Source organism: Lactuca virosa, chromosome 8 (assembly GCF_052849685.1).
Source record: "Lactuca virosa cultivar CGN04683 chromosome 8, Lactuca_virosa_CGN04683_v6, whole genome shotgun sequence".
Taxonomy (NCBI): Eukaryota; Viridiplantae; Streptophyta; class Magnoliopsida; order Asterales; family Asteraceae; genus Lactuca; species Lactuca virosa.
The window spans coordinates 218,294,923-218,418,190 of NC_136433.1; the positions used below are offsets into that span (position 1 = coordinate 218,294,923).

General features: G+C 36.0%; 6 protein-coding genes and 3 pseudogenes across 15 annotated transcripts; 6 read left to right on the forward strand and 3 right to left on the reverse strand.

Moving 5' to 3' along the window:
* Nucleotides 1-12,808: 12,808 nt before the first annotated feature.
* Nucleotides 12,809-13,651, reverse strand: LOC145131254 (uncharacterized protein At5g39865-like). Its single transcript, XM_079065972.1, has one exon. The coding sequence runs from the start codon at nucleotides 13,649-13,651 to the stop codon at nucleotides 12,809-12,811; it is 843 nt and encodes a 280-aa protein (XP_078922098.1).
* A 19,473-nt stretch (nucleotides 13,652-33,124) lies between these two features.
* Nucleotides 33,125-35,517, forward strand: LOC145128329 (LRR/ubiquitin-like domain protein). 2 transcript variants are annotated; one of them, XM_079063137.1, is made up of 9 exons: nucleotides 33,125-33,433; nucleotides 33,515-33,612; nucleotides 33,756-34,019; nucleotides 34,105-34,205; nucleotides 34,285-34,422; nucleotides 34,493-34,535; nucleotides 34,628-34,693; nucleotides 34,968-35,087; nucleotides 35,189-35,517. In XM_079063137.1, exons 1-9 carry the CDS (start codon nucleotides 33,250-33,252, stop codon nucleotides 35,297-35,299), a joined length of 1,125 nt encoding a protein of 374 aa, XP_078919263.1. In that variant the 5' UTR covers nucleotides 33,125-33,249; the 3' UTR covers nucleotides 35,300-35,517. The 2 variants fall into 2 exon arrangements, with proteins under 2 accessions (XP_078919263.1, XP_078919262.1); XM_079063136.1 differs by having other exon boundaries at nucleotides 33,126-33,433; nucleotides 34,487-34,535.
* A 1,481-nt stretch (nucleotides 35,518-36,998) lies between these two features.
* Nucleotides 36,999-40,032, reverse strand: LOC145133638 (uncharacterized). Its single transcript, XM_079068566.1, has 3 exons — nucleotides 39,457-40,032; nucleotides 38,204-39,305; nucleotides 36,999-37,845 (listed from the first exon to the last, which is right to left on the reverse strand). Exons 1-3 carry the CDS (start codon nucleotides 39,864-39,866, stop codon nucleotides 37,531-37,533), a joined length of 1,827 nt encoding a protein of 608 aa, XP_078924692.1. The 5' UTR covers nucleotides 39,867-40,032; the 3' UTR covers nucleotides 36,999-37,530.
* An 18,481-nt stretch (nucleotides 40,033-58,513) lies between these two features.
* LOC145132559 (uncharacterized) lies at nucleotides 58,514-91,438 on the forward strand. 2 transcript variants are annotated; one of them, XM_079067395.1, is made up of 6 exons: nucleotides 58,514-58,576; nucleotides 88,934-89,205; nucleotides 89,332-89,983; nucleotides 90,056-90,258; nucleotides 90,342-90,586; nucleotides 90,691-91,438. In XM_079067395.1, the coding sequence occupies exons 2-6, from the start codon at nucleotides 88,934-88,936 to the stop codon at nucleotides 91,344-91,346; spliced, it is 2,028 nt and encodes a 675-aa protein (XP_078923521.1). In that variant the 5' UTR covers nucleotides 58,514-58,576; the 3' UTR covers nucleotides 91,347-91,438. The 2 variants fall into 2 exon arrangements, with proteins under 2 accessions (XP_078923521.1, XP_078923520.1); XM_079067394.1 differs by lacking the exon at nucleotides 58,514-58,576 and adding an exon at nucleotides 87,968-88,584.
* Nucleotides 74,452-76,648, forward strand: LOC145132562 (putative boron transporter 5; annotated as a pseudogene). Its single transcript, XR_013718147.1, has 7 exons — nucleotides 74,452-74,984; nucleotides 75,094-75,232; nucleotides 75,325-75,490; nucleotides 75,577-75,734; nucleotides 75,823-76,111; nucleotides 76,196-76,475; nucleotides 76,562-76,648. The product of XR_013718147.1 is annotated as a putative boron transporter 5 (transcript).
* Nucleotides 78,302-88,185, reverse strand: LOC145132564 (uracil phosphoribosyltransferase-like). 2 transcript variants are annotated; one of them, XR_013718148.1, is made up of 8 exons: nucleotides 88,071-88,185; nucleotides 80,953-81,011; nucleotides 80,585-80,662; nucleotides 80,415-80,496; nucleotides 80,249-80,278; nucleotides 79,865-79,967; nucleotides 79,024-79,086; nucleotides 78,302-78,437 (listed from the first exon to the last, which is right to left on the reverse strand). XR_013718148.1 is itself a non-coding variant. In XM_079067402.1 (7 exons), exons 2-6 carry the CDS (start codon nucleotides 81,001-81,003, stop codon nucleotides 79,903-79,905), a joined length of 306 nt encoding a protein of 101 aa, XP_078923528.1. In that variant the 5' UTR covers nucleotides 81,004-81,011; nucleotides 88,071-88,185; the 3' UTR covers nucleotides 78,439-79,086; nucleotides 79,865-79,902. The 2 variants fall into 2 exon arrangements, 1 of the variants encoding a protein (XP_078923528.1); XM_079067402.1 differs by lacking the exon at nucleotides 78,302-78,437 and having other exon boundaries at nucleotides 78,439-79,086.
* Nucleotides 91,439-92,023: 585 nt separating the features above from the next.
* Nucleotides 92,024-93,976, forward strand: LOC145131255 (putative sodium/metabolite cotransporter BASS5, chloroplastic; annotated as a pseudogene). The gene is made up of 7 exons (XR_013717780.1): nucleotides 92,024-92,185; nucleotides 92,278-92,349; nucleotides 92,440-92,546; nucleotides 92,802-92,929; nucleotides 93,050-93,245; nucleotides 93,333-93,585; nucleotides 93,662-93,976. The product of XR_013717780.1 is annotated as a putative sodium/metabolite cotransporter BASS5, chloroplastic (transcript).
* A 2,385-nt stretch (nucleotides 93,977-96,361) lies between these two features.
* LOC145132560 (putative sodium/metabolite cotransporter BASS5, chloroplastic) lies at nucleotides 96,362-116,195 on the forward strand. Of its 4 annotated transcripts, none has more exons than XM_079067397.1 (9): nucleotides 96,422-96,512; nucleotides 96,604-96,651; nucleotides 96,792-96,879; nucleotides 97,802-97,928; nucleotides 98,102-98,295; nucleotides 98,399-98,651; nucleotides 99,493-99,746; nucleotides 100,010-100,092; nucleotides 116,050-116,195. In XM_079067397.1, exons 4-9 carry the CDS (start codon nucleotides 97,915-97,917, stop codon nucleotides 116,092-116,094), a joined length of 843 nt encoding a protein of 280 aa, XP_078923523.1. In that variant the 5' UTR covers nucleotides 96,422-96,512; nucleotides 96,604-96,651; nucleotides 96,792-96,879; nucleotides 97,802-97,914; the 3' UTR covers nucleotides 116,095-116,195. The 4 variants fall into 4 exon arrangements, with proteins under 4 accessions (XP_078923525.1, XP_078923523.1, XP_078923524.1 ...); XM_079067398.1 differs by lacking the exon at nucleotides 116,050-116,195 and adding an exon at nucleotides 102,349-102,405; XM_079067399.1 differs by lacking the exon at nucleotides 116,050-116,195 and having other exon boundaries at nucleotides 96,362-96,512; nucleotides 96,779-96,879; nucleotides 97,802-97,926; nucleotides 98,099-98,295; nucleotides 100,010-100,654.
* Nucleotides 116,196-118,330: 2,135 nt separating this feature from the next.
* LOC145133107 (putative sodium/metabolite cotransporter BASS6, chloroplastic) lies at nucleotides 118,331-120,449 on the forward strand (annotated as a pseudogene). Its single transcript, XR_013718406.1, has 6 exons — nucleotides 118,331-118,864; nucleotides 118,982-119,112; nucleotides 119,237-119,430; nucleotides 119,532-119,784; nucleotides 119,861-120,113; nucleotides 120,217-120,449. The product of XR_013718406.1 is annotated as a putative sodium/metabolite cotransporter BASS6, chloroplastic (transcript).
* The last annotated feature ends 2,819 nt before the right edge of the window (nucleotides 120,450-123,268 follow it).

Consider the following 123,268-nt stretch of genomic DNA (forward strand, 5'->3'; position numbering starts at 1 on the left):
TCCACACTATCTCTTGAATATTTGGCAAGATAGTCTTATATGTCAAGAGGACAGTGGGAGTCTTAAAGATCCTAAAAAGAATTTCAAGAACTAATCAAGAATAAAACCTGAGGTTCTTCACTAGCACACGACTTGAGGTTTATAACCTATCATGTTGACATATTCTGTGCCCATTCCAGTTAAAGTTGGCTTTGCATAGGAGTTCTGAAAGTTCTCAATTGGTTGCATACAACTTGGAAGCAATGGCAGGCCCTGTACAGCCAGGTGGCAAGAAGTTAAGATTGCATAAGTTCAGTCCATATGAGTTTGGATTTGTCATTATCCTTGTCTTGTGACTATGGTTTTGACGATTCCCATGGATAAGAACACATACACCATAAAATCTAAGGGTCATAAGGTTTCTCTCCGATTCATGAAAATGATGGTGAGGAAACACTTCCACCAAGTAGATTTGAAGCAGATGGCAAAAGGTCTAAACAATTGAGACTATGATTACGGCATCCCTTTTCATAGTTCTGAAATTGTTTAGACACACATGCATGCTATCTAAGGAAAGGTGTATGATTTTGATAAAGTTTTATCAAAGTATCTCGTATCAGAAATCTGAACTTAGGTAAGGAAGTCAATAAAGTATTGATTTCTAGAAGTCCAGCTGATTTCTGAGTACATGTCAAAGCTAGTGGGAGCATAAGTGTTATGCTAATAATCATCATGTTAGTGGGAGCATGATAATTATTGTTAGTGTTGCAAGTTAGCAATGTTAATTATAGAAAACAAAAGTTTCAATTCGTGAGGCTGCAGGGATTGAAAAAGTTGTTTTGCTATAATTAAGGGAGAGGATATACTTCATTTCAGTTCTAAAGGCTTAGATTGAGACCTTAATCATCTTTAGTCAAGAATATATATATGAATTTCATGTTGGATTGGTTCAACTTAAGGAAATTCTATATATTGCGTTCTCAAAATTCGATTATGATTACGGCATCCCTCTTCATAGTCAAATTTTAAAAACATGGCAAATAAAAATATTGTAGCAAAAGACTGGTCCAGAATCATGTCTTTATGTGAGACATCATGAATCGTGTACCATTTGCTTTGGGTACAGGATCGATTGCATGTGCTATAATATTTGTCATTTCTAAATTTTTCCAAATGCCCAGAGGCATTAAGAAGGGAAAAGGTCTAGAATTGGATATGACTAAAATGATTAAGCAATTGTCGAGGACAATCTGAGGTTTACCAAAGATTGGTTGCTCAGGGACAGTTGGAAGTATAGTGCTAATTTTGGAAGAACCATATTGACATATTCTGAAAAGAGGCATCTCTTATTCAGAAGTGATAGTCAAAATGAGAATATGGAGTTGTCTCCATAGGTGGAAGTTATCTGTGTAAGATTAGAAAACTTAATGCAAGAAGCATGTCCAAAGCAATGTACTTTGAATATGAGACTTAGTTTCCATGGAGTTGATCTCCATTGGAATACCTTATAATGACTGTTGACAAGTCTTTGTGACTTTGTACATATTCATTACAGGAGGGTCAGTGCATATAAGTTTAAAATCTAAACAGATTTCGATAAATGATAGGAATTTGAAATTCTCACATTTTTCGATAAGGATTTGGGAGTGTGAAATTAGAATCATTGAAATTATGTTCAATTGGTTTATTTCACAAAGTAAGGATCATAGACAAACATAGAGTGCCTACTTGGTGTATGGTAAAGCTATTGTTTAAGAAAAACATAGTGTACATGCTTGGAGCATGGGACAACTAGTGTTTTTAATTCAAGTATAAAGTTGATAAAACCGAAACAATGAATAATGAGTAATCAGTATGGTGATAAATAAAAGTGTTTATTTATATTCATAGGGTTTGATACCATATTTGATTCATTTATTCTTGTGTTTCACTTTGCATGTTTTGACTTCCAGAATAACTAAGTCGCTCTTCCTGAATGATTAAGTTATTCAAACCATCCACAGTCGGTCATATGTTGGAAGTAGATATGAATCAAGACTGTCATGGGTTGGTTTGTAGAGGTCCAAGTTGGTGGACAAAGTGGTGCTACAACACTCATGAGTGCTCATAAGTTCTGAGTATTGGATTCAACCCGCGCTCATTTGAATCACTTCATGGATTTTATCACGAGTGATCATGAGACGATAATATCTTATATTCTTCAAACCTAGAGATATGAGTTGTTACTATGAGTTGGTTGTACATTGATTGCACGAAAACGCATTCGGTAACTCGATGTTATAAAACGTGCCTTTGTGTATGATTCAACAAGTAGTAGAACAAGCCATATGAGTCGAAGTTTATCCATTCCTTTTACCTTCGGGATAAAAAGCGATATTTGTGGGCCCCTCGATGATTTAAAGATGATACATGTGAGTGCTTGGCCAAGCCAGGACTGATTTGATTTGTTCAATCAGTCAGTCATCATGAATCGGAAATCGGGAAACAACAAATGGACAGAGAGAATGATTGATAATCCATGTCTCAGTCCATATGATATCTAGAATGGAGGAATATATGATCCCTTATCTAATGGACAAGTCATTGACAAAGGTCATAGTTCATCGACAAGGTCAGAGTTCGACAGAAGCTTTTGAGAGCTACGATTGCTGATCGGTTCCTGAAGTCATACGCAATAATAGTTTTAGACTTATCCAAGTGGGAGACTGTTGGATTAATGTCTAAGTCCATAACTATAATTGGTAAGACTTGACCCGACCCGGCATGGTCCATTTGGGTTGCATGGCATCATGCATTTGGATAGACTATAATGAGAGAAATAACACTTAAGGTTGGTTAATATATTATAAGTTCTAATATATTAATAAGGTTATTTAATTAGTATTGATCAAGAATTAATTTGGAATTAATTAAGTGATCAAAAGGAGACTAATTAAATATATGGGTTGATTGTGTAAATCATTCATTCTTATATATGTGGGCTTGTGATCCAAGATTTCTTATGTTGGACTAAGTCCATGGGGTGACCCATGGATACTCCATGGAGGTTAAAATCCATGGAGCATAAGGAATGGGTAAAGTTATGAGTTACATGGTGTAACCCTAATAGCCACCATATAAAAGAATCCCATGGCTCAAGAAATCGTGCACTAATGTGTGAATATGAGGGCTAGACGATTTCAAGGAGTGTTCCATTTCTCTCAAGTCATTCCATGTGCATTTGGTGTTGTGTGAACCATTTGAGGTGTCACACTTGGGGCACTAGGCACTCAAGCTTCATGGAGACAAGCTACATCAAACAAAGGTATGTATTCTATCCATTTGATTACCCAAGTATCAAGTATTGTATGTTAGATAGGGTAATACCTTGGAAAGTTCATAATTGCATGTATAATAGAGAAAACATATATCCAAGGTATTTAGGGTTGCATGTACACTTAGGAGTGTTAGAATGCACAAAACCCATCAAGAATATCCTCAAGTACCTACGGAGGACTAAGGACTAGGTCCTTACCCTCGGTGGCAGTGAGGACTTGAGAGTTGTAGGGTACAATGATGCTAGCTTTCAGACTGACAGGGATAATTTCCGCTCTCAATCGGGCTGGGTCTTTACTCTAAACGGAGGGGCAATTACTTGGAAAAGTTCCAAGCAGGAGACAGTGGCTGATTCCACTTGTGAATCAGAGTATATAGCAGCAAGCAAGGCAGCAAAGGAGGCTATATGGCTAAAGAACTTCATCGGAGACCTTAGAGTTGTACCAGCTATAAAGGAGCCAATGGAGATTTTCTGTGACAGCAATAGTGCGGTTGCCTTAGCCAAGGAACCAAGAGATCATGGGAGATCCAGACACATTGACAGAAAATATCACTTCATCAGACATCGAATAGAAGAAGGAATCCTCGTGGCAAAGAGGGTATCATCGGATGAGAACCCAGCAGATCCCCTCACGAAGGGACTGACTCGGTCTAAGCATCTCCAGCATGCTCGGAGCATAGGGCTGAAGGATGATATTAGTTTTAGTAGTTAGATAATCTTGGAATTTGTAAAATGTAATTGACATTTGATGATAAATAAAAGCTGTTATTTATGAGTAAAGTGTTGCTATCTCTTGTCAATCGTTTACTATTATTTCTTTTTGCATGTTTTGACTTCCAGAATAATTATGTTATGGTTTATATCATATTATTCAAACTCTCCACAGTCGGTCATATGTTGGAAGTAGATATGAATCAAGACTGTCATGGTTGGCTTGTAGAGGTCTAAGATGTTAGACAAAGCGGGGCTACAGCACTCATGAGTGCTCATAAGTTCTGAGTATTGGATTCAACCCACGCTCACTTGTATCACTTCATGGAATTTATCTCGAGTGATCGTGAGACGGTAATATCATATAAGTCTTCAAACCTAGAGATATGATTTGTTGCCTATGAGTTGGTTATGCATTGATTGCATGAAAACGCATTGGTAACTCGATGTTATAAACTGTGCTTTTGTGTGTAATTGAACAAGTAGTAGAGCAAACATATGAGTCGAAGTTTATCTGTTCCTTCTAGGATTAGAAGTGATATCTGGGCCCCTCGATGATTTTGTTTTGACCTATGTACCGGGCCCGGTCAGAACTAAATTGATGTGTTCAGTTAAGTTCTATGTCAAACAAATCGGAAATCGGGAAATAAATGCTGGACAATAAGCAAGACCATGTTCCATGTATTTGTCCGGCTGATATCTAGAACAAAGGATTATATGATCACTTATCTAAAATGGCGCTTCATAGTTCAACAGAGTTTAAAGAGCTACGATTGCTGATCGGTTCCTGAAGTCATACTTGCAACTGTAGTTATTAGACTTATCCAAGTGGGGGACTGTTGGATATAGTGTCTAAGTCCATAACTATATTTGGTATGTACTTGACCCGACCCGGCATGGTCCATTTGGGTTGCACTTCACCCGAACAATTTATGGATAATCGTTTGAGAATAGTATAAGTTATGATTTATTAATATATTATAAGCCCTAATATATTAATATAAAATCATATTATTTAATTAGTATTGATCTATAATTAATTTAGAATTAATTTAGAGATCAAAAGTATGACTAATTAAATATGGGCTCTTGTATTTATATAGTGTGGGCTAATGCTTATTTGGAATGGGCTAGGCTTGCATGGAAAGTCCATGGATACTCCATGGAGCTTTAACCCATGGATCTCATGGAAATGAAAAGACATGGGTATTAGGGTTTACATGAATGTAACCCTAATCCACCACACTATATAAAGGAGGCTTTGGTTCTTGAAATGGGACTAGTTGATGTGTGTAAACTAAGAGGGCCGATTTCAAGAAGTTTGTGACTATTCTCTCAAGTTTCCAAGTTTGTGGTGATTTGTGACTTCCATTTGAGGCATCCACATTATTGGTGCTAGGCTCTCAAACTCCAAGCAATCAACTACTACTACAAGGTAAGTAATTCTACTAGTTTTATTTGATTCAAGTACCCCATGCCATGCTAGTTAGGATAAGAACCTTGGAAAAATAATTATTTGCATGTATCTTAGTCAAACATAGATCCAAGGTTTCTAGGGTTACATGTACACCATAGGAGTGTTAGAATGCTGAAAACCCATCAGGTCCTTCATAGCGAAACACTTCCCAAGCTAGGACTTAACCTCCTGCAAGGTTGGGATGTCATTTCCTATGAGTAGTATGTTATCTACATACAATACCAGAAAGCTCACTATACTTCCACTAGCTTTGACATATACACAGGACTCATCCTCGCTTCTCGAAAATCCAAACTCTTTGACTTTCTCATCAAAACAAAGATTCCATCTGCGAGATGCTTGTTTCAATCCATAAATGGATTTTTCATGCTTACACACTCTATTAGGGTACTTTTCATTGAAAAAACCCTCTGGCTGATTCATGTAAACATCCTCAGCCAACTTTCCATTAAGGAAAGCGGTTTTGACATCCATTTTCCATATTTCATAATCATGAAATGCAACTATAGCCAACATAACCCTTATAGATTTAATCATCACTACTGGTGAGAAGGTCTCATCATAGTCAACTCCCGGGGTTTGAATAAAGCCCTTCGCAACCAGTCGTGCTTTATATGTGTGTACTTTCCCATCCATGTTGGTCTTCTTCTTGAAGATCCATTTACACCCAACTGTCTTACGACCCGGTACATTGTCAACTAAGTTCAAAACTTGATTGTCATACATAGACTGGATCTCGTTGTCAATAGCCTCTTTCCATTTTGCAGACTCAGTGCCTGCCATGGCTTCAGTGTGTTATCACTGATAAATGTATCACCTTCAGTAGTAATATGGAAACCATAAAACTCATGTGTATTTCTAACTCTACTGGAACGCCTCAGAGGTAAAGACTCGTCAATTGGATCAACTAGGGTTTCCTCCTCATGTTGATTGCTAGTGTTTGAGGTTCCTTCACCGCTTGACTCTTGAAGCTCTTCAAGGTCAATTTTCCTCCCACTTTTTCCTTGGCCTATGAGTTCTCTCTCGCGAAAGACTCCTCTCCTCACAATGAAGAAAACATTGTCACTCGGTCTGTAGAAGAGATATCCAAAGGATTTTTGTGGGTAGCCGATGAAAATACATTGCTCACTCCGAGGTTCGAGCTTGTCGCGAGTTTCTTTTCTCACAAAAGCCTCGCAACCCCAAACTTTGATGTGATCTAATGTGGGAACTTTCCCTGTCCACATCTCGTGAGGTGTTTTGGAAACCTTTTTGGTAGGGACTAGATTAAGGATATGGGCAGCAGTCTCTAAGGCATACCCCCAGAATGAGATAGGTAACGAAGCTCGACTCATCATGGAACGAACCATGTCTAGAAAGGTTCTATTGCGCCTCTCAGCCACACCATTAAGATGCGGTGTCCTAGGTGGCGTCAATTGTTAAATAATTCCACATTCCTTAAGATAGTCAAGGAACTTGATACTAAGATACTCTCCTCCACGATTGGATCGCAGCATCTTTATCTTCCTGCCCAATTGACTCTCCACTTCTTGCTTAAACTTTTTGAATTTTTCAAAGGTTTCTGACTTATGCTTGATTAAGTAAATATACCTATATCTACTATAATCATCAGTAAAAGTCACATAGAAACGGTTAGCATCCCTTGTGGCGGTTTTGAATGGTCCACACACATCAGTGTGTATGAAATCCAACAGACCATCACCCCTTTCACAAGAACCAGTGAAGGGTGACTTGGTCATCATTCCAAGTAAACAAGATTCGCAAGTGTCATCCGACTTTAAGTCGAATGACTCCAAAACTCCATCCTTTTGGAGTTGGGCTATGAGCTTCTTGTTGACATGTCCAAGACGACAATGCCACAAGCATGCTTTATCCAAATCATTGGAAGAATCAATATTCAACACATTATTTCCTAAGTTATATACAACCATCACAGTTTCATATATATCATTGCAAGGTAATGCTTCAAAATAAAATACACCATTACAATAAGCATAAATACCACCATTTTCATTATTAAAAGAAAAGGTAAAATCTTGTTTATACAAATTGTGAACGGAAATAACATTTCTCGTCATATCGGCCAAGTAACAACAATTATTCAAATCTATATTAAAACCATTACTAAGCAATAAAGAATAAACTCCAATCTTGGTCACAGGCGACACTTTCCATTTTCCCATGATTAAGTTTATCTTCCCGTGCTCCACATCCCTACTTCTTTTTAGTCCCTGCAAATCAGAACAAATGTGAATACCACAACCTGTATCAAGGACCCCAAGAGTTAGCATGTCATGAGTTATTAGATTGAATAGTGTAAATACCTACAAATGAGGGTTTGATCTTCCCATCCTTTATGTCCTGCAAGTACATGGGGCAGCTTCATTTCCAGTGCCCTTTTTCATGACAATAGAAGCAGTCAGCATCCTTCGGATCGGAGGAAGGATTAACAGAACCAGCTTTGGTCCCACTTGAAGAGGATCCATCAAGATACTTTCCTTTGCGGCTCTTGTAGGGAGCCTTCCTCTTCTTTCCCTTCCCATGTCCGATTGCCAGAACAGGGGCATAAATAGTAGTAGGAGTAGACACAACCGTTTTGCCTTTCAGGTTGCTTTCTGCAGTCCTAAGAAAGCCTTGAAGCTTGCTAAGAGTGACCTCCTCCTTATTCATATGATAAGTCATACGAAACTGATCATAACAAGAAGGTAAAGAGTGTATAATAATATCTATGACCAACTCTTCATCAAAATTAACATTTAATTTAAGCAAGTGGTCCACGAATCTCTGCATCCTCTGCAAGTGGGCCGTGATGGGTTCACCATCCTTCATTTTGGTTGTGATCATGGAGGCAATGATCTCATGCCTCTCCTGCCGAGCACTTTGATGGTATCTTTCCATTAAATCATTTCATAAGGATAGTAGTCCTCATATGACTTCTGTAGCGCAGCAGTCATGGTTGCAATCATAAGACACGAAACCTTTGTTGCATCCCTCTCATGAGTAGTGTGTTCAGCGATTTGTTCAGGAGTAGCAGTTGTGAAATCAATCTCCTTAAGCTCTTTATCAAGGACATATTCTTTGTCCTCATAGCGAATAGCCATCCTGATGTTTCGAATCCAGTCATTGAAATTCGAGCCATCGAAAATGACCCTCCCACATAGGTTCATGAGGGAGAAAGAGCCTGAAGGGATTGGGTTGGAAGCATTATTTGGGATAGACATATGTAAAAGAAGAAGAACAAAGTTTAGATTAGATGATTATTCTTAATATTACACCCAATATGAAATATTAAGGCTAGGACCCAACACAATATTCTACAATTGCGAAGAGGGATGTCGTAATCCAATTGTAAAATATTTGAAGGTAGGTAAATGACGATTTACCAATTTCCACCATGAAAAACGAAATAGATTATTAATTTTTAATTGGATTTGAAACTCCTAGATCTTTGAGATTCATTGAACTTTTCAATGGCATGTTTAGATCTCGAGTGTGCCCTTCAGGTTTGTGACTGGGATGTCGAGGATCACAAATAAGGAGTGAATAACCATGCAAATTAGCTTGGTACACCCAATGTTACAAATCACCTAATCAATGTGTCGGTTAACCACACACGCTCCATTGATCTATGATTAACACCAAGTTACCCTTTGCCACACATTGTCAGTCCCAGATTAGTGTGTCGGTTAACTACACACGCTCCACTAACGACTTAACAAGGTGCAAAGTGTAATTTCATTGATTAGCATCATTTCACATTTTTCCTAAAGTAACTAAGATTGGTAATTTAAAAAAGTTTAGTTACTTTATATTTATCATTATACTTTTAATGAAAGAGAGTTAATGTCCTATCCTACCCGTTCGGCTAACGACCCTCCACCAGTCAAGGAAGCGGTGGGTAATAGTGGACACCCATTAAACTACCATTTTATAGGCAGTAACCTTATACCCCCCCCCCCTTATAGACCGGCTTCGTGAATGAGGCCTACTAACTGTAAGACCGACTTTGTCTTATACATACATACATATATATATATATATATATATATATATATATATATATATATATTATTAAACTTATAATATTATAAAGTATAAGGGTTGAATTTTAACTTTTAAAACTCTAGGGTTCGGAATTAAAGTTTCATTGATGAGACTCTACAAATTCCAAAACTTGAGGGAAAGTTTTGAAACTTGTCAAAACTCTTCACATTCATAACTTATGAGCTTAATTGAATTTTAATGTAAGAGACCTTTCATTTTCCATAACTTGAGGACAAGTTATGGAGGTCATTAAAATGCATTCAGATCATTTTTCTAACAACTAAATTATCACATAATTCATGATCTAACTAAACTCATAGTCAAGATAATTTCTAAGCAATTTTGTTTATCATATAAAAACAATAATTAGTTTAAAACTTTGACAATTATCTTGTGTTTGGATGAGTACAAGCACTACCAATATCATAAAAACATTTCCTATGATCCAAAACAGTTTGTGGTAGTGTTTCTAATCCAAACCAGGCCAAGAAACTCGAAATTCTGCAAACAGGGCCTTCAACTCGTCGAGTACATGAACTGACTCGCAGAGTTGCCCTGTTTACTGAGTGGACTCGTCGAGTCTATTCATGTACTCGGCGAGTTCACCAGTCAGTGGCCAAAATTTCGACTTTTTCAGCTTTGAAAAACTAGTAAGCATCAAATATAATAGAAAACAATCATAGGCTCTGATACCACAGTTGGGTTTTGAGCACTATAACACGCCTGTGGTGCACATGCAACCCTAAATGCTTTGGATCTATGTTTTCTCTAATTATACATGCATTTTCTTTTTCCAAAGCATCCTCCCTAACTAGCATACAATTGAAGTTATATAATATAAAACTTAGTTTGGATGCTTACCTCTTGAGTAGAGTAGAGTTCTTGACCTTTGAAAGCTTGAGCACCTCAAGTGTGATGCCTCTATTGGTTTACAAACACCAAAATGCAAGAGGAAGTTTTAGGAGAATAAGATTCTTGACTCCAAAGAGTGTGTAGCCGATTTTAGCTTATAGGGGCACTATTTATAATGTGGCAAACACTAGGGTTACACTTTGTAAACCCTAATGCTCCATGACTTTTCACATTCTTATGCTCCGTAGGTTAACCTCCATGGACTATCCATGGATTATCTCATTGTTTTAGCCCAACCATATAGTCATGGATCATTAGCCCACATTACAAGAATCATTGATTTACATAATCAATCCCCATATATTTAATTAGTCTCTTTTGATCATAAAATTAATTCCAAATTAATTTTTGATCAATACTAATTAAATAATATAATATATTATACTTGTAATATATTAATAAATCACAAATAACCTTATTCTCAAAAATCTTTTCCTATCAAATTGCACTGGTGAAGGCAACCCAAAAAGGGACCATGCTACAAGCGGGTCAAGTACATACCAGTTATAGTTATGAGCTTAAACACCAAATCCAACAAATACTAGATAAAGTTGATAGCTTTCAGAATTTGGGAGCTAGAGGAGTCCAGATTTAAGACCATATATTCTGGACACGTTCAATTCCGAGAATGACCCCATTTTCCCCAAAAATGACCATATTCATGCATTAGAGAAGATCTAAGAAATGGAAAGTCAAGGTAAACACTTTTTACCTTCAAATGAATGCCAAAATGAAGTGGGTGTTGGATCTACAGGCTCCTTTTCGTTCCAAGCTTCTAGGTCTTCAAATCTCTTCAAGAAATGCACCAAAACACACTCTTTTAGCCTCACACACTCAAAATGGAGAGTTAGCTTGCTAGGGTTTGTTTCTGGACGATAGGCTGGTAAGGGAGGCTGGGGAGAGGAGGTAAGGTTCTTTAAATAGGGGGCAAACCCTAAAAATTAGGGTTTCCATGCACAACCTCTAGTCGTCGGGTCGGGGTCCTCCGACTCGTCGAGTATGAGTCAAAAACCACGCGGGATGACTAGGTTCGACACGACAAGTTGGGGCCTCCAACTCGTCGAGTTCCTTCAATAAAATGAATAAAAGCTTTTAAAATATACCTGGGAGTCGGGGTGTTACAGTTTTTTTATGTATGGTGGTCGGTTCCATTCGATGTTTAACTAAGACAATTATTCAATTTCTTTAGCTTTTTCCTAACAGGTTCACCATATACTAAACGGAGGTTGTAAGGAAATCAGAGTTTGAGTAGACAACTTCATTGGTAAAATGGCTTTCATGAAAGGTTGTTGACAAGATACTTCTTGTTTATGCGAGGTATAGTGTTGGGAACTTACCAAAATATAGTATAAAAGTAGCAATTGAAAGATTCATTAAAATAGTATAAAAGTAGCAATTGAAAGATTCATTAGAGCTTAAAAGCATCAAATGGAAACCACTGTTTTTATTATTTCAATTCTTAAGACGTCAATAAAAAGAGGAATTTCTCTCACAAAATTGGTGTCCTTGGTGCTATTCACATGATTGATTTTAATTAAAATTTTATTGAATGACAATAAAAAATAAAGAAGGGATTTTTTTCCAACTTTAGTAATTGTGGTTTTATTCGGGTAGGAATTCATTTAAATTTTTAATTTTGACTTACTTTAGCTATCAAAAGTTTTTTTTCTTGCATTGGCTCTCAAATTTGATTACTATGCAAGATTTAAATTGTTTAAACACTTGAATCATAACCTTGCCTCCGATGACGTCCAAAGAAATCCAAGATCCACTGAAGAAAACTATGGCTGCTTCGCTTCAAACTCTTATCAAACAACAAGAAACTATCAAGAACAACCTCACAATCGACTATCAAAATCTATTACAACAACTGGAAATAAATGAACAAACTACCACACGCGAATTGCCATTCACCTTTCAGTCACTATCACAACTACTTCTGTCGAATGATGCAATAACGCAATGCTATGCAAGTTAGCTTACAAATCTGCCATTTTTTTTTGCTTGATTCCCTATCTTTCCATAGATTTGTAAGAGTTTGAAATTAGTATCGAACCCGCATCGGTGGCACGGGGGATTTCTACTAGTTAATATTAAGCTATCATTATATTATATACAAATTTTTGCTTAATTAGTTTCTTTAAGGTTATAAGACCTATGTATATCTTTGTCTGGGAAAAAACACAGCAATAAAATTGTCATTTTTCCGGAAATTCTTTTTTGTTAAATTCTAATAAAAACTATACATTTATAAAATCTTGAACAAAATATCCTAAATTTTCGTCAAAATGATTACATATTTTTGTAAAAAAAAATAATAAAATCATATCCTAGTAATTAATTATAAAACAATTATATAACAATTATGATCAAGAGTTAACAGTCCAACATGCAGGGCACCTGATCAAACCATTCATATTGCACACTGTACAACACCAAAAGCCACCTTTCTTCTTATAGCACTTCCGGCTTCCATTGCACTCATTGCAGATAATAAACCTAAAATCCCCACAACCCTCGCAGACGCGACGTGGCACCGCCGGCAACCGCTCCACCAGTTTCTTCAACTCACCGGTTTCACAAAGCTCCCTTACATCCTCCGCGTCCCCGAGGTAACTCCCGCCCAGAAAAACGCTAGGAAGAGCAACTTTGTTCTTTTGAATCACCTCCCCTCCTTGCGCCATTATCTTCTGTAACTCCTCTTTGAATGAAGAATCCATCGACAGATCTCGCACATCGACCGCCACCCGGAATCCTTGTAAGATTGAACGAACTGTCCGGCAAGCTTCGAAGGTAGGTCGCACCACACGGAGGCTCGTCGTGTATACAACTATTTTCTTCTCGGCGCCGGGGATTGTTATTGATGTCTCTGATTTGTACATCGGCGAGGCATTTTGTAATTCCGGTGGAGATTTTTCAGAGACGGGTTTGAGTCGAACCGTCGCCAATGATTTAGTTAATTGGTTAGCGAGGCGGACACGGTGGAAGACGCAATGCCGGGTATTTTGAATTGGAGAAGGGGGTTGTTTTTGCTTTTGGAATGGGTGTTGATGATCGTTGTTCAAATCATTGGTGGTAGAAACATGCATATCATCATCGATTAAGAGGTCCTCGATGTTCTTGAAGGAATGTCGATTGAAACTTGAGGTGTGATTTCTACGGCTTGGGCTTGATGGGCTACTATTGAATGAATTCTTGCGGGATAGCCACATTCCTTTAAATGGGAAGAAAATGGAGGATTAATGGTGGGATCGATGTTGAATTAGGGTTGATGATGATGGAATGGTAGAGGCATCGATCGGTGAGGTCTGTTTTCCGGGAAAGAGAAGTTTTTGGTGGTAAAGTTCGTTGAGAAGAGGATAATTTGTTTTGTTGTGTGCTTGGATTAACGAGAGGTTATTGTTTAGTGGTCATGGTCAATTTTGGTGGTCAAAACAAATATGAGTTCAAATCGTCTCCTCTATTGCATTATGGTTATAAAAAGGAGGAATATAAAGGAAAAACCATTACATTCCTCTTGATTGTTTGTGTGCTCAAGGCTATTGAATGCATAGTTACCCTTTATAGATAAGAAAATTAAACCACATAAATATAAAGTTGTAGAAAAATGTAATATATATCTATACCACTATATAAACCATTCATAATTGTGGGCCCTTTCATTTTAAGACATTTATCTTAAAATTCAAGGAGACAGAATCTGGACCATCAAATCTATATTGGACGGTGTGGATTTGACTGCTTGTGATCCATGTGAAAGACTTTTAACCAATGAGAATAAAGAGTTTATTATATACTCTAACACACTCACACACACACACAAATAAAAGCAACACATAAAGCGTTGCCCTAATTTACTCCATTCCCGCCGCTACAGAAATTTCGAACGATTTTCCCCAATCCGCCTCCTTCTCTTAGCAACTATTGAACCCTCTGAAATCTACGCCGTTGCCACCATCTACGATGCCACTCCTGGATCTGGAGTTTTGCATCTTATTAACAGGAGTAAATCTCAAGCAGTCAACACCCTAAACACATGTTCTCCATCAGCCACCACTTTCGAAGTCTTCTAGCCACCAGATCTAGGTTAGAACAAAGTTTATATCGACTCTCTACCCTATATTCTAATCTTATTTAATAATTGATTTTTTTTCGTTGCTCAATACCATGTCAGATTTGTATAATTGTTGTGTGTTTCTTTTTATTGATTTCTAACTATTGGGATATTTCAGGGTAAAAAAACTCTCAGCCAAGCGCATCTTTTTATGATTTTATAGGAAAAAATCTCAGGACCTCTCTTCTACTCTTTCCCATCTGTAATATTGTTCTTATTCATGCAGAATCTCAGGATCTGAGTTCGTTCACTTTACATCAATGTTTATTTTTCGGTTATCTACCTTGAATCTGTGACAATATTTTGTATTTTATCAGAGGGAATGTTATGTAGGGGATTGTTTAACCTCAAGAAACATGAAAGTCGATTCCTCATTCTTAAGGTAAACAAATACTTGAATGTAATTGGTTGATCCTTTTATAATAAATTATGTTATTCTTATGATTATTTTTTCTTGAAAACCAGGTTCAGATCCGACCTTTGCGACAGTGACAGTAAATGAATCAGCAGAGTTTAGTTAAGATTTCATTTGGATATATATTTGTATTTTGTGTTCTTTACATGCTTTTCTGGTTAAATTTCTGATGATAATTTCTCTCTATACATTATATGTACACTTAACTATAAATGAATGATGGTTTATGTTGATGCAGATCTCAAATTGTAACACCGTAATTTTTCAAACAATTTTTCACATTTTTAAAAGCATACTTTCATTCATAAATATTATAAAAATCTCATTGTATCACATATCAATCCATAGAAACACAACCCAAGATCATAATGTATAAAAACTCCTCATGTGTGTACTGATCATGCCGGCGCCTTCCCGCGATCCTCACTGGTACCTGAAACACATAACACAACACTGTAAGCATAAATGCTTAGTGAGTTCCCCAAAATACCACGTATAACACATATTAGCCACTCGAGGCTGTAACTCTGTGGACCCTCCGGTCCTAACTCTGTGGACCCTCTGGTCCTAACTCTATGAACCTTCCGGTTCTAACTCTGTAAACTCTGGAGCATACACGGCATGAATCACATAGAAATAATGCAGGGTATCACAATCACATAAATAGCATACAAGATACTCTGTCACATAACTCTAATTACCACTCTAGGTAAAGTATAGTGAGAAGACTCACCTCGGGTAACTCAGTAAATCTCGAACTCGGAAAAATCTGGTCTAGCCCCCACCTAATCACATGGAATAAGCACTCTAATCAATACAACCCTCAAGGCTAGACTAATCCCTCTCTTAGCACTCTCAGAGGGTAAAAGACCATTTTACCCCTCTCCTGGCTCAAAGACCCTAACATTAACCAAACCCTAAAAGTCAACAAAAGTCAATGGTTAAACTTTGACCGGACTCGTCGAGTGCACTCGTGTGACTCGGCGAGTACATGTGTGTCCTCTTCGCCCCTGGTCCTCACTCGACTCGCTGAGTCAACCCTACACTCAACGGGTTATCACAGGTCGCGAATCGCGGGGCAACCCGACTCGACTCGTCGAGTCCCTTATGGGCTCGGCGAGTTCCTCTCATGAAAACACTCAAACGATCTTTTGAGGTCAGATCTGCTTCACCAACCAGTAAGTCCAACCTTCTAACACTCGAAAGTCACGTAAAGGTTCAAACTTTACGTTCATGCAATGCATATAAGACCAAAAATGGAGAAATAACCTTTAAAATGAGGTTCTACTCTCAAGGCTCACCTGAAACCTCATAAAGCTAGAAGCTTGGGACCTTTTGGACCTCTCAAGGTCCAGATCTATCATCTATACCCAAAGGGACCTCATATGCTTCACAATCTAACTCAAAATTGTGCAAAGGAAACCCTAGATTCAAGGAATCTGTCAAATACACGAAATGGGAAGGAACTTGTACCTCAAAACGTGAATCTCAGTGTGAACAACACAGATCCAAGCTCCCCAACCGATCTAGCTTGGCTTTTCCCACTCCTTCTTGCAAGATCACACCAAAGGATGAAGAATTAGCCTCCAAAATGCTCTCTAAGCTCTCTTTTCTCTCTAGGGTTTTCACAGTGGAGTAGTGGTCGCAAATGACGGCCATAAGGGCCTTTAAATATGGCTCAGGGCCCTAAGATTTAGGGTTTCACTTTACAGCACGGACTCGCCGAGTCCACGCATCAACTCGTCGAGTCCCTCCTTAATCCAGACAAGAATTCGCGATCCTACTCGGCGAGTCTGAGCGCCTACTCGCCGAGTCCCTCCCTAAAACTCAAGATAATTACTTAAAATAAGATCCCTGGGAATCCGGATGTTACCATTCTCCCCACTAGAATCAGACTTCGCCCTCGAAGTCTCATTCTACAAACAGCTCTGGATGAAGCTTTCGCATCTCCGCCTCCGGCTCCCAGGTCAGCTCGGACCCTTTTCGATGCCGCCACTGAACCAGAACCAGTGGCACTTCCTTGCTTCTCAAAACCTTGATCTTCCGATTCACCACCGCGACTGGCCTCTCAACATAATTCAGGCTCGCATCCACCTGAATATCCTCCAATGGTACCACCGCCGACTCATCGGCTATACACTTCCTCAGCTAAGACACGTGGAAGGTATCATGTATCTGACTCAACTCCGCAGGTAGCTCCAACCGATATGCTACCCTGCCCACCCTTGCGGTCACCCTGAACGGCCCAATATACCGGGGCCCCAGCTTGCCCCTCTTCCTGAATCGAATCACTCCTTTCCAAGGAGACACTTTTAGGAGTACGAAGTCTCCAACCTGAAACTCGAGCTCGGATCGTCGCCTATCCGCGTAACTCTTCTGGCGACTCTGAGTTGTCAACAACCTCTGCCTGACCTGCTGTATCTGCTCTGTCGTCTGAAGGACTATCTCAGTGCTGCCCATCACTCGCTGCCCTACCTCTCCCCAACAGATGGGTGTCCGACACCTCCTCCCATACAACAACTCGAAGGGAGGCATACCAATGCTCGAATGGTGACTTTTGTTATAGGAAAACTCAGCCAACAGCAAATACGTATCCCAACTCCCTCCGAAGTCCAACACACATGCCCGAAGCATGTCCTCGAGCGTCTGAATCGTCCGCTCACTCTGTCCGTCCGTCTGTGGGTTGTAAGCGGTACTGAAATGCAGCCTCGTGCCCAACTCCTCGTGGAACTTCTTCCAGAACCTGGAAGTGAAACGTGCATCCCGATCTGACACAATCGAGATCGGCACTCCATGCCGCGATACCACCTCCCTCACATACAACTCTGCCAACCTCTCTACAGAAGAGCTCTCACTGATAGCAAGAAAGTGAGCGCTCTTCGTCAGCCGGTCGACGATCACCCAAATTGCATTGACACCCCTCGCAGTCCTCGGCAATTTGGTGATGAAATCCATAGAAATCTGTTCCCACTTCCATTGGGGAACCTCAACTGGCTGCAACTTGCCATGCGGACATTGGTGCTCGGCCTTCACCCTGCGACAGGTCAAGCACCTCTCTACGAACCACGCGACATCCCTCTTCATACAGGGCCACCAATACTCCCTCTTCAGGTCCAAATACATCTTAGTGGCCCCGGGATGGATCGAGAACCTCGATCTATGCGCCTCCTCCATCAGAATGGTACGTGCCCTGCCTTCATACGGAACCCAAATTCGACCCTGAAAGGTCATAAGCCCACGGCTATCGGCAACGAACTCAGATATCTGCCCGATCACCCGCTCCCTTTTGCGGTTCTCCGGTCTCATGGCCTCTACCTGGGCCTCCCGAATGGTGTCCAATACCGGAGTCATCACTCTCAATCTCAAACAAACATCTCGTATCGGGGCACTCTCCGCCCTGCGACTTAGGGCATCGGCTACAACATTAGCCTTGCCCGGGTGGTACAGGATCTCACACTCATAATCCTTTACCACATCCAACCATCTCCTCTGGCGCATATTCAGGTTGGGCTGATCCATCAGATACTTCAAGCTCTTGTGATCCGTGTATATGGTACACCGGACCCCATACAAATAGTGACGCCAGATCTTGAGGGCGAACACCACAGCCCCCAACTCCAGATCGTGAGTGGGATATCTCGTCTCATGAAGCTTCAAATGCCTCGATGCGTATGCTATCACGTGACCTCTCTGCATCAGCACCGCACCCAATCCTGATATCGACGCGTCACAATACACCACAAAATCCTCCATCCCCTCCGGAAGGGCTAATACCGGGGCTTCGCATAATCTCTGGCGAAGTGTCTCGAATGAGGCCTGCTGCTCTGGGCCCCAACTGAATGCTACGCCCTTCCGGGTCAACCTGGTGAGAGGAACAGCAATCTTGGAGAAATCTCTGATAAACCTCCGATAATAGCCGGCCAACCCCAGAAAACTCCTGATCTCTGAGGGGGATCTCGGCACCTCCCAACTCATCACCGCTTCAATCTTGGCTGGATCGACCAATATCCCGTTCTGGTTGACGAGGTGTCCTAAGAACTGGACCTCTCATAACCAGAAATCGCACTTGGAGAATTTGGCGTAAAGCCTCTCCGATCTCAGAACTCCGAGGATCTCCCTCAAATACTCCTCATGTTGCTCTCTGGATCTCGAATACACCAATATGTCATCGATGAACACGATCACTGAACGATCCAGCATCGGCCTGCACACTCTGTTCATGAGATCCATGAATGCCGCCGGTGCATTGGTGAGTCCGAAAGGCATCACCACGAACTCGTAATGCCCATAACGATTCCTGAATGTTGTCTTCTGGATATCCTCCTCACGCACTCTCATCTGATGATATCCAGACCTCAAATCAATCTTGGAGAACCAAGACGCTCCCTGCAACTGATCGAACAAATCGTCGATCCTCGGTAAGGGGTAACGGTTCTTGACCGTCAGCTTGTTCAACTCCCGGTAATCAATGCACATCCGGTGTGAACCATCCTTTTTCTTGACAAAAAGGATCGGCGCTCCCCACGGCGAGCTACTCGGCCGAATAAACCCCTTCCCCAGCAGCTCCTGCAGCTGTGAGGATAACTCATGCATCTCTGGTGGCGCAAGGCGATAGAGCGCCTTGGCGATAGGCGTTGCCCCCGGAACCAAATCGATACGGAACTCTACCTGCCTCTCGGGAGGCACACCCGGCAACTCCTCGGGGAAAACATCCGGGAACTCACGCATTACCGGGACCTCATCGACCGACCTCGGTCTCTCTGCATCTACTCTCGTATCCACCACATAAGCTACAAACCCACTACAGCCCTGCTGTAGGCTCTGCCTCGCTCTAGCGGCCGAACAAAATGCTGACCCAGAACGGGTACCCTCGCCATAAACCGTAAGAACTCCCCCACTAGGGTCTCGTATGGTCACCAACTGTCGCTCGCAGTCGATAACCGCTCCAAACCTGCTCAACCAGTCCATGCCCACGATGACACAGACATCTCCCATCACAATCGGGACCAAATCAATCGGAAACTCAACGTCGAAGATCTCGAGTACACATCCTCGGATCACATCAGTGGCATACACCGCTCTCTCGTCAGCTATGGAAACTCGCAAAGGTCCACTCAACGCCTCTCGACATATACTGATGTGCTGACTAAAGGCTGACGACACAAACGAACGAACTCGCACCCGAGTCAAATAACACCAAAGCAGGTACAGAACTCACAAGAAATGTACCTACGCATATCATAATATAAGCATAACACCACAAACTCAAAATAAATAGATGAAATAATACATACCAGCCACAACATCTGGCGCTGCGCAGACCTCCTCCGCTGTCAACTGGAAGGCTCTCCCGCGAGCCTTTGGCGCCTCGGCCTTCACTGGCCGACTCTCTGCAGCTCGAACGACAGCAGGGGCAGATCCCTGTGATGCTCCCTGGGCTGACCCCCGCAACTGCGGACACTCGGCCTTCCGGTGTCCGGTCTGGTTGCAGTGAAAACAAACTGCAAACCCCTTGGGGCAATCCTTGGCCATGTGCCCCTCCTTGCCACACTTGTAGCAAGACCCTGCTTTGCAAACCCCCTCATGACTCTTGCCGCACTTGCCACAAGTGCGGCTCTTCTGGTTCCCTGATCTCGAATCGGCGGGCTTGGCCCGCTTGGCTGCCGGCTGGGACTGTGCCGGTCGCCGATCCCTCCCCTCAGACTCCGCCTCCTCCCTGGCCTGAGTCTTGAGCTCAATCTCCCTCTTCCGGGCATTTGCCTGAAGCTCGGCAAATGTCTGGTACGATGAGTTCGCCACGAAATCGTGGATGTCTCTCCTCAAAATGCTCAAATACCAAATCATGCGTGCCTGCTCGGAAGACACGTGCTCAGGGCAGAACATCGCCCGCTCATGGAACATCCTGGTGATCACTGTAACAGACTCGGTACCCTGCTTGAGGGTCAAGAACTCCTGGGCCAAACGTTCCCTTTCCACCGGGGGAACGTACTCATCACGAAACATAGCGGTGAACCTCTCCCAGGTCACCGCGGCAAGCTCTACAGAAGAGTAGTGCGCTGTCACAAACTTCCACCAGTCCTTCGCTCCCAAGCGAAGCTGGTTCAGCGCGAACCGAACTCTCAGATGCTCCGGACAAGAACAGGTATAGAAGCATCCCTCAATATCAGAAATCCATCTCATCGCAGCGATCGGATCCTGCGTCCCATCAAACTCTGGTGGCTTCGTGTTGCTGAACTCTCGGTACAGCAACGAGTCACCCCCCTGCGGTCTCGCAGCAGCGACGGTTGCGGTGGCTGCAGCAACAGCAGCATCAGTAATAGCAGCGTAACGCTCGTCAAAAGTCTCAATCAGGGTGGTCTTGATAGACCCAAACATCTCTGGTATCTCGGCTCGGATGGCAGCAGCCACCTCCTCATGAATCAACCTGTGAATCTCCTCATCACTAACACCACTGCTCTCAGGTGTGTGGCGTGTCCCAACCATGATGTCTCTCTGAAATACAACACAACATAAAATATCAGAGACTCACTCGAGTGTACACACACTCGATATCCCATTCCTACTCGATCCCTGGTACCCTAAGGATTCTTACTTGGGTTGCGCACTGATCCGGTGTCTTCAATAGTACGGGCCCAATACTACCGTCCACACCGCATCAGTATTCACCCCAAGTCCTCCTCCTAGGATCCCAAATCCCAAGTACTCTACTCTCACTATGCATAGTCTACTCTCTAGCAGATCTCTCAAAAGCTCCTCGCTGCTATCTACTCACTCTCAAGCATCTCTTAGCAGCAAAACCCCTAGGCTAAGGCATCACAAATCAGGGCACTCTAGTCCTAATAAGAATACCTAGCCTATTCTAGCATGCATAACATATTATCTCATATCTCATAACACATCATATAAGGGTATTTTGGGAAATCATCGTTCGGGCGTTGGCTGATCGTACACACTGCTCTGCTCTGCTCTTTTCAAAACCTTTTTACTCTTTTAGAAAAATTTTGTTTTTATTTCGAAAAATTCCTCAAATCCTCAGTTTGAGTTCAAATGCGGTCGAAGGTGCATCCGAATCCCTCAAACCAAAGCTCTGATACCAACTTGTAACACCGTAATTTTTCAAACAATTTTTCACATTTTTAAAAGCATACTTTCATTCATAAATATTATAAAAATCTCATTGTATCACATATCAATCCATAGAAACACAACCCAAGATCATAATGTATAAAAACTCCTCATGTGTGTACTGATCATGTCGGCGTCTTCCCGCGATCCTCACTGGTACTTGAAACACATAACACAACACTGTAAGCATAAATGCTTAGTGAGTTCCCCAAAATACCACGTATAACACATATTAGCCACTCGAGGCTGTAACTCTGTGGACCCTCCGGTCCTAACTCTGTGGACCCTCTGGTCCTAACTCTGTGAACCTTCCGGTTCTAACTCTGTAAACTCTGGAACATACACGGCATGAATCACATAGAAATAATGCAGTGTATCACAATCACATAAATAGCATACAAGATACTCTGTCACATAACTCTAATTACCACTCTAAGTAAAGTATAGTGAGAAGACTCACCTCGGGTAACTCGGTAAATCTCGAACTCGGAAAAATCTGGTCTAGCCCCCGCCTAATCACATGGAACAAGCACTCTAATCAATACAACCCTCAAGGCTAGACTAATCCTTTTCTTTGCACCCTCAGAAGGGTAAAAGACCATTTTACCCCTCTCCTGGCTCAAAGACCCTAACATTGACCAAACCCTAAAAGTCAACAAAAGTCAATGGTCAAACTTTGACCGGACTCGTCGAGTGCACTCGTGTGACTCGGCGAGTACATGCGTGTCCTCTTCGCCCCTGGTCCTCACTCGACTCGCTGAGTCAACCCTACACTCAACGGGTTATCACAGGTCGCGAATCGCGGGGCAACCCGACTCGACTCGTCGAGTCCCTTATGGGCTCGGCGAGTTCCTCCCATGAAAACACTCAAACGATCTTTTGAGGTCAGATCTGCTTCACCAACCAGTAGATCCAACCTTCTAACACTCGAAAGTCACGTAAAGGTTCAAACTTTACGTTCATGCAATGCATATAAGACCAAAAATGGAGAAATAACCTTTAAAATGGGGTTCTACTCTCAAGGCTCACCTGAAACCTCATAAAGCTGGAAGCTTGGGACCTTTTGGACCTCTCAAGGTCCAGATCTATCATCTATACCCAAAGGGACCTCATATGCTTCACAATCTAACTCAAAATTGTGCAAATGAAACCCTAGATTCAAGGAATCTATCAAATACACGAAATGGGAAGGAACTTGTACCTCAAAACGTGAATCTTAGTGTGAACAACACAGATCCAAGCTCCCCAACCGATCTAGCTTGGCTTTTCCCACTCCTTCTTGCAAGATCACACCAAAGGATGAAGAATTAGCCTCCAAAATGCTCTCTAAGCTCTCTTTTCTCTCTAGGGTTTTCACAGGGGAGTAGTGGCCGCAAATGACGGCCATAAGGGCCTTTAAATAGGGCTCAGGCCCTAAGATTTAGGGTTTCACTTTACAGCGCGGACTCGCCGAGTCCACGCATCGACTCGTCGAGTCCCTCATTAATCCAGACAAGAATTCGCGATCCTACTCGGCGGAGTCTGAGCGCCTACTCGCCGAGTCCCTCCCTAAAACTCAAGATAATTACTTAAAATAAGATACCTGGGAATCCGGATGTTACACAAATGTGGAGAATATTGGATGGATATGTATGATTTTTTTAGTAAGAAAAGTTATATATGATTATGTAAATATATTTGATGTCTTTTTGAAGAAAAATATATGTATTAGGTTAGTATGTTAAGTTATTTATGTCTAATAATTACTTGTGTCAAAAGTGTATGACAAATGCTTCTTTCGGTTGGACTAAAATGACAGATGTTTAGTTATAAGTTCATATGTTAAACATGAACTATGGTTGAAATTGGTCCATCTTGATGCATGTGCAAATTTGGTATGGAAAAGAAAATAATGCTTCATTCAGATTCGATATATGTTATTGGTTCGAATGTTTGGGTTATCAAGGCTTTTTGCCTGTTATGGTGGAAGAATGGAAAATGGTGTGATCATTATTAATATTTTTATACTATGTAACAAATTAATTTTGTAATATTTTAAAACTAGATTTTGATCTATCTTTTTAGGTTCAACTCTCATTCCTTGCATTACTTCAACAGTTGTTAACTACAAAATCTGTATGATATATACTAATTAGTTGTTGGAATCGGATTTTGTTGTGTGTTTTGATTTCAAGTCCCAATCCCGAAATAACCAATATGACCAATATTCCCAAACCCAAACCCAAAATGATTTTTGATTTTGGTGTTCTGTTTATAAAAGGACCTTTTTGTTTGTTTCTTATTATAGCATTGTACTTTCTCTAAATGACCAATATACCCGTAGACACACCCAAAATGTCCAAGTTCTTGTTTTTTTTTTTCTTATAAAATCTTTGTAGTTTCGTTTTATGGTAGTAAGTTCTTGGTTTGAAGAAATTAACCAAAAATCATAACCCAAGTCGTTTTGTAATTTTCTTATTATACCATTGTACTTTCGTAATTTGATAGTAAGTTCCTATAATTTGTACTTTTTTGTATCATTGGATCTGTGTTGACAACCATCAAGGATAGGTTTTGATTATGAGGATATTATGAACATTTACATATTTTTTAAAGATTAGAGAATATTGAATCCCTATCATACCGTTTTCGATGGAACTTAAAATTGTTATGCTTGTGTGTGTGTGTGCGCGTGTATTTATGTGCATGTAATGGACTTTGTGTTTCTTAATTTTTATTGGCATACAAAAACAACAAAAATAACACCCTACAATTCTTTGTTCCAAAGGACTGACTTTTGTGCCAAACCCGAATAAGTTGTCGAGCTAATACATACTGTTACACAAACCTCAACTACTGTGGGTTTTGATTAAGCTCTATACAATTGCAAAATCAACGACTAGGTGGAACACATATCCCTATAATTGACCTATAATAGCAACATTCTATTATTTGTAACGAAACTAACATAGTAATATATTTACACTAAAAAAATACAACGTTTTTTCGTTCTTAGGCTAAACTGCAAAGTTTTAACAACATATCGAAAGAAAACATTATTCGTTAAAGGAAACTAATCGTCGTCCGCTGCCAGATAAAGAGTAATATATAGAAATTACTATTTGCTGCCCGTCTAGAGACAGCTGATTTCCGAAAAGAACAAATCGACGAAATGAAACAAATCGAAATGAAACGATTTGACGACCGCCGAAATGATACTAACTTCCGTTCGAAAACTAATTGTTGGAATGAAACAAATCGCCGCCGCCGCATTGCGCGGGTACGCTACTAGTATATATATATATATATATATATATATATATATATATATATATATATATATATATATATATATATATATATATATATATATATATATATAACTTTAGGGACTCGAGGTCAATGTTATGATACAAACTAAAATTGTGTCCCATGTATAATAAACATTATAAGAATAGGATGAAGACCATACTAATGGGTTATTTTTCAACATTCTAACATTCTCTCACTTGGTCGAGTGATTATTTATATACAAGTTTTATTATTTTGTCCGAGTTATATTCATCATATTTCATATTAACATTTAACACCAAAAGCATAAAAGTATATTCTAATGTGTCTTTTAGACATGTGACCCTCATCACTTACACATTAGTGTTTCACATGAAACTTTCGATTAATTTAAGTCAAATGACATTTTAGTTAATTGGTATGTACGCCCAAAAAGCCCAAAAATTGAAGTTTTGCTTCCCAAACTTGTTTGAATTGATTAAGATCCTTAAGCTTATCAACTTGCACCACTTTTATGGCTTCCCAAACATATTTAAAGTATGTTTTATCATGTCAAAACATTTAACTTAATTCATTAAATCTTCACTTTACAAGATAAGCTTATAATGCTCAAAATTACACAATTGGAAGGGTTAAGAGCTTAAGTTGCTCACCCTTGCATTCCAACCATTGTGACTTATTTCAAAGTCATTCAAAAAATCATGGGATGTTTTCAAGTGTTTAACATTACACAAATCTCATGTTAAGTACTTGATTTAACTATGGAATTCTCAATTCCATTCTATGTTCCCAAATTGCGCTTGGGCTAAAACAATAACTAGAGTAAGAACTTTAGCTGGCCCGGAAACCCTCGTTAGGGAAGTTCCCTTTCCAAAAAAAATGCCCTTATGGCCAAATATTCCATAAATTCAACTAAACATCATTCAAGTCTTCATGTTTTTGTATTCAAATCATATTATTAGTATCAACCCATGTTTATGAGTATCATATACTCATCAAATGCTCACATACAAATGATTCCATTGTTTTCATCACAATTCTCATAAAAACCACCTAAAATCCATGTTTATACTTGATTCTACCGGCATGGATGAATTTGAGCATTCCAATTTGGATTTGTTGCTATCAAATATCATTTAGGTCATAGAATTTAATCATATTTCATCATTAATTACAATATCCCTAAGTTGGGTTTTCAAGGTTCATGGAGATTTTTACCCATATCATCAAATCCATCAATGAGATGATTGGATTAAGAATAGAACCATGGGAACCACTCGAGGGAGGTTAGAAAACCAAAAACTAATCATCAATTGAAGCCAAAATCGACATTGGGGTTCAATCCCCAATGTTGAACTCGAAAATAGAGCTAGAGGAAAAGGATTTATACCTAGAAAGTCCTTGATCTCTCTTCCTTTTGCTTGAATGTTCAAATCCCTACTTGAATGAAACCCTAGAAGCTCTTGAGAACAAAAGTTGCCATTAGGGAGTTGCTTCCTTGCAAAACATGATTTGAAGGGAGAATATGGGGAGTGTGCATCTTATTTCCCCAACATTTTCACAATTGGTCCCTCTGGTTTACATCTTTTGGCTAAAACCCACCATACCTCAATATTTTGGATTTTAACTTAAGTTTTGATATAATAAGTCCTTCCTCATACATTTTTTAAACTTGGTAGCCCCTTCCATTAATTGAGGCAGCCCTTTGGTCAACTCACTTTGCCAACCTGATACTTTTGGCCCTTAAACTTTTAAAATGTTACTTCTAACTTTCTAAACTTCATATCAACTAATGATATGATTATTCCTTGATGATTTTACTATATAAATAATTTTCATTTATTTATGTTATTAATTTAAGAATCTAGTCTTAAATTTTTAGGATGTTATAAGTAATTTGTCACTAATATGTCACTACTTTGTCCCTAATCTGTCACTAATTTATCACTATCTATCATGAATATGCCGCTATCCATTGGTAATACAAAATTAAGGGGCTTGTTTTTAAATTTTCGTACTTGACCTTCAAAATCAGTGGATCAACCCTGCTGAAATGGAGTCATACTATTGTAAGGATGAAGCTTATTTATTTACATCATGTCCCAAGGCTGATTTCACAAGATTGAGAATGATTTCAAAGGTGTCCCAAGGCTATTTTTACAAGGTCTCATGATATGTTTATTTTAATATAGGGCCATGTAAAGGTCGAGTGTCCACTACTTCCATCGAGGCCAGTTCAGACTCCTGCTCCGACGACCCTACGCATTGACGATGGTCGTCATTGGAAGGTTGAGGCCCCGAAGGCTCGAGTTTGAGCTTTTCAGTTGACTGTAGAGGAGGCCAGGGCAACATCGGATGTCGTTGCTGGCATGTGTTTATTTACATTATGTTGAGTTATTTGATGTATACACTTATGATATGCTCCTGTAGGTACTTTTCTTGTGAATTTTGTACCTGCTTTAGTGCTATTTGACTCAGGTGTGATTCGGTCTTTTGTGTCAACATCCTTTTGTAGAGACTTCTATATTACACATGAGACCTTGGATTAGATCGACCTTTGAAGGTCTCTATAGCTGATGATCACATGATTTCGGCTTCTGATGTATACCGGAATTATGTATTCGAGATTTTCCGTGTAGGATTTTCGATTGATCTTATTCCTATGGCGGGGAATGTCTATGTGATTGTGGGTATGGATTGGTTGAGCGGGTTCAAAGCATTGATTGACTACGAGTGACCGTTGGTGACGGTTCATGACCCAAGTGGGGGGGGTGCTGACTATTTATGGTGAGGGTACTAGAGTTGTGTCTGCAATCTGTTCCACCGCCAGGGCAAGGCAATGTCTTCAGCATGGATGTATGAGGTATCTCACATATGTGGTTGATACACGGGTTGGGGGGAAGAAGTCAGTTTCCGATGTTCTGATTGTGAGAGAGTTTCCCGATGTTTTCCCTGAGGATTTTCCTGGTGTACCTCCCGAGAGGCAGGTGGAGTTTCCCAATCTAATCTCAAAGGTGACACATGTCGACATGGGAGAGATCGAAAAAAAATAACAAAACAGGGACAGAAATCTCACCTTTGGTAGATGGATTATAGCGAATAGATACCTACAACCAGTTGGCAGGGAGAAATGAAAGTCCATTGGAGTATATCCAAGGCGGCCATACGGGTATGAGGATGATGTTGATTAGTCTTGCGATCGTAAAAAACGATAATCGTTGGTCGTAATGGATCGGCAAGGGATCAATGGATCATTAGCGGACCGATGACATATCAGTGACAGATACATGATGGATTGACGATGAATCAGTGATGGATCAGTGAGACGAAGACTGTAAGAATTGTTACGAAAGTCTATGGCGGCAACGTTAAGAAGCATCGGTGAGGCTAATGAGGAAGCAACGAATGAGATGAGTCAATCGGGCCAACTCAATACCATGTTTGATAATATGGAAAACTCGTTAGGGTTGGTATTGCATTAGCTAGGTATAAATAGATACAAATGTTACAAAATGGACCATATATTGTACCATATGAACAAATAAAGACATAACGTTTAAACATTATTGATTAAACAAAACGGGTGAGATGTAAAATATGTAAAACAAACAATCACTTACCAACTTACGTAGTTACTTGGATATAGTGCATGTTATATGCTAAATCATCATCATCTTCATCTACAATGTATGTAACGTTCCATTTTTACCACAAATTTATTCGATTTTTTAATATAAATAAAACATCAATTATTATAAATACCAAGTTGATAAAACTCATGCATGTGTGTCAAATAAACATGGGTTTAGATGGTTTTTATGGAAATTGTGATGAAAACAATGGAATCATTTGTATGTGACCATTTGATGAGTATATGATGCCCATAAACATGAGTTGATACTAATAATATGATTTGAATACAAAAACATGAAGAGTTGAATGATATTTAGTAAAATTTATAGAATATTTTGCCATAAAGGCACTTTGGCAAATCTATGAATAGTTAAATGATAATTGACATCTAAAGTTGAGTTTATTATTTTTTTAAAAATTGTTTTAGGTCTAAAATAATATATATATATATATATATATATATATATATATATATATATATATATATATATATATATATATATATAAATGTAGGGTCTTTTCGGTTACATGTTGAAATAATAGTAGTTCTGTATATTTCAAAGTTTTTCCGTGAAAATCAGGAAAAAAAAATACCAAAAATGATTTTTATGGTTTGTCAAAAGTTGTCACTTTGGTCCAAAAAGATTAGACTAACATCATTAATCCAAAATATGATTTTTGCTTCCATTTTAGTTTTAAAAAATTTGAAAATATCTAAAATAATGGATTTTCCCTAAGTATTTTTTTTTCCATTTTTTATTTACATTAACATTTTTCTAATTACAAAAAAGGACAAACAAAAATCACCCACCCATATCCGCACCTACTCAACCCTTATATTTAACACATATATCCTCGTCCCATTATCTTTGTCATTTTCATTGTTGGATGATCGTCAGAGCAATTGTCGGAAATCTGATACGATCCGGCGGTAACGCTCTGCAAATACCATCGGAGATCTGCAAACACCCTCAACGCAGTCACCTTCACTACCCTACCCCACCTACTCATCACCACCATAGGAGTCCTGCAAACATAACGATTTTGTAGAGGCAATGCGACATGTAGACTACGAAGACGACATACAGATCTGTGTTACAACATCGCATTCCTCCCACTCCTTCTCTGACAATGACATTGAGCTACAAGCTATAAAACCCTCGACGAACAACATATTTGCAAACCTAAAAACATGAATCCATGAGCTAGAGTTTCTTATAAGCGAAAGCGGAGACGAAAGAGCAGAACCGACGAAGTCAATGCTAGATAATTTTAGGGTTCTGTCAGGCTCATTGACTTACAACGCCAAATAATGTTAGGGTTTCGAGTTACAATGTTGTTTGTCGGTTGCAATCGTCGGTATGTGTTATTTGTCGAATCCAGGTCTCCATCGTCAGACCTCCCCCGTTACCAACCTCTTGTTAAAAAACTCTTCACCAAAATCAAACTCTATCACCGCCCTGCTTCTTCTGTCGAGAAGGTGTTGCTCCTCACAATGGATGACGACGACATGGTGGTACTCCAGCGAAAATGGTAGCTCCAGAAAGATTGGTGGTCCGAAAAGGTAGTGATTGCCCAACAAGTGGTGGTGAGTGGAATCAATATGGTCAACTTGCTAAAGAGTGAGAGGGTTGCGTGGCTTAGTTGGAGGGGATAGATATACTTTTTTTAATTAGAAAAATTGGAAAGTAAATCAAAGAAAGACAAAATATCACAAATGGTCCTTATTTTTTCACTTTTTCCCTAAAATAGTCCTTATGAAACCTTTTTTTGCTTGAATGGTACCTTTAGAGCAAACATTGCACATCATTGGTCCTTTCAGTTTTAAATTTATCCCACTATCAATCCTTTTGATCAACTTTGTTAAAATTTTCTAGTTAAATCTATGTGAATTTACTTTTTTGCCCTCATTTTAACTCACAATTAAAGAACAAAGGAAATAAAAAATACATAAATCTTTCTTTCTCTCTATCTCTCTCTCTCTCTCTATATATATATATATATATATATATATATATATATATATATATATATATATATATATACCCTCTCCCTAGATCCCACCCACCTCTACAAACCACCATTGATATGATGCTATTTCTAAATAAAAACACTAGATTTGAAGCTAATATCATCTGTTGTAATTAAAGTTCAGTTTTAATTGCAACTATTTAACCACCATAAAGAACAACAAATTGAAGAACAAGAATAACCATGAAGCATTATTACTGCATTTGGGAGGGAAATTCCTCTGTTCTTGAGATTTGTACTACAACTGTTGAATCGAGAAAGAGAAAAAGAGGGAACCTTGACCAAACAGATGTCAACCACCATACACTACCGAATTACATTACCATACAACAAGCATCATCATCTTCTCTAAAATGTCTTCACCTCACCATCAACAACTATTATATTCGTTAAACCATTACATCAACCTCCGTGCATCAGTCAACACCAGAATCGCCAACCATCAGGCCCACCCCACCGCATCCTTCTTTATTTCACCTTCATTCGTTCCTTCTTCCTTCCAGTCCATCATCTTGAAGCAATGAAGTCAAACCTACATCGATCTGGCAGAGTTAGGGGATTAGGGTTGTACAATATAAAGATACATTGATCTGCATAGTTAGGGATGTGAGGTGGAGTAGATACGATGTAGTGGTGGATGACGATGGTCAATGGAGGTTGTGGCTAAAGTGAAGGTGGTAAGGTGAGATCACAAAATGGAAGGTTGGTCGAGGTTGATAAGTTTTACGATTAGAGGGAACGATGGGTTTTCTTTATAAGGTTGATGCAACTTCGAAAAAGAGAGACAGGGAAAGGTAGACATTATAGTCGTCGGATTCTACGTGGTTTTGTTAGGGATGGCAAATCGATTCTATAGGGTTTTCTTAGGGTAGCTTCCTCCGGAGACTCGAGATCCCAGGCCATACTCTGATCCTCTCGTCTTCATCGATTAATTAATGTTTGCTCTATCCAACAATTGAAACCATGACAATGGGGTTTATAGTTTTTTCCTTAATTTCCGATGTCGAGATGCATCCTCCCACGTCTAATGTAACCCAATGAGCGATTCAATCTGGGTATTTATCATTTTTGGTTTATGAACATATTTATTGTTTTAGGGCTGCAATTGGATGAATTGGATGGAGAAGATGAACTTAGGATGGCTGTGTGTGTGAGAGAGAGAGGCCCATCGTTTAACAATTAAATAAAAGAGGGTCAATATAGTCTTTTCATTTGTATTTAACATAAAAACCAACGGTGTTACTCATAAAGATTGATGATGTGCAAGGTTTACTGGACCATTCACGCAAAAAGGTTTCATAAGGATTGTTCGGGGAAAAACTTAAAACCATAAGGACCATTCGTAAAAATTTTCTCTAAAAAAATGAAAAAAATAGAGGAAATTACACGAATTGTCCATGTGGTTAGGTTAATTTGCGCATTTGGTCTTTAACTTATTTTTCTAACTCGAAAAGTCTCTATTGTTTGTTTTTGTTACACGCTTGATCCCTGTCTAACCTAAAAAGACTATTTTGTCCTTGATTTTTTTAATTTATTTAAATAAACACATCCCCAACCCTACCCCTTCACCTTACCTTACATACCCCACCATTTTTTCCTATTTAAATAATAGTCTTTTTAGGTAAGACAATGATCAAACGAGTAACAAAAATGGACCAAGCCCGTAACAAAAACAAACTGTAGCGACCTTCCGAGTTAAAAAAATAAGTTAGGGACCAAACGTGCAAATTACCCCAAACCATAAGGACCATTCATATTATTTACTCAAAAAAATATCAAATACATAATCGTTATTTTAATTTTATTTTTTTTTCAAAAAATTAGACAAAACACTCGTAACAAATTTTTTTTTCCACTAATGGTGTTAGTTCATAACTTTTTAGACCAACTCCAATCGGACACTAAAAAACATCATTTTAGTGTTAGTTTTTCTCTTTATCACTCCAACCAACCTCTAAAATACACAATTTTAGTGTGTGGGATACACTCCAACACCAAATATGGTGGACAAAATGTTTGGCCTCTAAAATACACTATTTTAATGTATGGTTGGATTGGTTACACCATTTTAGTTTAAAACTCACCATTTTTTTGTTTTACCATTGAGTTGGCCGGAACGGTGTCACAAACACCATGGGCCATTTTTGCAATTTTTTCAAATCATAAGCAATTACGGTTGTACCATTTCTCTGTCGCAACTGGTTTGAGCTCGAAAGGTCGAAATGGCGACAAACGGCGCTACCGGTGACGGGAGCGATCCCGCGAACACTATTAAAATTAGCGTGAAGTTCAACGGACGATCGATACCGGTGAACCTTTCTGTTGAATCAACCGTTAAAGACCTAAAATCTGTGCTTCAACCACTCACCGATGTTCTTCCCCGCGGCCAAAAACTTATCGCTAAAGGTAACAATCCCTGTTTACCGAACACGCATCATCTTCAACACACGAAAAAAACCTAATTTTCAAAAAAACGTAATGTCACAGGGAAAATTCTTGACGATGAAATGAAGTTTAGTTCATTGGGAACATACGATGGAGTGTATAAGATGCAACTCATAGCTTCCCAGGGTCTACATCAAGGGGTAATTCGAAAATTCATATATACCGATCAGTGATCTGGTTTGGAATTTGCAATTCGCAATCTGCAATCTGTCACTTGATTGTAATTGTTAAGGAATTGGGTGTTTTAGGTTTTGATTGAGGAAATATGTTTGCTTCTTTTTAGAGTGGCCCGATTAAAAAGGAATCTCCGGTGGTCTCAAATTTAAGGAGAACTTCTGAGAACAATAGAAAGGAGAAACAAGCGACTGTCGTGAAGAGTCAATTTGAAAGATGGAAGCTTACTGGAGTCATAGCACTTTCTAATGGTGACATAAAGGTCATACCTCAAGAAGTATGGAATTGTGGATCTTCTGTAAGGTTTCTTGATCTCAGTTGTAACTCGGTACAAGATATACCCGAAGCTATTGGTGGATTGAGTTCTTTACAGGTAAGAGTGTCATACTTGTTAATTTAAATGAAAGATTCCTGTTGGAAAAAAGTAGTAATATGTCGATTGTTCCTTTATTTGTTAGAAACTTCTCTTGAATTCAAACTGCATAGAAGATGAATCTCTTAGCTGGAAAGGACTTTCATCATTAAAATCTCTTTCTTTTCTGTCTTTGAGCCAGAATCTGTAAGCATCTCTTTGTTTTATAATGGCCTTGTAACAGTTATCTTTCATACCAACTACATTGGTGATATAATATTTGCAGTTTGACAACTTTACCCTCCGATTTGGGAGCATTAACTACCTTAAAGGAACTTCATGTTGCAAAAAACAAGTTAACATGTCTTCCTGATGAAATAGGATTTCTAGTTCATCTCGAGGTTTTAGAAGCTAATGACAATAGGTAACATGTTCATATTCACTCTTTATCATGAGACATCTAATGAGAATTTATATTTTATATGAAGGATTAGCACCATCTCTTCATGCATAGGGAGCTGTTCTTCTCTTGTTGAAGTAAGAGATTTTATATTTATCTCTAAAATCCCACTCCTTTTTGTAACATTCGGTTTTTTTGATCCATAATGTTGAATCTATACACTATACAGGTTGATCTTTCATCAAATCTTCTCGTAGAGCTTCCGGAAACTTTCAGCAATTTAGGAAATCTCAAGGTATTAAGTTTAAGCCTTCTATGGCTATTTTTTATGAACATGATGAGGAGGGCATTTACGTCATTTGCACAGACAAGAGATCGCGATCGAGAGCAAGTCTATGTCCCACCTTGTTTCGTCTTTTTTGGTTGGACAAAAGTTTGAAATATTTTGTCCCATTGAACACCAGTTCAAATCTCAGTCGAGTGCACGTCAAACGCAGTATAAAGCTGTCATGTCATGTCAGTGTCATATTTGGGCCAACTTTATTAAGATTTTCTCCAACTACTTGTAGGCTTTACATCTCCACAACAACGGGCTTAAATCACTTCCTATGACACTATTAAAAAATTGCACCCAACTTTCAACTCTAGACCTCCATGGCACGGAAATAACAATGGACATGCTTCGAGAGGTATGTAATTTTCATCCAAAGTTGCTATTTTGTATAACAATCAATGGTCGAGATTGGAAAGCAGTTGTCAGATGAATTTGATCCAAGGGTTGTGATTGCAGTTTGAAGGATGGGAAAGCTTTGACGAGAGGCGTGTGCTAAAGCATTCCAAACAACTTGCGTTTCGGGTGAGAGGAGCATCTTATTTTGACGAAGGTGCCGATAAAAGTTAATAAATATTTTTGGTGTTTCAAGACTTTGAGAGATGTGTTTAGCATTGATAGCGTGTGTTCTATTCTTGTGAAATTTTGTATCTTTTTGTTGACATGAATATGTTTGTTGTTGATGTGGACTGATGATGTGACGGCTTATTAGAACATCTCCAACACAGCTTAATTTTTTTATACCAAAATGGTGTAAAAAAAATGGTACGATATTGTTTTTTCTTTAATCTTATACCATTTTTGCATCAAAAAGTATATCCTATAGTATATATTTTTCTAGCCTTATATAAATTGTCAAAAATACCTTCAACTTACTATTTTTTTACATCTTTTTTTTTGTAAAAAGTTAATAACATATATTATTACAAACTTATAACCAAATAAATTATTACATGTACAATATACCTAGTCATATTAAACTAGAATTGAATTGTTTAATAATTATTATATTTTGAATATACCTAGTTATATTTTTGATAAAGTAAAAATAAATAAAATTTGAGGCACTAAAAGTAATACATGAAACGTTGAATGATGTAAATAGATAATATAATACAAAATTTGATGTTATGTCTTTTATGATGTAAGTAATGAAATGAGGTTGAAGATTATCACCATCTTGGTGTAGAAAGTATGATTTTTGGTGTTGAGTTGGAGTAGTCCAAAACAGTTTAATTTACATAGCAATCAAATTTTAGTTTTATTCTAATTTTGTAAAAATGTTTATATATAAAAGGAATACTATCACTAACTATTGATCAAGCTTCATAATTGTTCTATTTTGCGAAGAAAAAAAAAAGACAAATTACGGGAAATAACAATGTAACTCTCTCCCTCTCTTTACCAATCCAAACAATGTATTTTATTTAATTACCCATCATTACCATAATAGGAACATGTTTATACTTTTTACCAATGATATGTAACATGAAAGCTATAGTTTGTTGTAATACAGATTTACTTATAAGTGTAACATATTTATAAAAAAATCTCATAATAAAAATGTATTTATATTTCTTCAGAAATAACATTATGTTTTAAAATAAAATACATCGACCATATTGGTAGAGAAATATAGATACAAGTATATTATTATTATATGTAAAAAAAAAATACATTTCTATCTAGTACGGAAATATAAGTATGTTGGTATTAAGAGTAGGAAAATACAAAATACATTGCTAGTATGGGTGAAAAGTAAAAATACAAACAAAATTATTGGTAAACAGTAAAGTATATAGCCTATATTGGTAACAATAGCAAAATAAGTTACTATTTTCTAAAAAATTTCCATGTGAAATAAATACAAAGTTTTATAACAATACAATAAAGAAAAAAAATAGAAAAGGTTATCATTTAAACAAAATTGAAAGTTGAGAATTTTATTTGAAAAAAAAATGAGGTGTATACTATATAGGTAAATAAAGTATAAAACTTGATTCCTATTTAATAATAAGAAAAGAAACTAATAATAATTGTAGCGTAGAAATATTAGTGCAAAAATCCAAAAGGTCACTTATTTTCATATTCTTTGAATCTTTTGTCCTCCATCTTTGACTATTTTTCATATACAAGTTTCATTATTTTGAAGAATCTTTGAACAAAACTTAGCCAAAAGTCATATAAATTATATTCTAACTTCATACATCGTAAATATATTAAAAAAATAAACACAGATCTCTTTTAAGTTCAAAGACAGGTATGCAAATGAACCAAAAGAAAGATTTCATTTACTTTTTCACATCAAAGACATAAAGGGCCCACAACTACAAACATAAACATCAAACACAAGACAAAATCCCTTCAATCACTCCAAAACTTCACATTTCATCTCCTTTTAGCCTTTTAACGATTTCCCATGTTCCCCCAAAATCAACTCATACCAAAAGCAACAACGTATATTCATTTACTTATGTATTATAACATTATCTTTCCATTTTTTTTCAATTACATCATTATATTTCGAAAATCTATCCAATATTTTGTAAAATCCAGTAAAAATTATTTTGTATTAAGATAGATACCTTTTTCAAAATACGCTTTTGTAATAGAAAGAAATGGAAGCATGATGCTATAATAAAATAAACCAATGAAAATACGTTGCTATTTCTAGCATTTAACCCAAAAAAAAATCAAAATGAAACCATGGCTGGTAGTATGAACATCTTTATCGCAACTATTTTATGTCGCAAAATCAACCCATGCATTTCTGTATGCTAACTAAACATCAGTTCCTTCTGTCACCTGCTAAAACTGTTATTGTTATTGTTACTGTTATTGTTTGACCGAGTCAACAACGAAAGAATCTCCAAAATCGGAGGCCTTTTTGAAGGAATATTATTCCAACATTTGTTCATTAAAGACCGGAGATTTTGAGGACAATCTTTCGGTATATCGGGTCTAAGCCCACACGCGGCGATCCCCACCGCAGCTTGTACGGGCGAGAGCGCGGAGTATGCCGCCTCCCCAGTCACCATTTCCCAAACCACCATTCCAAAACTAAACACATTGCTCATCCATGTCTCCGTGACCGTTTCCGGGTCCCCCGCAATTATCTGTAAAAAAATAAATTGTTTTTATTTTGTGGGTCCCGCATCACGGAGTAAAACGGTATAAACATAATAGTTTTTTTTTGTTTTTTGAATTTGTTAGTGGAGGGCATCATTGGAAACTAATTTGATGGAACTTGTGTCATTAATTGGATGCATTTGTTATCAAGTGAAATGATGCAAGTGGTTTAATAAAGCCAAAAGTTAAGCAAGAGTGATAATAATGTCTAATATGGTCACCTAATGATGTTGAAATTTTTGTTACTTTTTTTATTTAATCTTATATATGGTTGTTTCTTTTTAACTTAATACAGAAAGAACGACTTAACGACTTAACAGATTAACAGAAATAAAGAAAACTAACCTCGGGAGCAAGCCAACGGTAGCCATCCATTTCATAATCCATAGTCTCCCCCGCACTTTTACAAGCCCCAACAATGCCCATATCACCTAAACATGCATTCAAGTTTTTATCTAATAAAATTCGTTGTGTGTTAAGATCTCTATACGCAACACCATGATCATTCATGAACTTCATCCCTTCCGCTACATCTAAAGCAATTCGTATAATTTCCTTCGTTTGAATCTTTTTGTTTTTAACCATGATTCGATCATGAACCGATCCACCCTCCATCAACTTAGTCACAACACATAAACCATGAACATCATCGATACATACACCATAAAATTGTAAAATGTTTTTATGCCCACATGTCATTAACTCTAGAAGATCTTTTCGGATTTCAAATTGGTATGAATTACCCTTTTCACACCCTTTTAGCTTCTCGATCCCGACTTTTTTACCTTTGTATGTTCCTTTAAATCTACCGGATCCAATTTGATCAATGAACTCTAAACTATCGGGGTTTAATAACCATTTCTTGATCTCATCGACCCCGGATTGAACTGTTTGCCATTCATCAACGGATATTACTATTGATGATTTGGGTAGAGGTAATTCTAGTTTCAATTTTGATGAACTTGGAGTCAAACTTTCGAGCCCGTTTTGGTAATTTTGCGTGTTGGAATCGTCTTCGGTTTCGCCAAACTCTTTTCCCTTTGTACCCTCTTCTTGACACCCACAAAGCCCAAATGGGAGCTTCATAGAATTTGTTTTATTCGGCTTTTTTAAAGCTGATTTCAAAGCGGTTTCTATCCGGGATTTGAATGTTTTCTCTTGCTCTGGTTGGATTGGAATCGAAAGAAGAATGACTCCTAATGTGAAACCTTTTTTCTCAAAGATCTGTATCTTCTTGCAAGAAATTGATAACGTATCTAGTGCTCCCGACATGGTTGGCCATGAAAGTGATGAATTGCAGGCGAAAGTGAGCTTGAAAACAGATCCTTGAGGTTCTTCGTCTGAAAGTTCTTGTATCATTATAGCTGGGAGGTCATCAGCTGATGCTTGTTCTATCAATCTAACATGTAAGAACACATCCTTCATTTCGAATCCTGCTTGTGCATAACTGTCGGATACATCACCATGAACATGATTTTATAGTTTTTAATCAGATTTAGCAAAAAAACAGAGATTAAAGAAGGTAAAGCAATGATGGGTGTTACGAAAATTTGAATTTACAAGCCCTAAGATTAGATGTTTGTTGATAGAGTAAAGACCTGAGAGGTAGAGAATCATAATGCTTCCGGATATTGGAAACGAGCTTCTCGGGGAGTTGACTTCCGGGATAAAGCTGAGTCAAATTCCGAACGACGCTTCCCCAGACATGTTTCCGGGAACTATCGATCCGGGTCGGATTCGAATCTCGGGCCGGGTCGAGATTCAAGGAGTTCTTGAGAGACGCAATGGCTTCTGATACATTGCGGCTGAGTTTCTGAAACTTCTTCTGCATCATGGAACTGTCTTTAAGAGAAGCACCGGCGGAAGCGGAGGGGGAGGAGGAAGATGAAGAGGTATCAACGGCGGCGGTTGAAGATTCCGATCTGTCTCCGGTTCGCATGAGACCTTGCTCCACCATGTCTTCATCAGTGCTCGTACGGCTAGACCAGCATTCAAGAGCAGCTGCCATGGCTGATTACGACTTGGTAGCCCCAAAATGTTAAACAATAACAAATTTGCTGAATGGGGTCTGGGTATTATGGCTCTCAGATCAGTTGCTCACATTTTGATTCTGACATGAAGAGAGAGAAAGTAAGAGGGGTAGTAGCTTTGCTGGGAAGGGGAGGTAAATAAGTGTGTACTGTTGGGAGTAACAATCTTACCTATCCTCTTTCGTCATCTTTAGTCATGTTTTTTTTCTTTTCTTTTTCTTATTATCCTTTTCAAACTTGTTGAGTTTTTTAACCAAAAAATTGAATTCAAACCTAAATATGTTGAGTTCTTTAACCAAAAAATTGAATTGAAACCTAAATAGGTTGGAACCGAGTAATGGTGTTGTATTTAATTCGGTTATCCTGATTCTAGGGGCGGACGTAAGAATATATAGTAGGTGTTGCCGATGTAGAAGAAATAGGTAAAAAACATCGAAAAATCGAAAAAAATTCCACTATGGACAGAAAAAGAAGGTGTTGCTGGTGCCACACCGGGACACCTACTAGGTCCGCCCCTGCCTGATTCATTATTTTGGTTTTCGGTTCCGATCTGATTCGGGTTGGTTCCGGTTCCGATATCATTTTAGATAACACACTTGATAGTAGAATGGAACCGGAACTGATTGGAACCGAAAAGTGGTATTTAGTCCGGTTCTCGGTTCCATGTTTACTCCTTAACCAGTTTTTGGTTTTTCGGCAAAGGGCTTAGCAAAAACCGCGTTAAAGGCTTGGCATGTCGAATTTGAGCACCACACACAAAAGAAAATTGTCATGACCCCTCTCTATTCTTTACTTATTTTTCTTTATTGCTTGTAATATCTAAATTTAAAAATTTTACCAACTTTTTCCCATACATAAATACCCACAACTACTATCAATTCTTACCACTTTCAAACATCGTTTCTCAAACCTTCAACCTTAATTTTACCTTTCTCGATTCCGTCTTAGCAAATGGTTGCTTCAAACAATGGGAAATTCATTATTAGACCATAGACCCCGATAGAAGAGACTTTTTGGCCGGTGCATGGGTCTTTGTATCGGAGGAACCTCTAGTCGCAAATGCACACAATGGGGGAAGTTTTTGAAGGAGAATTACAACATGTTTTTTCTTGACTAAATGAATCAAGGTAATTACCAAATGATCAAGTGTACACAAAATAAAAGTATGTGAATAAAATGGTATTAGAGTTTAACACTTTGTTTAATAACTTGAGACTTAATTTGGCAAAATGATGAAGATGAAATCATTTTGAACAAAGCTCTACAAATTTCGAGCAGAAAATGGAAAACCTTTCAAGTATTTGGAGTTTTGGAATTTTATCAATGAGTTCAAAAATAGGTTCCAACGAATTACTAATTTTTATTTTTAGTGTTATGTTTTAATTCAGTGTTATATTTTAATTTAATGTTATGTAACTTTATTTAAAGTTAATGGAATTTTCGTTTTTCACATTAAATTTAGTTGTGTAAAATAATATCATAAATAAATAATTTGTAACGGCAAATCATTTCTTTCAAATAGAAAAAAAATGGACAGATGAGGCAAATCCGGTGTGGCATTGATGTAGTAGAAAAACAGCCTGACAAAGTTGATAGTATTATCTAAAGATCGCCAACACAATATATATTTTTTCAATTAAGAATAAGTCCAAATTTTTTTCATTTACGAATCAAGTTATATATTTCGTTTTAAAAAGGTTATATGGGTACGTTGTAATGGGAATTACAGTTGTGAGTAGGGGTGAGCAATTGGTTTAGTCGGATCAATTGGGATCCAGACGGTTTTCATCAAGCTGAACGATTTTTGCTTCTTCAGATTTTCTTATATCGATTTCGGGGTTTTTTTCTAGTTCGGTGCCATCGATTCTGGGTAAAAATTGGGACCAACCCAAAATGTGCTTGTATTTAATTTGTTTTTTTTTCTTTAAACTGTCATAATTCCTTCATTTGAAGTTGGAATAACATGATTTGCTTTCAATGTATAGTTTATTGTTTGCACTTCATTTTAAACTATATAAACACGTTATTCGGATACATATTGATTGAATTACACCCCATAACATAGGGTATCAAATCTGAATTATTTTCTATTCCAGCACTATGCACAATCTGTTCTCTTCTTTAAAATGTCATAATTCTTTCGTTTGAAGTTGGAATGACAAGATTTACTTCAACGTGTATTTAATTGTTTGTAGTTCATTTTAAACTATATAAACGTCTTTGGTTCCATATTCATTGAGTTATAAGCCCCATGACATTGGATTTTTTAGTTGAATTGTATTATGTTTCAGTACTATGCAAAATCTGTCTTTTTTTTTAAATTGTCATAACTCTTTCGTTTGAAGTCGAAATGTAACACCCATTTTTCAGAATTGATCAGTTGAAAACTTTAAGGGGTCAAAGATAAGGTTTTTGAGGAAAACCTTATCTCACGACGTGGTGCACGGAGTGCCACGACGTGGCATGACACTTATGAATCTCATGTTCTGATTAACACCACGACATGACAAGGTGACGACCACAACGTGGCAGCTGCTGTAGCGCAGGCCCATGATTCTTAGGGTTTCTTCCATATTTAAGCACCTAATCTCAACAATTTGGGCATTCTCTCCAGCCTCCAACCCTTCAACACGAAACCGTACCCTCCATGCATGTTTGAGAGCCTATTTTCTTGACTTAGAGTATATTCTTTGGACTTTAGTAAAACTTGAGGAAGTAGGAAGTTCACTTTGGTGCAAGGAAGCAAGGAGCTGGTTTGGATCCAACATTATCTTCTGATTCTGAGCTATTTGAGGTCTAAAGTTCATACCTTGGCATTTCATATTTTAGATTCAGTTTTGGGATCATTTTTGGGTAGTTTTGGTCCCTTCCATGGATGCTCTTAGAGTTTGAGGAACTCCAGAGCTTGTATGGTCCTCTTATGGTCTCTAAGCTTTTGATGATTGAGAAAAGAGCCATGTTTGGAACCATCTTGTGTCCATGCACAAGTTTGGGTCACAATAAAGACTTATTAGATATAGAATTGTAGATCTTGCCTTGTGTTGGAGTCCTAATGGATAAAGTTGGAAACTTTATCCATTAAGTCAAACCGGATATGAAGTTATGAGTTTAGATCTGTAAGGATTAAGCACTTAATGAAGAGTATGTCATTTTAGAAGGAACCAAGACATTGCCAAGGGATTGCCACAACGTGGTGAGGACCTGCATGTCGACTGTTTTGTCTGACATGCCCACGACGTGGCCAAGAGGTCTCTACGTTGTGTTGACCGTTGACTTTTCTTGACCGTTGAGCGTTAACTTTTGACCAGTTTGACTTTGGGTCAAACTTGAAGGACTTGGGTTATTGATTAAGGATTTATGTATTTGGTGCTAGTCGGTTCGTCGGGCTGATTGGTCCAGGGAGTGTGGGTGTTTATGTGATTCCTTGGGTCTTCGATTCAAGTGAGTTCCCTTACTATATTATGTGTTACAGTGTATATCCTTGTGTGTCATGATATAAGAGTAGTGGTATCCTGGTTAGAGTACCAGTAGGTTGGTAATCATCTAGTTGAGTGCCCTAAGGGTTGTATGTTGATGGGTTTTGAGCACTACATCATTCCTATGGTGTACATGCAAACCCTAATAGCTTTTGGATCTAGTTTGTCTAATGAACATGCAATTGAATATCCAAAGCTATAAACCCTAGATCTAACATATTATAATCTGAATTAGGGTTTAGAGAATACCTTTGATTGTTATGTAGCAATAACAATCAATTCCTTGGCTTCAGAAAGCTTAGTGCCTCAAGTGTTGCACCTCTAATGGAGTCACAAACACCACTAAGCAACTGGATGAAGAAGAGAAGAAGAAGAGCACCCAAAAGACGTCCAGAAACCCTCTCAAAAGGATAGCCACGTTTTTGGGGCTTAGGGGTTCTTTATATACTTAGGCTATTAGGGTTTTGAACTTAGGAAACCCTAATCTGACTGCTTAGGCCCTAAGCAGCCCATGGACCCCTTTAGAATATCCCTTGGACGAATTCCTAATGGGCTTCCCATAGAATTCGTCCAACCTATTATTCTTATGTGATCCATAGCCCAATTGCAATTATCTTATAATTACAACTCCAGTCCCCTAAGTTTAATTAATCTCTTTTAGCCACTAAATTAATTCTTGACTAATATTAATTAAACAATATGATTTCTCCTTTAATATATTATTCTCATAATATATTAATAAATCATAATTAAACCTTTCTCTTCATAATTCATCCTACAAATTGCTATGGTGAAGGCAACCCAAAAGGACCATGCTCACAATCGGGTCAAGTACATACCAAAATAGTTATGAACTTAGACACTAATCCAACAGTCTCCCACTTGGATAAGTCTAATAACTATTTTGCATGACTTCAGAACCTGATCAGCAATCGTAGCTTTCAAAAGCCGCTGTCAACTCTGATCTTATCAGATACGCGTGTCCTTTAGATAAGGGATCATATATTCCTCCATTCTCAAGATATCGTATAGACACGAATTTTAATCATTCTCTCTGTCTATGTATTGTTTCCCTACATCCGATTTATGACGACTGACAACAGACTACAATTGAACACATCAACTTAGTCCCGGCTTGGCCAAGCGCTTAGGGTGTCATCACTAAATCATCGAGGGGCCCACAGATATCGCTTTTATCCCACTTTGGGTAAAAGGAATGGATAAACTTTGACTCAAATGCTCGCTTGCTCTTACTCATCAAATTACACATAACAATATGTTTTATAACACCAAGTTACTGGTGCGTTTACATATTATCAATGTGTAACCGAATCATAATTACAACTCACACGTCTCGGTTTCAAGAATATACAATATTATCGTCTCACAATCACTCGTGATAAAAACCATGAAGTGATTCAAGTGAGCATGGGTTTAATCCAATACTTTAATCTTATTAAAGCACTCATGAACTCTGCAGCAAACTTGTGTTATGTCTAAACACTTTAGACAATCTACAGACAAATTCATGACAGACTTGCTTCATACCTACTTCCAACGTATGACCGACTGTGGAGGTTCGAATAACCCAGTTATTCTGGAAGTCAAAACATGCAAAGCGAAACACAATAATAATACTTAATCCTATATAGCCTCAAAAACTTTTGAGAATAAATAAAACATCTCTTATTTAGTCACCATATTGATTACACATTATTGATTATATAATGTTTCGGATAATCAACTAATTACTTGAATTATAACAATAGCTATCCCATGCTCCGAGCATGCACACTATTTTTCCTATGGTCTATGCTTTGTGAAATAGATCAATTGAAAAGCTTTTCCAATGATGCTCATTTCACAATTCCTAATCCTCATCGTTAGTGTAAGAATACAAGGTTCTTGTTACTATTAGAATATGTTAGATTCTAACATTTTATGCAACGATCCTTTCGTAAAGTCATAGCACAAAAGTCACCAAGACTTGGCCAATGAAATTACAAAGTACTCTATCAGAACTTGTTACAAAACAATTCTATAAATGTGATGTCTCTCACTCAAAGTACATTCCTTTGAACATCCTTTTTTGCATAAAATTTTCTAATCTAGACATAAAAATCTTAATATCCAACTCCGATTGTGGAAACATTTCCATATTTGCCATATGACAACTCATTCTTAATAGAATCTTATCTATTCATAATATTGTCGATATGGTCCATCCAGTACTATACTTCCAACTACTCACAAGCGACCAATCCTCACCGAACTTTGGATCGTCCTTTGATAGTTGTTTAATTATTTTAGTCAAAACCGATTCTAGTCCCTTTTCCCTCTTAATGCACTAGGCATTTGGAAAATTTTAGAACGGTCAAATATTATAGCATACGCAATCGATCCTATACTCGAAACGTATGGAACACGATGCATAATGTCTTACATTAAGACGTGATACTTTACCAGTCTTTTGCCATAATATTTTGTTAGTCGTGTTCTCACAATTCGAACTATGAAGAGGGAAGCCGTAATCATAATCAAATTTGAGAACGTGCTATGTATCCTTGACTAAATTTTATTAACATTTCTCGATCTAAGTTTTTAGATTTTGAAACAAAGTATAATATTCTCTCCCTTAATTATAGCAAAACAACTTTTCAACCCTTGCGACTCTACAAAGTATAACTCTTGTTTTCTATAATTAATATTGCTAACTTGCAATACTTACCATAATAATCATGCTCCCACTAACATAATGATTATTTTCTTACCAACATAACACTTATGCTCCCACTAGCTTTGACATGTATTCAGAAAACAGCTGAACTTCCAGAAAACAATGCTTATTGAATTCCTTATCTAAGCCTTTATCTAAGCTTCTTAAACTCATACACCTTTGCCTTAGAAAGCTTACATGTGTGTCTTATACAAATTCAAAACTTATGTTACTAAGTCCTAAATGTTCAGAATAATTGCCAAATCTCACATTTCGAATTATGAAAAGGAATGCCGTAATCATAATCGAATTTGAGAATACAATTTTCACAATTGCTATCTTATTAAAATCTCTCTTAGTGAAAGCATTTTCCTCACAATCATTTTCATGAAGGAGATAAACCTTATGACACTTAGATTTTATGGTGTATGTGTTCCTATCCATGTGAATTTGCCAAAACCAAGGTTTGCGACAAATCCAAACTCATATGGACTGAACTTGTTCAATCTCGATTCCTTGCCTCATGGTAGCATGAATGCCCACCATGCCTTCCAAGCAACTCACCCCTACATATCAATGTACTTTCCATTGATCAAGGTGCTTTGTCTTTATGCATTCAAATGAGAACTCATAGAACTCGCATACATATTTAGCTTAATTGGAATGCCACAGAAACAAAATAATGTCAACACGATAGGTTATAAACCTCAAGTCGTGCGCTAGTGATGATCAACTAGGTTTATTCTTGATTTGTTCTTGAAACTTTTCAAGACCATTAAGACTCCCACTGACTCCTTGACATATAAGGTTCTCTTGTCAAGAAATATTTCTCGACAAACAAATATTCAAGAGTAAGTGTAGCTTCTTATCAAGTTTAACACTTCACACAATTGGTCCTAGTTGGTCTTTGTCTTATCCAAGACATCACAACTTACCAATTTCAAATGTACAAGAATAAGAAACTTTCTTATTCTACATTTGATAAGTGTTACAAACCTACTTAAGACTTGTCACTCAAGTCACAATCTTGGAGTATGACTCTAAGACTTGATTTTGGAACGAAGTATGATTGACTTATTAATTTAACTATTTCCATAATTCTCGATTCCTCTTCTTAGACATACAAATGCACTAAGACTCACTTAGAGGACCAGTTGAGAAATAGTTCTTAATCATTAAAGCTTATCATAAAACACAATAAAAGGTACTCTCCCTTCTTCTTAGAATAGAGAAAATTTTATCTTTCTGCCTACTTTATTCTTCTTATTCGTTCTGCTATTGATTGAAACTATTTCAATCAACTCAGAATTATACTTAATCTTATAAGTATAACCATATTTACTAAACTTTAGTAAATCATGACGAATATCTTTATCACTCTTGTGGTGGACTTGATCAACGCACAACCTAATGTACTCGATCTCCTAGTCCTTCTCTTGACACTTTGTCAAAGAATTAGTCTAATTTCCAAATATGAAGTTTCTCATTCATCACGCAACCAATTTGTATGATTCCAAGTTTCTGTCCAATTGAAACTTGGGCGATGAGAATCTTTCCTTATTTGGCAAATTCTCGACATTTCCACAAATAACATAATTAAGAATCAAATCCATTATTGCTAATAATAGAAACAATTAAACATCAATTTTTCATACACACCATTGCAAGGATAAATAAATAAGATAAAATCAAATTTTATTTTATTACGGAAAAATTTGTCCTTACAATGCAGTTCAACTGAAAACTATGCTATTACATATTTCTTAGCAATCTATCCTAACTCTAAAGTAGCAGCTCAAAAATCCGATCTTTGAATCCATGCAATCGAAAACCATTTCTTCACGATCAGATTCAGCACGCTTCTTCCTTAAGCTTCCTTTCTTTTCTTCGATCATGCAAAACATCAAAATGTAATCTTATCACATCATGTATTAAGAATCAAAGAATAGGAACTTATAGAGTTAGTTAATGGATTTTACCTGAAGTAGAGCCATACGTCTTGACTCTCCCATCTCTCAGATCTCTCAGGTAAATAGGGCAGCTTCGTCTCCAATGCCCCTTCTCTTGGCAATAGAAGCAAATGGACTCTTTTGGAATGGCACAAGGAACTATCTCAGAATTTACCTTTTCTGGATTTCCAATGTCACCATTTTCAATGTCCATTGAAGTTTGGGAGTTTGATTCATCAGACAAATTTGCTTGATCAGCACACCAAATCATTGATGACTCAGCAGCTATAAGCAAATAGGTCAAATCAATGAGGGTCACGTCATGGTCCATCATATAGTACTCTCTAACGAACTCACTATATGATTCAGGAAGCGACTGAAGAACCCAGTCAACAGCCAACTCACCTGAAATCTCGACACCCAACATCCTTAACCTGTCAATGTGTGACTTTATCTCCAAGACGTGTGCACACACATGTTTCCCATCTTCGTGTTTACTTGCCAATAGGGCTTGAGTGAGCTTGAACTTTTCAAGCCTTTGAACTTGTGGGTTAGGGAGAATAATTGGAGGAGGTGGAGGAAGTGAAGCATGATCTCTTGTTCCTCGATCATATCATGGAATATCATCTTCAAAGGATTCAGGAAGACCATGATTGTCAGAACTAGACATCTACAAAACGGGAGAAAATTCAAGTTAGGTTGATTGAGTCCTTAATAAAACACCCAAATGAGTTATTAAGGCTAGGATCGAACACAATACTCTACAACCTAGAAGAGGGATGCCGTAATCTAGTTGCAGAATATTTGAAGGTAGGTAAATGACGATTTACCAATTTCCACCATGAAAAACGAAAAAGAAGTTTAAGTTTTAAATGAATTGAAACTCCTAGATCTTTTGAGATTCATTGAACTTTTCAATGGCATGTTTAATCTCGATTATGCCCTTCAAATTTGCGACTGGGATGCTGAGGATCACAAACAAGGTGTGAATAACCATACGAATCTACGTGATGCACTCAATGCTACTATCACCTAATCAATGTGCCGGTTAACCACACACGCTCCATTGATCTATGATAAACATCGAGCCACCCTTCACTACCAATGTCAACCCCAAATTAGTGTCTCGGTTAACCACGCACGCTCCACTAACGTTTGGCAAGGGTGTGAAGTGTAATTCCATGGATTAGCATACAATTTCACATTTTGCCTAAAGTAAATATGATTTGGGAATTTGTAAAAGCATTTAGTTACTTTGTACTTCATTATACTTATAATGGAAGGTTTCGTCCTATCCTACCTGTTCGGCTAACGACCCTCCACTAGTCAAGAGTGTGGTGGGTAAGAGTGGATACCCATTCAATCGCCATTTTATAGGCAATTTTCTTAAACACCCCTTATAGACCAGCTTCGTGAATGAGGCCTACTAACGGTAAGACTGACTGTTTACTCATACATATATATAATATTAGACTTTTGATGTTATATATAGTATACGGTGTATTTTACACTTTTAAAATACTAGGTGGTCTAATTTAATAAATTATACTTTTAATTTAATTAAATGTAAACCAAAACTTTATGGGTTTATTAAATCTCTTTTAATTATACACCTTAATTAATTAATAAAACCATAAGGGTGTAATTTGAACTTTTTCAAAAAAAACTAGGGTTTTAGAATTTAAATATTACATAATTAAACTATTAATCAAAATTTAAATTCCAAAACTTGAGGACAAGTTTTGAACTTTATCAAAACATTTGGGTTTAGAATTCAAATCTTTCAAAATTAAACTTTTAATCAAAATTTTAAATTCTAAAACTTGAGGGCAAGTTTTGAAACTATTCAAAACACACAAGATCAAATTGCAAATAATTTAAAATTAAACAATTAATTTATAATTATCTAATTTGATCTTTAATTTTATTTTCACAAGATAATTCAAATCTAAATTACAAATAATCAATCTTTATCTAATAAAACAAATGATTATCTAAATTTTAACAATTATCTTCTATTTTGGCAAAGATAATCTCCAAATATTGATAAAATTCAGATTTTATTAATAAAAAACGTTTTAGGTAATTATCCACAGCCAAAACAGGTCAAAATCCCGAAATTTGCTCCATCTGACCCTCTGACTCGTCGAGTCTGGCTTGGACTCGTCGAGTTCACTATGGACTCGGCGAGTCACCCACTTGACTCGGCGAGTCAAGCCTAAAAACTTCAAAATTTTTGATTTTCAGCCAATTTTCGATCAAATAAGCATCAAATTCACTAACAAACAGCCCTAGGCTCTGATACCACTGATGGGTTTTGAGCACTACATCATTCCTATGGTGTACATGCAAACCCTAATAGCTTTTGGGTCTAGTTTGTCTATTGAACATGCAATTGAATATCCAAAGCTATAAACCCTAGATCTAACATATTATAATCTGAATTAGGGTTTAGAGAATACCTTTGATTGTTATGTAGCAATAACAATCAATTACTTGGCTTCAGAAAGCTTAGTCCCTCAAGTGTTGCACCTCTAATGGAGTCACAAACACCACTAAGCAACTGGATGAAGAAGAGAAGAAGAAGAGCACCCAAAAGACGTCCAGAAACCCTCTCAAAAGGATAGCCACGTTTTTTGGGCTTAGGGATTCTTTATATACTTAGGCTATTAGGGTTTTGAACTTAGGAAACCCTAATCTGACTGCTTAGGCCCTAAGCAGCCCATGGACCCCTTTAGAATATCCCTTGGACGAATTCCTAATGGGCTTCCCATAGAATTCGTCCAACCTATTATTCTTAGGTGATCCATAGCCCAATTGCAATTATCTTATAATTACAACTCCAGTCCCATAAGTTTAATTAATCTCTTTTAGCCACTAAATTAATTCTTAATTAATTCTTGACTAATATTAATTAAACAATATGATTTCTCCTTTAATATATTATTCTCATAATATATTAATAAATCATAATTAAAGCTTTCTCTTCTTAATTCATCCTATAAATTCGATGTGGTGAAGGCAACCCAAAAGGAACATGCTCACAATCGGGTCAAGTACATACCAAAATAGTTATGGACTTACACTACAAATAAAATGACATTTAGTGGCACAGAAAAAGTGCCACTAAAAACCAAAAAAGTGCCACTAAAGACCCTTCTGACAATCAGCGGCACAAAAAAAAGTGCCACTAAAAGCGCTGCCACTAAAGGCTTTTAGTGACACTTTTTGGTTGTATCGCTGCAGCCCTTATGGGTTTTAGTGACACTTTTTTATGCCACTATAACACTTTCGGTTTTTGTGGCACTATTTTTATGTCATTATATAACTCCTAAAATAAAAACAATTTTTTATGTTTTTAGTGGCTTTTTTACCATAAAACGTTTATACTGAAAATTAGTTCCAATTTTTTCATACATTTAAATGGAATATAAACTAACAAAAAAATAATTAAAATAATAAATGCAAAACACAAAAGGCATTACTTAAATTAAAACTTAACTTGTCTTACAACAATATTTTTAATATTAAAATATATATATATATATATATATATATATATATATATATATATATATATATATATATGGCTTAATAATTCTAAACATTGTGCTAGTAATTACTCAAAACATTAAACTATCAAAGTAAATACATATTGGGAAGAAACACGAAAGTTGGCATGAAGATAAACTTTTCATAATTGCTCATCTTGTTTATCCAACATACGAACAGTTGCCTATAAAAAAACATAATAAATCGCATAAAAATATGTAAGAATACCACTAATAATCACGACATAAAAAGAACCATGGATCACTTGGTTATCTAGGTAAAAGTACTTACAATTGTTACAGGGACTTTCATATGACCAAATATTAGACTCTTGAAAAATGACAGTCTATTAAAATCCATATCGGCTCCATCTGTGTAATCAAGATGACAATAAAGTTAATAATATGGAATTTTATAATTAACAATTCAGTATCATGAGTTTCAATTTTTCTCTATAATTAAACAATTACAAATGTAATGAGATTAGATACAACAAGCATTATGAAGGTACAAACTTATATAATACTAGAAGGGAGGAAGTAAAAATGATGAAGAAAAAAATATGAAATACGTAAAGTTTAAAGTTAATGCATGTCTTAAGTGGTTGTTAAAGTAGTATTGCTCTTTTTATTCTCCTTTATAATAAAAAAAAGGTTTCTGTAAACTGGATAAATACACATATATACAACAGAGGTTTGTAAATTTCTATTGTTAGTTAAGATGTTACGGGTGCATAATAGGCATTGAGTTTAAGTTCTATACTTGTGGGCTTATCAACCGAAAACTTCAATTTTAAAATGGACGAAAACTTAATTCCTATATAGAGTTTTATTGTTTTTAAGGATGAAATTATGATTGGTTTCAAACCATTTGACTTACCTACTTCATGGGGTTGATTTTCTCCAAAGCATCCATAACCAACTAGTGGGTGATAACATCCACGTTTTAAATATTATACCAAACATCTATATGGTATAGATTTATAAATTTCTAATAATTCATGCAAAAGAACTTCACAAATATTTAATCTCTTAGTAAAACAAAAACACCATGAATGTAAAGAAAAACTTACAAGTGAATGACTAAAGATTCTCAGCAATTACACATGGATTCTTAACTGTCCCTAACATCATGAATGCTTTACCAACACCTGTTTCAATATAACATAAGACTTAACCATTCCTTCCTTACAAAACTACTTCAACAAACACTAATGTTATATCAAATTCAAAGAAATATTCAAATAACCTTTAGGAATTGTAGTATGAAGAGTTAGTAAACACTTATAATTAGAAGAAATGGAAGGAAAACTATACCTGTAAGATTTTTAGAGGTGCTTAATTGTTCTTATATGAACACAAACCTGAGAAAGATCAAACAATATAAGTTTAAATGACTTAAATATAATTGGTACTTAAATACTCCAGATTGTTATAACAAAGTACACATAAGTTTAATATTTAAAGATGGTAGATACTTGAGCATAATACATTTAACATTCAAAGGATGCCAACGATTTAATCTATATATCATTAAGAAATAATTTCTTCAAAGGTAAAGTTTCACTCAGCTTAATATATTGTAAGAATACAGAGCATTAATGTGGATCTTATTTCTTTAGTCAAAACCAAACAACATAAGGCCATCCTCTACCACTACGATAAAAACAAAATTCGGTTATAAGCATTTAGTCATACAGATGGAACACACATAAGTTATAAAATATTAAAGGGAACAATATTCATAATTACAGAGAAAGCACTACAACAAGTTCACACCTTCTAATTGCCGTCGGAGTGAGTACATGGTCTTCAGAAGCCGGTTTTCATCCATCGGAGTGGAGAAGAGAAATAGATGGTTGAGAGATACCTCACTTTTGACAGAGAACCCTTTGTCTGAGCTTCATATAAATGAGTGGGTGACGGTTAGACCGGTGGAGGTCGGAGTAGCAGAGGGGTCGTCGACAGCCAACTGTTGCCCGTCGAATTGGAGAAGAGAAATAGATGGGTGTGAGATTGTGGTTGTAAGAGACAAAGTAGGAAGTGGGCATTTTTCTTGAATGGTCAGTGCTTTTAATTTTAATCAAACTTCAAAACCCTAACACTAAGGGAAGGGAGCGCGAATACTTGGCGCTTGAGTTTTCATCAAAATTTAAAACTCCAACGCTAAGTAAATAAAGTATCCACACAAAATAAATAAATAAACAATAAATAATATGTGCCACTAAAAACATGATATAGTGGCACAAAAAATATGTGACACTAAAAGCTTTGTGCCACTAAATGTAATTTTATTTGTAGTGTTAGACACTAATCCAACATATGTATCACTTAGGATAGCCTAGGAACTCTTGATCTAGGATTTCTTTTATGTTCCTTGTTTGTTTGTGGCTCTAGAATGGGATCCCCTTTTTTGAATGTCTAGCTTACCTCTAGTTACATATAGCTATGCATCCCGTGGAGATCTGTTGGTAGTGGCATAATGTACTTATAACGCCCGGAATCTTGAGGAGCAATTGTAAGGAATGAATCCCATTTTGGAGGACTGGACACGTCGTACTGGAGGAACCAACACGACATCTCTAGTTGAGGAAAAGTATGGTTCTCATTAAGGTCAACACAACGTGTTGGTGTCTAAACTCGACGTGTTGGAAGCTGGGAAGGAAACCCTAATTTTTAGGATGTTGCACCCTATATAATCTCTTTAATCCCCAAGGGTTGATCTCCATACGAGCCTCCATTGACACTAAAACCCTAAAATTGATCCCTAAGTCTCTTGGTGGTGTTTTTGAGCTAATAGGAAGCTTTTGGTGCTCATTTTTGGGCTTTGTGAAGGAAGAGGAGATCTTGAAGTTGCTTTGCTTGGGGAAAAGGCTTTGGATCCAAAATCATCATCTTGTGGGAAAGCGTTATGAGGTATCAAGTTTGAATATTGGCTTTTAGATTCCAAGATCTCTTCCTTTTGTGCCTTGTTGTGCTTTTGATCCCTTTTTGGGTTGGTGAGAGTGTGAAGTCGTTTAAGGGCTTGTTATTCCATATCTGAGTTTGTTTTGGTCCCTTTGAGCATAAAGGTGCAAGCTTTATGAGATTTCTAGTGTCATGCATGCATTAAGTCAATTATTAAGTCCCTTTTAAGCTCAAGAGCTTCATTTAGACATGCATAAACGTAAAGTTGGCAACTTTATATGGTTTTCCAGCTCAAGGAAGTTAGATTAGTGTTTTGGGGCTATGTATTTATGGATATAGTGCTTATTGGTTAAGCCGTTGCATAATCAAGCTTTGTAGGTTGGGTTTATGGACCTTTTAGTAGTCCCTATGGGTAAAGATGGAAACTTTACCCTTATAAGTCTCATTTTGGTTTAGATCTGAGCTTTGGAGCTCTTTGAATCGGAGATAGTAGCTTAATGTATTAAGCTGTGGAAAATCGGGCAAACACGACGTGTTTGCAAGCCAACATAGCGTGTTGACTGGGGTTTTCCCGATTATCTAGATGATAGAAGAACACGACGTGTTTGCAAGTCAACACGATGTGTCTGGTCAACATGGACTGTTGACTTTGACTTTTACCATAAGTTTGACTAGGGTTGACCATGGGATATTTTGGGCCTTAGGTGTTTATTTGGAGATTGGAACTTTGGATTGTTGAATGGGGCCTTGGTTTTGGGCCAAGTTATGAAAAGGGTAAAAAGGTCTTTTACCCTGGTTTGGACACTTTGTATGAGTCGGATCTGATTATTGATGGATGGTTAACTTGTGATTGATAGTGCGGGGATCTGTTAAGCCAGCAGCCAGGAATTATTTGAATGATTCGACAGTGCGAGGTGAGTTTCCTCACTGTATTTAGCGGGTCGAAGGCACCAATGCCAGCCCATGGTTTGTTATGTTTAGTATGCTTGCTGTCTGCGTGACTCTTGCATGTGTTATGTGTTTATGTTTACCGAGCGGGGCTTGATGCAGGGTGGGGTTTGATGAGTATATTATATGCTAGTTATCTGTATGTGTTCTTATGATTACCGCCTTACCGGTACAACCCGATGTCGGGGGGGGGGGGGTGGGCTGATGACCATTATGTATGCTATTTATCTTCGTGATTATTGCATATGTTATGTATTGATACGTTATTATGTTTATATGTTCATATGTTTTATATACACTTGATATTCTGTTTTCTCAATTAATTGTAATTGAACAAATGAGTTTTCTTAACTTGAGGTTTTATGAAAAAGTAGTGTTTTACTTTAATTAAAAATCAAAAATTTGTTTGTGAAAAGGGTGACGTTTCACGGAATGATCTTATTTGTTTTTCAACATGTATTTCATTATTCGTACTTTATTTTAAACTATATAAACATCTTATTTGGTTACATATTCATTGAGTTAGGCCCCGTTTGTTTACCTCTTAATTGAAAAATTAAGAGATAACCTCTTAAAAATTCAGATATAGACCGTTTGGTAGCCTATTATTTTTTGCCTCTTAATATTTCAAATATAGAGTGAAGTCTGGAAAAAAAAAATAAGAGACTTTGTTCCTTTTTTGCCCACCGTTCCTTCTACTCACGTATAGACTTCCATCTTCACCTCTTCTCTCAATGTGCACACCTTCCGCCTCCACCATCTGCCCTCTGGTCCGGTCACCGCTGCCAACCCCCTTTGCCTCCAGCTTCGTCAAAACTCGGAGATAAAAGAAAAAGGTAAGATTTTTCTCAAATCGATTTTATGTAATTGATTTAAGAACCCTGATTCTTCCTCCCTTCGTTGCTTTCGTCTTCCCCCAACCATCGCCCTGCACCAATCGATTTCATGATTTGATGTCTGGAGCAATCGATTTCGAGAAGTTGATTTGTTTTCAGATTTCATCCGACTGATGAAGAATTGGTTCTTTATTACTTGAAGAGGAAGATCTGTGGTCGATCGCTCAAGCTAGACATCATCGGCGAAGTTGATGTTTACAAGTGGGATCCAGAAGAGTTACCTGGTATGTATACATTCCTTCACTTAATTTTACTATATTTTAGTGTCTCATGATATCATTAATTGTATTTGGATTTGTTTACCGATATGGGTTTTGTTTTTTTTTTTGGTTGAATATTAAGTATATGATCTTATTCCATGAAGTGTTTTGATTATGTGATTATTTGGTCATTAGGGTTTGTTTATTTGGATTTCTTTTGATCGTTGAATCATTAGGTTTATCACTTCTTCAAGTGTTTCGATTATTTGATTGATGGGGTTGATTCTGTATAGCCTGGTCATTTGGATCTTGTTTCTTGAATTAGTTACATGATTGTTTATTACTTATCTTGATCTTGTCATGTAGATCTTTTAATGTTGTTGCAGCCTGCAAGGTGTGCGTTTTTCTAATGATCAAGACCACCAGAGATAGTGTTTAGACGACTATGTTTTTTTATCTGTTAAGGAAATCAGGTTGCACATTGATAATTTGACTCTTCCTGAGAACAATGTGGAAACTAAGTGGTCTAAATCTCGTTCTTTTCAAAATTATCTCAGTACATATAGTACAAGTTTATGACTTATGGCCAATGTATTATGGTTATCTAACCCAAACGCCTGGCGTAACCATAGAATCCTAAATTCTTAACCAATGTCTTAATGGCTTAAGACCTAACGTTCAAACTTCAGACCCAATGCTAAAAGAATGTCTAAAGTCATAAAGTTGCAACATTTATAACTTTGCATGGCTACAAAGAGACCAACACCAAAATTTAACTTAAACCACACTCTAAAATTCCAAAAGTCTTGCATGGAAGAGTATCAAGGTCCAAGCTTGCATTTTTATGATTCTTAACCCTCTAAAATGCTTGAAAGGACAACCCAAACCTCTGGAGCATTTCAAACTCGCAAAAGCTAATTTCTTGGGACCAAAAAGAACATAAAACTACACTTAAGCAAGATCTAATAAAAAAGTCATCAAAATCTGAACTTTATACCTCCAAAAGGTGTTCCAAGATGCCAAGATTCCAGATCCAAATGCCATAGAGCAACACCAACACTCCAAAGATCTCCCTTCTCCACCAAGAACACTAAAATGATACCAAAATGTTACTCCAAGGCTTCAAAACACTCACACTCACTTAGGGTTTCGAAATGAGGGCTATAAGGGACGGAGACTAGAGATAAGAAATGTTTTGATGCTATAATGACCTTTAAATAGGGTGCAAACCCTAAAAATTAGGGTTAATCCTCCGCGTGCGAATGACTGACGTCCACAAACTTACGACTGACGTTCCAACGCCAACGTTCCATTCCCAACGCTTGGCGTTTGGACCAAATGCAAAGTTAATACAAATCAAGACCAACAATGCAAATACTTGAAAACTGGCGCTACATTTAGCAGCGCATCTTGTTGTTCTTTTTGCCTTCTCACTCGTTGTACGGTGATAACTAAGTTGAATATTCAATTTTATAAAAGAAAACACAAATATATTGTAAAAAAATGCAACATAGGGGCGTCTTAAATTGAGCAAAGTGGTTTAAGCGATAGGTAACTAATAATTTTAATGGTTTATTGTGAAGGAAAAAAATATTGACGAATCGGACAATGACTAAAAATTTATTATGTTACATTCACATTTCACCAAATAAATTCACACATATGCAATCTTAGGTCCAGTTTTTTAATGGAACTTTTTTAATGTAAAAATGTAAACCCAAAATCCAAAAATTATCATCAGGGGAAAAAAATCTTCATTTTGCTTTTCTATGTTTGTTTGTATATAGTGTCCGGTTGAAAAAAATATGAAACTGCAAAATAATTAAATACAGTAATTGAAAAACTCTAAAAAGTACGAGACTCCAAAATAATTGAAAAAATCTCATGGCAAAAGTTGTCAATTAAACCCTCTTCTCTACAAAACCCCTGTTCTCGCCGTCGATTATCCTATAAATCAATCATTCCTGCTTCTTCTCCACACATCGCCTACATCACTGATACTTGTTCTTTCGTCCACAACGCAACTGCCTCTCTCAATCAACAAGGCAATCAATTAAACCCTGATTCATTTCACTATTGTCGGTTATGTTAAATACAGTTCATCTCCAAATGACAAAAAAAAAAATTCAACCCTGAAAACAAGCAATCAAGCGGAGGTAAGGAATCTAGGGTTTGATTCTGGATATTCATGTTGTTTTTGTTGCTGCTCTTCTAGGGAATATCAGACTACTATCTAATTCTATCATGAAGGCTTCACCTTTATTTAATATGTTCATGTTTGATTAGGTTAGCTTGTCGATTGTAAAGGATATTATAACATAACAGTTAGTGTTAATAATGGATTCAACAATGCAAGTGTTAGTACAAACCTATCCCCTCATACCCAAAGATAAACAAATCAAACGCCTGTTTTCAAGGAACCATATCCATTAACTTGACATTATGTATGCTCTTTTTTTTCTGATATAGATGGCAAGATGGGATGAGATTTTATCACTTCCGGTTCAAAACCCTCCAACTTTAGAATTCTCAGCATTTGACCTTATATGGTCAAAGAGAGAAGGTCATCGTGACAATATGGACATACTTGCCCTTGTGCCCTTTGCTAGAGTTGATGACTTTGTTCATGGTGAATCCAACAACAAAGATTGCCCCACAAGATTTCATGTAGAAGCTAGAAGAAGACACCCTCCTAACTGTTGGATAAGGTGTCTAAGTCCATAACTATTTCTGGTATGTACTTGACCCGACCCGGCATGGTCCATTTGGGTTGCATGACACCATGCAATTGGATAAACTAAAATGAGAGAAATAACACTTATGGTTTATTAATATATTATAAGTTCTAATATATTAATAATATTATTTAATTAGTTTGATCAAGAATTAATTTAGAATTAATTAAGTGATCAAAAGATAACTAATTAAATATATGGGTAGATTATGTAAATCTTCCATATCTTATATAGTGGGCTAAGAGGCTCCATGGATTATCAAGTTGGGTTCCACCCATAGGATGCTCCATGGATGCTCCATGGGAGTTACAAACCCATGGGTCATGGAAATGAAGAGTCATGACACATTAGGGTTTACATGGTGTAACCCTAGATATGTCAACACTATATAAGAAACCCATTCTCCACCAAAATAGGCTACACTAAGAAACAAGAGGGCTAGAGCCGATTTTGCAAGTGTAAGATTCTCTCAAAGTTTACTCCTTTGCATTTGGTGTTGTGTGAAGCATTTGAGGCATCACACTTGGGGTGCTAGGCTCACAAGGTTTCAAGGATCATAATCAACAACAAGGTAAGTTATTCTATCTTTCATTCAAGTTAAAAATGTTCCCCATGTATGCTAGATAGGAATATAACCTTGGAATTCAACTTTGCATGATTATTAGACAAACATAGATCCAAGGTTATTAGGGTTGCATGTACACTTAGGAAGTGTTAGAATGCTCAAAACCCATCAGTGGTATCAGAGCCTGGTTCGTTTGTTGTTTTTTTTTGTGTGCAAACAGCTTGAAAAAAATAGTTTTTCTGTTTTCTGCTCGTATGAAAGTTTGCACATTTGTTGCTGGAAATGGACTAGAAACATTACCCTAAACTGTTTTGATGTTTTAAAGCTTGTTTTAGATGGTGTAATGTTTATGCTAATCCATTTACAATGGCAATTATTAAAATTACAAGTTTTTTTAAGTGTAATTTTTGATTCTTGAAAGTGTTCATATTCATGTTCTTGAACTTATGAAGATTAGATGATCATAGGAATTGTTTGTAACCTTCATGGTAGTTTAATTCATGATCATAATGTGTTTTAATGGAGTCCATAACTTGTCCTCAAGTTATGGAAAACCAAAAAGTCTCACTTTTATTAAAGCCATTAAAAAAACACAAGAGTTATAAAAATGAAGAGTCTTCATTTTTATTACTCAATTAATTCATAAGTTATAAGAAATGAAAAGTTTTGGAAGTTTACAAAACTTGCCCTCAAGTTTTGGAACATGCAAAGTCTTGATTAAAACTTTAGTTCCAACCCTTAGAATTTTAAAAGTTAAAATTCAACCCTTATACTTTATAATATTATAAGTTACTAATATATATATGTATAACGTCAAGTCGTCTTACCGCTAGTACGCCTCATTCACGAAGCCGGTCTATAAGGGGGGTATAAGGTTGTTGCCTATAAAATGGCAACTTAATGGGTGTCCACTCTCACCCACCGCTTCCTTGATCGGTGGAGGGTCGTTAGCCGAACGGGTAAGACAAGGACTTATAAATTCTCATTAAAAGTATGATGAATATTATAAAGTAACTAAATGCTTTTATTAAATTCCCAATCTTAGTTACTTTAGGAAATGTGAATAAGGTGCTAATCCATGAAATTACACTTTACACTTTGTTTAAGTCGTTGGTGGAGCGTGTGTGGTTAACCGGCACACTAACTTGGACTTAACAAGGTAGGTAAAGGGTGACTTAAGGTTTACCATAGCATCGGTGGAGCGTGTGTGGTTTACCGGCACATCGATTGAGTGATAAACCTTGAGGGTACCAAGTGATTTGCATGGTTACTTCACACCTCATTTTGTGATCCTCGGTATCCCAGTCACAAAACTTGGAGGGCACACTCGAGATTGAAACATGCCTTTGAAAAGTTCATTGAATCTCAAAAGAATCTAGGAATTTCTAAGAACCAATTAAAAACCCAATATTTATATTTCGTTTTTCATGGTGGAAATTGGTGAATCGTCATTCACCTACCTTTCAAATATGTTATAGCTTGGATTACGACATACCTCTTCTAAGTTATAATATATTGTGATTGGATCCTAGCCTTAATATTACATTTGGGTGTTTTATTAAGGACTCTCTTAATATCTAAACTAATCTTGTTCTCTTCTTTCAGATGTCTTCAAACAATGCTGCTTCTGGCTCTAATCCTAATGGATCCTTTACCCTTATGAACTTGTGTGGGAAAGTCACTTTTGATGGATCCAACTTCAATGAATGGATCAGAAACATCAGGATGATTACCCGCTACGAGGACAAAGAATATGTCCTTGACAAGGAGCTTAAGGAGATTGATGAGACCACTGCAACTCCCTAGGAGATCGCTGACTTCCGGGCACATGAAAGGGATGCTACAAAAGTGGCATGCATCATGTTGGCCACCATGACAACGGAACTCCAAAAGTCCTATGAGGACTTCTACCCTTTTGAAATGCACCAAGATCTGATGGAAAGATACCATCAAAGTGCACGACAGGAGAGGTATGAAATCATATGCTCTATCATAACAACCATGATGAAGGACGGGGAATCCGTCACAAGCCACATGCAGAAAATGCAAAGGTATGTGGATCGGTTGCTGAAGCTTAATGTGAACTTCCCTGAGGAACTTGCAATAGATATCATTTTGCACTCCTTACCATCGTGCTATGATCAACTCCGCATGACATATCACATGAATAAGGAAGAGGTCACACTCAGCAAACTTCAGGGACTCCTCAAGACCGCAAAAACAGGTCTTAAGGGTAAGTCGGTTGTTAACACTCCTACTCTAAACTCCGCCCCGGTTTTGGCAATCGGGAAAGGTAGAGGGAAGAAGAGGAAGAGCTCTTCGAAGGGTACCAAGGCTAGGACCCTTGATGGCTCTTCTTCAAGTGGAACCAATAAAGGTTTTGTCACTCCTTCTTCTGACCCTAAAGAGGCTGAATGCTTCTATTGCCATGAAAAGTCACATTGGAAGCGGAACTGCCCAAAGTACCAGCAAGATGTGAAGGATGGGAAAGTTAAACCTAACCATGCAGGTATTTACACTATCTTATCTAATAACTCACCCCATTCTAACTCTTGGGTCCTTGATACCGGTTGTGGTATTCATATCTGTTCTGATTTGCAGGGACTAAGAAGAAGTGAGAATGTGGAGCATGGAAGAATAAACTTAATCATGGGGAATAGGAAAGCTTTAACTGTCACCAAGATTGGAGTTTATACTTTATCGCTAAGTAGTGGGTTTAGTTTAGATTTGAATAAATGTTGTTATTCGCCAGAAATGGCAAGAAATATTATTTCCTTTCATGCATTGTATAAACAAGGTTTCACCTTTTCATTTGATAATGAAGTTGGTTCGATTAATGCTTTCTTTAATAATGTTCTTTATTTTAAAGCATTACCTTGTGATGGTGTGTATGAAACTGTATCTGTGGTTGATAACTTAGGAAATAATGTATTGTGTATTGATTCTGTTAATGATAATAACTTGGATAAAGCATCATTATGACATTGTCGTCTTGGACATATAAGCAAGAAACGCATAGGCCAACTCCAAAAGGATGGAGTATTGGAGTCATTTGACCTAAAGTCAGATGATAGTTGCGAATCATGCTTACTTGGAAAAATGACAAAGTCACCCTTCACAGGTTCTTGTGAGAGGGGTGAAGGTTTGTTGGATCTTATACACACGGATGTGTGTGGGCCCTTCAAACATGCCACAAGGGATGCTAATCGTTATTATTTGACTTTTACTGATGATTACAGTAGATATGGATATGTCTACTTAATCAAGCATAAGTCAGAGACTTTTGAGAGGTTTAAAGAGTTTAAACAGGAAGTCGAGAATCAATTGGGCAGGAACATTAAGATGCTTCGATCCGATCGAGGTGGTGAGTATCTTAGTTTAGAGTTCCTCGACTATCTTAGGGAATGTGGGATTGTCTCACAATTGACACCTCCCAGGACACCGCAGTTGAATGGTGTAGCTGAGAGGCGTAATCGAACCTTGTTGGATATGGTTCGTTCCATGATGAGTCGAGCTTCGCTACCAATCTCATTTTGGGGGTATGCCTTAGAGACTGCCGCCCATATCCTTAATCTAGTTCCCATAAAGAAAGTTGCCAAAACTCCTCATGAGATGTGGACTGGTAAAGTACCCAAACTAGATCACATTAAGATTTGGGGTTGCGAGGCTTTCGTGAGACGCGAGACTCATGATAAGCTCGAACCTCAAAGTGAGAGGTGTATTTTCATCGGCTACCCACAGAAATCCTTTGGTTACCTCTTTTACAGACCTAGTAAGAATGTGGTCTTTGTAGCTAGGAGGGCTTTCTTTCGAGAGAGAGAGTTCATAAGCCAAGGAGACAGTGGGAGGCAAGTTGACCTTGAAGAAATTCAAGAGTCAAGTGGTGAAGGAACTTCAAACCCTAGCACTCAACTTGAGGAGGAAACTTCTGTTGAGCCAATTGACAAGTCTGTACCTTTGAGGCGTTCCACAAGGGTTAGGAATGCACCTGAGCATTACTATGGATTCCATATTACTGCGGAAGGTGATACACTTATCAGTGATGAGACGCTGATAGGTCTGGATGAACCTAACAGTTACGCGGAAGCCATGGCAGGCCCTGAGTCAGCCAAGTGGAAAGAGGCAATGGACAGCGAGATACAGTCCATGTATGACAATCAAGTTTGGAACTTGGTTGAGAATGTACCAGGTCGTAAAACTGTAGGGTGCAAATGGATCTTCAAGAAGAAGACCGACATGGATGGTAATGTACACACTTATAAGGCACGACTGGTTGCAAAGGGTTTCTCACAAACTCCGGGAGTTGATTATGATGAGACCTTTTCTCCAGTGGCCAAGATTAAGTCTATTAGGGTTATTTTAGCCATTGCTGCATTTCATGATTATGAAATATGGCAAATGGATGTCAAAACCGCTTTCCTTAATGGAAAGTTGGCTGAAGATGTTTACATGTTTCAGCCAGAGGGTTTTGTCAGTACAGAGTACCCCAGTAGAGTGTGTAAGCTCGAGAAATCCATTTACGGATTAAAACAGGCACCTCGCAGATGGAATCTTTGCTTTGATGAGAAAGTCAAAGAATTTGGCTTTTCTAGGAGTGAAGATGAATCTTGTGTATATGTCAAGGCTAGTGGGAGTATAGTTAGCTTTTTGGTATTGTATGTGGATGACATACTACTCATAGGAAATGACATCCCAACTCTGCAGGAAGTTAAGTCCTGGCTTGGGAAGTGTTTCTCTATGAAGGACCTAGGAGAAGCTGCCTATATTCTAGGGATAAGGATCTTGAGAGACCGGAGTAAAAGACTAATTGGACTTAGTCAGAGTACTTACTTGGATAAGGTGTTGAAGAGATTCGGCATGCAGGACTCCAAGAAAGGAGAGTTACCCATCCAGAGTAATGCCAGATTGAGTAAGACACAAAGCCCTAGTACTAAGGCTGAGATAGCAGAAATGAGTCGAATACCTTATGCTTCGGCTGTAGGATCGATCATGTATGCTATGACGTGTACTCGACCTGATGTAGCCTTTGCTCTGAGCATGGTTAGCAGGTATCAGGGGAACCCTAGCAAGGCACACTGGACTGCGGTAAAGAATATCCTCAAGTACCTACGGAGGACTAAGGACTGGGTCCTTACCATCGGTGGGAGTGAAGACTTGAGAGTTGTAGGGTATAGTGATGCTAGCTTTCAGACTGATAGGGATAATTTCCGCTCTCAGTCAGGCTGGGTCTTTACCTTAAATGGAGGAGCAATTTCTTGGAAGAGTTCCAAGCAAGAGACAGTGGCTGATTCAACTTGCGAATCAGAGTATATAGCAGCTAGCGAGGCAGCAAAGGAGGCGATATGGCTGAAGAACTTCATTGGAGACCTTGGAGTTGTACCAGCTATTAAAGAGCCAATGGAAATTTTCTGTGATAGTGAAAGTGCAGTTGCCTTAGCCAAGGAACCAAGGGATCACGGGAGATCCAGACACATCGACAGAAAATACCATTTCATCAGACATCGAATAGAAGAAGGACTCCTCGTGGCAAAGAGGGTATCATCGGATGAGAATCCAGCAGATCCCCTCACGAAGGGACTGACTCGGGTTAAGCATCTCCAGCATGCTCGGAGCATAGGGCTGAAGGATGATATTAGATTTAGTAGTTAGATAACCTTGAAATTTGTAAAGTGTAATTGACATTAGATGATGAATAAAAGGTGTTTTATTTATGAGTAAAGTGTTGCTATCTCTTGTCGATCGTTTACTATATTTCTTTTGCATGTTTTGACTTCCAGAATAATTATGTTTGGTATATCATATTATTCGAACCTCCACAGTCGGTCATATATCGGAAGTAGGTATGAATCAAGACTGTCATGATTGGTTGCAGAGGTCTAAGTTGTTGGACATGGCTACAACACTCATGAGTGCTCATAAGTTCTGAGCATTGGACTCAACCCACGCTCACTGGAATCACTTCATGGAATTTATCTCGAGTGATCGTGAGACGGTAATATCATATAAGTCTTCAAACCTAGATATATGATTTGTTACTTATGAGTTGGTTATGCATTGATTGTACGAAAACGCATTGGTAACTCGATGTTATAAAACGTGTTCTTGTGTATAATTCAATGAGTAGTAGAACAAACATATGAGTCGAAGTTTATATGTTCCTTCTTGGATTAGAAGCTGATATCTGGGCCCCTCGATGATTTTGTTTTGACCTATGTACCGGGCCCGGTCAGAACTAAGTTGATGTGTTCAATTAAGTTCTTTGTCAAACAAATCGGAAATCGGGAAACAAACTGCTGGACAATAAGTAAGACATTGTTCCATGTATTTGTCCGGCTGATATCTAGAACAGAGGATTATATGATCACTTATCTTAAATGGCGTATCATCATCTTCTCAGTTCCGAGAGACCTTGAAAGAGCTACGATTGCCGATCGGTTCCTGAAGTATTGCAGTTATAGTTATTAGACTTATCCAAGTGGGAGACTGTTGGATAAGGTGTCTAAGTCTATAACTATTTCTGGTATGTACTTGACCCGACCCGGCATGGTCCATTTGGGTTGCATGGCACCATGCAATTAGATAAACTAAAATGAGAGAAATAACACTTATGGTTTATTAATATATTATAAGTTCTAATATATTAATAATATTATTTAATTAGTTTGATCAAGAATTAATTTAGAATTAATTAAGTGATCAAAAGATAACTAATTATATATATGGGTAGATTATGTAAATCTTCAATATCTTATATAGTGGGCTAAGAGGCTCCATGGATTATCAAGTTGGGTTCCACCCATAGGATGTTCCATGGATGCTCCATGGGAGTTACAAACCCATGGGTCATGGAAATGAAGAGTCATGACACGTTAGGGTTTACATGGTGTAACCCTAGATGTGTCAACACTATATAAGAAACCCATTCTCCACCAAAATAGGCTACACTAAGAAACAAGAGGGCTAGAGCCGATTTTGCAAGTGTAAGATTCTCTCAAAGTTTACTCATTTGCATTTGGTGTTGTGTGAAGCATTTGAGGCATCACACTTGGGGTGCTAGGCTCACAAGGTTTCAAGGATCATAATCAACAACAAGGTAAGTTATTCTATCTTTCATTCAAGTTAAAAATGTTCCCCATGTATGCTAGATAGGAATATAACCTTGGAATTCAACTTTGCATGATTATTAGACAAACATAGATCCAAGGTTATTAGGGTTGCATGTACACTTAGGAAGTGTTAGAATGCTCAAAACCCATCACCAACATGCCTTGCAAACCTAAAGTCGATGGCATTCTTGAATACATTCTGTAAGTTTCTCATCTTTTACAACCCAAAAAGAGTCAAAACTCAACATGGGTATGATAAAGATTGTTTCTTTTTCACTTGAATTGATAGACATGTATGAATCCGAGTAAATGACATGTATGAATCCGAGTAAATGACCACCCCTATAGGTATTGGGGGTCGGGCCCTGGAAATCTCGTCCAGGAGCGTGGGCAGGGAGTGGATCGTAAACTTCGGGATCCTCTTCGAAGTCTTCTTCGACTCCTTCTTCATCATCATCATCATCATCTTCTTCTTCTTCTTCTTCTGGGTCTTCTTCAGGATCCTCCTCGATTATGTTCTTAGGTTCTTCCTCGATCCACCCAGCATTCCCCTGGTTGGGGAATTAGGGGTCTCCCGGTAAGTAAAATCCTGCCATGTCGTCTGTGCGAGAATATGGGTAGAAGAGATAATTAATAGACGGCTAATCCTATAACTACTTACAGGGGTGGTCCTTATTAGTTATTTCTGTTGGATTTAGTGTCTAAGCCCATAACTATATCTGGTATGTACTTGACCCAATTGTAGCATGGTCCTTTTGGGTTGCCTTCACCAGTGCAATTTGATAGGATGGTTTTATGAGAATAAGGTTATTTACGATTAATTAATATATTATAAGTATAATATATTAATATGATTATTTAATTAGTATTGTCCAAGAATTAATTTGGAATTAATTTTGTGGTTAAAAGAAACTAATTAAATATGGAGGGATTGTTTATGCAAATCAATCATACTTATTGTGTGGGCTAATTGATCCATGATTATATAAGTGGGCTAAACCAATAATATAACCCATGGATAGTCCATGGAGGTTAAACCCATGGATCATAGGAATGTGGAAAGTCATGGTTTATAAGGGTTTGCCAAATGTAACCCTAACACTTGCCACAAGTATAAAAAGCCTCCTCCATGCTCAAAATCGGTTGCACCTTTCAAAGAAACAAGTAAATTATTCTCTTAAGACCACATCTTGCATATTGGTGTTTGTGAACCATTAGAGGCATCACACTTGAGGTGCTAAATCTTTCAAAGGTCAAGAACTCTACCCTACTCAATTATCGGTGTTGTATGCTACTCAAAAGGTCAAGAACTCTACCCTACTCAAGAACTCTACCCTACTCAATTATCGGTACATACCAGAGGCATCACATTTTTCCGTCGGTGCTAATCGATATGGTGCTTTCATTATCGGTGTTGTTCCTGGAAACAAGTCTATTCGGAACTCCACTTGTCTATCAGGTGGTAATCCGGGAAGATCTTCGGGAAAGACCTCCGGATAATCACACACCACCAGTATGTTTTGCACCTCTTTCTTTTCCTTCTTCACATCGATCACAAATGCCAAGTACGATGTACATCCTTTGGACAAACATTTTCTGGCTTTTATCAGAGAGATGATTCCAGAATTTACCCTACGTTTATCCCCATACACCATAAATGGTTCTTTTCCTGGTGGGTTTACCCTTACTATCTTCTTCCTGCACAGAATCTCAGCATCGTTGGCGCTAAGCCAATCCATTCCCAGAACGATGTCAAAACCGTTCAACTCTATGGGTAACATTTCTTCGTGGAATTCGTTTCCATTTAGGTCGATGACGATGTTCCTAATACGATTACTAACAGGTACGAACTTCCCACTGGCAACTTCCATAATTAGGGCATCTTTAAGTTTTTCTACAGGTAATGCTAACTTTTCTCCAAATCTATGCGATACAAAGGAGTAATTCGCTCCGGAATCAAATAGTATATTGGCAGGTAAACCATTTACAAGAAAGGTACCTGAAGCGACATCTGCTTCCTCCATTGCAGCCTCGAGTGTCATCTGGAAGGCCCTCGCGCTTCGGCTTTGGTGGAATGTTGGGTCTCCCTGCCTCCTTCTTCTTCGGGCAGTCCCTCAATATGTGCCCCTCCTCACCACACCCATAATAGACTTTCTTGGTGAGGGTGCATTCGAAGGCATAGTGCCCAGGCTTTCCACATTTAAAACAGGTGACCTCCCCGTCACATTTCCCGGTGTGATTCTTCTTGCACTTATCACACCATTTGGCTTCACCTCCTCCAGACTTCTTCACCTCAGACCTTGAGAACTTGCTCTTCTTGCTGGACCTCGACGACCCATCAAATTTCCTTTTCTCACCAACCTCTGCCTTCTCCAGACCCTTTTCTTTCAGCTGGGTCTCTACATTCTTAGCTGCTTGAACAACTGCTTTCAGAGTGGTTGCCCATCTTGACTGTTGGACCAAAGTCAGTTGGCAGTACGTTCGCAAACTTCTCAATTTTGGAGAGTTCGGTTGGTACTAGGTATGGAAACAACTTCATCTTTTCCGTGAATGCAGAAGCATAGTCGTCGATGCTCATTCTTCCTTTCTTCAAGTTTTGGAACTCATTGTTCAGATCAATCAGGTCTATTTCTGAACAGTACTGCGCCTTCAGTTGTTCCAAGAATTCATCCCATGACATCTTCAGAGCTTCTACTCACGGCATTGTATATGCCAATAGCTTCCACCAGCTCAAGACTCCAATTTTCAGTTGCCTTACAGCGAAGACGGTTTTCTGTTTCTCGCTACAGCTACAGCTTTCGAAAACCATCTCCATTTCGGAGATCCAATCCATAATCTCAACAGGCTTTGGGCTTCCTGAGAGACTTGGTGGCTTCGCACCCAATAAATTCTTGTACATTCGCCCGTCCTTGTCGTTTCCCCTCTCCGGGTCATTCCTTCGTTCTCCTTGAGTCCCAACTTGACTCACTTGGCGGCTGTAGTTCCCTTCCTCCGATTACTCGGGAACTAGCTCGGGTTGCCCAATGGGTATGGGAGGTTCATCCCTCTGAGACATTTGCCTCATTTCTTCCCTATGTTCAGCTAACATAGCCCGAATCATGACTTGTACTCCAGCCATGGTGACTGGCTTATGTGCCACTTCCACTACAACGGGTATTTGCTATATCATTGGGGGTTGATTTCTGTTTCCATTTGCATTCCCAACTTCACTATGGGTTCTTTCCATCTTGATCTATACACCGAATAAGGTGAATTTAGATCTTTATTTAGGATAGACGTTTAAGTTATCCTTATCACTTCAAAACGTTTACATGTTAGTTCTAATATCGTAGTCGTACGTTTAGAATCCTGAACACATAAGGTTTCCAGATCCGGTCGGCAACAGACCATAGATCCGAACAAATAACAACATATAAGGCATAAAGCATTTAGCACATAAAGCATTTTAGGCATACTTCCTAAATAAGCTAGTGCTCACATCTCACAATCATCGCTTAACATTGTAAGTTTAAGTCTAGAAATCCTACAAATTCCTAGTTCGCTTAAACTAATGCTCTGATACCAACTGTGACATCCCCATTTTCACGGCCAGAAAAGACCGATTTGTTTACACTTTGTTCAAAAATCAGAGTAACATTTTAAATAAAAGAGTTGTGGAATTTGTTCCCAAAAACAAAATATGATAAAGATTTATCAAAGCATTTCCGTAGAAATGTATTTCATTAAAAAGACTCGGGATGTCATGTTCGATACAGATCAAAAGTATAAACAATATAATATAAGTCTTACTACATTATTTCATATCAACAGGCCTATATGTAATCCCTCATCCAAAACATCACATCTATGCTTGAGCGCCACTACCTGTAATACATGAAACTGAGTGGGTCAGGCTTGGGAGCCTAGTGAGCACATAGGGTTTTCAAGCCACAATAAATAAGTTTATTAATTTCAACAACCAACAATAACCCGATTACCTGTTTCCGTTATCCTCACTTTACGTCCCTAAAATAACATCTATAACAAGGGACCTAATCTAGGAATTTCATCAGGACGGACACAATTGCAAAGGGGTTTCCTTAGCAATAAATGTCCTAAAGGCAACCATGAGGGGGATAGAGTACACCGGTGAACACATCGTTCACAAACACCTACAGGTTATGAGTCTGCTAGCGTTTCACTGGACAGTCTAGAAGTGTCCGTGGTCGTCATCCATACTCCGCTAGATGACTAGAACAACAACAACAACAACAACAACATCGAGGCCTCTCATCATTTTATCACACATCGTCTATTACATCTACCCATGTTTTACCCCAACATTTTTGTAGATATAAAATACATATAAAATACATATACAGTTTAAATCATTTAAAGCATGTATAAAAATCTTTCATCAGCATAGACAGCAAGTATTCAGACAATATGGACACAAAGCACGTAGTTTATATTAAATACTTCATATCTATGTGTAAGATGAAAGTAACTATGCACTCACCTGGTAAGGTGGTGACTGGGTACTCGGACAGCACTTCGTTACTCTTAAAACAATTTTCATTGGACAAAACCTAGTATCATTACCACTAGAGTTTAGTCTAACGTTTGACGAGACTAATTAATAGTCTAACTATTATTACTATTATATAAGTGTGAAACAATACTCTTCACCCACTATGTACAGACAGGGGCCATACATGAAACACCGGAGGGCAAGATCATTTTGGCATAAAGCACTTCTGAATCCAGCAACCCAAGCGGCCCTCCAAACCAGATTCCCCGTACCACGAGTAGTTAAAAAGATATTATAACGATACTTATATAACTCATAATAATAACCCAAATATTTATTACAAGTTCATAATAACAATACTAATTTTAAATATAAGCTATACTTAAAGTAGGGTAATCATAACTTACTTGCAAGGGGGTTGTATCTAGGAGCCGAGCTCTGCAGGGGCAGAACTTCGTCGCTGAATATTTCTAAGAAAGATTCGTGCAGCGCTTCAGCGCTCACCTTACTATACTAAAACTACAGAAAGAGAAGTCGAATCACGAGGGACCGAAATGCTCGGGGGATAAGAAGAGAAAGACTCTTGAATCAAGAGAATGGTGCAAGAAATATAAGAGCTAGAGGCTCTTATTTATAGTAACTGAATTTTCAAAAACTACCCTCCATAATTACTTAATGACCTTATAGTTATATAAACGACTAAACACCCATTCATAATACTATTTTAAATAGATTTAACGATATTTGTACTAAACCAATATCGAAAGTACTCAACACTAGTCTTACAACGACCGCATCGTCGATACCTTTCTAATGATATATAGATATGTATATATATGTATACGTATATATGATTTATACTTTATTTTAATACGTAAATATGCTATTATAATTTGTAACTCGTTCATACGAACTCTGTTTTTGATGTTCTTTATATCCACGCGTAGGCGGGACCGTACCCTACAACTTTCGTTTAGACTCCGTCGACTAATTTTGACTTCATTTTTAAAGTTATATTTTTAACAGGCCGGGACAGGAAAAGTCCGTTAAAAATTCATAACTTCTTCATCCGACGTCTGTTTTCGTCTGTCTTTTTACCGTTGCGGTTATATTAACGAGATCTTTGATTCTCGTTTAGGTTGCGTTGGCCAAAAATCGACCGATCTAAAATTCGAATTTCGGGCTGTGCACTACTATGCCAAATCTTAGAAAAATCATAACTTCCTTATACGAAGTCAGATTTGGGCGTTCTTTTCATGAACGTTCTCTATTTAACGTATATTACAACTTTCATTTAGATATCTAAGGCTAAAAAGTAGTTTATCAAAATTTCACTATTTACGCTTCCGGTGCCGTGCCGGTTTTACCGTAAAACTTCGACGGGTCATAACTTCTTCGTTATAACTCGGATTTTGGCGTTCTTTATATCCTCGAAATCCTTGTTTCGACCACTACAACTTTATATAAAGATATCGGGTTTATCTCATACTTTAATTTTGACGCTTATTTTTATCCTTTATTTATTATTCATTTATAAATAAGTAATAAGCACATAAATCACATAATACTCAAATAATCCATCTTTATTATTTCAAAAAGAGTTACAATAGTTGACCTAGACTATTATATTATCTATTAATGCTTAACCCCAAAACCCGGGCGTTACAATAACCCATGTTAGATTCTTAAGATTGTTTCGTTTGGAAACTCAATAAAACTGTTGGGTGCGAGATAAGTGGAATGATGGGTGATATTGGTGTTGGTATCGACCTATACATGGAGGGGTTAGTAGTCGAAAAGGTGTGTATCTTAACACTCTTATGTGCCTTGTATGCTTGATTGTTCCATAATAGATAAACCATGTTCTGTGGTCTTGTGATCTAGTAGCCACTGTTTGATCCAAAGTTTTTAAGTGGGTTGATGTTACCCCTTCTTTTCTAAACAAGTTGTGTGATGTTTACGACTGGTTTGATGATCTAAGACGGCCTTCGATTCAAAGATTGGCTCTTGAAACTATTTTCGGAATGGTGCTTTGGGTGTTATGGAAGTTTAGAAACGAGATGGTGTTTGGTGATAAACTTCCTTCTCGCGAAATTTTGTGCCAGAGTATAGTTGATTTTTTTTTAATGGTTTGTCAATAGAAACATAAATGTTAAGGCTTTTTGGAGCGATTGGCTTCAAAACCCCTTAATGGGTTTACCTTTGTAATAATTTTTTCTTTTTTAGCTTTTTGATAGCTTTAATATTAGTTGTTCTGAAAAAAAAAAAAAAATTTAGGCATGTCACTAACTTAGTGTTGTCCTGACATGGACATGTTTATAGCGTATCTTAAAAGGACTTCGATGTGAGCATTCCAAAGCTTTAGTATAGTCTCAACTTGTACTTGCTTTTGCTTATCCAAAACCCCAAATTAAGCTTAACTACCTTAACACATTTATACATATTGAATCCGTAACTTAATATCACTCACTAGTTAAGGTAATCCTAACTTAAACATATCAACTTAAACATATCCAACACTTCCCAATGCTATGCAGTTGTCTAACTTACTTAACTAATTCAATGTATACATAAGTTACTCACATTAATGAGTTATGGTTAGAATATATTAACTTCTTTGAGCCCTTTTCTCTTCAAAATTATCTCAACACATATAGTACAAGTTTTATGACTTATGGCCAATGTATTATGGTGTTACTCTTTAATGTTATGTTGTGTTAACATGATTTCCATTTGATATTAAATAAAATAAATATGATGATGATGATGTATTTGTATTAGAACTTAAAAGATGTTGTCATGTTGATGCATATTCCATCTATGAAGACTAAGATGTCTTGAACTTTTAAAATTTTATATTTAAGTCTTTATGGTATTTTGATGCTCAATAATTAAAATTTAAATGTTTGGTATTTTTATTAAATTTTTAAAAAAAAAACCTTATGATATCATTTTAAACATTGATTGTCATTGATTGTATTTGATTCATAAGTTTCAGATCAGATTTGCTTACATCATCATCATCATCGACCAAACACGCGTCTCTAATTTCACTTACGATCTTACCTTGTATGTGTTTGAAAACCCTCATCTCCTCAGAACACCATCAACCGTCGTCAAACCACTTCTCATGTCTATCTCATTTCTATCTTAGGCTCCGGCATCCGTTTTTTTATCAACACCCTCCGTCCTTCCCCCATTAACATTCACGTGCTTACCTAAATCTTCTTCCCTCTCAACAGGATGATCGATTCCCAGGAAAACCCTAGCCGAAGACATCTATGTTGTAGACATGCTCCCTTCCCTCACCCTGTCGACGATGTGTACCCTCATCCAACTCGGTTTGTGTTCAAGTTCTATCTGTAAATAAATCTGAAGCACATCTTGTGTGTCTCTCTTCCCATCGATTCTTGGTGGTCAACCTCTTCTTATACTTGAAGTTGCAGAACCTACAATCATTATGTATACATACTTGTATAATTTTGCGAAAGAGATACAAGATTTGGGTTAACAACTATTCTTAGCTTGGGCAGGATGGTAATATTTTTAGAAATCCCTTCGCCACATGTCTCCTTTTTTCACAAATTCTTTCATTTTCCAATTTTGGATATGTTGATAGCAATTAATGTATATACAACTTTTGTAGGGTATGCACATGGACAACCCTACTCTTGTTTCTTTTGGCGATTTTTAATGCTTGTGCTATTATCAGTAGATTCACAAGGATTGCAGGGGAAACATTTGGGATGTTAATTTCTGTACTTTTCATTCAAGAGGCCATCAAGGTATTTAGCCATGTAGAAAAAAGGTTCCGATGATGATAATTTGAGAAAATATTTCAAGTTTGTTTTGGATTAATTCTGGTTTTGTTGACTAGGGACTGGTGAGTGAGTTCAAAGCTCTCAAATCTGTTGAACCAAATTCACCCAAAGATCAATTTCAGTGGCTTTACACTAATGGATTGCTTGGTATTATATTTTAATTTAGACTTCTATACACTGCATTAAGAAGTATGAGAGCAAGATCCTGGTTGTATGGAACAGGTATATCAAGTTTATTGCAACCTGGTGGCTTAGCTATATTCTATATCATCTTAACATGTAGTTATTCTTGTGAATACTTAATACAGGGTGTCTTAGAAGCTTCATAGCAGACTATGGGGTTCCATTGATGGTTGTAGTGTGGACATCACTCTCTTTCTGTGTACTAAGCAAAGTTCCATCTGGTGTTCCTAGAAGGCTCTGTATCCAACTCTTATGGGATTCTAAATCTTTATACCATTGGACTGTAATCAAGGAATATTTTTGCAAATTTCTGTCTACTTTGGACAAAAATCTTGCATCCTAACCTTTAATTTCTTATAATTGACTTGTAGGACATGGGCAAGGTTCCTCCAGTTTATATCTTGGCTGCCTTCATCCCAGCAGTTATGATAGCTGGGCTCTATTTCTTTGACCATAGCGTTGCTTCAACGAACAAAGAGTCAGAAACTTTCTACAATCGATTCTCTTAGCAGTGTCTATATGTGCCATGCCCTTAATAACGTTGATACCCACATCGGTTTTATGGGGCTATTTTGCTTACATGGCCATTGACAGTCTTCCTGGAAACCAATTTTGGGAAAGAATCTTACTTATTTTTATTCACCATAGTCGAATATACAAGTGAGTTAAGATTTAACATTTCATTCTTGCACTGAAAATCATCCTTATTACTTATATCAATGTTTCATCATCAAAATTTGTCAGGGTTCTTGAAAGGGTTCACGCTTCTTTTGTTGAATCTGTGCCATATAGAACCATTTTCATGTTCACGATCTTCCAGATTGTCTATTTCCTTACGTGTTTTGGTGTGACATGGATACCTATAGCAGGCATTCTCTTCCCTGTTCCATTCTTCCTTCTCATCACAATACGACAACACATTCTACCAAAGCTGTTTCACCCTTATCATTTGAGTGAACTGGATGCAGCTAAGTATGAGGAAATCGTGGGTGGTCCATCATGACATACCAGCTTTATTCTTAGGGTACGTGCTCATATAATGTATCTCATTTAGCATATCGTTTTTCTTATTTTCTACATTCATGAGAAAATACATGTATATATAATCAGGAGATTGATGGAGTTGATAGCAAGAACGATGAAGATGAAGTGACATTGTGTGATTTCTTTGCAATTTTTATCAAAAAAATCTTCTTATGAGTTTTTGTCCCTAATTTTGTAGATTTTTATATTTGCTTATGATCTCTATTCTTAAAACTGAAGGTGATCTTCCGTTCCATATGTACTCAAAATTCCTTATTTAGCTTATCATATATCAAATATGTCAAATATGAAAATGCATATTAACATTTTCCTTACTTTTTTTTACATAACATGCGACTCTAAGCATCACAAAAATAGTAAAATGTTGATGTTACCCTTTTATACTTGAGAAATATTCTCAATTTGTGACATGGTAAATTTGACTTTTGAAAGTCAAAATAGTAGATCTTTCATACAGATACCACTATTTTATTTGGTATATTTAAAGCTATACTTGTTGATAATATTCATATTGCTGTTGGAGAAATTATACAAATGTCATATTAGTTGATGAAATGGGTCTTAATAAAATAGTTCAGTCTGTTTCTATGCTTGGTTTCCTTCAGGTATTCATATATATTTTAATTTCTCACATCATTCTGCCAATTTGCTATATATAAAGTGATTAACTTTTTTTTATGAGGTCTGCACAGAACTCACAACAAATTCATGGACCAATTCTTGTTGTTGTTCATTTATCAAATTTGTCAAATTTGGCTAAAGAGTTCAGAAAGTGCCTTCCTGATATGAACATGGTTGTATATGTTGGGACTCGTGGTAGGCGAGAGGTATGTAAAGCTTAATTTTGTGTTTGTTTAGAATTGGAATTGACGATTCCATTCCAGTGTTGCCAAATGGATGGAATTCGTTTCCGCTGGAATCTTCTGTTGTTAGTTTGATTATCTGCTTATGTTAGTTTACTGTTAGGGGTAAATGCAGCAAATAACAATGTTGTCTGTGTTGAAATGTCCCCTCTACAAAAATAGTAATATTAATCCTATTCCAATTCTTCCCCTACTGGATTCTCAAGTGGTTCTATATCTTGCCACTTAACTGATTGGTTTATTTGTCAGGTATTACAAATGGATCCTTGAACGCAACTTTCATGAAGGTGTGCGTGGAAATCAGGTTAGCCTAAACTAAATTTAAAAAGTAATGAAAATTATTAAATATCGACTTGAATCTTATCTATGTTTTGTTATTTCTTTAGACATATATATATATATATATATATATATATATATATATATATATAATTAAAAATCGTGTATAATGGATTTTTTTTGGGCGGTTTCACATACTTGGATGAAGACCTCAGGACTTGCGACTAAATAATCATTGAATTTACTGTATCAGTTCCTAGAAAATTAGGATGGGGGTAAAGGACACTGCAAATTGTAAAATTGTTGAGGTAAAAGTTCTTCTACTTCTTTGGCCTTGAAATTTTGTATTTTTTTTATTTTAATCATCATTTCCATGCTTGTGATTACATATTTTTGTATCGATTATATGTTTTTTTATATATTTTTTTTCTTGAATTTGCCAACTTACCTTTTATCAGTAAGGGTTGCAGCAATGATTCCAGCATATACATGAAGCCTGAGGAATTATAATAGAAGTTAAATCACAAAAGACATATATAACCTTTATCAAGTGTCATGGGTTTTAGTAAATATTGTACCTGGATAATTCTCACTCAGCTTTTGGAGGGCTGGAGGGCAAGTCAGAGCATGTAACACTCAAAATTTCAAATCAATTTAAACTTTATAAAAAATGTCAAGTAAATCAAAACATTACAACTTTGTTTTCAAAATATAAATTATCAGAGTTTTCCCAGAAACATAAACATAATAGGAGGAGCTGTACGATCACGCCTTTGCCTTGCCGCGATCCCCTGATGTACCTAAAACAATAAACTGAAACTATAAGCCCGAAAGCTTAGTGAGTTACCCCCAAAATACCGATACACATACAATCCACATAACCGTGTCAACGATAACATATCATAACAAACTGAACAGAACAACACGTAACGGGTCCACAGCTCTACAGACTGGAATACCCCTGGGCCCACAGTGTGAGTCTGGAATGCCTACCGAGCCCTCAGCTCACATCTGGATTGCCACCGAGCCCTCAGTACGAGTCTGGAATGCCTACTGGGCCCTCAGCTCGTATCTGGAATGCTCTCGAGTCCTCAGTATGAGTCTGGAATGTCTACCGGGCCCTCAGCTCATATCTGGAATACTCTAGGGTTTGTTGGCTACCGCATGGAGCAGTACAACCTCAACCCAACCCACATAACATATAACATAACTACTGAGCATGCAATAATCATATAACATCACAGGTAGTCCTACAGGTCTACCTAACTGGCATAACCACTAGCATGCAACACAAACTCATACTCAACATGTAACACTACTAGGATAACATATCCAATGGGCCGGCCTTGGTGCCTTAGACCCCTTAGTATAGTGAGGATAACTCACCTCGTAGATGTCAACTCGGTAGATAATTCCAACTCTCCGATCACTTGCCAAGGACTCCACCACCTATTACCATAGTACGAATATACTCATAAGTCCTCATCCTTACAAAGTACTCCATAAACCAACTAGTTAATCCCTGGTCAAAGTCAAAGTCCTCAGTCAAGGTCAACAGTCCATGTTGACCTCAACTCGCCGAGTACCCTCGGCTACTCGCCGAGTTCTTGAAGCACATTCCAACTCGCCGAGTCATCGGGGTGACTCGTCGAGTTCCTTCGATTCTCGATCAAATTTTAAGGCCACCCGTCGAGTTTCCTCCTTGCAACTCGATGGATACACACGCATACATATCCTGGAGAAAACTCATCCGACTCGCCACAACTCGTCGAGTCTTATGGCAATCTTCATCGGACTCGCCGAGTTGTTCATCCAACTCGTTGAGTTCTCGGCCATCTTCATGTGACTCGGCTTGCGACTCGCCGAGTCCATTCAGTCTTTTTTCCATACAGACTTGTTTTGAGCTATGCAGCGGCTCCAAATCACAGATCCAAGCTTCTAGGGCATGCTTATCACGTAAAGTTGCAAACTTTACGTGCATGCAAGGTTCTAAAGGCCCTAAATGACCAATCTATGCTTCCAATGGAGATTTACACCTTAAGAAAGTCTCATTCTTGCACAAGCTGGAAACTTTATGTACTAAGAAGCCCAAAGGAGCTCAGTTCTGAAGTTACAACTTCAGATCTGAGGTTGCAAAGGAGAATAGCTTCCAATCACACTATGAAAACCCTAGAATTTGTCCAAAGAGGGGATCTAGAATGAATGAGGTTAGGGTAACGATTTATACCTTCCAAAAGATGCTAACTACAATAGATCTCAGGTCCTTCAAGCTCCTTGCTTCTGAATGCTTGATCTCCAAGCTCTTTTCTCCAAGAAAATCCTCCTCCAAGCTTAAGAATGCACAAAATGAGCTCACACACGATTAGGGTTTTAGAGGGGCAAGAAGCAGTGAAGGGGAGGCTGGGGGGATGGCCAATGATCCTTTAAGTAGGGTGAAATACCCCGAAATTTAGGGTTTCATCTGCCAGCTCCTACTCGTCGAGTCTCTTTATGGACTCGGCGAGTAGGTCACTAAATGTGCGATCCCACCTCGCTGCTACTCGACGAGTAGGGCACCCTTAACTCGTCGAGTAGGACTTAAAACCAAAGAAATTCTTACTTAAATCAATACCTGAGAATCGGGGCGTTACAGAGCAGATACCTAAATATTTAGATAAATTTAAGAAATCTTGAAATTAATAAATTGGTTATTGCTTTTCATTTTGGAAGGAGGAAATCATTTAATAATTGATTTTCTATAATACTAAATCTCATTTGATAGTTAGTTAATTAGTTACCTAGGTGGTATGTCTTGGTTGCTGGCAAGATGGATGCTGCATGTTCTGCAAGAGCAAGCCCAACTCTCAGATTGGGAACAACCTGCAAACACAAGGGTATTTGTATAAATTTACACACATAATAGAAAGTGTTTATAATAAAGCACAATGTAAGGAATTGATATACTAACCGCTACAGGTTCTCTTGGATCAATAAATTCAACTGTAGCAGGCCCAAGTGGGGACTGAATCTCCCCTGAAATTGTAGGCTGCAAAAAAATAAACATACTAGATTAATGATTAAAGCAAGAAATTGCAATGCACTTTGATATATTCGTTTATTATATAACATCCTACTTTCATTTATGTCTATTACAGCATTGTATTATCAAATAAATTCTTATTAAGGCGTTGTACTTTCGCTACAATTGAGTATATTTTTATAGTGCAAAATGTTGTAATAGGAAGAAGTAAAAAGTAAGATGCTTTAGTAAATAAATCGATTAGATCATATTGTTATTTCTTACAAAAAAAAAAAGAGAGACCAAATGAAGTATACCAGCCAATCCCTTGATGCTTCATATATAAGAAGCCTTCCAAGCTCAGCCATGACATTCTCTGTAAATGAAGTCGTTATAAACAAAAGTATAACATGCAATTTAACAAAAACATGAGTGAATGAAATAGAATTTTAAAGTTTTTGTTACATGAATTGGGACTAAACAAACAAAGATGGTGATTGATTTGCAAATGGTGCATCCTGGAAATATAGAATACATTTGCAGATAGAGCACCATCACTCTTGGGAGAACATGAATCTTGATTTAGTGCATGTTTGTTGAAGTTATATTAAAACTATTTTTGGATCTTATTTGATTTAGTGCATCTTTGTTGAAGTTATATTTTAAGCTTTTATTTATGTCATGATATTCTATATGTAGTTATATTATAAAATTGATATTAATTTATGGTATATATTAAGGTAAAATTTTATTTTTCATACTTATTCAATAATTTAATGCTTTTTATTAATTTAAAACACTATACTTTTGGATAAAACACAAAATTAACGTAAATAAAAACACACACACAATTAACATATTTTAAATAAACATGTGTAATTTTTACATAATGTGTTTTTGTTCATTTGATAAAATAAAAATGATTTTTGTAACAAATAATATATAATTTTGGTTCAAAAAGTGGTGTAATGGATTGAAAGACGGTATTATAAAACACAACCACACATATTAACTCCAAACATACTTAGGTGTTATTTATTTTCACCATCCAATTTCAACTTTCAGTTTTATTTTTTCTAATTCTATTGTTGTTCTTAAGATACATAGTTCAGATATCTTACACTTAACGTTGATATTGTTAAGGTATGTTTTTATCATGTTAGTTACCACTCATTAATGACATTAAGATTGGAAACTACAGACATCAGAACTACTTATAGACTATTTGTTTTCATGTAACCAATGTAGTACCTAATTTCGGATGTATTAGTTTTTTGCATTACGATAGATCTTGAGCATTGATACTTGATAAAAGCATTAGAATCTGTAATTACAAGTAAACATAAAAGAAGCCAATAATCGGTAGGGGGTGTCAAAAGTATGTATTGTTATATCAAATACTTTCATTTTCAAGAAAAAAAATATCATGTCACTTCCTTTTTTAAGACAAAAACAGCATGCTACTTTCAATTTGAAAGAAAAAATAGCATGCTACTTTAATTTTAACATAAAAGTAGAATGCAATTTCAAAATTCAATGTAAAAATAGCACACTAATTTCACTTTTATACAAAAAATAGCATTATACTTTTCATTTATTAGACAAAAATAGCATGATTTTCATTTTAAGCCAAAAAATAGCATGCTACTTTCATTTTCTAGACAAAAATAATATTCAACTTTAGTTTTTAGGGTAAAAATAACATGCTACTTTTGACGGCAAAAATAGCATCGTATATTTTCAGCGGAAAAAAAAACAGCATTTTTTATTGGTTTTTATAGCATCTTATATTTGGTTTTTAAGATGTTTTAATAATGTGAATTTGTATTTCGCTAAAGTGATGGAATGAAGCTTGCATAAAAAAGTTAGAGCCTAAGTCATGAATAGGCATTTTACTCAAATTGGTCAAAATGAGCCGGTTTTGTCATCAGGTCAAAATGATGCAATAATAGCATTTTCAAAACAATTTGTCATTAAAACAGACATTTTAATATCAAGTAAATTGGATTCTAGCTAACGATGATAGACTTGCGGATAAAACGTCTAATGTCGTAGTAGAATAATTGTTTGCAGTTTTTGATTAATAATTACAATTTTTATAGGCTCCATGTTATTTTTATAGTACAATTTTGACCTGATGCCAAAATGGCCACATTTTTGTCAATTTGACCTTTTCAAAAACTATCTCATTTTGACCAAAATGTGCTCGCTTTAGTCTATTTTACTTGATATACAAATGTCCATTTAACGGAAATACGTTGCTATAAATTGCTCCGAAAATGCTCCTTTTTGCACAATTTTTACGTAATGCCAAAAGTTGCTATAAATTGCTCTAAAAACTATATCATTATGTATGTGTGTTTGTGTATGGGTCTTTGTTAGTATTCATAATAATGTTTTTCTTATGGTTTCTTAGGGTGTTTGGTATTTCTCAATGTGTACAAAATTTCATTCTCGAAAGTTTATTATAATAAACACATCACTAAATGTATATTGCTCCTAATACATTGTCTACAAAATATAAAAATAAAATTAAACAAATTTATTTGAATTATATAACTATAATAGGATAGATTTTTCATAGTACATCGCTAAAATAAAACTAAATGAATGTGTGATGCTACAAAAGAAAGTAAAATTGGTCCATTGTTTCTACCTCCATATTTCAAGTAACTATTGCTTATTTGAGACCATGTAACGTTTCATCAATTGTATAGACAAATCATATTATACACATAACCTTGCAATACTTGTGTAGACTCGACTTCAATCATAATCAATTATATGTTGTTTATTGCGTCATCGGTAAAAAACATGTCTATAAAGAGATTATTCAACAATTATAGATATTCAGACATTTCAATATTACCAATAACGTTAAGTTGTTTTCTGTTACTTTATCTTATTATTATTATTATTATTATTATTATTATTATTATTATTATTATTATTATTATTATGCCAACTTTTTTATTCCTTTATATGTATATTTTTATATGTTACCCGCGTTTTACGCGGGTCATAATCTAGTTTTTATTAAATGTTGAACAATCAAACTTTTTATACTAATTAATTATTGGAGACTTAATAGTCAATTCTCAAGTATTTTAATTTATCTAGTACTTTTATGGGTTCCGTAACACCCAGATGTTTCAGGTATTATTCTTTCTTTTGAATACTTAGATTTGGGAACTGTCCTATTTGCGGCATGATGTATGTGTTATCACGACGTGTTACAATTATTTGTTTCGGCGCGGTGTCACATGGTTCATAACACCCTAAGTTTCGGGGTTGGGGCCCTATATAAGGAATATGAGGGCTAGGGTTTCGACCACCCTCCGTCCCCATCACTCAAGAAGCATTCCTTTAAAACCTTAACTCTCTCTTTCTTATTTTTGAGCTCCTTTGTGGTGTTTGTGGGTTTTTGGAAGGAAGAAGAAGAAGTTGATGTGCAAGAACCCACCAAGCAAACCCACCTTCATCTTCTTGAGAGCATTCTGGAGCTTTGTAAGTTTCCAAGTTTCTCACCTTTTATGGTTCATGTATCATAGATATAGGAAGATGAGCTTATTTCTCCATATTTGGTTTATTTGAGTGGTTGACTTTGATAAAGTTTGCAACTTTATGATTCCCTGAGGTCCCATGAGCAACATATACTATAGATCTGGATTTTTAGTTTATTTTGACGCCATGCATGAGTTTTGACCCATTTTCTCACCTTTTGACCTAACTTGGTGTGTGGCATGCATTGGACATTAACGTCTATAAAGCAAGGATTTTTATGGTTTATTTGTGTTCTTAAAAGCTTTTGGAAAGTATGAGTGAATGACTTAGCGAATTAGTGGCTTAATCCATTAAGTTGTTTGGAACATCCCCGTAACACAGAGTTTAGCTCGCCACGACGCAGTAGTGGATCCTCCCCGCGACTATTTTGTCAGGTAGCTTCCATGGTGCGGTCAGGGGTTGGCCACGGTGCAGTGGCTGATCGTTGACTTTTTGACTAGTTTGACTTTTGGTCAAACGTGGAGAGATTGTGAGCTATAAACTAAGGTTTGGTTGTGATTAGTTTAGGAGATTCGTGTAGCTGATTATGTGAGGATCTCGAGTAGTAGATTCAGATATTTGATCAGGTGAGTCTTATCACTATAATGTGTAGGATGCTAGATTGTCTTTGTGACTCTTGTATGTATGTTAGGTGAGGGCCGTTATGTATGTTGGGCGGGGTCCGTATTGGTATGTGGTATTTTGGGGAACTCACTAAGATTTGTGCTTACGATTGTATGTTTAATGGTTTCAGGTACTTCTGGTTTTAAAGGGAAGGGCCCGATTTGATTGCATTGCAGCCACTGGAGTTTTTCGCACTAACGATTTCATGACTTAACTCTGATGTTTTGAGAATACATTATACTTTAATTATCTTTTGAATGATTAAATGAATGGCTTGGGTTGTTGGAAAAATATATTTTTTTTACTTTATATTTATGGGACATTACAAGTTATTTTGTAATTATTTTTGTATTTTTTTTTCATTTTGAAGTTAATTATGATAACATCCAGTTTGGTGTCGGACCAACCAAAACTTTGACATGTAAGGCAACTAGTTCGGTGTTTGGTCTAATTTTCAAAACATTTGATGGAAACATAGCCGGTAAGGCCTAAGGATATTCATCAAACAACACATGTCGTATATGATGGAAAATAGGGTGTTTGATAATTAAGAATTTGGATTTCTTAAGGATCATGCTCATATTGATATTTTATCCCATATGTTTGGATTCCTCAAGGATCATTAAACTATCCCTGTATTCCAGCTCCGACATGGTCCATATAAACATACATTTTATAATTTGTTTTATAAGCATTAAAAATAGAAACATCCATCATGGATTTATCAGGTTCACACTAATGAAGTTTTTTTTATTTTCCATGCATGAAACACTCAGAATATGTCATAGCATGAAACACTAGTAAACGTTTCAGTTATGTGACACATTCATGTTTTTCAATTTTCACACCACCAATGTAAGAGAAAAGATTATAAATAAATACCCATTACTAGCTTAATTCCACCATCAAAAAGAGTCCATAATTATTGAGATGCTGTATTTCTTTCGCTTCCTTGGTTCTTCAACTCAATCGCAAAAAAAAAGGTTCAAAAACCTTAAGTGCTCATTTTTTCGTTTTCTGCTCTTTCGCATTTGGAACAATGAAGAAGAAGGTGGGCTTAACTAGTTGGAGATGATTTATTGCGACGTGGATTCAAAAGAATTGGTTTTACCAAATAAAAACGCTTAGCAACTCAACTTGTTGCTCGTTTGCCTTCTCACTCGTTGTACGGTGATCACTAATTTGAAAATTCAGTTTTATAAAAAAAAACATGAAATGTTGTACAAAAATGCAACATAGGGTGATTTGGGCGTCTTAAATTGAGCAAAGGGGTTTAATCGATATGTTAGTAATAATTTTAATGGTTTATTGTGAAGAAAAAAAAACATTGACCAAATCGGACAATGACTAAAAATTTATTATGTTACATTCACATTTACACCAAATAAATTCACATATATGCAATCATAGGTCCAGTTTTTTAATGGAACTTTTTTAATGAAAAAACATAAACCTAAAATCCAAAAAGTATGATCTCTGGATAGGGAAAAAAAATCTTCATTTTGCTTTTTTATGTTTGTTTGTAGGGGTGAGCAAAAACCGAACCGAAAACCGAAACTGCGCCAAAAACCGCATTTACCGCTACCGCAAAACCGCAAAATACCGAAGCCGCAAAAACCGCAACCGCAAAGCATGGTGCGGTACGGTTTTAGCTTGGAAAATCGTGCAAATTTACCGAAACCGCACCGCAAAATTTATTATATAACTAAATTATATATATAATTATATATTTGATAATTTAATAAAATTAAAGTATATATATATATATATATATATATATATATATATATATATATTACAATTGGAGAAAAGAAATTAGAAGAAATCTGAAAAGAAATTGGGAATTGGGGGAATTTTGATTATGATCTGTCAGACCAAAATATGTTGGCTGAAAAAATGGAAAAGCTGAAGCAAGGAAACTCTGTCTATCTTTGCTTTGTATTAGTTATACTCTAGCTTTGACTTTTGTTGACTTTTGAGAAGACATTTTGTTACTACCATATCAGTACTATAACCTACTCTTTGATCTTTCTACATGTTATATATATGACAAAGAGTCTTTAAAAGTTAAAACAATCAGCTATATATTGAATGTAATCCAGGGGCAAAACAGTCATTCTGATAAAAATATAGGTGTGGAAAATAGTTGACATACATGTACAAAAAGCATATATGGATGATGTGATTTATAAATGGCTTACCATTTGTATGTAATTTTCTAACATCAAGAAACAATTTAATAACTATTTTTGGTTATCATTTGAAGTCTAGACTACAGTTTATTCGATTACAAGATAATAATAAAACTTTAGGCAATAGTAGAAAGATACTTGTTTAGTGTTTGTGGTATTGAATAAAATATTATCAGCATTAAAGTTGTACATATATCAGAACTATTATCTCTTGCTATATAAAAAAAACTAACTTACAAAATTCGTTCTTATACTATAGTGAAATTTAGGGATATGGTTAATAGCTTTGATTTATTATTTTTTCATTTCTAAGATAAAATTTATTATATTTTATGTTGATGTGATGTCTAACTTAATAGTCCACCCATCAAGTTTATGAAACTAACAAATTTACTCCATATTTTTCATATATATTTCAAAAAACCCTAAAACTTAAAACCCCCAAACAACTTTCCTGCTTAAACTACTTTAAATACAGAAAGAGCATTTTATCCCTGTTGACCGGAACTAGTTTTCCCCCAGCTGTGTTGCATACATGTTTTCCCATTTATGCAACAGTCATTCTGATAAAAATAACATGTAATTATAAAGAGTTGATTTGTTAAATATAATTAATAAACTTTTTTTGTTATAAAAGTTGAATGTAATCCAGGGGCAAAACAGTCATTCTGATTTATTGAATGTAATCCAGGGGCAAAACAGTAATTCTGATAAAAATAACATGTAATTAGCTACAAAAAAACACATGCTTCATTCTTATGTTTCTGTTTAATTAAGAATAATGAGTAATTGTGCAGGTTCCATAGAAAAGTTCGTAAAGGGTGAATTAATGTTGAACTCTCAACATGAAGAAGGGTATCTGTGGTGTACAAATTTTGTAACAATAACAGAGTAACAACACAGGCTAACCAAAAAAAAAAAAAAATAGGCAGAAGTCGTAACAGAAGGCAGAAGGCGTAACACAAATTCAGTTTGTAACAAACATAAGGCAGAAGCCGATCAATCAGGTAGAATAGAAGACAGAAGAATAACAAAAAAAAAAAAAAAAAAAAACAGAATAAGAAGAAATTGCGTACCTGTGTTTGTAACAGAGAAGAAGACGATCAAGAAGGTAGAATAGAAGACAGGGAACGTATCCTTTTATTATTAGGCTAAAGGGTATTTTCGTCGTAATCCAACCTTTTATCTTCCACGAGCTTTCTTTCTCTTCAATTCCGCCCATTTTGGGAGGAAAGTTTGGAACGATACAAATCCTCTCCAATCTGTTCTCTTCTTCTGTTCTCTTCAAACTTCTATGTTTTCCTTCCAAATCCTCTCACTTCCGTTCTCTTCTTTCGTTAAGTGATACTCAGGAGCAGGGTGTAACCCTAAAATCACACGACACCATCCTTTCTCTTCCAGCCGACATCCAAAACTCGTATAATCAAAATTTCCTCTGTGTGTGTTCTCTTCTCTCGATCGTTGTCTAAGACAGTCACGTTGTCGACCCTTCGCAGCTTCGTTCGCACCGGCAATAGCAAGCAGCGAGCTAGCGACCTGCACTTTGAATCCAACGATTTGCTCTCCAGCGACCTGCATACCGGTCTCTAGGTAATATTTTTTTTTTGGCTGACTCGATGCACATGATCATATTCAGTCAAATTTGAATCCAACTATACAACGACCTATACGCATGATCATATTCAGTCAAATTTGAGATGATTTGAGCTTTGATTTATAATGAATTTGATTCAATTTGAGCTGATTTGAGTTCTGATCTAGTCGAATTTGAGCTGATTTGAGTTCTGATCTAGTCGAATTTGATTTATAATGAATTTGATTCAATATGATCGACTACTTGAAAATATTTTCAGATGACCTTCTATCTTTGACCATATAAGGTCAAATGCTGAGAATTCTAAATTTTTTTTTTTTTTTTTTTTTTTTTTTTCTGATATAGATGGCAAGATGGGATGAGATTTTATCACTCCCTGTTCAAAACCCTCCAACTTTAGAATTCTCAGCATTTGACCTTATATGGTCAAAGATAGAAGGGCATCGTGACAATATGGACAGACTTGCCCTTGTGCCCTTTGCTAGAGTTGATGACTTTGTTCGTGGTGAATCCAACAACAAAGATTGTCCCACAAGATTTCATGTAGAAGCTAGAAGAAGACGCCCTCCCAAAATGCCTTACAAACCTAAAGTTGATGGCATTCTTGAATACATTCTGTAAGTTTCTCATCTTTTACAACCCAAAAAGAGTCAAATCTCAACATGGGTATGATAAAGATTGTTTCTTTTTTAGTTTGAATGACATGTATGAATCCGAGTAAATGACCATTTTACCCTTTCTAGGTATTGGTGTTCATTTGGTCCAGATGATCATAGAAAAGGGGGAGTAGTAAGACCAAGTAGAAGCACATACATACCAAAAAAGAAATCCGCGGGTCGACCCAACACAAAACGGGGCTGCACATGTCACTTCATAGTCAAACGCCTAATAGCAGAGCCATCTGTAGCCCTAATCATCTACAACCAAGACAAACACGTGGACAAAAAAGGCCTTCCATGTCATGGCCCACAAGACAAGAAATCTGTGGGGACACGTGCCATGTATGCGCCATTCATCTCAGAAGACCTCCGCCTACGTGTCCTTTCTTTACTCCACGTAGGCATCCCAGTTGAAACAATCATGCAAAGACACAATGAATCTGTTGAAAAACAAGGAGGTGTTTGCAATAGAGATGATCTTTTGACACATAGGTATGTGAGGATTCAAGAAAGGAATATTAGAAGATCCAATTTTGAACTTGATGAAGATGATGATGTCAGCATTGGGTTATGGGTTGAGAGAAATCAAAGTCATGTGTTTTTTTATGAGGATTATTCGGATAATGATCCGTTTTGTTTAGGGATTCAAACTGAGTGGCAATTGCAACAAATGATTCGTTTTGGTAATGGACGTTTACTTGGTTTTGATTCGAGTTTTGGTGTTAATAAATTAAAGGTATGTCTAATTGTTTATAAAATATAATTTTTTTTATGAAATATAATTTTTTTTTTTATAAACTTAATGCAGTGTCCAATCCAAAGTCTTGTTGTGTTCAACTCAGAGAATAAAGCAATACCTGTTGCATGGATAATAACACCGGTTTTTTCAAGATCAATTGATATTCATAAATGGATGAGAGCTCTTTTTAATAGAGTAAGGACAAAAGATCCAACGTGGAAATTAGCTGGATTTATAATCGATGATCCTTTGTTTGATATACTCACTATAAGGTTTGACTATTAATCAATAACAAAATATGCGAATGTTTAACAAAAACAAATTGGATATTAAATATTGGATTTGATGATATCAGGGAAGTGTTTCAATGCTCTGTGTTGATTTCATTTTGGAGGGTTCGACATGCGTGGCATAAGAATTTAATGAAGAGGTGTTTGGATATGGAGACAAGGGCAAAATTGTCAAAAACGCTTGGTCAAATAGTCAAAGAGATGTGTAGTGGATGTGGAAACGTTGAATCTTTTGATAATTTTATGGAAGATTTTAAGGAATGTCGAGATTTCATGGATTACTTCAAGGCAACTTGGTGCCCTAGAATGGGTAAACGTCAATTAATCATTTATATATTTTAGAGCAAAATTACAATAAAAAAAAAGTATTTTTGTTATTTCTTCTGTTTAATCTTTAATTTTTGTTCCAATTAGGTCCTTGTATCAATGCCTTGAAAACCCTACCCGTTTCAAGCCAAGAAACATCATCAGCTCTTGAATTTCATCACAACCAATTAAAGATCCGTTTACTAAACGAACCCGACCCGTTTATCTACAAACGGGTCGATTGGTTACTCGATAAACTCGCTACCAAAATCCAAGCCTACTTTTGGCTCGATGAATACGAGGGCAAAGACGACTTTTCACGTTACTGGAAAGACGAATGGACAAGCGGTTTAACCGCGTGGCGCAAATCACGGGAAATCCCAGACACGGATGTTTTGACAGAAGGTCAAACGGTCAAAGTTGTTGACCAAAAAGACCGAGAAATAACTCATGTTGTGTGGAACCCGGGGTCGGAGTTTGGTATTTGTAGTTGTGGGTGGGGGCAAAAGGGTAATTTGTGTGAGCATGTTTTTAAGGTTGTTTGGTATTTTAGGGAAAAAGGTTCGGGCAGTCCTTCGGTCAGCTTGTTGCAGTTTAATCGGGGTTTGATTGATATGTTGAAATGCCCGCCCGCTAATTCTTTTATAAGGGATCATGCGGTTTCGTTAGCGGTTTGGGTTAATGAACAGCTTCGAGGGCAATTTGGGAAAAGTGGGAGGGGCGAAATGGTAAATTCATTTACACGGATGGAAGTTGACTCGTAGGGAAATGTATTTGTAAATGTTGGTTGACTTGGAACATTTTTGTTCAATTCATTATAAGTTAAAGGGCATCTCTAAAGGTTAAATTTTTCAAAGATTTATTACTTATGTTAGTTATATCAGCTTTATATTAACCTTTATGTGTTAAAAAGTTATTCATGCTTGCAGTTTGTATATTCTTTCTAGCATGTTTATACGTTTATTAAAGTTCCATTAGCAATAGACAAAAAAGAATTCGCTATATATGATGTGTGTTGGTTGCTATTTTGTTGGTTCATAGATCAATGCTTGTTAGCAATAGACAAACAAGTGAATTACGAAGCATACGTCTGATGGGCTATTTAGCAAATTACCCGAAAGTATATTTGCCTTTTTGTGGGTGATGCTGTCTGATTTACGAAACATTAACCACTGGTTAACAAGTGAATTACGAAGCATACGTCCGATGGGCTAAATAGATACAAAATAAATTTAGTTACTTTTATTTTTATTATTATCATTATTAGTTTTTTAAAGCTAGCTAGTGGACAAAAGTTTTGCCGGTGAAATTATAGAATTATAAAAAATGTTTGCCAGTGGAATGCCATTTCGCGGTAGGTCCACAAGTCAAATTTGGGAGCGACGAAAGTAGTTTTGCCGGTGGGACCCACCATTTCCATTTAAGTAGACTTTTAATTCACCGATTTAAACCATCTGGGATTTTGACAATTTCAGACTTGGAAAGAAATTAAGAAAATCTAGATTCACGACAATGATTCTCAGGAACAGTGTCGCTCAGCTTCATCTTCATCATCATCAGTCTAATCGACCATCTCGCGTTCTTCCGCGAAAATCTTCTTCAGGTAACCTAAAAGCTTTACTGTTTTATCCAGATTCTGTTATTACTTTATGTGGATTTTGATATCTTAATGCTTTTGCACTTGTTAATTTGCAGAAAACAGACGCATCAAGTTCCCAATCTCTCAACACACCCGCTCTTTATCTTACTCTGATTTTCATTTGAAACGTAATCATTCCGATTCCTATGCTTCTGCGTGTTCTATTTCATTTAGCGATTGGGTTTTGATCATAAGGTTGTTGTTGATGATATATGTAGGTTGGGGTTCCAGATTAGTGGTTCATAGGCGTGTCTTCTGAGAGTTTTCTGATGGGATTGATCTGGATGAACATGAACCTCCAAATTATGAACAAATTTCACCTCAGGTACTAACTTATTATTCCTTTTTTACATTTCACTAATATTTTGTGCGCCAAACATCTAATTTGTGACCTAAGACATATTTGTTTCTAATTCATCTCTTAAATGCACTATCTATTCATGTATCCACGTTCTTTATTTCTCATGTATGTAAGGATCTTTCTTTTTTCATCTCTTTTAATAACCAGGGATGAAAAAAAACCTTCAATAAATGTATTTTTTCATGGTAATTTCGTTGACATCAATATATGGTTTAACAGAGACTTGAACACAAGACATCTTTTGTGGAAATTCCAAAGGAAGCCAACTCTGTATTGCCTCAAGTAGTTCTTGCTAGTACAATATTCGTTCTTGTCTTTCCACCATCTTTCACTTGGTTCAATAGCAGGTTAAAAAGACATAAATACCCTCCTCATCTTCCTCATCAAGAATAGTCCTAAAAAGCTTTATCTGGTCTCATTGTTTATTAAAATTTTGTTTTTTGTTTGAACAAAAAAACAAATTTCAGGTATTATGTCCCGGCTTTATGTTTCTTGATGTTTGCAGTCGGGCCTTAATTCAAGTGAAAAAGATTTTATTGAAGCTTTCAATAGACCACAAGCTTTTTTTGCACGTTATCTTGCCCAATTTGTTCAAAAACCATTCATTGGTTATCTTTTTGGAACATTGTTCATGACAATATGTGGGCTTTCCAACTTCCTTAGGTACGTGTCACCATCTTTCTTCTTTTTCTTTTTTCGTTTGTTTATTATTGTAATTATGCGGCTAATTTGGTTTTTTAAACCATTTAGGTGCTGGGATTATGCTAACTACTTGCGTTAGTGGGGCCCAACTCTCGAATTACGCCACTTTTCTAATGGACCCCACAATGGCTCCACTAAGCATTGTCGTGACGTCATTATCTACTGCTATTTCTGTTTCTGTGACCCCACTTTTATCACTTTTACTAATTGGAGAGAAATCGCCTGTTGATCTCAAACAAATGGTTTCCAATATTTTGCAGATTGTAATTTCACCTCTTGCTGCCAGCTTGTTTCTTAACCGGTAAGGTGACAAATTAATTTAGTGGAGGGGTATTTTAGGTATTTACTTGATATAATTTTTTTTTTTTAATGTACAGGTTTTTGCCAAGAATGTGTAGCAACATTCGACCTTTTTTACCCCCTTTATCGATTCTAGTGACTTCAGTATGTATGGTGGCTCCTATCGCTGCTAACATAAACTCTGTTTCATCGTCTTTTTTGGTAAAAGTTTTTGTGCTTGTTACTGGGCTTCATATATCAGCATTTATCCTCACAAATGCAATTTTACTGGCTTTGTTTTCAACAATTCACTTGATGTCAAACTACTTCAGAGACAACTTTCTTACATAACAGGTTATTTATCCATTTCTTCTATATCGATCAAATCTTACATATTGTTGTGGTTGTTTTGAGCAAATTGCATGAAATAGCAACATACTTAATTCTTTTTACAATATACACAATCTACTTACATTTGTTACTTATAATAGCAATGTACTTACATTTTTTTACCATAATAGAACGTGTATACATTTCTTTTCACATAATAGTAGGATAATTACATTTCTTTATTCATAATAGCAATATGTTACAAATAAAGTACATTAACTATATTGGTAACAAAATGTAGTTACGTTGCTATTATGGGCAGAAAGTGTATACATATATATATACATACATACATATATATATATATGTATAGTATGTTGCTATTCTGGGTAAATAATAAAGTATATTGCTATTATTGGTAGATAAAGGTATGTTGCTATAATGGGTAAATTTTATATAAGGGTGATAAAATACAAGTATGTTGCTATGTACATGTTTCAGGTTGGTAGAGATGAAGGGAGGAATAAATTTTGATGGTGGTGGAGGAGGGCGATGGAAGGAGGTGGGACCCTAGTCGGGACCAACCATGTAAGAAATTGTAACCATATGGGTCATTTGTATCAATTAAAAAGTAAAGGACATTTGTAAAGGGTAAGGAACATTTATGATCTTGTTTGCTTGGCAAGGTTCATATGAATTTTGTATAATGTATGTAAATACAAGGTATTTTTTTTAGCATTGTTAATATGTATTATTTATTTTTAATTATATAGTTTGTTATTTACCAAACTAAGAATTTATCCTTTAATAAAAGCTTATTAAAACCCAAGCAAGATTATAATAAAATATATCTTCTAGTTACTATTAATTACTATTACATAATAAAATTATAGTTTAATTAAGTTCATGAAATTATAAATATGATTTGTTTCTATAATTATAAATGGATTATGTTACGTTTGTGCAGGTTGTAATTATGTGACTAATGGGTTTTTCTCTTGTAACATTTTGGGGCATGTAGAAGGTGTTATCGTTTGTGAGTTTAAACAATTTTGCTAACTTTAAAGAATCATATTTATGAAAATTGGGCATTTTATATTGGTTGTGCTTTTGCAATGATAATACTTCGAAGAAATTGAAATGTATTTCAGTAAAAATTGCATTTAGTTAACAAAATTACAGGAATTAATTTTTTTTAAATTTCATTAAGTTCCCTATCTCCGAAATAATTTGTCATTTTATGGCTAACACAAAGATATTATCATCATCTCTCCCACACCCATCCCCACCCAACCTACACACCCAACTCTCACTTCACCCTAAAACCCACACCCATAACACACCAGGCCTCACCTACCCTTAACCCATTATAGACCCAACCACACGCCCTACACCACCCGCACACCCAAACCCACACCATATGCACACGTTAACGCCCAAACCATTGCCAACAAGCTCACACAGACACTGACGTCCACCCCACCCACCCTACACCCTTCCACCTACCTACCAACCCACACAACCACACATTTCAAATATTTTTTCTTTTCTAAGGCCCAAAAACACTCTTTTTCGTTTATGCCAAAATATGAAATGCACTATAAAGAGAAACACCAGAAGCGAGAACAATAAACCTAAAATGACAGAATGTGATTTTTGTACATCTTGAAAGTCTATTTCTATACTCGGACGGTCAAGTTTGGGCTTTCTTCTAGTAGGCTAGATTTAAGGTCCAGTATGTTAGGAATTAGGAATTGATGTTCAAAACAATTATAAGAGTGAAAACAACATAATCATTATCAATTTAAATTTTTAGTTAATCCTAAAGTCATCAATCGCATAAAAACACTATAAAATCAACAATTAATCAACCCATATAGTGTTTAGAAATGTACCTCAATTTGGAGATAGATTATCAAAACAGATAATCTTCAATTGTTCATCAAACTCTTCTTGCCTTCCTTTATTTATCTCTAATCTAAGCACGAGGTTCACACGAATAACACTAAATGATTCATGAGATTCTTTATGTCTATTTATAAAGTGCATGGAAATAGTTTGAGAAATAATATGTCGAGGGATATGAATTGTTCAATGAACTGATATGTTCACTCCCCTATGAAGATATCTCATGTGTTGTTGTATGGAAACACAATCAAAATGCGGATCATAACATATGACCAACAATCATATATATAGAGAGAGGGGTGGTCGCTTTTTATTTTTATTTAACTAAAGACAATAAAATTAATAAAAATAATTAAAAAAAAAATATACGAGATATAGTACTCTTTTCATGTTACAAGACCAAAACCAATAAAAAAAAATCCAATTTTATACCATTTTTGTAATTTTGTCTTTATTAATTAAAACCGATTGCATGCTTTAAGAAATATTTTAAAAGATTTTTACATAATTTGGTTTTGAATCTTTTCCTCCGTATATAAACCCACGGATGGAGTTGACTATTTTAGACAAAGAAAGAAAACCCAACTAAAAATTTTTAGGCTCAAGGATTCCAGATGATTCTCAGGAGTAGTGTCGCTCAGCTTCAACAACAACAACGACGACGACGGTATGATCAGTTATCTTTCGCTGTTCCGCGAAAATCTTCTTCAGGTAACCTAATGATTTGGTGTTTTATCGAAATTTTGTAGTTACTTTTTGTGGAATTTGATATCTGAATAATTTTGAACTTGTTAATTCGCAGAAAACAGTCGCATCGCGTTCCCAATCTCTCCACACACCCTGTTTTTGTGTACGTTCTTCTTCTTACTATGCTTTTTACTTGAATCGTGGTTACATTCCGATTCCTATGTTTCTGCGTGTTCTACTTCATATATCGATTAGATTTTGATCATAAGATTGTTATTAATGAGATTTAGGTTGGGGTTCCAGATTAATAGTTCATAGGCATGTATCGGGAGAGTTTCCTGATAGGATTGATCAGGATGAACCTCCAACTTATGCACCAATTTCACCTCAGGTATTAAGTTTACCCCCTTTTGCCTTTGATTGAATTCAAGTAACATTTCAGATAAATTTATAGAAGATATCACTGTAAATTTGTGAGCCAAACAACTAATCAATGACCTAAGACATTCCCAGTTATTTCTTCTTCAAAATCACATCCAAACACCAAACACCTTCCTATGAGTGATTTCCTTAAAAAAAATGATTGTTTCAACAGTAAAGAACTCAATAAAAACAAATCATAGCGTGTTATCATCATATTTGTAATTTATCTTGCAAATTATGAGTATTCAACATATAAAATTGGGTCAATGGTCAATAGTTCATTAAGACATGTATTGCCACATACAAAGCTCATGCCTTAATTGGATGGTTGCTAATCAAATGTTAACCAATGAACTTCTGATAATTTACAACCTCATAAAACTATAAAGCAAAAAAATAGTGAGAAAACATGATATGATGTGTTCTTGTTATTTGCTATTTTCTATTGAAACAATCAAATTATTATTATTCAAGTCCCATCAAATTTGCAATAATATATATTTGCTTATGCTCCATGAAAACTTCTAAAACAGAAAGAGCTCAAGAACATGATACTGCAATTTTGAATTTGGAAAGTGCAATTTGACCTTTATGAAATTGTTTTCTATGCAGCGTTGGTCTAAAGAAAATTTTAGATCTTTTAAATAATGAAAAATGTCATGCAATTCCTAAAAACAAGGTATACATTGAATAAGAAAATCATGGGATTGATGTTTTTAACTAAAAGCCACTATGTGTAGTAATATTTTGGTACGCCAACAATATACAAAAAATTGAAATGATTTTTCATGCTATTTTCATTTTTCTTTTGTACTCATGCACAAAAAAAAAAAACCTTCAATACATGTATTTTTCATGCTATTTTCATTAACATCAATATATATTAGCAGATAATTGAACACAAGACATCTTTTGTGGATGTATTAAAGAAAGCCAACTCTATATTGCCTCAAGTAGTTCTTGCTACTACAATATTGGCTCTTGTCTATCCACCTTCTTTCACATGGTTCACTACAGGTTAAATAGTACTCCCAATTTTCCATTTGTTACTCAATACATGACATGACATGACAAGACATACTGACTATGAAAAGACATGAATACCCTTCTCATCCTCATAATCGAAAAAAGCCCTACAAACCCAAAAGGTTGTAGTTTTCTTAAAGTGTTTTTTTTATAACAAATTTCAGGTATTATGCTCCAGCTTTAGGTTTCTTGATGTTTGCAGTCGGCCTTAATTCAAGTGAAAAAGATTTTATTGAAGCTTTCAACAGACCAACAGCTATCTTTGCTGGGTATATTGGTCAATTTGTCCTAAAACCATTTCTTGGTTATCTTTTTGGCACAATGGCCATGACAATCTTTGGCCTTCCAACTTCCTTAGGTAAATTAAAACCCCACATTTTCTTTATTATTCTTATTTTTGTGGCTAAATTAAAAACCCCACATTTTTGTGATCTTAATAATTTTGATTTTGAACCATTTAGGTGTTGGGATTATGCTAACTTCTTGTGTTAGTGGGGCCCAGCTTTCGAATTATGCTACTTTTCTAACGGACCCCATGATGGCTCCACTAAGCATTGTTATGACCTCATTATCTACTGCAACTGCTGTTTTTGTCACCCCACTTTTATCACTTTTGCTCATTGGAAAAAGATTGCCTGTTGATGTCAAAGGAATGGTTTCCAACATTTTGCAGATTGTAGTTTCACCTGTTGCTGCAGGTTTGCTTCTTAACAGGTAAGGACACAAATTCATATCAATCCGTTATATTTGGGTTTAAATTTATGATTTTTTTTTTTAATTTATCAAATTTAGTTGATGGGTAGTCAGTATTAAGACCCTGTTTGTTACCAGAACAGATTGTACTGCGTTTGGTATGCATTGGACTGAGACTGAGACTGAGACTGAGACTGAGACTGAGACTGAGACTGAGACTGAGACTGAGACTGAGACTGAGACTGAGACTGAGACTGAGACACTGACACTGACACTGACACTGACACTGACACTGACACTGACACTGACACTGAAGCCAATGGGATAAAAACTGTAATTTTTGTTCCACCCAAAAAGGTAAAACAAGGAGGGGCAAGGATCCGCTATCGATATCTCGTATGTGAAAAAGACGTAAATACCCTTTTCATCCACATCATCAAAAACATCCCTAGAAAGCCTGTCCAATCCCATCCAGTCCAGCCCCATGTAACAAACGCAGCCGTACTGGATGGGACTGGACAGGCTTTCTAGGGATGTTTTTGATGATGTGGATGGAAAGGGTATTTACGTCTTTTTCACATACGAGATCGATAACGGATCCTTGTCCCTCCTTGTTTTACCTTGTTGGGTGGAACAAAAATTGCAGTTTTTTTTTTCCCATTGGCTTCCGTATCAGTGTCAGTTTCAGTCTCAGTCCAATTAACACCAAACACAGAACAACCGGTGATGTCATGTCCTTTCATGGGACTAAAAGTTATCTGGATTTTTTTTTCCCATTGTCCTTTCTGGAATCTTTAAAATTATCTTGATTTTGTTTTTTATCTCTTACGGATGTTATATATATATTTTTTAACATGTACAGGTTTTTGCCAAAAATTTCTAGTGCCATTCGACCGTTTTTGCCCCCTTTATCAGTTGTAGTGACATCACTGTGTGTTGGAGCTCCTCTTGCTATTAACATAAACTCTGTTTTATCGGCTTTTGGGATATCAGTTTTGTTGCTTGTTACTGCACTTCATTTATCAGCATTTGTCCTTGGATACACATTTACTGGCATTGCTTTCCATAATTCACCAGATGTCAAACCACTTCAAAGAACACTATCTTACGAAACAGGTTATTTATACATTTCTTCTTTCTAGTAAATATTAATCATCTTTTGTATCTTATAAAATTTGCAATGTTTACTTTTTGACACCCTATAGAGAATCAAACACAACATTTGAAAAGCTATATCACTCTTTTTCTTTTTTGGTGACAATGTTGTAAACTTTATGCATTTACCAAAAAAGAACTCTAATCAGAATAAATATTGCAATTTTTATGGGACAAAAGTACTTCTTGAAATAATAATAATAAAAAAAATTTGTTTTAAATAGGTATGCAAAGTAGTCTATTGGCTCTTGCACTAGCAAATAAATTCTTTCAAGATCCACTCGTGGGAGTGCCTCCAGCAATATCTGTAAGTTCATTTCTAGTTTTATATATTTTAACGAATTTTTCACAAATTATAATGCTAATTTTTTACATCATTTTACAAATTTTAATGCTAAATTTCCATAATCTTGTTTGGTTGGCCTATAGAATGGAATGAAAAGTACAAGGTATAGCTTTAACACTGTTATATGTACTATTTAATTTTAATCATAAAAATTATTGTTTACCAAACTAAGTTTTTGAAGTTAATAAAAGCTTCTTAAAGCCCAAGCAAGATTATAATAAAAAATAATTTCTAATTACCTTTACATGATAAAATTATAATTTAATTAAATTCATCAAGTTATAAAATATTCTTTTGTGTCACAAAAGAATATAAATTAAAAATTGGGTTATGTTACAATTTTTAGCATTTCTTGATGTTTGTGAAAGTTGTAATTATGTCACTAATGGGGTTCTCTCTTGTGATGATTTGGGGTAAGAAGAAGAATGTGTAATCCTTATGAGTTTAACTAACTAATCCACAATGCATGGTTTAATGAAAAAGTTGAATGAGGTGACATGTCTAATTAACATTCAATGAATAATAGACTAAGTTCTATCATTGTAGGATGTCATGTTGACGTACAATGGATATGAAGTTTAATGGTCTTTAAACTTTTCAATAGTAAAAAAAAAATACATTTTTAATTTTTAAATATATGTTGATCGAATGTTGTGAAGTTTAATACATTGTGGGAAAAAATTTATAGAGTTGTATGGAGAATAGAATGATGATGTCACAATCCATTGAAAATGCCCTAAAAATGTATGATGCTTAATTCCGAAATCCCCTTCAACAATCCTTCCTAAAACTCGTGGAATTCAATTCAAAGCTTTACTTTTTTTTTGAAGGACTAAATATATAAAATTAGCAAAAAGTTTGAAAAAAAATGTATAGGAATTACAAAAGGACATGGTGGTCATAACATATTATGACTCACAATCCATCTAACAACCAATCCGAGATAACACTTAGGGGTGTTTGTTTTTCCTTTTAAATCAACTTTTTGACTTTTAACTTTTTCAAAAAGTTAGAAAAGTCCAAAAGTTGTTTGGCAAATGGAAAAGTACTTTTAAAACCAACTTTTACCAAAACACAAAAACTAGCATTTGCAAAAGTCACACATCCGTGACTTTTTGTCTTTTTGAACTTTTGAGGTTAGAAAAGCAAAAAGAAATCTCAAACATTTTTAAAACAACATATTTTGGAAAAAGATCTTTTACAAAAAATCCTTTTACAAAAAGGACTTTTCCCTTTGAAAAGGAATCCCAAACACCCCCTTATGCCGCCACCTCACAACAAGAAGACAATGAATGATCTTCGAACATAAAGAACATAACACCGAATACCACTTCCAACAATCACTTGGTCATCACTTGACCAATGATCTTTCAACTAACAATTATTCTTTCTTTCAAGAAGATACGATCAAAGAAATCTATTCTTTAAAGGAACAACACCAATGACCAATCCATTGTCATTCAAATATAAAGTCATGAAGCCACCAACAACTCTCTTCCTGAGATGAGAATGGGAAATATCACATCTATCATGTAAAAGATTAAAAAGTCGAAAATCTTAGATCACATCCTCTGCATATTTAATTCTTCACCATTTGGCCCAAACTGCAAAGAATTAATAAATTTGATCCATAGAGTTACAGTCATAAAGAAATTTCAATCTCCACTTTTGTATTAACGCGTGATTGAAAGCAAGAAGACATCGAATCCCAAAACCACATTTATCTTAGAAGCTAACACAACTTCCCATTTAACCGGATTATTACTATTACTATTACTATTCATTGTCGGCCCAAACCCACATTGATTAATTTACAAAAACTTTTTATTTATCATTCTAATATATTAGGTAGCCTTATTTAATTTACACATATTTCTTATTTCAACAATCCTTTCGCCTCTAAATCTGGAACAATTTTCTTACTTGCCATTCAAACATATTTATTTCATCTTATTTATCAATGTGGTATATTAGTTAACTGTAACATCTCTTAAATGTATGTATCACAATATTTTTGGACCATCCACACCTCTTATAAAAAAATGTTTAATTCTCATTCCCAGTCTATGTAGCATCACGTGCAAGCAGCCATCCACATCCCCCCCCCCCCCCTTTACATGGTTCAACGTCCCCACCAAAGACATCAATCCGTGCCCTAGCTTTGATACCATTTGTAACATCCCCTAATGACACATACCATAATATTATCTGCTTTAGGTCACTCGACATGGAAGCTTCTTAGGTGGCCACCCATCCTAAAATTCCTCTCGCATGGGCACACTTAACCACAACATTCTTATGAGACCAGATGTCCTTATGACTATAAAAAATAATGTGTCGGGTAAGGTATCCACATCCTTACAATGAATTTTTAGTTTTCCTTCTCGGTCGATGTGAGATCAGGTGCAAGTAGCCACACACCTTGGTTGGGTGGCTACTTGCACCTGATCCTACATCATTTTTGAAAGAGAAATAACAATTCCTTATAACAGGTGTGGATGCCTTCCCCGTCACAATGCATTTTAAAGGTGTGAGGACAATAGATCCCTTGAGAACTCTACAGTTAAGCGTTCCCAAGAGAGAGCAATTTCAAGGTGGGTGACCTACTAGGAAGTTTTCGTGTCGGATGGACCAAAGAGGATAATATTATGGTACACACGTCTTTAGGGGAATTATAAATGCTATATGATCTAGGACATGTGTTGATGTGTTCGACTGGGACATTGAACCCTGTAAAGGGAGTGAATGTGGGTGGCTACATGTACCTGATCCTACATTGGTTGGAAAGGAAATCCAAACATTCCTTATAAGGATTTAAATACCTTCACTGTCATAATGCGTTTTAAACTATGGGGGCAACAGATCTCATAAGAACTCTATAGTTAAGCCTGTCCATGCATGAGCAATTTTCGTATGGGTGAACCCCCTTTAAAAGTTTTCGTCAGATGGCTCAAAGCGGACAATATTATTGTACATGTCATTGGAGGATGTTACATTACCCTCGGTTAATACAAGTCTAGGAGTGCCTATAGGCATGTTATACAACTTACAATACAAAAATAACCATATAAGATTACAAATTGGTTCGCACACCACTCCGAGAGGTTGATCCACCACGTTCAGTTCAGTTCTATCTTGTGAGTTCATTTTTCAACTTCGATCCACTATAAAGAACCCATAAAAGGTAGGACTCAAACTGTGTCTACACAATGTCACACGATTAATATCTAATAACAATAATATAACACTTGCACTTTCAAAGTAGTTGGTATCATAAGCGAATAGAGAGATGATTTTATTATTATGGTTTGGGATGAGAAGAAGGTTTTTGAAATCGATGAATTGCTTTGGATCTGCTTGAAGGATTGTTTGATCACTTTTTGAATATGACATTTCGACCCTATGCATAGGTTACACAAAATTATGGGGATAATCTTTCAAGGAAAAGTCTTGTATCAAGGCATCGATATGAGACCAGGAACTAGGGTTTTATTGAATTTGAATTCTTTTGGTTACCAAAAATGACATCAATGAACATTAAATGTTGATTTTATCTCATAAATAAGAGATTACATTGCCCCTAAGTGAAAGAACCCCTTTCATAAATTCTACACATCATTACTCCAAAACATGCTATATGCATTTTTATAAATAATATTTTACATTGATAATGTGATTACAAACCGACTATTACAAAGTGTTATATATTACATAACTACTCAGGATACTATAGTTTTATACATACTAAAACTTAAATACAAAAGTAGTAGTATAAACTATTCTAATTCTTCCAACAGTATATGGCTATACTGGGTGTTTATTGCCTGAAATTTATTAAAATATTGAGAGGTAAGCGATAACGCTTAGTGGGTTCAATAATAGATACAATATAACGTTATGTCATATATATACATCAATATGACAGAAGCAAAGAGGAACAACAAATGCATATGTGAAATCATGTGACAAGCTTTCCATAACAATCAATGACTTGATTCAAAGATATACAGTCAATGAGACTTAACAATTTCAATACTTGATATACATCAATAAAGTTCAGCCCAAGTGGAATAGAAAATATACTATTTCTAAATATCATTTTGCTAGCATATACAGGCTTTTAGCCCTACCTAGCCCATTACCAATATCAAAAGTTATACGAGTCATGCTTTACATGGTCAAAGGCACAAAGCCAATACCAAAAATTATACAAGACATGCTCTACATGATCAAAGGTATATTACTAATACGAGACATGCTCTACATGACCAAATACTCAAAGTCAATACCAGAATATCACAGGAAAGCACATTGCACATATAACACATAACATACAATTGTTCATATATATTGAACTCACCGTGAAATAACCGGGGGTTAAAATAGTAATTTGAGCAGCACTTCGTTATAATAAATAACTTTCTTCGTTGAAAACCGGGAGCTTTATTGAAAACCGGGCTTTGCGAAGGTTGAGCTTTAAACCGAAAAGATAAGTTTCTCGGGCTCTTCGGGCACTTCGGAACGTATTTTAGGTGTTTGGTATGATTCCGGGGCTTTGGGGGAAGTCGAAATAGTAAAAATATTGTTTAAGGGGTGAAAATGTGGCAAAAATCCAAACTTACCCGGGAGATCTCGCAGCCCCCCCTTTTATAGGGTGCGAGTCCGAAGATCTGCGGCTGAGAGGGAGACACGCAGCAGCATCAGCGAAAGGCAGGTGGCAGTCCGCGGGCGAGGCAGCTGGCTTCGGATGCGAGGAGTCATCGACATGCGTCGGAACCGGAGCCTTTGGACGCGAGGGTTGCGACATGCGGGTCGGACACTAGGCATGCCCGCGAGGATCCGATGACGTGGCCTATTCCGGACCTTATCCATGCGAGATTTCTCGGAAATTGTGTCCCGAACTTCTAAAATTCATAACTTTCGCATACGAGCTCCGTTTTTTACGTTCTTTATATGCATGCGTAGGCGAGAATATATTCTACAACTTTCGTTTAGACTTCGTCGGCTAATTTTGACTTTATTTTTAATATTATTATTTTTAACAGACCGGGACAGGAAAATCCGTTAAAAATTCATAACTTCTTCATCCGACGTCCGTTTTCGTCAGTCTTTTTACCGTTGTACTACTATTGACAAGACCTTCGATTCTCGTTTAGGTTGTTTCGGCTAAATATCGCTCGATCTTTATTTCGAGTTTTTAGTTGTCTACTACTATTCCGAAACTTAGAAAAATCATTATTTCCTCATACGAAGTCAGATTTGGAAGTTCATTTTATGAAAATTCTCGGTTTAACGAGTACTACGACTTTCATTTAGATCACTAAGGCTAAAAAGTAGTTTATCGAAAACTCACTTTTGACGCTAAATAGTGTTGTGCTGGTTCTGTCGCGAAACTTTAAGGGGTCATAACTTCTTCCTTATAACTCGGATTTCGATGAAGTTTTCGTCTAAATGTTTCTAACGAGATTCTTTACAACTTTCAATAATAAAATTTTACTTATTTTCAAATTTTATATTTTCGTTAAATTTCATATTTGCCATTTTGATTGGAATCTCATAAGACTTCTAATACCTTATGAGTGATTCTAAACATAGTTTTACTTCATTTCTAGTAAAAAAATATCTTGTTAGAACTCAACGCTCAATATTATATAATATTTCATAATATTATTCACTTTTAGTAATTACATAACACGATAACAGAATGTGTATGTTACAAATACATCCTCCTTTTGAGGATTTCGTCCCCAAAATTACAACGATTAGAACAAATGGAGATATTTCACTCTTATCTCATTCTTATTTTTTTTCCAAGTATAATTTGGGCCTCGATGGTGTTTCCATTTGACAAGCACCAACTCCACTTCTTTATTATGTAGATCAACCATTCTTTCGTTTATGATCTCTTCGGACTCTTCTACATATCTGAATTTATTATCCAGTTTCACCTCGGATAACGGAACCGTTTCATCATAAATGCTCAAACATTTACGCGGATAACTCCCATGAAACATATTATGAATACCTGCCAAATCTTCAGGCAACTCCAAGCGGTATGCTTATTTACCAATTCTCTGGATGTTTTTGAAAAGTCCAACAAATCTAGGACTTAATTTTCCTTTCTCCCCAAATCGCATAATGCCTTTCCATGCGGATACCTTCAGTATCACGAAATCACTCACCTGAAATTCTATGGGTCGTCTCATCTTTTCTGCATAGGACTTTTGTTGATCCTGGGCGCTTTCATTCTTTCTCGTACCAATTGAATCATATCAGTGGTATCTTGAATCAATTCAGGGCCTCCAAAGATTTTATGTCCTACATCATGCTAACATAATGGTGTTCGATATTTGCGCCCATATACTGCTTCATATGGCGGCATTTTGATTGAAGTGTGGTAACTGTTATTATATGAAAATTCGACAAGCGACAAGTACTTGTCCCAGTTACCACCAAATTCCAAGATACATGCACAAAGCATATCTTCTTCTGTTTGGATTGTTCTCTCCGTTCGAACATCTGTCTAGGGATGATAAGTTGTGCTGAGAGCAATACGAGATCCCAATTCACGCTGCATACTCGCCCAGAAATGAGATGTGATGCGAGTATCATGATCGGAAATGATCTTTATTGGCACACCATGTCTCGTGACAATTTCATCGAAGTATACTGGCGCGTATTTCTCCATTGGAGCTGTTTCATGCATGGCAAGAAATGTGCACTTTTAGTCAGTCGGTCGACAATTACCCAAATGCTATCATTCTATATAGCAGTCTTGGAAATTGGAGCAGCATTAGGTATAAGGTCAATTCGGAATTCTACTTGCCTATCCGGGGGTAGACCAGGAAATTCGTCGGGGAAAACATCAGGATATTCATTAATAATGGAAACATCAATTACATTTTTCTTCCCCTCTTTTGAGATATCAACTGTATAAGCCGGATAAGTAGAATATCCCTTTGATATAAATTTACGAGTTTTTAAGAAAGAAATTATTATTTTCACTGTAGACATAATTAGAATCTTCCCTTCGATAGGGATGCATACCAACTCTTCGTAACACAAGAGTTCGACGTGGTTCTTTGACAACCAATCCATGCCGTGAATAATATCAAAGTTAAGCAAGGAGATAGGAATTAAGTTAGCAAGAAGATTATAACCTTCAGATCCTATGACACAATCTCTATAGACTTTATCAGCAAGTAATGATATATTTCTTATGGTATCTATATGAAATGATTGGACGAATGCGTAACAAGTAATTCGAAAAGAATACGCAAATTCTCAAGACACAAAAGAATATGAGACAACAGAATCAAATCTGATGTGAGCAGGTCTAGGGTTGACGAGAAATGTACTAGTCATAACATTCGGGTCCTAACGTGCTTCCTCTGTGGTAATCTAAAATATACTATCCTTAACTTTTGGTTTACTAAACTATTGTCAAACTTCTTAGTTAATAGCGGTGCTCAAACCTGCACCCGCTCTTCATTCTCTATTGAGCCTTCGATCCAAATCTTTGAAATTCATAACTCAATTCTCATTGCAGACTTCTGCTCCTTCTTGGTTTATAGACTAAACCCAAGATAAGGTCTTTACTTTTATAACAACAACTCGAATGGTCATATTCTAATGACCTTTAATTGCATAACGCAAAAGATAAACAACGAACCTAACTCTCGTCTCTAATAGTCAAATACTATTATGTAACTAACCTTCCTTCATGTTCTAATGTAATCTAATCACATTCTAGCATGTAACACTTCTTGCTACAAAATTCTTTATTATATCGGCGATCTCGATACTTCTATTGATCGCTTCAATTATCTTTCATTTCAATCTCCTAGATTAAGTCGGATGTTACATTGATCTTGGCTTTCTGAACCATGTAGCATATTCGTATTTTCGGACTCGGTTTGATATGACCACTAGGGTCGGAAAAACAATCATCTTCTGAGTCATTATCGAAACGATGGTAACGACATACATGAATAAAATGGAATCAATTACTAGCTCCTTGGTAACCTTGTGATTTTCCCTGATCCAAGTGTGAGTCCTGTGCTTCCGGTAGTATAGGCCTTTACTACCATTCACACCTACTCATACTCGTCCCAAGTATTGTCTCGCAGTTCCCAAGTTATCATACCAATTCACAAAGCAACTTATCACACATGAATGTGTTCAAACAAGTACATACAACAATTTCTCCTAAACTCAACTAGTGATTTTCGCATTTCTATCAAACACATCTTGGATTTCCTAGAATCGTCTTCTAGAATTCTTCTCATGCATATGCTCGATCTAGAAAATTCTACTACTTTTTCATAGGTTGATAGAAATTTTATTTCCAATTCTTCATATAAATTCTTTCTCGGGTAGTGTCTACTTTCCAAGACATACTACACCAAAATTTACTCTAGTAGTGTGAAAACAAACGGTTTCCAACTACCTGCATCATCTTCTAACTCATGCAAGTCACCATGTACATTTGTTCATTTCATTATCCTTCCATGACATCGTCATTCCTGTATCTGAGTAAGTCTTCTTCTCATGGGTGTATCTTTTAAGTCTACTTCATAGGAGTCTATCCTAGGAAGTCCACATTTTAGCTGCATCTCAACATATTCTACTAGCTTCAACTTGGTTCTCTGTCATTCCTAAGTACAACATCTATTCTCATACAATACTATGGGTGTATTACTTATTTAATTTAGGCATTCTATTTTACTTAGACATGTAAGTTACTTAGCCTTTTACCACTAAGTGACTCAATTCACCATCCTAATCTTGTATATTAAACTTGGCTTAACACACTATGAAACTTCCATAAGGATATGATATAAGTCAGTCGTCACTCAGTATTATTAGATACTAAGTCTGAGCATCCTATGTAGGGTTACATATCAGCTTTCATCATACTATTTGAACTGCATGCTACATCACAATGTTTAGACAAAGTCTTGTCCTATTGAGTCTGAAAACTTCATTAGCCTTTCCTTTGATCTTCATTTAATTCTTCTAAATCTTGCACAACATCAATTGCGATACCGTCGAAGTATTGATCACCATCTTCGGTTCTTCCGACTCTATAAACACTGTTTCAATCTGGATAGCGGTGGAACAACTTCATGGATTACACCAACACATTTATCTCGCCTAAATGTGTTTCAAACGCACATCATTCTTCTAAAGATGTTATTATATCATCAAACATACTTTAAATATATAATACCATTCTATAGGTATTAATACACTATTTACGATAACACTTCATAAATATTATTTTACGATATCCCTCGATCGTTTATCTATAAACTTATCGATGTCAACTATCATAAGTCTCTTTATCACTTCGAAAAGTTTCATGTAAATTCTAATACGGAAATTCTTAGAATTCTGAACATAAAATTTTCTTTTCTAAACCAAGGTCGGCAACAGACCTTAAACTTTCTCAAGTAATAGCAATATAGGTAAGCAACCTAAAACATGCTATATTTATTTATCATTTAGCACATATTAGAATATAAGACATATCTCTTCTTAATATCCTAGTGCTTGAGTCTATTAGGTATTCAACCTAAGAATACCTGATACATATTGTATAATCATCACTTAACAATCCATGTTTAAGTCTAGAAATTCTCAAAATTCCTAGTTCACTTAAACTAATTCTCTGAAAATTTTGAAGTAACTTAATATCTTAGAATACTAGGGTTTATCACTACCCCATTTCCCACTTAAGTATTTCCTATGGTTTATATCCATATACTTACTATGAATCCGTTCATATATTGAACTTCCAACAGTTTAAGTCTAAATACCAGTCCATGAGATTTAGTTCACTTAAACTATTGCTCTGATACCATGATTGAAAGAACCCCTTTCATAAATTCTACACATCATTACTCCAAATCATGCTACATGCATTTTTATAAATAATATTTTACATTGATAATGTGATTACAAACCGACTATTACAAAGTGTTATATATTACATAACTACTCAGGATACTATAGTTTTATACATACTAAAGCTTAAATACAAAAGTAATAATATAAACTATTCTAATTCTTCCAACAGTATATGGCTATACTGGATGTTTATTGCCTGCAATTTATTAAAATATTGAGAGGTAAGCGATGACGCTTAGTGAGTTCAATAATAAATACAATATAAGGTTATGTCATATATATACATCAATATGACAGAAGCAAAGAGGAACAACAAAGACATATGTGAAATCATGTGACAAGCTTTCCATAACAATCAATGACTTGATTCAAAGATATACAGTCAATGAGACTTAACAATTTCAATACTTGATATACATCAATAAAGTTCAGCCCAAGTGGCACAGAAAATATACTATTTCTGAATATCATTTTGCTAGCATATACAGGCTTTCAGCCCTACCTATCCCATTACCAATATCAAAAGTTATACGAGTCATGCTTTACATGGTCAAAGGAACAAAGCCAATACCAAAAATTATACAAGACATGCTCTACATGATCAAAGGTATATTACTAATACGAGACATGCTCTACATGGCCAAAGACTCAAAGTCAATACCAGAATATCACAGGAAAGCACCTTGCACATATAACACATAACATACAATTGTTCCTATATATTGAACTCACCGTGAAATAACCGGGGGTTAAAATAGTAATTTGAGCAGCACTTCGTTATAATAAATAACTTTCTTCGTTGAAAACCGGGAGCTTTATTGAAAACCGGGCTTTGCGAAGGTTGAGCTTCAAACCGAAAAGATAAATTTCTCGGTCTCTTCGGGCACTTCGGAACGTATTTCAAGTGTTTGGTATGATTTCGGGGCTTCGGGGGAAGTCAAAATAGTAAAAATATTGTTTAAGGGGTGAAAATGTGGCAAAAATCCAAACTTACCTGGGAGATCTCGCAGACCCCCCCCCCCTTTTATAGGGTGCGAGTCCGAAGATCTGCGGCTGAGAGGGAGACACGCGGCAGCAGCAACGAAGGACAGGTGGCAGTCCGCGGGCCAGGCAGCTGGCTTCGGATGCAAAGAGTCATCGACACGCGTCGGAACCGGAGCCTTCGGACGCGAGGGTTGCGACACGCGGGTTGGACACTGTTGGGGTGCAAAGTTCTTCATGTATGACTTTGTAATGGTTTGACTCTTGTAGACCTACTTCCATGTGGTGCATTAGCCTTTAGACCCATGTGTTAGTGAGAGTGAGAGAGAGACATGTAAACACCTCTATAAATAGTGGGTTCATACCACTTGTAGAGGTGTGCTTGAGAGATGTAAAAAGTGAGTGTGTAAGTGTGTGTTATTTATTTAGATGTAGATCTATGTCCCTTTTTGTAACACCATACATATTCAATACATCTCTTGAACACCCAAATCACCATGTTCATTGTGCAAACTTTAATTCCGCATGCCAAACCATGTTCTTATGTCACTACAATTGGTATCAGAGCGGGTCTTCAAGATCAAGGTGATTTTTGAAGAACGATTCTCGGTTTGGCAAATTTTGTCACAATTTGAAGCATTTTTGGTGAGTCTCTCTCTATGATCTCTCGTAATATTTGAATCGTGCGTTGCGTTCTTGATTGTTTGATCGTTTTGTCTCGGTTGGATCGAATTTGTTTCAAGCCCAATTGTAGATCCAATTTAATTTTTTTTTCATAGATCAAACCAAAACCAAAAATCAAAATCATTTTAATTCAATATTGATGTTATCAGATTCGTAAGCCCAAAATCTGGTGAAATATATTACTGTTCATCAATTCCAATTAACATGTTCAGTCCAATTCATCTTCTCGGTACTGTTTGAGCCCATATCAAATTTCTAATGTTCACTAATCAATCATCGGAAGCCTACTCATTTCTTTTTAAGATTCGATGTATTTGATTAAATCCAAAAATCTTGTGATTCTCTAAAAGCATTGTTCGTAAGATTGACTTGTACAACAGCTTTATCTGGTTGTACCATTTGATTTGTTCTTCATCGTTTCTTCATCTGAGCGTCAGTTTATAATTGAACTTTTTTCGTTTTAGTTCTATCGATTTCTTTGAATCGTTGACATCTAATAGTCGAACTCGACTTGTGAATCAATTCTATGTGTTGTGTTCGGTCACAAAATTGATTATGATCAAGTTAATATGAAGAAATCGGAAATTGTTATTTTGATTTGGATGAATATGGTCAAGAATAACATGGATTTGATGAAGAACAGCTAATGGAACATCTTTTGATCTGAAATTGGACCTTAGAATCGTCAATTTCGTGTTTATGGTTTGTTGACTCTAAAAAGTCTGTGAAAAAGTTTGATTTGAACAACGATGATGAACAGTTCGAACTAATGTTGAAATTGAGTTTAGTTAGTTGATTCGGTTCATTCTGTGAGTTCGCAAGCTTGATTTGTGCTGGTTAATTTGATGTCGATTGAAGTAATGAACGAACAGATGAGTTTTGGTTTTGGGTTCTTGAATGAAAAGTTGATATCGATTTTTATTATTAAAATTGGAGTCGACTGTTGATTTCGAATGGTTTGGATTGTATGATGATCGAGTCGATGTTGATGATGTAGATTCGAAGATCTGTGATTTGGGAATCAAACGAAATCGATTTTGTGTTGGGAACGAATCGTCAATTTCGTTCGTTTGGGGATAAACATGAACTGGGAATTTTGAAAGTTTGGGTCTGGGATCGTGGTTTGATGGTCAAAGAGATGGGGATCATTGTCAAGAGTCGACGATCTAGGTATTTTGGAGTTGGTGTTTTGGATTGCTGACTAAAAGGGAAGAGTGAATGAACGAAGGGTATGTGAAAAACGAACGAAAAACGATGAACTGTAAGAACGAAAAGTCGATTTAGAGGTATTCAGAGGTTACTGTTCATTGGATAGACTTCGAATGCTTCAAATTCGTGTGTTTGGGTAAATTTTCGTATGAAGAGGAGAGAAAATTTTGGGGAAGATGATTTTCATACGAAGAGGAGAGAGAAGGAAAATTTTCGTATGTTTGGATTGTGATTTCGTGTGAGTTGAGGAAAAAGAAAGAAATATTTTCGAAAATGGTCCTTGAAGATTCGCATGTTTGTCACCTGATAATTTCGTACGAAGCAAGGCTTCTGAAATTTCGAATATTTTTATCAAAAATGGAAAATTTTCGAAAATCACCCCTAAACTTTCGAATATTTGGCAAACTCAACAATTAATTGAAGTTTCAAATATTTGACACTTTTCACCCAAATTCGAAAATTTTCTGAAATTTCGAATTTTTGGGACAACTCTTCGTATGTTTGGTGCATAATGGCAGAATTTTCGAAAATAGTCCCTGAGGGTTCGAATGTTTGGCAGTTCATACCCAAATTCGAAAAAGGACTGTTTTTGCTGAAAATTGAAGAAAATGCATTTCAAGCCCCTGCAGTTTGTGCAAATTGACGCTTTTTACCCAACTTTGGAAAAGGGGGAGAGTTTTGCATATTTTGCTGTTTTGGGGCTCACCGGGTCACTGCAGAATTTTGAAATTGACAATTTCTACCCATTTTTGAGAAATTTTGTCAAAGGCGATCCGTGAACGAAGCTAAAAATTCAATATTTTTTGGATTTTCCGGATTGAAGCACAAAGTTTATGCTACATGTTAAGGGGGAGTTTTGACACGAAAAATTTCAAATAGAGCACGTTCTCTTTCCTTGAAAGTTTTATAATCAAGTTTCGATTATAAAAAGGGGGAGAAGGTTTATATGGAAATTCGAACTTGAATTTTTCATATTACGCGGATTTGAAGACCGAAGTGACCTTGATTTTTGAAGTCTACGAAATGATGCAATTGGATGTTCGAAAATGATGTATTCGAAATGGGTTTGGTTTTATTGAAGATTTTTGGGATGTGTTTTTATGCGCAACTTTTGGGTGATTATTTGGAGTTAATCATTCGTTGCTGCTCGGTTTGTATGGTTTCACATCCTAGAGCCCAAACTGAAGAATCATGGAAGAATTGAAGATTGAAGTTCGTTTTGACACGTGTCACCTTTGAGGCTCGAACCGCGTAGTTGCTCGATTTTGGAAGATTTGAAGTGGGTCATCCATTCCTAACTTTGAGGGGGAGAATGTTGGGGTGCAAAGTTCTTCATGTATGGCTTTGTAATGGTTTGACTCTTGTAGACCCACTTCCATGTAGTGCATTAGCCTTTAGACCCATGTGTTAGTGAGAGTGAGAGAGAGACATGTAAACACCTCTATAAATAGTGGGTTCATACCACTTGTAGAGGTGTGCTTGAGAGATGTAAAAAGTGAGTGTGTAAGTGTGTGTTATTTATTTAGATGTAGATCTATGTCCCTTTTTGTAACACCATACATATTCAATACATCTCTTGAACACTCAAATCACCATGTTCATTGTGCAAACTTTAATTCCGAATGCCAAACCATGTTCTTATGTCACTACAGACACGGTGCATGCTCACAAGGATCCGATGACGTGGCCTATTCCGGACCTTATCCATGCGAGATTTCTCGGAAATTATGCCCCGAACTTCTAAAATCCATAACTTTCGCATACGAGCTCCGTTTTTGACGTTCTTTATATGCACGCGCAGACGAGAATTTATTCTACAACTTTCGTTTAGACTTCGTCGGCTAATTTTGACTTTATTTTTAATATTATTATTTTTAACAGACCGGGACAGGAAAATCCGTTAAAAATTCATAACTTCTTCATCCGACGTCCGTTTTCGTCAGTCTTTTTACCGTTATACTACTATTGAAGAGACCTTCGATTCTCGTTTAGGTTGTTTCGGCTAAATATCGCTCGATCTTTATTTCGAGCTTTTAGCTGTCTACTGCTATTCCGAAACTTAGAAAAATCATAATTTCCTCATACGAAGTCAGATTTGGAAGTTTTTTTTATGAAAATTCTCTGTTTAACGAGTACTACGACTTTCATTTAGATCACTAAGGCTAAAAAGTAGTTTATCGAAAACTCACTTTTGACGCTAAATAGTGTTGTGTTGATTCTGTCGCGAAACTTTAAGGGGACATAACTTCTTCATTATAACTCGGATTTCGATGAGGTTTTCGCCTAAATGTTTCTAACGAGATTCTTTACAACTTTCAATAATAAAATTTTACTTATTTTCAAATTTTATATTTTCGTTAAATTTCATATTTGCCCTTTTGATTGGAATCTCATAAGACTTCTAATACCTTCTGAGTGATTCTAAACATAGTTTTACTTCATTTCTAGTAAAAACTATCTTGTTAGAACTCAACGCTCAATATCATATAATATTTCATAATATTATTCACTTTTAATAATTACATAACACGATAACAGAACTTGTATGTTACACTAAGACCGCGTAAAGGGGCGCAATCCCCCTTCAACCTCTAATTTTTTTCAAACCGATATCAAAGTCGTTTTATATAAGCATACATTCTGCACCTCATAAGTTGTCTAAAAGCAAGAATTGAACTTCAATGGTAATATGTAAAATTCCATTATACTAATCACCAACATTTATGAGGTTTGTTTCGAAGATTCTTTAACGCTTGCAAACACTCAATTTTTGTTTATGTCCAAGTCTCTCAAATGACAACAAGAGAATCACTAAGGAGATGAAGTAAATCTTGATTGATAACTCTAATGACAAAATGATATTTTTGTACAATTTAGAAGTTTGGGTTCTAAACCCGAAAGACGAAGTTCGAATCGTCTTCTGTGGATTTAAGGTCTAGTGGTGGTCGAGTTTGTGATGAATTGAGTTAGATAAGGTTGTCCATTTATTCTATGTTTGAATTTTAAAACCTTCCATTTTCTTTCTTTCATATTTTATAAAATACTTATTATTTTATGAATACCTTTTTATAAAAAAAACACACTTTAGAGTTATCTAGACTTAAATGACGAGATCAAAATTTTCATTGACAGATACGAATCAAGATTAGACTGATGTCTTCTTTGGAGCAATGTTAAAACATTCTTTAGTCTTCAAGCAGTCACTTTGATACTCTTTAATATAATTTTTGACGTAAAGGCATGCATTATCAATTTAGCAAGAGGATGTGTCCTGATCACTTGGTATTCTTGAGTCTTGATGTATCTTGGAGTCTTGATCACATAAGACTTGCTCTTGATCACTCGTATATTATATACATTTTAATCATTGAAGTAAGGGATAATGATGAAAAAGCCATTATATTTTGTCAATTTTCCGGTTTAACCATCTAATTTTCATTTGTACTAAAAACACCACTCTTTTTTTGATAAAATTTCTATCGCGACCACTATGGCATGCATTTGTCTTATTTGTATTTAAATGACAAGATCAAAATTTCATTGACAGATACGAATCAAAGATTAGACTAATGTCTTCTTTGGAGCACTGTGATAACATTTCTTAATCTTTAAGTAGTCACTTTGATACTCTTAATATAATTTTTGAGGTAAAGACATACATTATCATATTAGCAAGAGGACGTGTCCTGATCACTTGGTATTCTTGAGTCTTGATGTATCTTGGAGTCTTGATCACATAAGACTTGATCTTGATCCTCATATATTATATATATTTTGATCATTTAAATAAGAGATAATGACGAGAAAACCACTATATTTTGTCATCCTTTCCGGTTTAATCACCCAATTTTTATTTTTGGTAAAAAAATCACTTGTTTTTTTATAAAATTCTATCACGACCATTATGACATGCATTTGTGCTTAAAAAAACTATTAATTTTCATTTTGTGTTAAAAAAACCACCATAAATTGGTGTTAAACTGCACTTTTGAAAAAAATATAGTAATTAAAACCGATTCTAATTGGTAAGAATGGTTCTGCTGAAACATTTTACCAAAAATTGATTACTGTTTCGGAACTTATTAAAATTTGATGGTTAAGGAATTTTTTTTTTGAAAAAATATAATGTTTTTTTCGTCATTACCCCCTTAAATAAATATGAACATACTAGGCATAAATATATTATATATGTATCTTCTAGAACGAAACTCAGATCAAAATTCTTACTATTAAAAATATATGTATCTTCTAGAACGAAATGAACGGTTTACATATCTATCAAATCGAACTCAATAATATTTACAAAAAAATAAATATCTTAAAAAGTTTTTACATTTATTTATTTTTGATTGCTGTAACGTAACTCCAAGAAAGTGATGTTAATGTTAATTTACAAATTTAACAACTCATACACCACTTTCTTGAAACTACAAAAATACTTGATATCAAATATAATAGAATTGTTATCATTATATACGACCAACAACTATTTTATAATCTCACCATTAAATATTATAAAAAGGGTGTCATTATTTCACTAATAAATATATTGGTTGTGTAAAAACCATACACTCATGAAGTTGACGTTAATTTGGAACCAAAACATGCAAATAAGTCAGTCATATAGACATTATTAAAATACACTATTATATAGATATAAAATCGTTTATAAAATATGAAGTTTATATATCTGTGAATCTGAAATTCAGAAACCATAATTCAATTTTCTTACCTATTAAACTAATAAAAAGAAATACGATAATATGAGTATTAACATATAGAAAAATATATTATTTTTAATAAAATTTGAATAATTATGTGTTATATTATTTATTTAAACCAAAACAATATAAGAAATAGTGTGAGTTGGAGATAAGGCTGCGCTATTTTGACGTAAAAAATGGGTTTTGGACTTTTGATGTTGGGTTGGAGATAATGAGAAATTGCTATCTACATTTAAAAAGGGGCAATATAAATAAAAGGCTCTATATTTTAGTATTTTTATGATTTAATTGTTACATTTTATTTTGGTCCATAGAAAACCATTTTTAAAGCAATTTTCACGGCAACCATTATGACCAATATTTCAGCCTTTCAGTTTTAACACCTTTTAAAAGTAACATTTTTTTTTTCACTTAAATGACATCATATGTATTTTATTATTTTTTAAATGATTTCTTAGCTGTCTGTTTGACATGTTATACACATAGGACGTTAGTACATAAAAATCTATTTCAAAAAGTTAGATGACATTTTAAGAGATACATATAATATCATTTAGATAAATAAAAAATTGTATTAATTTTAACAATCGGTTAACCAGAAATAAAAGGTAATGTTTGTATTAAAAATTTCTTTTAAAAAATAACAGTTTAATGAAATAAAATAAACTATAATACGTAAACTTTTAAAACCAAAATATAATAACTATGATTTTTTAATATAAAAAAAATATCTAAAATGTTAAAGTACGTATATATAGTGAGTTGACATAAAGCTTTGACCACCAACGATGAGAGTGTACAGTAATCTCCTTGAGCTTCATCACCATAACCGACCTTACGTATTTTTACCGCCAAAATGCTCATCTCTCTCCCAAAGTAAATTACATTTTCTAAACAGATGTTATGCGTGTATGCTATCATAGTATCATTTGTTCTTTCGATCTCTAAATAATCGCTAAGTTTACAGGAAATACATGTTTAGAGTTTCCAGTTTATCACCGATCCATCTCTCTCTGTGGTACATTTTTCTCCGATTGATTTTGACTTGCACGCAAGATCTAATTTTCATCCTCATAACATTAATATTGTTGATTTGTATCTCATCGCTGTTGTTGATTTTAGATTGGAATTCACGATTAGTAGTTCGTCGATGTGTTTCAAATAACTTTGTGAATCCGATTTATCAAAATGAGTCTCAAGAGTACGCGCCAAAATTACCTCAGGTAATCGATTTCTGGATCCCAAATTTTGATTCGATAATCGACTAAGTTTGTGTACACTGTTTTGATATTTCGATTGTATGAAGTTTGCCTATGCTAATTTTTGTGTGTATGTTTCAGAATCATGATAAAAAGGCGACCTCCATCATCGACATTTTGAAGAATGCCAATTCGATTTTGCCTCAAGTAGTCCTCATCAGTACAATTTTGGCTTTCGTTCATCCATCTTCTTTCACATGGTTTACTAGCAGGTTAACTGAATCTATTAACAGAATTTCACTTTCATTAGTCCCTGAATCCCATCTATGTAGAATTTGTCTGTATGACTGAAACAATTAGTGTGATTTCTACTCATGAATTCTAATCATATTTCAGGTATTATGCTCCAGCTTTAGGTTTCTTGATGTTTGCAGTTGGACTCAACTTGAGTGAAAAGGATTTTACAGAAGCATTCAAGAGGCCAATACCTATATTCACCGGTTATGTTTGTCAATTTGTTCTAAAGCCTCTTCTTGGTTATCTTTTTGGAACACTGGCCATAACATTATTCAGGCTTCCAACTTCCTGAAGTATAAAACATGAAACATTCTTCCCTTTTCTTTCATTTGCTTTCCTTTTTGTGGTAAAATGGAGACTAGTTAACAAATTTTCAAGAATGTTTGTGTCACAGGTGATGGAATAATGCTAACTTCTTGTGTTAATGGTGCTCAGCTCTCGAATTATGCAACGTTTTTAACAGACCCAACAATGGCACCTCTAAGCATTGTGATGACCCCACTATCAACTGCTTCTGCTGTTTTTTTCACACCATTTTTATCTCTTTTGCTTCTTGGAAAGAGGTTGAATGTTGATGTCTGTGGAATGGTTTCCAATATTCTTCAGATTGTTGTTTCCCCTGTTGCTGCTAGCTTACTTCTCAATCGGTATTTTTTTTTTTTTTTTTTCATATCTCCTAAACCATTGTTTTATAAAGTAACAATTATTTTGTTACATTTACAGATTCTTCCCAGAAATTTCTTGTGCAATTCGTCCATTTTTGCCTCCTATATCACTTTTAGTGAACTTTTTCTGTGTTGGGCCCCACTTGCAATAAACATGCAATCTATAATTTCTCCATTTGGAATCTGCATTACATTCCTTATGATCATGTTTCATTTATCCGGATTTATCCTTGTACACAAATTTACAGGCATTTTATTCCACAATCACCCCGATGTCCAACCTCTTCAAAGAACCTTATCTTACGAAACAGGTTTCACTTCCACTTAATATAGAAAGAACAACTTAACAGACTGTCAGAGTCAGATATTATTTAAACTTTATTTATTCAGATAACACTTTATACATGTATGCAGAGCGGCCTGTTGGCACTTGCATTAGCGAATAAATTCTTTCAAGATCCGCTTGTGGAAATCCCGCCGGCTTTTTTGGAATCTGAAATCTAAATTTATCCGTTGACTTTTTTGAGTCAAACCGAATAAAATTCAATATCAAAATTTATTAAGTTGTTTGGATTTTTGAGATAAGCTTTGGTAAAACCATAAACCATATTATTTTTGGATATTTTGTGCAGGTTGTAGTCATGTCATTAATGAGTTTTTCTCTTGTGAAGATTTGGGCTAAAAAAGAAAATATTTCATTGACTTAAGTTTATAGATATGGTTTTTAATTTTTAATATTTAATATATAATTGGATGGTTTTATTAAACTATATATTATATTAGTTCTAGGATTGCTTCGAATTTACATAAGATCTATTCTACGCAAGTTTAGTTAAATTTTTTGAAATCCAAAATTAGTTTAAAAGAACTGAAACTCAATCCCTTAGATAAAGCGTACTAAACAAACGTACGAATTTCACACGTTTCATAATTCATATTGAGAACGAAATAAAATTAAAATTAATGTTAAAGATTATATGAAAAGATGAATATATCAAAGCACCAAAAGAAAGATTTTGGCCCATGCATTAGACCCCGTCCACAAAAGGTGTATTGTTAGTTTGTGGTTGGTTCGCCAAAAGCTTTGGAATGATTTTTTGCAATGTACTTACACTTTATAAGAATTACAGGGGGATAATCTTTTATGAACATTAGATCATTGATTTTAAGAATGAGAGATATGAATGAAGAATTGCACACTTTGAGAAAGGTCTAAATATATTAAATTTTCTTCATTATGATAGAATTTAGGGGATTTAGAATAGCAATAACTTGAGTAATTTGATTAATTTTTTGGATTGTAATTATATCACTTTTCGAAATCTATAATTCGATCCTTATTCTCGGGGTTACACAAATGTAGACTTATGAGATAATCAATGAAATCGAACCAGATTATAGGACTAATATGATTCACAAACACATAATATATTGATTGTGTTTTGTGTTCTTTGAAACAATTTGTTGCAAAGAGAAGAAGTTAGTTTTCGTATCTTGTATGTTCTAACCTCTTCATGCAACGTCCATTTTCCTTGGACCCCGCCAAGGGCGCTGCCCCAAAACCCTCATATTCTTATGTCCATATTTTTCAGTCCGATTGTGCACATCGCACCTTCAGTTTGGGAAAATAAAATGAACTTAGTCTGTCTCGATAGTAATACTAATTACACTAAAATATGTTGATAACACTAAAATCACCAACATTTGCTTTCTCCCCCATTTTAGTGTAATCCTTAATTAACTAAAAGCAAACACAAAACCAAAATCATGCATAAACGAAAATATCTTAAAGAATGAATTTTCGTATCAGTATGATAAACATTTCAAATACTCGAGAATCTTTGTGTCTTAAGGATTGAACATTTCCAGTCATTTAAGTAACTAAAGATATTATGCACATATGTTTTACACAAATTCTAATGTTTTATACTTGACACTATTACAACCACGTGCCTTATCCATTCATAAGTGAATAAAAGTTTAGCCCAAGTTTCTAAAGCGACAACACTTCACACTCATATAGGTAGTTCTTCTCAATCATGCACTTGTAATGCACTTTTTCAAAAAAACTATTAAGAACTTAATTCAACCCACCTTAACTCTATAGGTTTAATCATGTACCTTAGGATGTTGTAATACAAATATGCTTTAATCTCCACAAGTAATCTTTTTTATATTGAATTCAACATTTAACATTGTATTAGAAGAGAATTAGGTATCTCACCCATAGAGATATCAGGTAGGCCTTGAACTCTACCCTATCATAGAATTTCTAACCAAGTCCCTAGATAACCCCTTCGTCAAGTGATCAGCTAAACTCTGTTCAAATCGAACAAATTCAACATAAATTATTCCATGAGTTATAAGCTAATGTAGCATATTGTGTCTAACACCCAAATGTCGCTACTTTCCATTATACACTTGACTATAGGTTTTTACCAAGGTGACATCACTATCGTAGTGAATAGAAATGGGTGATATAGGCTTTGGCCACAAAGATATTTCATAAATCAAATTCCTTAACCATTATGCTTCTTTTCCAAAAGTTGCAAGGGCTACAAATTCGGATTTCATAGTTGAATTGGTGCTACATGTTTTCTTCTTAAATGCCTAAAAAATGGCACCTCCACCCAACAGAAACACCCAACCATTTGTAGATGAGTGGTCCTTGATGTTTATAATCCAACTAGCATCTGAATACCCTTCTATGACAGAAGGAAACCCTACATAAGTCAAACCATAATCCATGGTTTTCTTAAGATATTTCAGCACACACCTTACTACTTGTCGGTGATGAGTACTAGGATTGCTAGTAAACCTACTTAGCTTTCCTACGACAATTGCAATACCAATCCTTATGTTGGTCATTGCATACATCAAACAACCAATTACCTTAGAATACTCAAGTTGTGAATACACATTTATGAAAGTAACCTGAATGTTATGGTTCATCCAAAGTCCTTCAACCATAACAAAATGCTCCAACATTATAACTCATTGTTTTACAAACATAGAAGAATCATATATGGAATGAATTTAACCGATCTCCATTTTACTATCATAAGTAAAATCAAATTGTAAATTCCCTTATATAGAATAAACCATCATAATGTCCAACCATGTCATCTTTGTCTCTTAAATTACCAAGAAATTCATTATGTGTGCAAACAATGTTTAAAAACCAGTTTGAACCGACCGGTTGGACCGGGAACCGGTGGAGGGAGCGGTTCAACTATCACCGGTTTTATGTCGATTTTTGAACCGGATTGAACCGGCCGGTTTTTAGAAAAACCCGGTTAAACCGGTCAAAATAAACCGGTTGAACCGGTTAAATCGAAAAAAAATGCATGAAAAAAAAACCATTTACATAATAAACTTTGGAGATTTTTTTTTCAAATATATTTAGTTTTCTCTAAGTAAAAACATATGATAAATGTTATAAAGTTTTTTGATATGTTTGTATTCA

Excerpts from the sequence above, each read along its gene's own strand:
- LOC145131254 (XM_079065972.1), bottom strand. The coding sequence starts at position 13,651 with ATGTGGCTATCCCGCAAGAATTCATTCAATAGTAGCCCATCAAGCCCA.
- LOC145128329 (XM_079063136.1), top strand. The coding sequence starts at position 33,250 with ATGGCGACAAACGGCGCTACCGGTGACGGGAGCGATCCCGCGAACACT. Across the intron at positions 33,434-33,514 it reads CCAAAAACTTATCGCTAAAG|GGAAAATTCTTGACGATGAA; the intron begins GTAACAATCCCT and ends GTAATGTCACAG. Across the intron at positions 33,613-33,755 it reads CCCAGGGTCTACATCAAGGG|AGTGGCCCGATTAAAAAGGA; the intron begins GTAATTCGAAAA and ends GCTTCTTTTTAG.
- LOC145133638 (XM_079068566.1), bottom strand. The coding sequence starts at position 39,866 with ATGGCAGCTGCTCTTGAATGCTGGTCTAGCCGTACGAGCACTGATGAA. Across the intron at positions 39,306-39,456 it reads TATGATTCTCTACCTCTCAG|TTATGCACAAGCAGGATTCG; the intron begins GTCTTTACTCTA and ends TGTATCCGACAG. Across the intron at positions 37,846-38,203 it reads ACCGTTGGCTTGCTCCCGAG|ATAATTGCGGGGGACCCGGA; the intron begins GTTAGTTTTCTT and ends ATTTTTTTACAG.
- LOC145132564 (XM_079067402.1), bottom strand. The coding sequence starts at position 81,003 with ATGGCTGAGCTTGGAAGGCTTCTTATATATGAAGCATCAAGGGATTGG. Across the intron at positions 80,497-80,584 it reads ATCCAAGAGAACCTGTAGCG|GTTGTTCCCAATCTGAGAGT; the intron begins GTTAGTATATCA and ends TTGTGTTTGCAG. Across the intron at positions 79,968-80,248 it reads TGTAACGCCCCGATTCTCAG|CTTGGAGGAGGATTTTCTTG; the intron begins GTATTGATTTAA and ends TGCATTCTTAAG.
- LOC145132559 (XM_079067395.1), top strand. The coding sequence starts at position 88,934 with ATGGCAAGATGGGATGAGATTTTATCACTCCCTGTTCAAAACCCTCCA. Across the intron at positions 89,206-89,331 it reads GGCATTCTTGAATACATTCT|GTATTGGTGTTCATTTGGTC; the intron begins GTAAGTTTCTCA and ends TACCCTTTCTAG. Across the intron at positions 90,259-90,341 it reads TTTGATATACTCACTATAAG|GGAAGTGTTTCAATGCTCTG; the intron begins GTTTGACTATTA and ends TGATGATATCAG.
- LOC145132560 (XM_079067399.1), top strand. The coding sequence starts at position 96,416 with ATGATTCTCAGGAGTAGTGTCGCTCAGCTTCAACAACAACAACGACGA. Across the intron at positions 96,880-97,801 it reads ATGCACCAATTTCACCTCAG|ATAATTGAACACAAGACATC; the intron begins GTATTAAGTTTA and ends ATATATTAGCAG. Across the intron at positions 97,927-98,098 it reads TCTTTCACATGGTTCACTAC|CAGGTATTATGCTCCAGCTT; the intron begins AGGTTAAATAGT and ends TATAACAAATTT.